General features: G+C 46.7%; 2 protein-coding genes and 1 pseudogene across 2 annotated transcripts; all 3 read left to right on the top strand.

The window, feature by feature from the left end:
• The first annotated feature begins 17,629 nt into the window (after positions 1-17,629).
• Positions 17,630-20,410, top strand: LOC139837612 (uncharacterized). The gene is made up of 2 exons (XM_071826973.1): positions 17,630-20,075; positions 20,180-20,410. Exons 1-2 carry the CDS (start codon positions 19,241-19,243, stop codon positions 20,191-20,193), a joined length of 849 nt encoding a protein of 282 aa, XP_071683074.1. The 5' UTR covers positions 17,630-19,240; the 3' UTR covers positions 20,194-20,410.
• A 16,703-nt stretch (positions 20,411-37,113) lies between these two features.
• Positions 37,114-82,984, top strand: LOC127339731 (adenylate-forming reductase 06235-like; annotated as a pseudogene).
• A 12,391-nt stretch (positions 82,985-95,375) lies between these two features.
• Positions 95,376-96,221, top strand: LOC139838067 (uncharacterized). Its single transcript, XM_071827421.1, has one exon. It carries the CDS (start codon positions 95,376-95,378, stop codon positions 96,219-96,221), a length of 846 nt encoding a protein of 281 aa, XP_071683522.1.
• Positions 96,222-144,179: the final 47,958 nt, after the last annotated feature.

Genomic DNA, 144,179 nt, shown 5'->3' with positions numbered 1-144,179 from the left:
CAGCTTTAGAACCGGTTGCACCCACAAACCGGTACTAAAGGTTACCCACGCGTCATAATCCCACCGACGGGCGTCGTGCTCTACATACTTTATCTCATCGAGCAGGGCGTCCTTATCCTGCCGACAGCTTTAGTACCGGTTGCACCCACCAACCGGTACTAAAGGTTTGCCTCTGTCTTCCCGCCTATTTTCTTCCCACGCTTTTCACCGGTTCCCGCCTTTGTCTTCCCGCCATTTTTCCACTATATATATGTAGGCTTGGCCACCATTTACATATCACATCTAGACTCATATCTGCAAACCTCATCATTCTCTCCCATGGCTTCCATCGCATCTCTAACCCCCCGGGAGGCGGAGGCGCTTTGCGCCTCGAACTACCCCTGCCCGCCGGGCTACCGCGTCCCGACCGGCTGGTTGCTAAGCGTCGGAGGCGTACCGGTCCCTCCAGTCCCTCTAGGTGTGGCGCGCGAGATGGCCATCACGAACCACTACTACTTCGAGCTCACGCCAGAGCAGCGGAGGAATCCCCAGTGGCATCCCGACTTGGGAAAGCTTCTTCATCAATCGGCGTGAGAGGGCGCTTTCCAGGCATGAGGAGGGCGGTCCGCCTCCTTCGAACTTCAACGAGGCCGGCCGTCGGCTGTGGTGGCGCGGCCGGACTCTCCAGGGCGTCATGGCCTACCGTGGCCCCCGCCTGCGCTACCCTCAGTCCCAGCCCACGCGTGCTCACCCGCCGACCGGAGAGTACCGCGACCCCGATGCCAGCGACGATGATGACGGCAACTACGACGACTACAGTGGCGACTACTACAGGGCTAGGCACGAGTATGACTGAATGACTCCAACAGTAGAATTTGGCCATGTATCTTTAATTTTCAGTTAAGCTATGTATTTTAATTCGAGTTCAATCGTAATAAAATTTTATTCCCGCCCTTTCTTTCCCGCCTTTTTCCGTCGTACGTGGCTGTAAAGTTTACCTAGAGGACGGCGTCGTGGCAAGAGTAAAGAATAGAAATAGATAATATATAGAAAAGAATTAGAAAATATATAGAAAAGAAATATAAAAAAGGATATAGAAAACAAATAGAAAAGAAAACAAACGGAAATAGAAAAAGAAATAGAAAAGAAATAGAGAAGAAAAGAAACAGAAAATAAAAAGAAAAGAAAAGAAACACAAAAGAAAAGAAAAAAACATAAAAGAAAAGAAAGAAGAAACAGAAAACAAAATAAATAGAAAAGAAATATAAAAGAAAAGAAACACAAAAGAAAGGGGAACGAAAATGAAAAGAAAAGAAATAGAAAATGAAAAGAAATAGAAAATGAAAAGAAAAGAAATAGAAAATGAAAAGAAATAGAAAATGAGAAGAAAAGAAAAGAAACACAAAATAAAAGGAAAAAGAAACGAGAAAAGAAAGAAGAAAACAAGAAAAGAAAAAAGAAACAAAGAAAAGAAAAGAAAACATTAAAAGAAAAAAGAAAACAAAAAAAAACCCTTTAGTACCGGTTGGTACCACCAACCGTACGAAGGTCTTTCGTACGGTTGGTGGTACCAACCGGTACTAAAGGCCCATCCCCCTGTTTTACACTTAGCCGCGCGACGAAGTCCCCAAATCCCTTCTCCGCCGCGCGACGCACAAAGCGTAGAGCCGCCGACGCACCCACGCCGCCGACGCCGCCGACGCACCACGCCGCCGCCGACGCAGCCGCCGCCGCCCGCAGTAACCTCCCCGGCCCTCTCCTCCTTCTTTCCCTCCCTTTCTCCTCACGCCGTCGCCTCCGCACGGGGCGGAGCTCGTCGTCGCGGCCACCTCGCCTCCGCACGCCGCGGCCACCTCGCCTCCGCACGCCGCGGCCACCTCGCCTCCGCACGCCTCGGCCACCTCGACGGCGCCTGCAGCCTAGCTCGCCTCCGCACGCCGCTCCCCACCTCCCACGCCAGGGCCGGCCATGTGTTCGACAAAATGCCGCCGCGGTAGAACGTCAGCCCCAACCACGAGCTATCGGGGCCCCTCGCTCCGCTCCATGTCCGCCGGCGGCGGCCACGTCTGCGGCCTCTCCGACGACCACGAGCCCAACTGCCGGGAGTGGCCCAGCCTCTCCTCGCCCAAGGGCCTCGACTTCTCCATCATCGCCCTCGGCCAGAACTTCCTCTGCGGCGTCGACAAGACCAACGGCACCGCCATGCGCTGCTACGGCGGCGACATGCAGTCGCCGCCCGCCTTCGCGTACGGGGACGCCGCCTACAAGGCCGTCGCTGCCGGCCGCCGACACGCGTGCGCGGTGGACGCCATGGGCGGGCTCGTGTGCTGGGGCGACGGCAACCCGGACGTCCTCCGGGAGGAGCTGCCGGCCGACATGACGGCCATGGCGCTCGGCCACAACACCACGTGCATCCTCGCCGGGAACGGCACCGTCAGGTGCTGGGGCGTCAAGGTGCCCAAGGAGTACACTCGCACCAGCTTCGCGTCCATCGAGGCCGACGGCGACACCGTGTGCGCCGTCATGACCAGCAACTACTCCGTCGTGTGCTGGGCCAAGGACGGCCGCTTCGACGGGAATCATCTCGTCTTCAACAGCACCCTGCCCGGGGCATGCACCAACAAGACCAGCTGCCAATGCGACGTCGTCTCCGGCTCAGGGGCGCTCTGCGGCACCGGCGGCGGGGTTAGCGGCGTAGAGCTCGCCGTGTGCCAGCCTTGCACTATACCACTGAACGCGTCGAGGATCGTCGTCGCCAATGGGAGGACGCCGACGCCAGGCAACAACGGGAAAAACAAGAATGCGCTGGTGGTGGGGCTCAGCGCGGCCGGCGCCGGCGTCGCGGTTCTCGCGGCGGTGGGGCTGACGTTCTACCTCGTGGGGTTATACATGTTGTTCTCGTTCTTAGTTTGCTACATTTTTAGCAAACGATTAGCAATATGATGCCATTGCATTATCACTAGGTGTTCCGGCACTCTATGGTTTCGCTATTAATCGGTTTACATAGAGAGAAGAGCGAGAGGAGGAGCGCCGAGTGTTAGGGTTAGGGTCCGTAGCGGTGCCGAGTCTGTGGCGGTGCCGCCGCGACATAGAGAGAAGAGCGAGAGGACGAGCGCCGAGTGTTAGGGTTAGGGTCTGTAGCGGTGCCGAGTCCGTGGCGGTGCCGCCGCGACATAGAGAGAAGAGCGAGAGGAGGAGGGGGAACACCGTGTCCGTGGCCGTGGCGGTCTGTTAGGGTTTTTTTGCTTTCTTCATTTCAATTGTTATCCATCTAGCAATCTGTTATATGATCATTACATGATGAATGAAATACAATTGCTTTCTTAATTTTGCAGTGACATTGAGGTATGGAGGACGGCACCTTCGTCCGAGATGAGGAGGGGGAAGAAGCGGTGCAGCGATTGATCTATGAGAGTGCCCGTGGTCCGGAACCCGACGATGGAGATGACAACGAGTACCCCGACTTTCTGAATGATTTTGGCGAGGGACTTGAGTCTGAACAAGTTAGAAAAGACAATGAAGTGTCCATCACAAACTCCGGCGAGGTGTATATCTATGTATCAATTAGTCTGTGTTCATCCCTAGATGCATTCATTTATTTGTATTGCACTTATTAATGAATAATTTTTTCTTTTAGCCTTCTGGATCATCGAGCAAGTCTGTCAGAACAAAACGAGGCCCGACGCGGGTGCTAAAGGGCGAGGGCAGGTTAGCCCTCACGGCATTCAAGGCTAATGGTGAACCAGTGGAGCCCAAGGAGTTTTGCCGCAAATTTACAAGTCAATCCGGAGTTATTGTTAGGGACCATGTACCGATCAGCATTCAAGAGTGGCATAAGCCGAAGAACCCGGAGAGTGGTGCTACTTATGTCAATGACAACATGAAAAAATTTCTTTGGGAAACGCTACTGACAAAGTTCAGCCTACCGGAAGACATGACGGAAGGCCAGAAGGATAAAGTCAAGGAATGGACATGGAAGAAGATGGCCATACAATTCCAGAGCTTCAAGAAAAATTTATGGGACAAATATAAGAATGAAGATCCAGTATTCGATGGTAATACCGAAAATCTAGTGAAGATAAAAGATCACTGGGCCGCATTTAAGGAGTATAAGAAATCGTCTAAGTTTGTGTCCCGATCGAAGAAAAATACCGAAAATGCTGCAAAGAAGAAACTTCCGCATCATTTGGGGTCAGGTGGCTACAAGAGTGCCATTCCGAAGTGGACAGCGTTTGAGAATAAACTGATGGATCATGGAATCACTCCACAGACATGGGACTGGCCCGAACGGTCCAAGTTCTGGTTGTTCGCTCATGGGGCAGGGTTGGACCCAAAGACAGGGTTGATCGTTGCGAAGGGAAAATGGAAGGAAAAAATTGAGGCAATTGTACCGAAGCTTGTAGATGCAATTGGAAAGGTCAGAAAGGGAGAGTACATTCCCGATCAAGAGAATGACGAGCTGACACTCGCTCTGGGGAACCCTGAACATGTTGGACGGGTACGAGCTCGCCCAGGTCTCACCATGAAGGAAGCGTGGCCGGACAGCGCTGACACTTATAGAAGCCGTTCGCGAAAGAAGAAGAAGGACGCCGACATTGTAACAGAGTTGTTATCTAGGGTGGAGGCTCTTGAGAGAAATCAGAGGGCACCTGATCAGCCGCTGTTTCTACAGGATCCACAAGCCGATGCTGCCCCATCTCAGCGAAGAAGCAGTGTCGGTTCCTCGCATCTTGACGGATGTGGAGGAAGCTACCCCGTGGATTATGTCACGGAGAAGACAGATTGCGAGCTACATATGTTAATCAGGACAGCGTATGTTAAGGTGGCGGTCGGCTATGTGTACCCAAGTGAAGATGGAGCAATGCACCATCATATGCCCATTCCACCTGGTTGTGTTCGTGTCGGGGTGGATGAAGTTGTTTCGGGGTTTGAAAAAGTGGAGCTTGATATTCCTAGAGGTGAAGATGAGAGGACAGTGGGCGATGTCAAGCACGGTTTCGCCCTATGGCCGAAGAAGTACGTCGTCCTTTTGCAAAGGCCACCGACTCCTACACATGAGCAGCAAATGCCATCGACTCCTCCTGGTGGCAGTCCTGGTGAGCAGCCAAGTCCACACCTACCTGAGAGGGACCCCAGCGTGAGTCCACCATCTCGAGATCCTCCGCGTAAGACAGCGTCCGTTAAGCGGAACGGTACGCCGCCTAGGAAGAAAGCTAGAAAGGAGAAACAACTGCCGCCTCCTGAGAAGTTACCTTGGGAAAAAACTCCAGAGGAAAACGCGGAGGCCGTTCATGCCGAGGTGAAGAAATTTTTTGCACCGAAAGTGCCAGAGATACCTTTCGAGAAGACACTAGATCGGGAGAAAGTTGTGCGTACCGTTGACAATCTATATGACCCTGTACCATCGCCGCCATCTGACTATGCGCGTTCTATTGAAAGGTCGTATGACAAGATGATCGAGGCGACAAAACCCGTTAAATCGGGTATCAGGGAGATAAAAGGGATACACAGTGTCTACCAGCTCGGACAACAACCCGTTCAATCGGTCGCCCCTCTCAAGGTGTTTGACGGGAAGACCGTTCAAAGTTCTCGACAAGACGCAACTGATTACGCCTTAGCTGAACGAGCATATCAGTTTGTTCAAGGGAAAGATTTGGTCGAGAATCTCAGGAAGGTACCAACATGTATGCGCAACTTGCATTCGTGGTACCTTAAGGCCTCAAAGGAAGGGATCCAGACTATCATGGTGCGAGTTAGGGAAGAGCACTACTTCCAGGAGTACTGTGTGAACGTTGACTTCGCCGAACTCTTTCAGTTATACAATCTCCGGGCCCTCGACAAATCAATCATCAGTTGCTATTGTCTGTAAGTGATTTATTTATTTAATTTGAGAAGTCGTTCATTGTCTGCAGATTATAATCTTTTGTGCGCTATATTATGCAGATCGAAGATGCTCGAATGCAAAAGGGACGATATCACAGACATTGGGTTCATTGACCCGAACACAATGCATGTCAAAACCATAGATAATCCCCTCTATAACAAGGATACACCGCAGACTTTGCTAAGGTTTTTGAAGCGACAACGTGACAAAAAGCTAATACTTTGGCCTTACAACTTCGAGTGAGTCTTACTGTCTTATAACACATTATATTTTGCTCACCGTATGTCAAAATTTTAACTAATGACTTATATATATGACACTACATATTGAAACGTGCGTAGGTTTCACTTTATTCTTCTCGTCATCAATATGCAAATTGGAGAAGTTGAAGTCTTTGACTCACTAAGCAAAAAATCGGAACTATACTTGTCTTGTTATTTAATGCTCAAAAGGTAATTTTAATTCTTATCGGTTTGTTTCGTTAATTTCCTGCTATGAACTAATTGATAACTCTTTTATGCATTTTCTTTTGTCGGGCAGCGTGTGGGAAACTTTCATCAAGGAAGATAAGTCCCATGAATGGCCACCGAAGCTGCGATGGAAGGCGAAAGTAAGTACTACTACCTAGGTCCACACACCTTTAATTATCATACTTGACTATTGTTTGATTGAATTATATTCTTGTAATGAAATGCCCGCAACAACCACAAGGGACCGATCTCTGTGGATTCTTCGTTTGCGAGTACATCCGCAGAATTGTCAGCGAGAGAACGAATAATGAAAGAAATAAAGAGGTACAAAAACAATCTTCACAAATTTGTTTTCTTATCATAAGTTGTGCTGAGTTTCAGTAATAGTTGATTCATGTATTCATTTGTATCTTATTCTTTTATAGTTGGCAAGAAAGCGGAACAAGCTCTCAATCGATGACCGCTTCATAGCAATAGGCGAGGAATTGGCGGGATTTTTCCTTCGGGACGTCATACCACCACTCGCAGAGCACCACTATGAATGAAGATGTACATGTTACATATATCGTTGACTCGAAGAGTACCACTATGCTACATGTAATAGACATATATAGAGTACGCCTCGGAGAGCACCACTATGCATGAAGATCGATCTTCATGCATAGTGCTACTTAATTTGCGATCTCATGCAATAACATGTGTGTTATATTATATGCACCAACTTGCTATGCATCATCTTGATCTTCATGTACTACCTAAACCCAAACGCGTTTCTGGTGCATCGACGCGATATGAATCAAACCGATATCCCTAAACCTCTCCAAAACCCTAAAAAGCCAATTCTCTGCCGCGGCAGAGATTTGGGAAAATTCCCTGCCGCGGGGGGAACCTTTGGTACCGGTTCGTATTACCAACCGGTACCAAAGATCCTTAGCCCTGAGCTCTCCTGGTGGCCCACGTGGAGGCCCGTTTTATACCGGTTCGTAAGCAACCGGTACGAAAGGGGGGGGGGCTTTAGTGCCGAATAATTTGTACCGGTTGCAAAACCGGTACGAATGCCCCTCTGGAACCGGTACGCATGAGAGATTTTCTACTAGTGAATATATCACGTTTACGTACGAGTGTCTCCGATACTGTGCGGTCTCAATTTAAGGAAGGAATGAGTTCCACGACGAGCATATTAGCAGGACGACTGGACGAGAGCATATTGGCAAGGACGATGATCGCAGGCTATTCGCATTATTCCGACGGTTGAGCTCAGTTTTATAATACCTCCATATATCGATTAAAATAGTTCTTACAAAGATATTGAATGACAGGCAATATGTGTCCTTGATACTTTTCTAATAAATGGTTGTGTCATTGTGTGCATATATTGATACAGAGGCCAAAAACATTCCATTTCAAAAAGAACAAAAAAAAACTAATAACAATGGTATGAACAGTCTTAGTTGTGGTGGCCGTGACGGAGGCGTCAGGTAGGAGTAACGTTCTAGCTAAAATGCATCTCCCTATTTAGTAGGCAGCTAGTCTTTCTTACCTGGCTATATTTACGCAGTGATGTTAGGTTCTCAACTATTTGGGTGGTCCGTTCATAATTAAGTCAAGTTTTATAAAATTTGACAAACTATAAGATAAAATTTAACAATATCTATAATATGAAATGTATATAGTATGAAAATATACTTCACCATAATTCTAATAACTTTGGTTTCATATTATAAAAGTTGATATATTTTTATATATAATTGATCGAATTTTACAAAAATAAATTTTGACTAAATATTATTCTTGAACACAAACTTTGACTAAATATTATATGCAACATAATTTGGAATGGAGGGATTGTACCTCTCGCTCTTTTAAGAAAAAGAAGGCTAGTCGTGATTATGTGTAATATTTCTAGTTTTTTTCACCAGGAGATGCCAAGAAAAATGAGTTGTAAAAGGTGGTGCAAAAATGACTAAATCAAATATTGTTTGCTAAATACTTATAGGAAAATTAAACAGTAGCATACGTGTATTCATTGCAATTTTTTATTTGTCATGGTTGTCATGGTTGAATCTGCGGACCCAAAGGTATGGCATGGTAAGTAGTCCTTAATGAGGAGACAAAAATGTACATTTCTGGGTGCCCATCAAGGTATCCGCAAGTGCAGAATTTCACAGCATGTAACACTCTAAGCTAGATAAATGAGAAGACACTAGACATGAGTAATCAGAGGCTGAAACTATTCGAAGTAGATTAAATAGTGCGTTAGCCAGGGTTTAAACTTAAGACCTCTTATCTATGATACCATATTAAATTAATGTACTAGCCAAAATTTTCAAATATCCGAACTAATGAAAAACCTAGGCTATATATTTTAGCACGGTCAAAAAGGGAGGTGCAACAAGACAAGTCTGAGAATCTGGCAATGTATTCTCTCAACAGAAGGACCCTAGTACTACTGTATACTGATGGCTGATGGTTGAATAATACAAATCCAAGCTATGACTTTGGCACCAGATGACCTCAGACGACTGAGCAACCTCGATTAAAAAGATTGTAGCAACTTCCTCCTTGATTTGGTATTTTGAAGTTTCCTTCTTAATTAGTAGAAATGCCAGATCTGTGGTTAAGCTTTTAGCGGCGCCTAGCTTCAAAACATATCATTTACACGTGTGGAGCTTCTAACAAGATTCAGGCTAACAGGTAGAAATTCAGAGGTCTTGACGCAGTTGTGGTAGATATTCAGTTCTACTTTTTCTATTATATATACCAAGGCTTGTGCTTCCATAGACTTTCAAGGCTGAAACGTTTTCTTGAGTGAAATACGAGATCAACTGAGATTAAACTGATATATGTTCGGGATTAGGGGTAGGATGACAGTAATTAAACGATACCACGATATCTTTCGGGGGTTTACACTGTTTTGAGGTTTGGGGTATGTGGCGGCGGATTTGCAGTTCTAAATGATAACCCATGACAATGTGCAAGTAGGAATAGTAGTTATTATTGTCAAGGTTGAGTCGGATAAGATGTGAAGCATGTGCATATTCAGTTATATTAAGAATTTGCAGTGTGAAAATCTCAATTAGCCACGAGGTGAGCCTAACTAACTTACATAGGGATGGATATAAATTTCTTCATCTGGCAGCGAGTGAGAAATCTCTTCAGGGACTCGATTTCTGGTACCTATTTCTTCTCCTCTAGTGGAACTTGCATTAGTCTCAATAGTTCACAGCTAAACTAAGACACTTCTGAACGAACTAGATCATGCCATATCAGAGCTGCATAAGATGAACAGTATGGAGTTATGGACTAGTTTTACTCGCTGGCCGGGTTTGTACTTGGAAGTTTGAAATGGTGTCGAAGTCTCGCTTTATTGAACTTTTTGGTATGCTGACCACGTTAGAATCAAGAATGTTCCTGTCAACGTAGACCCGTTTGAGGAGAGTACAGTGACCAAAATTTGGGGGACGGATGCTGGGCGCCGTAGAGAAAAACAAACGCGTACGAATTCGTTTGACCCGTGCGTTCGACCGTTTCAACAGATGCTAGGTACAGGAATTTCTCACTCGCTGCCAGGACTGCATGGACTCAGCACACCTTGGAGAATCACGCTGTCAGAAATCTATCAATCAGAGCGCAGCTATTCTGAAAAGTTCCACTTTGTCAAGCTGTGTGGAGCTCCGTCAGTTTTGTACTCCCCTGTCGACATTTTATTTGTGGTTTCTGTTTTGATGCAATATCTGGCTTAAAAAAAATGAAACCATGTCTAGGAGGAACTAGACACTTTTTGATATAGTAGAAGCAGGACTTGGCGTGACAATTTCGAAATTCGTCCCTGACAGCTGACTAAATATCCATTGTGTGTCGATTTTAAACTGAAATTAACGGAATTTTCATATCACTGTCAGACTTTACTACTGTGGGTGTATCTCACTGTCAGTAATATGAAACTGTCTTTGAGACTAGGAGTCACCTTTTCTTTTACCTTCAGTTTTCTCAAGCCTGTTAGAAATATCTTTATCTTTTTTTTTGAACAGGAAAGGGTCCAGAAGGACCTAGAGCTGGTCTATTCATCAGCGGTGGCGTTACAGTTTACATAAAGGACCTCTACAGAAAAAGAAAATATTACATGGTCCTGATTTCTTCCAAGAAGAACCTTACAATGATTTGCCAAAAAGCAATCAAGTCCTTCATCTTCTTCGCCCCTGCTCGCGCTGACACACCTCCGAATACGACGACCTTGCTCAGCACCGGGGACGAGACCACTTGGTCTGAGAAAGGCATACACCGCCGCATCGAGGTAAAGGAGCCTCCACTTAAGGAGGTTGGAAACGCACAAGCGCAGAAGCTGCACCGGCGTGTGGAGTGGTCGCCATCTCGGCCGAGGATCACAGCAGCCAAGCTTTGCTGCCATGTAGGAACTCCACAGTTCAGCAGCTCGAAACTTCCCGGGAGATCTAGATCCCGCCGGCCTCCCCTCCAGTCCGCCACCACGACAGCTCTTGAGGGCAGCACCAACCAGATCTCGATCTCCACCGACAACGGGCTTATTCAACAGGAGGGGAACGAGATTTCCTCCCTCCATCTTCAGCTTTGACCTCCAAAGCGCCATGGTGAGGAGGAGCAATGCCACCAGCCACCAGAGGCAGCCCGTGTGCCCTGGTAGCCATCTCTCAGACGGCATAAAGCCAAACTCCACTAGGAAAAACTCAACACTAAACATGAACCTAAATCTACTGTACAGAGCAACCTGGCCGCCTCTCCCAAGCTCGCTCGCGATGGCAGTGCCGCCGGAGGAGGAGGGCAGAGGAGCCGGGCAGGTAGACTCCTGTACGACTCTCAAGGGGGGCAAGAGGAGCTGGGCGTCACGCAATATCTTTATCCTTCGATTCTCATTCAAGAAAGTGACCGCCATTTGGAGTGCATTCTGCACCTGAAGAAAAACTGAGAAAACCTTTCTTCATGGAGCTTATCATCCTCTGCTGCTGGGCTATCTGGATGACTAGGAACACACACATATATAAAAAAAATTCACCCAAATCTATAAAATGCCGAGCTGTGTTCAAGAATTAGGTGAGATGGCTCAAGTTCAGGGCAGTAAGAAAAAATTATGAATTCTTTTCAGCCAGGGTAGATGCCTTCATTTGATTTTTCTTGTTTCTTTTACTTTTCTTCTTCGTATGTACAGTACTCATGTAACATTTATAACCAAAAATAAATAAAATATACAGTAGAAAAAATGATATATTCTAGGATAGCAACTATCTGGAATTTTCCTCAAGTGAAACTTTTTTATCAAATATTGTGAATTGTCATCTATACTTTGAAAAGGCACATCAGTGCATTGGCGTCGCGTTTGAGATCAAGCCCTCTCAAGTCAGCCCCTTCGGGCGACGTTTGGTATTTTGAAAGGTCTTTGGCTCGCATTTGGATCGTACTTTTTGACTCGTTTGGTTTCCTGGGCTCCTCCGCGTTGTTGTATCGCACGGTTCTAAAGCAGTGTTTTGCTTGCCCTGGGAAGAACGGCCGAATCGGTCATTTCCAGACTAGCTTCCGCTTCACTCTCGCTTAAACTACTTCACACATCCTCTCTTCAAATCAACGCAATCATATTCCAAATCAAAATAAGTTGTATATGAAAAAGATGCGCGTTGATGATATGAATCAATTCCTACAATCGATTCTGAATTTCATCGGTCGTAAATTGTAAATTTCGTGTATGAAGTTTTAAGCGAATTTTGCCAAATTCATCGCGCACGCTCAACGGGTTTAAATTTCCTTTGAGGAGTAGGTTCACCTCACCATTCCGCATGAGTCTCGTGTTGAAAGGTTTTTGTTTCGGTGGACATAAACGGATAGATAAATGAGTCGCTAGTATATTCTATATGTGAGTATATTTTGGATTACTCTTGCTCAACTTCTCACTTGCCATCTTCATGGATGGAGATGTCGCATCCCGGGGACCGCGGACAACGAGGGTTTGCACCCCTTTTTGTTTGGCTAGCGGGCGCTAGGAGTCGCAAACGGGACCAAGCACAACACATAGACACATGATTTTTACCTAGGTTCAGGGCGCAAGATGCAGAACCCCTACGTCCTGCTTATCTGATCTTCTTGATGATGAACGGCTTACACAGGGAGCTGACACTCCCTCTTCCAAAGCCTCCGATACAACTTTGTTCTCCTCCTCCCCCAAGCCTAAAAGATCTCTCTAGCACGAAACCCTCCTTTTATACTACAATGCATGCAACACAAGTGTCGTGCGTCCTCCGAGCAGGCAGGGCGGTGCGGCAGGTCTTCAATTACTTATTGCAGACACGTCTATCCTTTCATTCCCCATCCAGATCCGCCCATCCCCGCGAAGGTTTGGAAAACACTAGGGGAACGCTCATTGGCAGCGCACCCGTCTAAACGAACGCGACTAGTATTAGTAGTCACGTGCCAAAACGCGGACGCGACTGTTACGCGCGTAATGGAAGAGTAGTGGAGGGTACCGCACGTGAGTAGTATATGGGGCCCGGCTGTACTCGGGTCTAGAAAGTTTCCGCATCGCGCGCCCACGGGGGCACATGCCTGCTATCTTCATACAGGTCGTGTGTGCCTTTGTCCACCCGCTTATAATATGTTGCGTTGGCGGGCGCGAATCAGCTAAAATATTAGTCGTGTGCCTCATTTTTGGCACACTGCAACTATCAACTTAGTAGTAGCGTGCCCTATTTTGGGCATCATACTACTAATGTCAGGATTTGCACCCGTAGATCGACATCGTTTTTCCAGTTTTGAAAAAATAAAAGAAAATGAGAGAAAATTCAAAAACTAAAATCCTTAGAGATGGCCTTGTCTTATTTCATCTAGTTTTAAGGAAAATTAACAAACATGAATATTGATATACTATGCAAAATGGCATCTTGTTTCGGTAAAACGGCTTTTCTGGTTGCATATGACTTTCGATGAAAATGTTTTTATATGAAAATGTATCTACCCAAAATTTTATATCCGATTTCAACCCCCCACTAGTAGGAAAAGCCTTATAGATGAGATCTTACTTCTGTGGCGCACCAACTTCATATACGCCACAGAAACAATATCTGTGGCGCACGAGTCACTGTGCGCCACAAAAATAGCTTAGTTTTGTGGCGCACTGCTAGTCCATGCGCCACAGAAATAAGGTGGGGTCCACATTCTGCCACCACCAATAATTGGTGTCGTTATTTCTGTGGCGCATAGGACAGGGTGCGCCACAGAAATAAGTGATTCTGTGGCGCACTACTGCTGGTGCGCCACAGAAATAATTGATTCTATGACGCACAGGTGCTGGTGCGCCACAGAAATTGCGCGCTTATATACCTGCCGTACCCCCTCCCTCGCCCGTACCCCTCTATTCCTCTCCCTATACCGCCGCACGCCGCCGCCTTCCATGGTGAGCGCTGTCGTCGCCGTCGCCACCGCCTTCCTCCGCGATGGTCGCATGCCGCCACGCTCCACCCATCCCCGCCACCAGCAGCACAAGCCGCTGCGGCGTGGAGGAGGAGGGGCCGCCGCATCAAGGAGGAGGGACCGGCTCCACGTCAAGGAGGAGGAGCCGCCGCGTCCTCCACCCCTGCCGTCGTCGTCAACCTCCTCCTCCACCCCTGTCGTCGGTGAGCTCTCTCCCCTCCCCCCCTCCCTCTTCCTCTCCCGCGCGAGCACAAAGTGCTCGACGAAATGCTCGTGCTGCTAGGTTGTGCTGCTGTTGCTCTGGATGCATTGTTGCTGCTTTGGATGCATTGCTGTTGTTGCTCTGGATGCATTGCTGCTAGTTTCTTTGACTCAGTGATGCTGCTCATGTGCAGTATCTGAATAAATTACTGTGTTGCCTGCATATGGATAGTTTCTGTGAGCTAATGTGGGTGTTGTGCAGCTGGTTCTTGCTGGAACTATTTCTTTAGCAAGAACAAATGCTCTTGCTCATTAGCTTAAGCAGTAATGATGTGATGCTTAACTTTGTAATGATACTGCCTTTATATGAACTGTTTATGGTAACGATTAAATAGGTATGTGCTAAGCTAGTGGCCTCTATATTATTGGATTGAGTGATATTCAGTAGTATCTCTTGCTACTGCTTGTTTGCTCTTCAAATTGGATTTGAAAATATAGTTTGGCATGGCTTTCAATGACAATGGTTGATCACCAAGATTGACATTGGATTATTTGGATACAATGAACTGCAGTATGTCAGTATGCTCTCCAAATGTGCTGGTAGTGTGGGTTTGGAAAGTGGCATGTTAATCAGTAGGTGATCAATATTTTGATTGACATTGATGCTTCTGATGTTGAAAATAAAATAACCAGTGGTATGATCTAATCATACCAGGTTCATTTATCTGATGGTTTTCAACAAATAAAACTAGGTGCTTTATTAATTTCTTTCTCAACATGTACAAGGTAATGAAGACTTGCTCACTTGATATTGCTTGCTTATTTGTGTTGCTGGTTGCATCTCAAAGTTGGCCATTTGGTTGGTTTTGATGAAAATAGAGATATCCACACTAGGGGATCATGTAAATGAATGCCACTGTGGTATCCTTTGAAGAAAATGGACAGTTTCTGATGGTTTTAAAAGGCTAGGTGGTGCTAGGTGATTCAGTTGGCTACCAAGACTTGTCTCATCTGGTTAGCTGGGATATGCTATGTGTTCTTGCTTGTTTAGACATATCTATCACTTACTGAATTTACTGGTTCTTGCTTGGCTTCTCTTTTGCCAGCATCACATGGTCTATACCAAGTGATGAATAATCCCTTTGGAGCATCTGCTCCATGCTATGTGTGTTTGAGCGTAACATAGTGATTTCCATCCTTAGTTGGAAATAAATCCATGTCTGAACCTGTACAAGGTAATGAAGACTTGCTCACTTAGTATTGCTGCTTGTTTGTGTTGCTGGTTGCATCTCAAAGTTGGACATTTGGTTGGTTTTGATAAAAATAGAGATATCCACCCCAGGGGATCATGTAAATGAATGCCACTGTGGTATCCTTTGAAGAAAATGGACAGTTTCTGATGGTTTTAAAAGGCTAGGTGGTGCTAGGTGATTCAGTTGGCTACCAAGACTTGTCTCATCTGGTTAGCTGGGATATGCTATGTGTTCTTGCTTGTTTAGGCATATCTATCACTTACTAGATTTACTGGTTCTTGCTTGGCCTCTCGTTTGCCAGCATCACTTGGTCTATACCAAGTGATGAATAATCCCTTTGGAGCATCTGCTCCATGCTATGTGTGTTTGAGCATCTTGACTTATGTCACCATGGTTTGCTGGTTTGGTGGTGTTTTTGTACTTGATGATGATTACAATGTTTGGTCGATCACTACTCTCTGGGGTGGCGTGAGTGAACCCGGTGTGATGGCACAAATATCAATTTGTTGTGCATCCTACTTGGCTTCGCTTACGCCATCCCGGAATGTTAATATTTGTTTTGACCAACAAAGTATGAGGCATATGCTATCTAGTTGATACCACTTGGCTCTTTCTTCCATTTTAGTGCCGATGATTAGAATATTTGGTCACTCGTACACTCGGGGGTGGAGCAAGTGAGCCTAGTGTGATGGCACAAATATCAATCTCTTGTGCATCCTACCTGGCCTCACTTACTCCATCCCTGGATGTTAATATTTGTTTTGACCGACAAAGTATGAGGCATTCCATTCAGTTCATACTAGCTACTTGTCTTTTTTTTTTGACAACTACTTGTCTCTTATTTGACTTAGCACTTCTTAATTGCATTGGCCGATGATTAGAATGTTTGGTCACTTGTACACTCGGGGGTGGCGCCAGCGAGCCTGGTGTGATGGCACAAATATCAATCTCTTGTGCATTCTACCTGGCCTCGCTGACGCCATCCCTGAATGTTAATATTTGTTTCGACCAACAAAGTATGAGACATTCCATTTAGTTCATACTAGCTACTTGTCTCTTATTTGACTTGGCACTTCTTGTTGGATATATGCCCAAGAGGCAATAATAAAGTGGTTATTATATATCTTTGTGTTTATGATAAATGTTTATATACCATGCTATAATTGTATTAACCGAAACATTAATACATGTGTGTTATGTAAACAACAAGGAGTCCCTAGTAAGCCTCTTGTATAACTAGCTTGTTGATTAATAGATGATCATAGTTTCATGATCATGAACATTGGATGTTATTAATAACAAGGTTATGTCATTATGTGAATGATGTAATGGACACACCCAATTAAGCGTAGCATAAGATCACGTCATTAAGTTCATTTGCTATAAGCTTTCGATACATAGTTACCTAGTCCTTTCGACCATGAGATCATATAAATCACTTATGCCGGAAGGGTACTTTGATTACATCAAACGCCACTGCGTAAATGGGTGGTTATAAAGGTGGGATTAGGTATTCGGAAAGTATGAGTTGAGGCATATGGATCAACAGTGGGATTTGTCCATCCCGATGATGGATAGATATACTCTGGGCCCTCTCGGTGGAATGTCGTCTAATTAGCTTGCAAGCATGTGATTGGATCACAAGAGATGATATACCACGGTACGAGTAAAGAGTACTTGTTGGAGACGAGGTTGAACAAGGTATAGAGATACCGATGATCAAACCTCGGACAAGTAAAATATCGCGTGACAAAGGGAATCGGTATCGTATGTTAATGGTTCATTCGATCACATTGTTCATCGTTGAATATGTAGGAGTCATTACGGATCTCCAGGTCCCGCTGATGATTATTGATCGGAGAGGCGTCTCGGTCATGTCTGCACATTCTCGAACCGTAGGGTGACACACTTAAGGTTGCGATGTTGCTAGGGGTAGTTTCGGGATTAAAGAAATAGTTTTGGAGAGTTACGGAATTGTTCTGAGAAGATGATTAATGATTTATTAATTAATTGAATTAGTAAATATTAATATATATTTATTTAGGAGAAATAAATATGAGGCTAAAAGTAGCCTGTCACATTTTTTGCTAATGGGCTAACTAAGAAATCCCTATTGGCATTTGGCAGACTATATCTAAAAGAGGCAAAGCAAAAAGCAAAAAGGAAAAAAAAGGAGAGGATGCACGTGGGCTTGGCCAAGGAAGAGTCCTTGCCGTGGGCGTGCAAATCACCCAGGCAGGCGCGTCGCTGCCTTGGTCGATCGGCTGATCGCTCCTTGGCCCGCGCGTCTCTGCATGGGGCCGATTAGATCGGTTTGGCAGGCACGTTTTCAACCACCGCCTCAAACGCCTATAAAAAGAGCACGCGTCCGGCGCAAAAAAATCAGATTTTTGTTCCGCGGTCGTTTGCTCCGTTTGCTCCACCTTTTGCCTAGTTTCTTCCACCCAACGCGAATAGGCGAAGCCCTGTCTGCGCAAACTCACCACCACCACCATGCCGTCGTGCTGCTGGACTAGATCCCATCTACCACATCTCCCCGCTTGCTGGAACAAGGAGGAGGTGTCTTCATCGAGCTGTACGTGTGACCGAGTACGGAGGTGCTGCCCGATTGTGGCACCGTCAAGATCAAGATCTTCTACGCGCTTTTGCAAGCGGCAAGTGATCGACTACATCCACCCAGAGATCTAATCTCATTAAGCTTTGCGAATCTTCGAGGGTTAGTCTCATCATCTCCTCGTTGCTACCGTCTACTAGATTAGATCTTGGCTTGGTTTTCGTTCTTGCGGTAGGAAATTTTTTGTTTTCTATGCTACGAATCCCATCAGTGGTATCAGAGCCGTGTCTATGCATAGATTGGTTGCACGAGTAGAACACAATTGTTTGTGGGCGTTGATGCTTTGTTGTCTTTAGTTCGAGTACTTTGCATCTTTGTGGCATAGTGGGATGAAGCGGCTCGGGCTAATTTTACATGACCGCGTTCATGAGATTTGCTCCACGCTCGACATGCAACTTGTATTGCATAAGTGGCTTTGCGGGTGTCTGTCTCTCCTACTATAGTAAAGATCCAACTTACTCTTTCTATTGACAACATTAGTATCACCGTTGTGGTTCATGTTCGTAGGTAGATTGGATCTTATGCGAAAACCCTAAACCACGTAAAATATGCAAACCAAATTAGAACCGTCTAACTTGTTTTTGCAGGGTTTGGTGATGTGATATGGCCATAATATGATGATGAATATGTATGAGATGATCATTATTGTATTGTGGAAACCGGCAGGAGTCTTATGGTTGTCTTTAAATTTCATGTTGAGTAGTATTTTCAAGTAGTTGTAATAGTTACTACATGGAGGACAATCATGAAGACGGCGCCATTGACCTTGGTGCTTCGCCGATGATGATGGAGATCATGCCCGTTGATGATGGAGGATCATGTCCGTGCTTTGGAGATGAAGATCAAAGGCGCAAAGACAAAAGGGCCATATCATATCACATATGAATTGCATGTGATGTTAATCCTTTTATGCATCTTATATTGCTTAGATCGCGACGGTAGCATTATAAGATGATCCCTCTCACTAAATATCAAGATAATAAAGTGTTCATCCTTAGTATGCACCGTTGCTAAGACTTGTCGTTTCGAAGCATCTCGTGATGATCGGGTGTGATAGATTCTACATGTGCATACAACGGGTACAAGCCAGTTTTGTACACGCGGGTACTAAGGTTGCCTTGACGAGCCTAGCATGTACAGACATGGTCTCGGAACACGGGATACCGAAAGGTAGAGCATGAGTCATATGATTGATATGATGAACATTTGGGTGTTCGCCATTGAAATTACATCTTGTTCGTGATGATCGGACTTGGTGTGGTGGATTTGGTTCGTGTGATCACTAAGACAATGCGAGGGATATTTTTTTGAGTGGGAGTTAACCTAGTTTTAATTTTGTTAAATTAAAATTTGAACTCAATTTTGTCATAAACTTAGTCTAAACTATTGCAAATATATGTTGTAGATCATGGCGTCCCCATCAATCAATTTTAACCAGTTCCTAGAGAAAGAAAAGCTTAAAAGCAATGGTAGCAACTTCACCGACTGGTTCTGTCATGTGAGAATCTTCCTCAATGGCGGAGATCTGCAATATGTGCTTGATGCACCGCTAGGTTCCCCACCACCTCCTGCAGTATCCGAGGAAGAAAAGAATGTTTTCGAGGCTCGGGCTAAAGTGTACTCTCAAGTTCAGTGTGCCATCCTATGCAGCCTAGAGGCAGAGCTCCAAAAGCGTTTTGAGCACCACGACCCTTGTGATATGATGCGTGAGCTCAAAGTTATCTTTGAAACTCATGCGGCCGTGGAGAGCTATGAGGCCTCGAAGCAGTTCTTTGGTTGCATGATGGAAGAGGGCAGCTCCGTTAGTGAGCACATGTTCGCTATGTCCGGACACGCGAGGAAGCTCAGTGACTTGGGGATTGTGATCCCTAACCAGCTGGGTATTCATCGTGTTCTTCAATCACTGCCACCAAGTTACAAGAACTTCGTGATGAACTACAATATGCAGAACATGAACAAGGAGTTACCTGAACTCTTCTCCATGCTGAAATCTGCTGAGGTTGAGATACAGAAAGAGCACCAAGTGTTGATGGTCAATAAGACCACCAAGTTCAAGAAGCAGGGTAAACCTAAGAAGGACCTCAAGAAGGGAGGCAAGAAAGCTGTTGCGCCTCCTGAGAAGCCTAAGGGTGGCCCTAAACCTGATACTGACTGCTATTACTGCAATGGGAAGGGTCACTGGAAGCGGAATTGCCCCAAGTACTTGGCTGATCTGAAGAGCGGCCTTGTCAAGAAGAAGAAAAGTATATCTGATATACATGTTATAGATGTTTATCTCACTGGTTCTCGTACTAGTGCCTGGGTATTTGATACTGGTTCGGTTGCTCACATTTGTAACTCGAAACAGGAACTACGGAATAAACGAAGCCTAGCGAGGGATGAAGTGACGATGCGCGTTGGAAATGGATCCAAGGTCGATGTGATCGTTGTCGGCACGCTCCCTCTACATCTACCATCGGGATTAGTTTTAGACCTTAATAATTGTTATTTGGTGCCTGCGTTGAGCATGAACATTATATCTGGATCGTGTTTAATGCAAGACGGTTATTCATTCAAGTCTGAGAATAATGGTTGTTCTATTTTTATGAATAATATCTTTTATGGTCATGCGCCCGAGAAGAATGGTTTATTTCTATTAAGTCTCGATAGTAGCGATACACATGTTCATAACATTGATGCTAAGCGAATTAAATTGAATGATAACTCTACTTATATGTGGCACTGTCGTCTTGGTCATATTGGAGTGAAACGCATGAAGAAACTCCATTCCGATGGACTACTTGAGTCGCTTGACTTTGAGTCACTTGACAGATGCGAAGCATGTCTAATGGGAAAAATGACTAAGACTCCATTCTCTGGTATTATGGAGCGAGCTACAGACTTATTGGAAATCATACATACCGATGTGTGCGGACCAATGAGTGTAGCCTCGCGCGATGGTTATCATTATGTTCTAACCTTCACAGATGATCTGAGTAGATATGTGTTGCGGTCAGAAACCCACCGGCGAGCAGCGACGGGCAACACAGTAGAGCCGGGAGCAACTTAGGGCTGCGGCTGGCCCTGGTCCCTCCGAGCGACGGCCCGCAAAGAACTCCGGCACGCATGTCCGATGCTGGTGCAAGGGCGTGCCACCTGACCTATACCTGGTCAGGAAGGTGATGGAGATGCCTCGCTTAGTTTCCTGCATGGCATACACGTAAACATTAAATACGAGCCTCGATCGGCTCTCAGGTTGTCCTGTGAATCGGCTCACAGAGCCGATCCACCCATGATTCGCACGAGGTGTACGAATATATGGTGGTCCTGCTTGATCAAGATAAAGCTAAAACGATCTACGACGATTTAGGGTTTTCACCGCATAATCGGATCATCCTACTCGTGATTGGGCCTCGCGGCCACGCACGGTGATCGTAAGCCGATCCTAGACAAGGCCTAAAAACCAACACGAGGTTGATCCCCGGAACATCCTGTCTAGGGCTAGCAAACTACACCCTACGCGCCGCTGGATCCTCCAACCCTTTGTAAGGCCTAACTATTGCAGATATTAAACTAATCCTTGAAGAACAAGGAGCAACCGTAACGGATCGGATCTACTAAATAATGATCAAGCGGGGTGCCGCCCCTACACCTAAGATAGGTGTAAGGGCGGCCAGATGTATAAGGGTTGCACGACGATAGCATATGATACGAAGAACAATGCTAACCCTAACACATCTAAGATAACTACGTTGCTCGCCATCAAAAAGGCTTCAGTACGAGCAACGCATGACAACGAATAAACTTGTACTGCCTAGATCGCAAGATGCGATCTAGGCAGCATGATGCTTACCCGGAAGAAACCCTCGAGACAAGGGAGTTGGCGATGCGCCTAGATTGGTTTGTGGTGAACGTTGGTTGTTGTTTATTTCATAAACCCTAGATACATATTTATAGTCCGTAGACTTTCTAACGTGGGAATAATCCCAACCGTGCACGAATCAAACTCTAACTAATCGACACGTATCCTACTATATTACAGATACACGGGCAAACTAGCCCAAACTTTGCATAACAGGCCGATTCACGTATTTCTTCCATGTACATTCTTCAGGTCCATCTTGATCGCGGCCCACCTCTGATTCGGTCAAATTCTGGTGATAACACATGCCCCCCTGGTTTTGGAATTTATAATTCCAAAATCACTCTGTTTTTCTTCGACGGGTCATGTCGTGGCAGAACCGTCGCAGTATCCTTCATCATGATGCTTTGCCTCTTCCACTTCCACGTGTCCTGGCAAATTGTTTTTTTCGTTGGGCACCACTTCCTCGGAAACTGCTATGGCATTGAATTTCCACTATATCCCCTTTTATTTAACCGCTCTGAATCGTCCGCCACTTCATCCCCTTGCTCTGTTCTGGCCATCGGCACCAAGAAAACCCTCTTCCCTTGCAGCAATGTCGTCCTCTTCCTCCATCTCCTCGGGCCTCTCCCTCCAGTCTTCCTCCTCAAGCGAGCAGGAGTGGAACTTCGGCCCACCCGAAGCACCCGTCGGGTCAGATGGTGACTTACCTCTGACCGATGGGGAAGACGACCTCAAGTTCCTCATCGAAGGGGAGCTGAAGAGCGAAAGCGAAGACGACCTCCACCCCTGGGCGAAACCCACTTCCTCCGACGGGGAGGAGGAAGAAGAAGAAGTAGAGGAAGTAGAGGAAAAGGAGGAGGATGATTCCTCCTCCTCCGCTGGACACCTGCCGGCAAAACGATTCCGCGCTTGGGCGGACAGCGAGGACGATGATGATGACGAGGAAGAAGAGGAGAAGTAGGAGGATGATTCCTCCTCCTCCGCTGGGTATCCGCTGGCAAAGCGCTTCCGCGCCTGGGCGGACAGCGAGGATGATGATGATGGCGAGGAAGAAGAGGCTCCGGCCGAGGGCTGGGGTAGCAGCGACGAAGAACTCTCCGGAAGCAGCGCCGACGGCAGCGATGCCGACGACGAGGCCAGCGAGGACTAGTAAAGTAGGACTAGTAGCCCCTGAGCAATCGGCTCTTCTTTTGTTTTCCCTTTCTTGAGCAATCGGCTCTTCTTTTGTAAAACACCCCTCTTATTATGAAGAAGAACTTCTCAGCTGATTCTGTCCTTTCACCAAATTTACCGATTGCTAGAATAAGTCAACAAATTACGAGCCGATGGCAGCGCACCGGTTCTTGCCATGAAAACGCGAGCAGAGCCAACTCTATTGTTTACCCAAATGGTAATCTGTGGCCTGTCCGCAAGGGCAAAACCCAATTTCCCAAAGCGCCACTTGAACAGATCCAACCCACGGCCATACGAACCTCAGATGTCAATCGCGTGGGTTCGCAACTGCAATGAATCCATGGGCAGCACCATCCAATGCCCACGCTATGGTTTCCAACCTGAAGGTGATCCTTAACTGCCCCTTACTGTCCGAACATAGCGCCTCGCTCTATTGTTTCGCAACAGCAGAAACGGTTCTGACCCTGTAGATGATGACGGCTTCCCTTTCAGCAGCTCTAGTAGTCTTCTACTGCAACAACTCACCGCTTTCGAAGAAGGTTATGATGCAGGGTCAGCCGACGACACTCCAATCGGCTTCTAAAAACAGAGCATCTACCAAGCCAGCTGCCCCCCGAGCCTCAGTCAAGGCGAGAATAGCGGTGAGGATGCACAGATCAAACAAAGGGCTTTGAACTCAGGTAATCTGAGACAGCCACCATGCAGAGTTAACCAAACTTGCCCCCATTGACCACCTTTCTTCTGCTGAAAGCCGATGTTGCAGACGAAACACCAACAGCTTAATGAGAAAGAGGCTGCCTTGCATGCCAAAACTGATGCTTCTGACAGTACCGCTGAATTGGCGCAAAATCGGCTCCTTGCAACCGAGGCAGCTCTCATTGTTCACCCTCTCACGGAAGCAGAAGGCCTTGAAGCTGAACTGAAGACCGTCTTGGCGAAAATCCGCGTTCTGAACTCGCAGCTGGTAGATCTTGTGTAACTGTACTAGAGTCGATGGCTGTACATCGGCTTTGTTTCTTAGCTCTAAAGTCGATGCCCATGCATCGGCTGTATACTATGAGAAATTTTTTTTTTACTGGCCGATTTTTCTATCGGCCCCCCAATATTTCACTGCACACATGTTCATCTGCACATGTTCCTCTGATTAGGTGCCCCCCGAGCCGAATCTGTCAGGGAACTGCAGATATCGGCTCTGTAGTTAACCAAGGCACTGTATTTGAACGGCGGCTTCGTTAGGATTCGTGTTGACTCTCATCAGCCGACGTAACCGCTGTCCGTTAGATCAACGTTGAACCCAGGCAGAGCGTGTGGTGAAGATAATTTTGGCCGATTGCTGGAATCGGCCTCCATATTGATCGAAGCGCTCAATGAAGGTTTTGTAATGTTCCTTCATAGATCTTTGGGGCCGATCCCAAGGATCGGCCTCGCCACGTTTGCTCATCGGTTTGCTCTTGCTATATGGTCAGGCCGGTGGATAAGACCAGCCTAACCCCATCCTTTGTCGCGTCGATGCGCTCGCAGTCGTCCAAATTGGGTGCCCCATCTAATCCTGGAGCACTAAACTCCGTCGGAATTATGAGCACCACGTTTGTGCCAGCCGATGTTTCATCATCGGCTTTCCTTTGTTTGGGGCGCCACTCCATTTTTTGTGGTCGACCCTCTTCATCCAGGGTTCGCTGGATCTTCGCGGCCAGATCAGGCCGCGCCTTCCTTAGCGTGTGCAGGTATAACCTTTCGGCTTCCTCCAAGCCGCGCAGTCGCTGAACCCTACGTTTTTGGGAACGGCTGAGTCCATCAGGGCACCACCTTGGCCGGTGGTACTTGTCTTCTTCTTCTTCATCATCGCCTTCCAAATCCTCGAGATCTTCCACCCGAGGGGACTCAGCGTGCTTGTTCCGAGGCGGGAGAGGCCCTAAGCGTTGGAACACGGACACGTTAGCTGCCTCCCTCTTCTTCTGGTTACATTCTGGGCAATTGCCGATTGTAGGCAATCGGCTCATTCCTGAATCCCAGCAGTGTCTGAAGAAGGGACAGTCCCAGTGCCTATCCTCGTCGTCTCGCTCCCTTGACCTTTCCTTGGCACGGCGCTCGTACTCCTCCTCACCGCGATCATACCGACGATGTCTTCTGGCCTCTCTAGCCAGACGATCTCTTTCATCATCATCGCTGGATCGTCGGCGTTGGTCATACTGACTCACATACTTGTTGAGGAGGTGATCAGAGAGAGGTCGCTGATATCTTACATTCTTCACTTCTCCCTCTGTGATGTAGCGCTTGCCGTCGTGACGGAGCCGATCGCGTGGAGCGGCCTCCTCTGTGTCCTTGCTACGAGAGCAGCTGCCCTCGTCTCCGTCCTTGCCAGAGTGGTGTCCAGGTCCTACCATGTTGATGTTGAACGAGAATCCTGGCTGGCAACCGTCAGGGTAAGTGCACTCCACCATGTTAACGGCGGGGAAGGGGTGGGTGTCGACCTTCATGGCGTACTGGTTGAAAATCAGATGTCCTTGTTCTATCGCCATTTGGATCTGCTGACGCCACACCCTGCAGTCGTTGGTGGCATGGGAGAACGAGTTATGCCATTTGCAGTATGGCTTTCTGTTCAGCTCCTGTACCGTGGGGATTTTGAGGCCTTCGGGTAACTTCAACTGCTTCTCCTTGAGTAAGAGGTCAAAAATTTGCTCAGTTTTAGTTACGTCGAAATCAAACCCTCTGGGCGGACCTGGTGGCTTAACCCATTTGCAGGATATGGGGGTTGCCCCCCGAGTCCATTCAGCCACTGCTACCTCTTGATCTCCCGCAGAGCCTTCGTCTTCATCTGCCTCAACCAGGACTACCGCACGCTTGAATTTGTCCTGGTACAAGTCTGGGTGGCGCTGTTCATATAACGACAGTTTCTGAACCATATGCGCCAGTGAAGGGTAGTCTGCTTGGGAGGCCATGTCCTTGATTGGTGATGCGAGGCCCACCACTGCCAACTCGACTGCTTCCTTTTCAGTCACACGAGCCGAATAACATCGGTTCCTAAGATTTCTGAAGCGCTGGACGTATTCTGCCACAGTTTCCCCGCGCTTCTGACGTATTTGTGCTAGATCGGCAAGGCCAGACTCGGAAGCCTCTGAGTGATACTGCATGTGGAACTGTTCTTCCAATTGCTTCCAAGTCCGGATCGAGTCTGGTGGCAACGAAGTGTACCACCCGAAAGCCGATCCCGTGAGGGACTGTGCGAAGAAGCTCACACGTAGCTCATCTCGCCTTGAGATCGTGCCCAGCTGTGCCAAATATCGGCTCACATGCTCGATGGAGCTGGAACCATCTGATCCATTGAACTTGGAGAAATCAGGGAGCCGATATTTGGGTGGTAGCGGGATCAACTCGTACTCGTCGGGGTACGGCTTGGAATAGCCGATTGTCCTCCTTTTCGGCACCATGCGGAACTGGTCTCTCAGTATGGTACTGATTTGATCCGCGGTGCTGGCTGCAGGAGTCGAACTCTGAAGATTCGCCGGAGTGGCATACTTAGCCAGCCATGCTTGCTTTCCCAGCTCTGAGCCAACTGCAGGAGCTGAGCTCTGGAGGTTTGTCGGAGTGGCATATTTAGCTAGCCACGTCTGCTTCTCAAGATCTGTCGCTGACGTTCCTCTTGCTTTTCCAGAAGTCCCTGCTGTTGCGGCCTGGTTTGTGAGCGCCCAGTTACCGCGCATCCGGCACGTATGTGCACGTGTATCCGTGAGGGATCTCCTTAGGCGCCTCGTGCAAGAACTGGTAGTCACTAGGGTCACCACCGATCTTGTAGATGACGAATGCCGGTGAATTCGGCACTTCTGGTGCTGCCAACGCGAATGGCAGCAGTGGACGGGACTGGAGTGGCATCTCTCCTTGGTATGTCCCGAGAGCTGGTCCTGACGGAGAGTATTGACGACTCATGATTTCCTGGATCACTCGAAGAGCAACTCGCTCCAAAGTGTTCACCAGGTTCTCAGAGTGGCGGTGTAGCGAATGAGCTACCATGAAGTTTATCTCCTGACGCAGGGACCTGGTGCGTTCTTCTGACGGGGCGGACAGGTCCACTCCATCGAGCGCACCTTCAGGTGAGAACCCTTTCCACCTGATGCCATGTGAACGGGTTCTGTGAAAAGAGCCTATGAGGTCGGCTTCGAGGATCGCCTTGACCTCGTCATACTTCTTCTTGAGCTCATCGGTCAGATCCTCGTTAGTGACTGGGGTGCCATCCGCCATCTCAGATGTAGATGGCGATGTGGTTGATGTAGAAGATTGTCCCACCGGGCGTGCCAGAATGTGTTGCGGTCAGAAACCCACCGGCGAGCAGCGACGGGCAACACAGTAGAGCCGGGAGCAACTTAGGGCTGCGGCTGGCCCTGGTCCCTCCGAGCGACGGCCCGCAAAGAACTCCGGCACGCACGTCCGATGCTGGTGCAAGGGCGTGCCACCTGACCTATACCTGGTCAGGAAGGTGATGGAGATGCCTCGCTTAGTTTCCTGCATGGCATACACGTAAACATTAAATACGAGCCTCGATCGGCTCTCAGGTTGTCCTGTGAATCGGCTCACAGAGCCGATCCACCCATGATTCGCACGAGGTGTACGAATATATGGTGGTCCTGCTTGATCAAGATAAAGCTAAAACGATCTACGACGATTTAGGGTTTTCACCGCATAATCGGATCATCCTACTCGTGATTGGGCCTCGCGGCCACGCACGGTGATCGTAAGCCGATACTAGACAAGGCCTAAAAACCAACACGAGGTTGATCCCCGGAACATCCTGTATAGGGCTAGCAAACTACACCCTACGCGCCGCTGGATCCTCCAACCCTTTGTAAGGCCTAACTATTGCAGATATTAAACTAATCCTTGAAGAACAAGGAGCAACCGTAACGGATCGGATCTACTAAATAATGATCAAGCGGGGTGCCGCCCCTACACCTAAGATAGGTGTAAGGGCGGCCAGATGTATAAGGGTTGCACGACGATAGCATATGATACGAAGAACAATGCTAACCCTAACACATCTAAGATAACTACGTTGCTCGCCATAAAAAAGGCTTCAGTACGAGCAACGCATGACAACGAATAAACTTGTACTGCCTAGATCGCAAGATGCGATCTAGGCAGCATGATGCTTACCCGGAAGAAACCCTCGAGACAAGGGAGTTGGCGATGCGCCTAGATTGGTTTGTGGTGAACGTTGGTTGTTGTTTATTTCATAAACCCTAGATACATATTTATAGTCCGTAGACTTTCTAACGTGGGAATAATCCCAACTGTGCACGAATCAAACTCTAACTAATCGACACGTATCCTACTATATTACAGATACACGGGCAAACTAGCCCAAACTTTGCATAACAGGCCGATTCACGTATTTCTTCCATGTACATTCTTCAGGTCCATCTTGATCGCGGCCCACCTCTGATTCGGTCAAATTCTGGTGATAACAATATGGGTATATCTATTTCATGAAACATAAATCCGAGACTTTTCAGAAGTTTAAGGAATTCCAAAGTGAAGTAGAAAATCAACGTAACAAGAAGATCAAGTTTTTGCGTTCTGATCGCGGAGGCGAATATCTGAGTTATGAGTTTGGCATGCATTTAAAGAAATGCGGAATACTTTCACAGTTGACACCGCCGGGAACACCACAGCGCAATGGTGTGTCCGAACGTCGTAATCAAACTCTCTTAGATATGGTTCATTCTATGATGTCTCTTACTGATTTGCCTTTATCATTTTGGGGTTATGCATTAGAGACAGCTGCATTCACTTTAAATAGGGCACCATCGAAATCCGTTGCAACGACACCGTATGAATTATGGTTTAATAAGAAACCTAAGCTGTCGTTCCTTAAAGTTTGGGGTTGCGAAGCCTATGCAAAAAAGTTACAACCGGACAAGCTAGAACCCAAAGCGGAGAAATGCGTCTTCATAGGATACCCTAAGGAAACTATAGGGTATACTTTCTATCACAGATCCGAAGGCAAAGTCTTTGTTGCTAAGAACGGAACCTTTCTTGAGAAAGAGTTTCTCACCAAAGAAGTGACTGGAAGAAAAGTAGAACTCGACGAGGTTACTGAACCTTCTCTCATTGATCAGAGTAGCGCAGTACCGGAAGATGTTCCTGTGCCGCCCGCACCGGTAACAGAGGAAGCTAATGATAATAATCATGAAACTTCGAGCGAAGTAGCTACTGAACCTCGTAGGTCGACAAGGGAACGTACCACTCCTGATTGGTATGATCCTTGTCTAAATCTCATGATTGTGGACAATAATGATGAGGACCCTGCGACGTATGAAGAAGCGATGATGAGCCCAGATTCCAACAAATGGCAAGAAGCCATGAAATCCGAAATGGGATCCATGTATGATAACAAAGTGTGGACTTTGGTAGATCTACCTGATAGCCGCAAGGCTGTTGAGAATAAATGGATCTTCAAGAGAAAAACAGATGCTGATGGTAATGTTACTGTCTATAAAGCTCGACTTGTCGCAAAGGGTTTTCGACAAATTCAAGGTGTTGACTATGATGAGACTTTCTCATGTAGCGAAGCTAAAATCTGTGAGGATTTTGTTAGCAATAGCTGCATTTTTCGATTATGAGATTTGGCAGATGGATGTCAAAACGGCGTTCCTTAATGGTGACATTGAGGAAGAGTTGTATATGGTACAACCCAAAGGTTTTGTCGATCCTAAAAATGCTAACATGGTATGCAAACTTCAGCGTTCCATTTATGGACTGAAGCAAGCATCCAGAAGTTGGAACCGACGCTTTGATAAGGTGATCAAAGACTTCGGGTTTATACAGTGCCATGGAGAGGCCTGTATTTACAAGAAAGTGAGTGGGAGCTCTGTAGCATTCCTCATATTATATGTAGATGACATATTATTGATTGGGAATGATATAGAACTATTAAGCAGTGTAAAAGGTTATTTGAATAAGTGTTTTTCAATGAAGGACCTCGGTGAAGCAGCGTACATTTTAGGCATCAAGATTTATAGAGATAGATCAAGACGCCTAATAGGGCTTTCGCAGAGTACATACCTGGACAAGATTCTAAAGAAGTTTAAAATGGATGAAAGTAAGAAAGGGTTCTTACCGATGTTGCCAGGTAAGGTCTTGAGTAAGACTCAAGGTCCGGCTACGGCAGAAGAAAGAGAGAGGATGAATCAGATCCCCTAAGCCTCGGCAGTAGGCTCTATCATGTATGCCATGCTGTGTACTAGACCGGATATAGCGCATGATGTTAGTTTGACTAGCAGATATCAAAGTGATCCAGGAATGGAACACTGGACAGCGGTCAAGAATATCCTGAAGTACTTGAAAAGAACTAAGGATATGTTTCTTTGTTATATAGGTGACCAAGAGCTCGTTGTAACCAGTTACACCGATGCAAGTTGGAACACTGATCCTGATGACTCTAAGTCTCAGTCTGGGTACGTGTTTATATTGAATGGTGCTGCGGTAAGCTGGTGCAGCTCCAAGCAGTGCACGGTGGCGAAGTCTTCAACAGAATCGGAATACATAGCGGCTTCGGAGGCTTCATCGGAAGCGGTATGGATGAAGAGGTTCATTGTTGAGCTTGGTGTGGTTCCTAGTGCATTGGACCCACTAGTCATCTATTGTGACAACATGGGTGCCATCGCCAATGCACAAGAACCAAGGTCACACAAGAAGCTGAAGCATATCAAGCTGCGTTTTCATTCGATTCGCGAGTACATCGAAGATGGAGAAGTAAAGATTTGCAAAGTACACACTGGTATGAATGTAGCAGATCCGTTGACTAAAGCTCTCCCTAGGGCAAAGCATGACCAACACCAGAATGCCATGGGTGTTAGGTACCTTACAATGTAATCTAGATTATTGACTCTAGTGCAAGTGGGAGACTGTTGGAGATATGCCCAAGAGGCAATAATAAAGTGGTTATTATATATCTTTGTTTTTATGATAAATGTTTATATACCATGCTATAATTGTATTAACCGAAACATTAATACATGTGTGTTATGTAAACAACAAGGAGTCCCTAGTAAGCCTCTTGTATAACTAGCTTGTTGATTAATAGATGTTCATAGTTTCATGATCATGAACATTGGATGTTATTAATAACAAGGTTATGTCATTATGTGAATGATGTAATGGACACACCCAATTAAGCGTAGCATAAGATCACGTCATTAAGTTCATTTGCTATAAGCTTTCGATACATAGTTACCTAGTCCTTTCGACCATGAGATCATATAAATCACTTATGCCGGAAGGGTACTTTAATTACATCAAACGCCACTGCGTAAATGGGTGGTTATAAAGGTGGGATTAGGTATTCGGAAAGTATGAGTTGAGGCATATGGATCAACAGTGGGATATGTCCATCCCGATGACGGATAGATATACTCTGGGCCCTCTCAGTGGAATGTCGTCTAATTAGCTTGCAAGCATGTGATTGGATCACAAGAAATGATATACCACGGTACGAGTAAAGAGTACTTGTTGGAGACGAGGTTGAACAAGGTATAGAGATACCGATGATCAAACCTCGGATAAGTAAAATATCGCGTGACAAAGGGAATCGGTATCGTATGTTAATGGTTCATTCAATCACATTGTTCATCGTTGAATATGTAGGAGTCATTACGGATCTCCAGGTCCCGCTGATGATTATTGATCGGAGAGGCGTCTCGGTCATGTCTGCACATTCTCGAACCGTAGGGTGACACACTTAAGGTTGCGATGTTGCTAGGGGTAGTTTCAGCATTAAAGAAATAGTTTTGGAGAGTTACGGAATTGTTTCGAGAAGATGATTAATAATTTATTAATTAATTGAATTAGTAAATATTAATATATATTTATTTAGGAGAAATAAATATGAGGCTAAAAGTAGCCTGTCACGTTTTTTGCTAATGGGCTAACTAAGAAATCCCTATTGGCATTTGGCAGACTATATCTAAAAGAGGCAAAGCAAAAAGCAAAAAGGAAAAAAAAGGAGAGGATGCACGTGGGCTTGGCCAAGGAAGATTCCTTGCCGTGGGCGTGCAAATCACCCAGGCAGGCGCGTCGCTGCCTTGGTCGATCGGCTGATCGTTCCTTGGCCCGCGCGTTTCTGCATGGGGCCGATTAGATCGGTTTGGCAGGCACGTTTTCAGCCACCGCCTCAAACGCCTATAAAAAGAGCACGCGTCCGGCGCAAAAGAAATCAGATTTTTGTTCCGCGGTCGTTTGCTCCGTTTGCTCCACCTTTTGCCTAGTTTCTTCCACCCAACGCGAATAGGCGAAGCCCTGTCCGCGCAAACTCACCACCACCACCACGCCGTCGTGCTGCTGGACTAGATCCCATCTACCACATCTCCCCGCTTGCTGGAACAAGGAGGAGGTGTCTTCATCGAGCTGTACGTGTGACCGAGTACGGAGGTGCTGCCCGATTGTGGCACCGTCAAGATCAAGATCTTCTACGCGCTTTTGCAAGTGGCAAGTGATCGACTACATCCACCCCGAGATCTAATCTCGTTAAGCTTTGCGAATCTTTGAGGGTTAGTCTCATCATCTCCTCGTTGCTACCGTCTACTAGATTAGATCTTGGCTTGGTTTTCGTTCTTGCGGTAGGAAATTTTTTGCTTTCTATGCTACGAATCCCATCACTTCTTAATTGCATTGGCCGATGATTAGAATGTTTGGTCACTTGTACACTCTGTGGTGGGGCCAGTGAACCTGGTGTGATGGCACAAATATCAATCTCTTGTGCAACCTACTTGGCTTCGCTGACCCTATCCCTGAATGTTAATATTTGTTTCGACCAACAAAGTATGAGGCATTCCATTTAGTTCATACTAGCTACTTATCTCTTATTTGAGTTGGCATTTCTTCCATTTTAGTGCCGATGATTAAATTTTATGGTCACTACACACTTGGGGGAGGCGCCAGTGAGCCTGGTGCGATGGCACAAATATCAATCCCTTGTGCATCCTACCTGGCCTCACTGACGCCTTCCCTAAATGTTAATATTTGTTTCGACCAACAATGTATGAGGCCCTTGTCATTCCATTTGCTTTAGTATTTCAAAATGTCGATGATTAAAATGCTTGGTCACTCTTACACTCAGGGGCGGTGTTAGTGAGCCTCGTGTGATTGCACAAATATCAATCTCTTGTGCATCATACCTGGCTCGCTAACTCCATCCCGGAATGTTAATATTTGTTTCGACCAACAAAGTATGAGGCATGCTATTTAATTGATACTAGTTGGCTCGTATTTGAGTTGGACTTATTCGTTTATTTTGGTCTTTCTTCGAGATAGCGCTGATACGTCTCAAACGTATCTATAATTTCTTATGTTCCATGCTAGTTTTATGACAATACTCACATGTTTTACATACACTTTACATCATTTTGATGCATTTTCCGGTACTAACCTATTAACAAGATGTCGAAGCGCCAGTTCCTGTTTTCTGCTGTTTTTGGTTTCAGAAATCCTACACAGGAAATATTCTCGGAATTGGACGAAACAAAAGCCCACGGTCTTATTTTCCATGGAGCCTTCCAGAACACCGAAGAGGAGACGAAGAGGGGCCACAAGGCAGCCACACCATAGGGGGGCGCGGCCCCACCCCTGGCCGCGCCGCCATATGGGGTGGGCCCCTCGGACGTCCCCCGACTCTGCCCCTTCGCCTATATAATCCTTCCGTCGCGAAACCCTAGTACCGAGAGCCACGATACGAGAAAATTTACTGAGACGCCGCCGCCGTCAACCCCATCTCGGGGAGTTCTGAAGATCACCTCCGGCACCCTGCCGGAGAGGGGAATCATCACCGGAGGGCTCTACATCACCATGCCCGCCTCCGGACTGATGCGTGAGTAGTTCATCCTTGGACTATGGGTCCATAGCAGTAGCTAGATGGTTGTCTTCTCCTCTTGTGCTATCATGTTTAGATCTTGTGAGCTGCCTATCATGATCAAGATCATCTATTTGTAATGCTACATGTTGTGTTTGTTGGGATCCGATGAATATGGAATACTATGTCAAGTTGATTATCGATCTATCATATATGTGTTGTTTATGATCTTGCATGCTCTCCGTTGCTAGTAGAGGCTCTGACCAAGTTGATACTTGTGAATCCAAGAGGGAGTATTTATGCTTGATAGTGTGTTCATGCCTCCATTGAATCTGAGACAGTGACAGAAAGTTCTAAGGTTGTGGATGTGCTGTTGCCACTAGGGATAAAACATAAATGCTTTGTCTAAGAATATTTGTATTGTTTACATTACGCACAGTACTTAATGCAATTGTCTGTTGTTTGCAACTTAATACTGGAAGGGGTGCGGATGCTAACCCGAAGGTGGAGTTTTTAGGCATAGATGCATGCTGGATAGCGGTCTATGTTCTTTGTCGTAATTCCCTAAGTAAATCTCATAGTAGTCATCATGATATGTATGTGCATTATTATGCCCTCTCTATTTGTCAATTGCCCAACTGTAATTTGTTCACCCAACATGTTATTTATCTTATTGGAGAGACACCGCTAGTGAACTGTGGACCCCGGTCCATTCTTTTACATCTGAAATACAACCTACTGCAATCATTGTTCTCTGTTGTTCTTTGCAAGCAAAAATCATTCTCCACACCATACGTTTAATCCTTTGTTTACAGCAAGCCGGTGAGATTGACAACCTCACTGTTAAGTTGGGGCAAAGTATTTTGATTGTGTTATGCAGGTTCCACGTTGGCGCCGGAATCCCTGGTGTTGCGCCGCACTACACTCCTTCACCAATAACCTTCACGTGGCATTCATCTCCTACTGGTTCGATAACCTTGGTTTCTTACTGAGGGAAAACTTGCTGCTGTACGCATCACACCTTCCTCTTGGGGTTCCCAACGGACGTGTGCTTCACGCGCCATCAAGCGCCGATGATTAAAATGTTTGGTCATCGTATACTTGGGGGTGGCGTAAGTGAGCCTGGTAAGATAGCAAAAATATCAATCTCTTGTGCATCGGACTTGGTCTCACTTACGCCATCCCTGAATGTTAATATTTGCGTTGACCAACAATGTATTAGGCATTTATTACATTTCTCTTGTGCATCGGACTTGGTCTCAGTTTCTTCCATTTTAATGAGAGTAGGAACCGGATGAAGACCCTGATGCAAGCGAGCCTGGTGGGTAGAGAGGAGGGAGCAAAGGAGGAACCGGATGAAGACCACTTTGTATCTCGAAATTGTGAAATTTGTATGAATTAAGAGTTGTATGTAAAACATTTGACACTTGCCACTATATATGTATATCGATCGGGGCTCTAATTAATGTGATGATGATGTGTATATTATATTTGTGCAATGTACGTGCTATTTATATTATATCTACATATTTCTGTATATAATCTATATAATACAAGTATATTGCTGTATATAACATGTATGTGTATAGTAGGCAGAACAAAATCGTGTATAATACGAGCAAATTCTGTGGCGCACTGAACAATAATTCTGTGGCGCACCTGTTTCTGTGGCGCACCGAAGCACTGGTGCGCCACCGAAACCTTAATTCTGTGGCGCATGTGCTGGTGCGCCACAGAAATCTTATTTTTGTGGCGAAGTTTCTATGGCGCACCGCCCATGCGCCACAGAATGTGGTTTTTGGTGCGCCACTAATGAGCCTTTTCCTACTAGTGCCCTTTGGACGTTTAGAGAGTTTTTATATTCCCAAAATTGGAAAGCAAAACAGAGTTTTTCAAGTTTTAGATTTCGGTGTAAAAAAATTCAAATCTGAAAATTTTCAAAAAATCCACCTTTCTAATTTCAAACCTTTTCCTCCTCATCTACCCCTTCTCCACCTTATCTCCTCATCTTCTTCCACTTCTCAACCTTCTCCCCTCTTTCTCTTCCACTTCTTCACCTTCTACTCTCCTTCTCTTCCACCTTCTCGTCTCCTCCTCTTCCACTTCTCATTTTCCCCATAGAAGAGCACCAACTCCGGGGACCACCTCCTCTCCAGCGACGGCGAGCACCTCCTCTCTGGCGATGGCGACTGCTTCCTTCGCGCACAACGGGCACCCTGCTCCTCCGCCCACATCCGGCGTCTTGCTCCGCCTCCACCGGCGCCCTGCACAGCCACCGCAGACGATCGCCGACGTCAACACCACCGCTGACGCCAGCGCCATGCTCCGCCACCGCTGACGACCTCCTACTGGCCACCTCATCTCGTCAGCGCTACAAGGAGACGACATGGACTCGATTGCTTTCTTTTAGTTTTTATGGTGTTTTTTTTTTGTAAAATCACGAGGAAAACTGAGCAATGGTCCCAGCTTTTTTAAAAAATTGCGACAAAATCACACTAGCAGCAGACCTGACAGGCGCACGCGACTAGTACTTTAGTGGCAGTGTGCCACGCCCGCATGCAAGTAGTACCTGCCATACTAGTCGTGTGAGGGTACACACGCGACTAGTAAGACTTACTACTGGCGAGGGGCCCGTGACTGGTAGTCAAAATTGGCACGCGACTAGTAGGCTTTTTGTAATAGAGCACCTTCAGGTGAGACTAAGAATAGCATGTGACAAATCAAACAAAGTGACACTTGTGTACCACTATATGCAACCCAGACTATCAAACAAAGTGCTTTTTTGGCCCAGAGGTTGTATGGAACACAAAGTTCGTTCCATCTCACTGGCGCATGCATCATCAAATCGGACACAGGTAACCAAACACGCCTATGTTTAAAACAGCGGGCTATAACTTATAGCCGCGGCAATTTTTGAAGCTACAAAAGACTATGGACGAGCTATAACGCCATATAACCGATTTGCTAAATAATAGGAAAAAAGATAATATTTCGGCAACATATAATTGTATATAGTATATACATCAATAATTTACATATGCATAACATAGTAACATAAGATATGCATATAAAGATTGTTGAGGATATAGTTATATTCAAATATTACAACATCATTAAGTAGCTGCAGTTTATAATAATCGTTCTGAAAATTAGCTGTTCTGAAAATTCTAAGTCAAAATTTATTAGACCCGCTGAGCGGAAAGATAGCCTCTATTAGGTTAAATTGGGCTAAATAGCTATAGCCGGCCTATAGCCAAGCTATTATCGGCTATCTCTATTTAGCCTTTAAAAGCTTTAGCCCTATTCATAGACCTCGCGGAAGGTTATAGCCGAGCTATATAGATGCCTATTTTAAAACGCGCCCTTCAGTCTTGACGCTGCCGATGCTGCTGAGCAGCCACCGACTGACTCCAACCAACGGCGGCCGATGGGTCTGGTTCCCTCAGCTATAAACCACGAACACTCCTCCGCGATCTTGCGTTCGGCGCTCAGCCGGGGAACAAGCAGCCACTTCTGCGACCTCCATGACAGCGACGACGATGTATCCGTCGTGGCCGACGAGATCCAGTACGACAAAGTGATGGCCCTAGCAACGACAGCAGACAACGTTTCTAACGTGCGGAGCCGGATCAGGAGGTCTCTCTCATCTTCTGCTAAGCCTGTCAGGACAGCGGCGGCGAAAGGGCACTCCCGGCTCGGCGTCATACTGCTCGACCAGGGCCTGTTCACCGTGTACAAGCTGTTAGGATAATTCTGATACTCGATCAGATCGTTGTGTGCACTCAGCGTGTAGATCAGGTGGCCTCCTAGTCTTGTGGATCTCAGCTAGGCTGAGTTAGTCGTGTGTGGTGCATGTATCCAAGAGTGTAGGAGGTGCTGTTAGTGGGCGCGTGGGCAGGAGTGGAGCATGGCGTCGTGTGTCCGTGCTCCGCGTATAAATAATCACTGTGTACTGATCGATGGTTTTTGAGCCAGCTGAAGAAAAAAAAAGTAGGGCGGTTCGTGCGCCCACAGCGGCGCTCCGTGCGCCGGCCGGCAAAATTCTGTGTTGTTTCCGTTGCCATCTTCTACCTCTGTTCGTGAGTGAGCTGAGAGAGAGGGTGCAGCCTCGGACTGCACCAACATTTGGTATCAGAGCCTTGTCGATCCGAGGCGCGGTCGTGGCGCGCGGTCAGTCCGCGACGAGCACGGCGGACGCGGAGGCGGCGAGGGGACGCCGTATGTGCGGCGAGCGCGGCGACCGTGGCGGACTTGCGTGGTGGCGCAGAGGCCGCGGTGGTGCGGCATGGCGGCGGCGTGGAGGAGCTGCGCGGCCACGGAGGCCGTAGCGGTGCCATGCGACGGCCATTGAAGAAACTCGGCGTGTGTCACCGAGGAAGAGGACCGCGTCGTGGGCGCGCCGGGCTGGCCGCGTTGCCTGCGTCAGTGCGCGGCATGGGCCTGAGCTAGAGGCGTGTGGAGCGCGGCGACGGTCGCCAAGGAGGAAGAAGATCAAGCTGCTCGAGCGGCCGCGTTGTGCGTCAGTGCGCGGCATGGGCGTGAGCTGAGGGCAGGCTGATCAAGACGGATGGAAGATGTTCGTGCGGCGGGTGAAGGCAGCTCAGGCAGCCGCGTTGCCAGCGTGCGTGCGTGGCATGGGCGCGAGTCGAGGGTGTGCGGACCACCGGAGAAGATGGACGCGTTCGTGCGCGGGGCGTGCGTGCGCGGTGGAGCTCAGCGTGAGGTCGTCGAGGAAGACGATGGTGGTTGTTGTTAGAGCTGTATAGTCCCTTTTCCGTTATTCCCCAGTGTATGAGGGGCTTACCTGCACATTGTCACACTTGTACATGTACTGGCCTATGGCCCTCTGTGAATACGAGTTGCTCATTCACAACATGGTATCAGAGCTCTTGGTTTAGCTCTTTGCACGCTGCAACTCCGTGCTCGATCCGCACCATTGCCGATGATCTTTCCGGTGGCTGCTGCTCCACCTTCTTCCTTCTCCCCTGCTCGTGTCGGGATCGATTTCTTCTAGCTGTTTTTCCGTCGTTTTGGAGCGAAAGTTTCAGATCGGGCCGGCCCCTTTCCGGCCATCACCGGCTCCGGCCCCGTCGCTGCCCACCACCGGCCGGCTGTGCCTGCCTCCGGCCGCGTCGCGCCGTGTACTGGCCCGCTCCGGTCGCTCCTTGGCCGGCTGCGTCGCGCCCTCCACCGGCCGGGGCTCCACCGGCTGTGCCTGCCACCGTCCCGGCCTCATCGAGCCCTGTGCCGGCCCGCTCCGGCCGCCTCTTGGCCGGGCTCGCCCTTTGGCCGGCCGCCCCGACCTGCTCTGGCCGGCTGCCGATCTGCTCCGGCCCCTCCTTACTCGCCACGGGCGGGCTCGAAAATCTGGCTTTGCCTAGATCCAGATCTGAGGGCTAAAAAAAAAAAGAGGCGGGATGGCATCTTCCCCGTCTGGCTATGTCAGTATCCCTCGCTGTCCTGTGATTTTTGACGGTACCAACTATGGAGAGTTTGCTGCCTTTATGCGCATTCACATGCGTGGTCTACGGCTGTGGGGTGTTCTTACTGGTGAGGTCTCTTGTCCGCCGCACCCTACTGCTCCTGTGCCTCCTACTCCGCCGTCCGTGCCACAGGCCCTGGCTGAGGATGCTACTCAGGCTGATCGGGATGCAGCCAAGTCTGCTGAGGATGCTGCTGATGAGGCATATGAGGAGCAGGTACTTGCTTATTCAGAGGCTCTTAGCTCTTATCGAGACAGCTTAGCTAACTTTACTCAGTGGTGTGATGAGGATGCCCGAGCTGCCGCCGTTCTTTCTCAGAGTGTTCAGCCACAGTTTGCTTCTGAGTTTATGGGTCTCGCCACTGTTGCCGAGATGTGGTCTCACCTTCGTCAGCGCTATCAGCCTTCTGGGGATTCTCTGTACTTGTCTGTTTTGCGTCAGGAGCATGACCTTCAGCAGGGTGACTCTACTGTTGATGAGTTCTACACCCAGAGTGCGGCGATCTGGCGCCAGCTTGACTCCCTTCGCAGTGCTGTCTGTGGTACTTGCCAGTGTTGCCGGACAGTACGTTCCGATATGGACTTCCAGAGGATCCATGAGTTCCTATCTCGACTTCGCCCTGAGTTTGAGCCTCGTCGCGCTCAGTTGTTTGCTCGAGGCCGTGTTCCTATCTCCGAGGTGCTGACTGAGCTTCGTGCTGAGGAGACTCGTCTGCGTGGTGCTGGACTGCTTGTGACACCTTCTGTTCTTGCTGCTCGTGTTCCCACTGCTCCTGCACCACCGCTTCTGCCCACACCTATGGCTGCTACTTCTGGAGGGGCCCGCCCTTCTCGCGGTGGGAGTCGCTCTCGTCCTCCTCGGTTCTGCACTCACTGTCGGAGGCCTGGTCACCTTGCGCCTGACTGCTATCAGAAGCAGCGGGGTGTGCCTCCTCGTGCTCCACCTTCAGCGCTTGTCACCACCGGCTTCACCGAGCAGGATATAGCGAGACTCCAGCGTCTCCTTACCTCCTCCGGCCCTGCTTCGACGGGCACTGCTGCCTCTGCGGCTGTTTCCTCTCCACAGTCAGGTACATCTTCGTGGGTTCTGGATTCTGGAGCTTCTTTTCACATGTCCCCTGATTCTTCTTCTCTTTCTTCACTTCGACCTCTTTCTCTTCCTGTCCGTGTTCTTACTGCCGATGGTACTTCTCTCCCTGTTGCTAGTCGTGGTACTCTTTCTACCTCTTCCTTCACCGTTCCTGATGTTTCTCATGTTCCCCGTCTTACCATGAACTTGTTTTCCGCTGCTCAACTCACTGATTCTGGTTGTCGGGTCATTCTTGATGTTGATTCTTGTTCTGTTCAGGACACTCACACTCGGGCACTGGTTGGGGCTGGCCCTCGGTGCCGTGACTCCCAGGGACTTTGGGAGCTTGACTGGCTTCAAGTTCCTTCTTCCAACACTTCATCGACCGCATCATGTGTGCTTGCTGCTTCCACTACCGCCTCCTTTCAGCAGTGGCATCATCGTCTTGGTCATCTTTGTGGTTCTCGCTTGTCATCTTTACTTCGTCGAGGTCTTCTGGGGCCTGTCTCAGGAGATGTCTCGCTTCAGGGTTTTCAGGGTTGTAGACTTGGTAAACAGAATCAGTTACCTTATCCTACTAGTGCGTCTGTATCTCAGCGTCCGTTTGTTTTGGTCCATTCTGATGTATGGGGTCCGGCTCCTTTTGCTTCCAAGGGGGGCCACCGCTACTATGTTCTTTTTATCGATGACTTCTCTCGCCACACTTGGATTTATTTTATGACTTCTCGCAGCGAGGTTCTCTCGATATATAAGCGTTTTGCTGCCATGATCCATACTCAGTTTTCCACGCCTATACGTGTCTTTCGGGCTGATTCTGCCGGTGAGTATATCTCCCAGCATCTGCATGGTTTTCTTGCTGAGCATGGTACTCTTGCCCAGTTTTCCTGCCCTGGCGCCCATGCCCAAAATGGCGTCGCTGAGCGCAAACATCGCCACCTACTTGAGACGGCTCGTGCGATGATGATCGCTGCCTCTCTTCCTCCTCACTTCTGGGCTGAGGCTGTGTCTATTTCCACCTATCTCATCAACCTTCAGCCCTCCACAGCCTTGCAGGGTGGTATTCCTCTTGAGCGTCTCACTGGTCACACTCCTGATTACTCGACCCTCCGTCTTTTTGGTTGCGTTTTCTATGTTCTTCTTGCTCCACGCGAACGCACCAAGCTGAGTGCTCAGTCTGTTGAGTGTGTCTTCCTTGGCTATAGCCCTAAGCACAAAGGATATAAGTGTTGGGATCCTATTGGTCGACGGATGCGCATATCTCGGGATGTCACTTTTGGTGAGTCTCGTCCGTTCTACCCGCGTCCCTCCTCCTCTTCCTTCTCGGTGGATGATATTTCTTTTCTCATGTTTCCTGACTCACCTCCTCCTGTGCCTCTGGTCTCTGCTCCGCCGAGTCTCTCACCACCTTCTTCTCCTCCACCCGCCAGACCTCCCTCTCCTCCCTCACCACCGTCCCCACCCTCTGCACCTTCCTCTCCCCTGTCACCTTCCTCGATTACGGTCGTCCCTTCCTACCCTTTCCACTACTCCCGTCATCCCCGTGTGGATGAGGCTGCTTCTTCTGACATGCCATCTACCTCTGATGCGATGCCCTATCCGTCCGAGCCGACTCATCATCTTCGTGCTCGTCCTCGTCCTCCTCCTGGTCGCTATTCTCCCACTCACTATGGTCTTTCGGCTGCCCTTGAGCCGACCTCTTATCGGGATGCTCTTGCTCATCCCGAATGGCAGCTAGCGATGGCTGAGGAGATTGCTGCTCTTGAGCGTACTGGCACATGGGATGTTGTCACTCCTCCTTCCTCTGTTCGTCCCATCACCTGCAAGTGGGTCTACAAGATCAAGACTCGCTCCGATGGTTCCCTTGAGCGCTACAAGGCTCGACTTGTGTAATATCCCAGGTTTAGAGGCAATAAAATGAGAGAACACCAAAGTGTGCATTGCATTCATGCATAGAAAATCCGGGGAATTTTCGCGCTTCAAATAAAACTTACCACAGTAACTGAAGTTTCACTTGACTTGATGGAATTGAAGTAGATCATCAAGTCAAGCGCTATAAACTTCACTGTGACCTTTGCTAAAACCTTGTTTTGGGTAGAGATGATTTGATCTATGGGCTAGATCAAATAGAATTAGTTTTACAACAAACAACACCTTAAGTAAGGATCAACTACAAGATCTTATAAAGGATCTCAACATGCCATTCCTTACAACAACACATGAATAATTATTCAATCCTAAATCAAAGAACACAATTAATTAAGACACTATTCTATATTTATCTTATCCATGTCTTCTACTAGATAAATGTTCCTACCATGAGTCACATGGTATATCTTTTCAACCACAATGCTTGAACTCAAGCCAAGGACAATCATATTTATTCTTCATTAACTTGGACCATTCCAACCTTGTTTCCTAACTCATTCCATTAAACCTTAGAGAAAGGAGAGTACCCTTCATATGCTTATATTATGCATTCAATAGAACCTAGCTTACTATTTAAAACATTATCCAAGTGAAGTACTTGTTGATGCTAACCAATGATACAAGAGATATAAGTCAAGTATTAAACTCTACTTGACCTAGCTAATACTTAATAGTAAGTAAGAACCTCTTTTACTAGTGATCCAAGAGAGAGGCAAGTGTGGTGATCATTACACCTTGGTAATGATCATAAACCCTAGAGAAGACCTTACCAATTCCAAAGAGCTTAAGCTATATGTGTATACTCAAGTATATGGGTCAATACTTGATCTTGGAGAATAGAACCATGATTCATTAATAAACCACAAGGATGCCAATACTTTGATCATTACAAATTGGGTGATGATCATAAATCCTAATAATCTAAGTGAGTGTGTTGAGAGAAGTATTAAAGAAGAGAGACTATTGAGGAATAAGTGGATCATGTCTAATGCAGGATCTTACCTTATAAATTAAGATGAAAAGTGAAACCTATACATATGATCAATAGATCTCATTCTTCTCATGAAATGATAAATATATCAATAGTAGTTAATCCAGACCAATACTCATGCCTTGTGTAGTATTGATATGGTATTTAAACCTTGCTTATCCAAACACTTGAGACAAACCTAGCATTGCCTTGATACAATAATTCTACCTAAGTGAGGAGGATGACCCTATCCAATTAAGCATAACCAAGCTTATGCTCATACCTAATCCTAGTTGTGTATCACTTGGGTGATCACTACTAAAACCCTAGACCATATTTGGATTTCAATCCAAGGATTACTTTGGATCATAAGAAGAACCCTGCCATGCCTCATGCCTATTTAATACTTCAATTATTGAAGCATCACCAAAACCCTAAACCTTTCACCTAGGAATTACTTCACATAAAATATTGAACTCTACTTTTCCATCCTAATAGACCAAATGAAGTAGTGTTCTATAAATTAAACCATCATTAGCAAATGCATTGCTAATTATAAACATAGGATTCATCTTAATTAGTTCAAGCTAAAATTTACTACAACCAGATTAGTGATTATAGAATTTTCTTAGCCATCTTCTTAAAACCATAGGAATAATTCTTCACATACAATCATAACACAATTCCAACCTTATTACCAATAATATGAAACTCTACCCATAATTAAATTATGTGAGTAATCACTATGAATAAGCACTAGCACAATAGAATATGTTCACCTTCACATGTTCTCAATTTCAAATCCTTTAAAACAGAATTGATTCCTAAATTTAAAAGGGCAATTGAGATGAACCCTAAATCTATAATTATTTTAAATTTTGAGTTGTGTCTCATGAGAACATAAAATTAATCAATTATAAAATAGTTGTTTGAAAACAAAACAATATAGTGAGTAAAATTATCAAATTGTTTTGATACTAAAATAGTTTAGAACCTGCAAAACAAAGCAGAAATCAAATTTGAATTCAAACCAGAAAATAGAAAACAAAACAAAATTCAAAACAGAAATTTAAAAGAGAATGAGAGGGGCTTACCAGGCTTACCTCTTCGGTCGCAGCCCAGCACCGCACCAGCCGAAGCAGGCCAACACAGCCCAGACACGGCCCAGCCCAAAACCACTTACCGTTTCGCTGCTGTGAGAAGAAAAACGAGACCGTCGTCTTCTCCGGCGTCGACAGCGCAGAGGGAAAGTCGGCCACCTCACCGTGGATGGATAGGGACGCCCTGGACGTTGCTGGCCATCTCAGAACCGTGCCCAACTCCTCTCGCGTCCATCCTATCCAAAATGGCATCAAGATCGACGCTCAGAACCCGCCGACGTTGCCGCCACATCTGAGCCATTGCCGGAATAGAAATGACCATGTCGACCTCCTCTGGCTCTATAAATACATCCGAAGCATAACCGTGTAGTCCTTGTTCTTCGCCACCCATCCATTCCCTCTCTAGCTTGCTCAATTGTTCCCAATCATCCATTTACTGTCGCCGGCGTCGAGGAAGAATCCGGCGATGGGAGCCACCCCAGACTCCAGCGCGTGGTCGAGGAGGTGCGCCTCGGCGCGTAGACTATCTGGGAGCAAGCACGCATCAAGAGGAGCTCGGAGCCAGAAGAATTTCACCGTTCCCTTTCCTTCGGGTTCGCCGGGAGTTCGCCAATCACCGTCGTCTCCGTCGACCATCGCCGGAGCTGATCATACCATCGTACTCACGGTGAGTTTGCGCGTCAGTAGAACCTACTCTCGCTTCCTAGCTTACATCCTAGCCCTAGTTTGCATTCTGGCCGAGCCGCACCGCCGCAGTCGAGGTCGCCGGCGTAGCTCCGGTGGTCCTCCGAGTTAAGCGACCACACCATCATACTCAGTGGATCGAGGGGATCCAGAAATTGGTAGTCGCGCGTCCCGGGAGGCCTTAAATCGGCGTCTCCGTCGTGCCCTGCCTCGCCGGCGTTGAGCCACCGGTAGGGTGACGTGGCCGTGGGGACCCGGGAGCATTTTGACTTGGTCGTTGCCCCGTGGCAGCTGACCTAGTCAAGGCCCCACCTGTCTGCGTGTATGGGTAGAAAACGAACCGGTACACTTAGTATTTTTGTTTAAATTCAAAATCCAGAAATTACTGAAACTTTGCAAAATTATATAAAATCTATTTCAACTCGGAAAAATATAAATAATATATCAAAATGTTCACAAAAATAAAATCTATCAAAATAAAATATAAAACAAAAATGTGTGTCAAAATAAAAATTCACTTATTTTTCTCTTTATTAATTATGCCATTTCAATTATTTAAAATACAATTTGAATTCAATAATTAGTGAAGTTTCAAATTTAAGTTTTAACTATTCAGTAACTAATTAAAATGTTAAGATTAATTTTCTTTATCATATTCTCATCAATTAAAATATTAGTGGTAATTCCTAAACCCTAATTTGCAAATTACCATTTACCATTTTCTTTAAATAAAATAAAGTAAGAAGATACTAAAAGTTAAGGTTATTTTGGTAATTCAAAACTTGTATGTTTAAACATATTTAATTCTCAAGTTAATTAATTAAATCTTAATAACACTTATAAAACCCTAGTTTCTAATTAAACCCTAACTAGTAATTAGTTTAATTCTTAAACCTCTAAAAATTAATAGCATGTTAAAATTATTAATAACTTTATTTCAAGAACTTAATCACATTAATTCTAGTACCAAGTATTACTTTAAGAATTGGATCATAATTTAGAAACCTTAGTTTTATTCTAAGTTAGAAACTGGATTCCATTATTTTATGTGTTCATCCTAAATAGTTGCAATCCTAAAACCCTAGGGGTTTAGCTCATGTAATCATATAAGCTTCATCTATACCTATAGAACCCTAGTAAGAAACAAATGAATGCATGCTTAGGATCCACTAGCATAAACCAAGTCACATGAGATTATCATTCCATGTTCCTATTCTTAATTAAAACCTATATGATTAACTAGTATCACCTAGGTATAAACCCTAACTTGCTAATTGGATTAGTACCATTGATCACCACTCCTATATACCATACCATTAGGATCAACCTCAACCATCATAATTTAGTAGAACCATAATTATGAACCCTAGCATCAACCTTATATAGCAATACACAACACATGTTCCTATCCCACTAAACCCTACTTAAGGATCATAAACCACTTAACTTAGAAACCATTAGAGATTATTTAGTAAAGCAAATGTGAAGCCATAGTAAACCTAATAGCAAACCTATGGAACCATCTTAATAACCATCCTTTGATATGATGTATGTGGGAAACCATGGTAATAACCCTACCAATACTTGCTACATATAAACCCATTCCACTTAAAGAACCCAACTAGCTTTATTTAGAAAACTAAATGAACCCATTAGTAAACCCTAGAAGCCATAGCTCCTATTTAAAGTAGTTATTATTATTAACATGTTCTTCAAAAGTTATTCTTTTGAAGTACAAATGTCAATCAAACCTTAGGAGCCTAATCCTTCCTTGAAATACTCATTATTTCTTAAACAACATGTTCTTCAAAAGTTATTCTTTTGAAGTATAATATAAGTAATCATCAACCATGTTCTGTAGAACTTAAAATTGACAATTGTTCTTTACATATTATTCCATCACTATTCTTTATGTGTATGATTATTATGATGTCTTATATCACTTGGTTATGATGCTAATATAACCAAAACCCTAATAAGAATCTTGTTTGAGAACCATTCTAAAAGTGCAACCAACCCTAAAGAAATCTTTACAACTCATACATCCTAAATCATCGAGATTAGGTTACACTCGGGACGATTGCATCTCATACTATGCATTATAGCATTTTTGCCAGTTCTTTAAACATTGTCCTTACTGGACAATGATGGTATTTCGCAATTTGGAGTTCTCACGTATCGAAGCTTTTGCCTGCATAATCTTGCAGTCAAGAAAGGCAAGTTCATCGCTTGCTCATGTCATTTGATTATTTGTATCAAACTATATGCAAAGTACTATACTTATCACTCATGCATTGAAAAGCAAAGTATTATTTTACAATTATGAATATGACTATGTGGTGGGCAATGGAACCATGGTATGTGTTGATATGGTGGAGGTTCCATTGCATGGGTTATATCACCCTAGGATTAATTACCAATGCCGTCCAGTGATTCTAGCGCCGTACAAACCGCGTTGACCATGAGATCTATAATGACTCTGGGGAAGTGATACGTCTCCGACGTATCGATAATTTCTTATGTTCCATGCCACATTATTGATGTTATCTACATGTTTTATGCACACTTTATGTCATATTCGTGCATTTTCTGGAACTAACCTATTAACAAGATGCCGAAGTGCCGCTTCTGTTTTCTGCTGTTTTTGGTTTCAGAAATCCTAGTAAGGAAATATTCTCGAATTGGACGAAATCAACGCCCGTGGGCCTATTTTTCCACGAAGCTTCCAGAAGTCCGAAGACGAAACGAAGAGGGGCCACGAGGCAGCCAGAGCATAGGGCGGCGCGGCCCCTGCCCTGGCCGCGCGGCCCTATGGTCTGGGCCCCTCGCGCCGCCTCTTGACCTACCCTTCCGCCTACTTAAAGCCTCCGTGACGAAACCCCCAGTACCGAGAGCCACGATACGGAAAACCTTCCAGAGACGCCGCCAACGCCGATCCCATCTCGGGGGATCCAGGAGATCGCCTCTGGCACCCTGCCGGAGAGGGGAATCATCTCCCGGAGGACTCTACGCCGCCATGGTTGCCTCCGGTGTGATGTGTGAGTAGTCTACCCCTGGACTATGGGTCCATAGCAGTAGCTAGATGGTTGTCTTCTCCCCATTGTGCTATCATTGTCGGATCTTGTGAGCTGCCTAACATGATCAAGATCATCTATCTGTAATTCTATATGTTGCGTTTGTTGGGATCCGATGAATAGAGAATACTTGTTATGTTGATTATCAAAGTTATATCTACGTGTTGTTTATGATCTTGCATGCTTTCCGTTACTAGTAGATGCTCTGCCAAGTAGATGCTTGTAACTCCAAGAGGGAGTACTTATGCTCGATAGTGAGTTCATGCTCGCATTGACACTGGGACAGTGACAGTAAAGTTCTAAGGTTGTGTTGTCTGTTGCCACTAGGGATAAAACATTGATGCTATGTCTAAGGATGTAGTTGTTGATTACATTACGCACCATACTTAATGCAATTGTCTGTTGCTTTGCAACTTAATACCGGAGGGGTTCGAATGATAACCTGAAGGTGGACTTTTAGGCATAGATGCAGTTGGATGGCGGTCTATGTACTTTGTCGTAATGCCCAATTAAATCTCACTATACTCATCATGATATGTATGTGCATGGTCATGCCCTCTTTATTTGTCAATTGCCCAACTGTAATTTGTTCACCCAACATGCTGTTTGTCTTATGGGAGAGACACCTCTAGTGAACTGTGGACCCCGGTCCAATTCTCTTTACTGAAATACAATCTACTGCAATACTTGTTCTACTATTTTCTGCAAACAATCATCTTCCACACAATACGGTTAATCCTTTGTTACAGCAAGCCGGTGAGATTGACAACCTCACTGTTTCGTTGGGGCAAAGTACTTTGGTTGTGTTGGGCAGGTTCCACGTTGGCGCCGGAATCCCTGGTGTTGTGCCGCACTACATCCCGCCGCCATCAACCTTCAACGTGCTTCTTGGCTCCTCCTGGTTCGATAAACCTTGGTTTCTTTCTGAGGGAAAACTTGCTGCTGTGCGCATCATACCTTCCTCTTGGGGTTCCCAACGAACGTGTGAGTTACACGCCATCAAGCATATTTTCTGGCGCCGTTGCCGGGGAGATCAAGACACGCTGCAAGGGGAGTCTCCACTTCTCAATCTCTTTACTTTGTTTTTGTCTTACTTAGTTTTATTTACTACTTTGTTTGCTGCACTAAATCAAAATACAAAAAAATTAGTTGCTAGTTTTACTTTATTTGCTATCTTGTTTGCTATATCAAAAACACAAAAAAATTAGTTACTTGCATTTACTTTATCTAGTTTGCTTTATTTACTGTTGCTAAAATGGCCAACTCTGAAAATACTAAGTTGTGTGACTTCACAACCACAAATAATAATGATTTCTTATGCACACCTATTGCTCCACCTGCTACTACAGCAGAATTCTTTGAAATTAAACCTGCTTTACTGAATCTTGTTATGCGAGAGCAATTTTCTGGTGTTAGTTCTGATGATGCTGCTGCCCATCTTAATAATTTTGTTGAACTATGTGAAATGCAAAAATATAAAGATGTAGATGGTGATATTATTAAACTAAAATTGTTCCCTTTCTCATTAAGAGGAAGAGCTAAAGATTGGTTGCTATCTCTGCCTAAGAATAGTATTGATTCATGGACTAAATGCAAGGACGCTTTTATTGGTAGATATTATCCTCCTGCTAAAATTATATCTTTGAGGAGTAGCATAATGAATTTTAAACAATTAGATACTGAACATGTTGCTCAAGCTTGGGAAAGAATGAAATCTCTGGTTAAAAATTGCCGAACCCATGGACTGACTACTTGGATGATCATCCAAACCTTCTATGCAGGACTAAATTTTTCTTCACGGAATTTATTGGATTCAGCTGCTGGAGGTACCTTTATGTCCATCACTCTTGGTGAAGCAACAAAGCTTCTTGATAATATGATGATCAACTACTCTGAATGGCACACGGAAAGAGCTCCACAAGGTAAGAAGGTAAATTCTGTCGAAGAAACCTCTTCCTTGAGTGATAAGATTGATGCTATTATGTCTATGTTTGTGAATGATAGGACTAATATTGATCCTAATAATGTTCCATTAGCTTCATTGGTTGCACAAGAAGAACATGTTGATGTGAACTTCATAAAAAATAATAATTTCAACAACAATGCTTACCGGAACAATTCTAGTAACAACTATAGGCCATATCCTTATAATAATGGCAACGGCTATGGTAATTCTTATGGGAATTCTTACAACAATAATAGGAGTTCACCCCCTGGACTTGAAGCCATGCTTAAAGAATTTATTAGTACACAAACTGCTTTTAACAAATCTGTTGAAGAAAAGCTTGGGAAAATTGATATACTTGCTTCTAAAGTCGATAGTCTTGCTGCTGATGTTGATCTTTTGAAATCGAAAGTTATGCCTAATGAGAATCATCATAATAAAATTGTTATTACAGCAAATTCCATCCAAGTTAGAATTAATGAGAATATAAGATTAATGGCTGAACTGCGTGCTAGGTGGGATAGAGAAGAAAATGAAAAACTAGCTAAAGAGAAGAATATAGCTAAAGTTTGGACTATTACCACCACTAGTAATGCTAATGCTACACATGTTGCTGCACCTCCTACTAATACTAATAAAAGAATTGGTGTTAGCAATGTTTCCACTTCTAATGCAAAGCGCGAGAAACTGCCTGAAACTGCTAAAACTGCTGAAACTCGCTCGTGATAAAGCTGCTGAAATTTTTTCCAACATTGGGGATGATGATCCCATTGCTTTAGATTATAATGGTTTGAATTTTGATGATTGTCACATCTCTGAAGTTATAAAGTTCTTGCAAAAACTTGCTAAAAGTCCTAATGCTAGTGCTATAAATTTGGCTTTCACGCATCATATTACAAATGCTCTCATAAAAGCTAGAGAAGAGAAACTAGAGCGTGAAGCCTCTATTCCTAAAAAGCTAGAGGATGGTTGGGAGCCCATCATTAAGATGAAGATTAAAGATTTTGATTGTAATGCTTTATGTGATCTTGGTGCAAGTATTTCTGTTATGCCTAAGAAAATTTATGATATGCTTGACTTGCCACCGCTGAAAAATTGTTATTTGGATGTTAATCTTGCTGATCATTCTACAAAGAAACCTTTGGGTAAAGTTGATAATGTTCGTATTACCGTTAACAATAACCTTGTCCCCGTTGATTTTGTTGTCTTGGATATTGAATGCAATGCATCTTGTCCCATTATATTGGGAAGACCTTTTCTTCGAACTGTTGGTGCTATCATTGATATGAAGGAAGGTAATATAAAATATCAATTTCCTCTCAAGAAAGGTATGGAACACTTCCCTAGAAAGAGAATGAAGTTACCTTTTGATTCTATTATGAGAACAAATTATGATGTTGACACTTCGTCTCTCGATAATACTTGATACACACTTTCTGCGCCTAGCTGAAAGGCGTTAAAGAAAAGCGCTTATGGGAGACAACCCATGTTTTTACCTACAGTACTTTGTTTTTATTTTGTGTCTTGGAAGTTGTTTACTACTGTAGAAACCTCTCCTTATCTTAGTTTTGTGTTTTGTTGTGCCAAGTAAAGCCGTTGATAGAAAAGTAAGTACTAGATTTGGATTACTGCACAGTTCCAGATTTCTTTGCTGTCACGAATCTGGGTCCACCTCCCTGTAGGTAGCTCAGAAAATTAAGCCAATTTACGTGCATGATCCTCAGATATGTATGCAACTTTCATTCAATTTGAGCATTTTCATTTGAGCAAGTCTGGTGCCATTTTAAAATTCGTCAATACGAACTGTTCTGCTTTGACAGATTCTGCCTTTTATTTCGCATTGCCTCTTTTGCTATGTTGGATGAATTTCTTTGATCCACTAATGTCCAGTAGCATTATGCAATGTCCAGAAGTGTTAAGAATGATTGTGTCACCTCTGAATATGTTAATTTTTATTGTGCACTAACCCTCTAATGAGTTGTTTCGAGTTTGGTGTGGAGGAAGTTTTCAAGGATCAAGAGAGGAGTATGATGCAACATGATCAAGGAGAGTGAAAGCTCTAAGCTTGGGGATGCCCCGGTGGTTCACCCCTGCATATATCAAGAAGACTCAAGCATCTAAGCTTGGGGATGCCCAAGGCATCCCCTTCTTCATCGACAACATTATCAGGTTCCTCCCCTGAAACTATATTTTTATTCCATCACATCTTATGTGCTTTTGCTTGGAGCGTCGGTTTGTTTTTGTTTTTTGTTTTGTTTGAATAAAATGGATCCTAGCATTCACTTTATGGGAGAGAGACACGCTCCGCTGTAGCATATGGACAAGTATGTCCTTGGTTTCTACTCATAGTATTCATGGCGAAGTTTTTCCTTCGTTAAATTGTTATATGGTTGGAATTGGAAAATGATACATGTAGTAATTGCTATAAATGTCTTGGGTAATGTGATACTTGGCAATTGTTGTGCTCATTCTTAAGCTCTTGCATCATATACTTTGCACCCATTAATGAAGAAATACATAGAGCATGCTAAAATTTGGTTTGCATATTTGGTTTCTCTAAGGTCTAGATAATTTCTAGTATTGAGTTTGAACAACAAGGAAGACGGTGTAGAGTCTTATAATGTTTTCAATATGTCTTTTATGTGAGTTTTGCTGCACCGGTTCATCCTTGTGTTTGTTTCAAATAAGCCTTGCTAGCCTAAACCTTGTATCGAGAGGGAATACTTCTCTTGCATCCAAAATACTTGAGCCAACCACTATGCCATTTGTGTCCACCATACCTACCTACTACATGGTATTTTCCGCCATTCCAAAGTAAATTGCTTGAGTGCTACCTTTAAAATTCCATCATTCACCTTTGCAATATATAGCTCATGGGACAAATAGCTTAAAAACTATTGTGGTATTGAATATGTAATTATGCACTTTATCTCTTATTAAGTTGCTTGTTGTGCGATAACCATGTTCACTGGGGACGCCATCAACTATTCATTGTTGAATTTCATGTGAGTTGCTATGCATGTTCGTCTTGTCTGAAGTAAGAGAGATCTACCACCTTATGGTTAAGCATGCATATTGTTAGAGAAGAACATTGGGCCGCTAACTAAAGCCATGATCCATGGTGGAAGTTTCAGTTTTGGACATATATCCTCAAATCTCAAATGAGAAAATTATTAATTGTTGTTACATGCTTATGCATAAAAGAGGAGTCCATTATCTATTGTCTATGTTGTCCCGGTATGGATGTCTAAGTTGAAGAATAATCAATAGCGAGAAATCCAATGCGAGCTTTCTCCTTAGACCTTTGTACAGGCGGCATAGAGGTACCCCTTTGGGACACTTGGTTAAAACAGTGCATTGTGATGATCCGGTAGTCCAAGCTAATTAGGACAAGGTGCTTTATTACTACCGTTGACAAAATTGTTTCATGTTTTCAAAATCAAAGCTCTAGCACAAATATAGCAATCGATGCTTTTCCTCTATGGAGGACCATTCTTTTACTTTCAATGTTGAGTCAGTTCACCTATTTCTCTCCACCTCAAGAAGCAAACACTTGTGTGAACTGTGCATTGATTCCTACATATTTGCTTATTGCACTTATTATATTACTCTATGTTGACAATATCCATGAGATATACATGTTACAAGTTGAAAGCAACCGCTGAAACTTAATCTTCTTTTGTGTTGCTTCAATGCTTTTACTTTGAATTATTGCTTTATGAGTTAACTCTTATGCAAGACTTATTAATGCTTGTCTTGAAGTGCTATTCATGAAAAGTCTTTGCTTTATGATTCACTTGTTTACTCATGTCATATACATTGTTTTGATCGCTGCATTCACTACATATGCTTTACAAATAGTATGATCAAGATTATGATGGCATGTCACTCCGTAAATTATCTCGTGTTATCGTTTTACCTCGCTCGGACGAGCGTAACTAAGCTTGGGGATGCTGATACGTCTCCGACGTATCGATAATTTCTTATGTTCCATGCCACATTATTGATGTTATCTACATGTTTTATGCACACTTTATGTCATATTCGTGCATTTTCTGGAACTAACCTATTAACAAGATGCCGAAGTGCCAGTTGCTGTTTTCTGCTGTTTTTGGTTTCAGAAATCCTAGTAAGGAAATATTCTCGGAATTGAACGAAATCAACGCCCAGGGGCCTATTTTTCCACGAAGCTTCCAGAAGTCCGAAGACGAAACGAAGAGGGGCCACGAGGCAGCCAGAGAGCATAGGGCGGCGCGGCCCTCGCCTGGCCGCGCGGCCCTATGGTCCGGCCCCTCGCGCCGCCTCTTGACCTACCCTTCCGCCTACTTAAAGCCTCCGTGACGAAACCCCCAGCATCGAGAGCCACGATACGGAAAACCTTCCGTAGACGCCGCCAACGCCGATCCCATCTCGGGGGATCCAGGAGATCGCCTCCGGCACCCTGCCGGAGAGGGGAATCATCTCCCGGAGGACTCTACGCCGCCATGGTTGCCTCCGGTGTGATGTGTGAGTAGTCTACCCCTGGACTATGGGTCCATAGAAGTAGCTAGATGGTTGTCTTCTCCCCATTGTGCTATCATTGTCAGATCTTGTGAGCTGCCTAACATGATCAAGATCATCTATCTGTAATTCTATATGTTGCGTTTGTTGGGATCCGATGAATAGAGAATACTTGTTATGTTGATTTTCAAAGTTATATCTACGTGTTGTTTATGATCTTGCATGCTTTCCGTTACTAGTAGATGCTCTGGCCAAGTAGATGCTTGTAACTCCAAGAGGGAGTACTTATGCTCGATAGTGGGTTCATGCCCGCATTGACACCGGGACAAGGATGTAAAAGTTCTAAGGTTGTGTTGTGCTGTTGCCACTAGGGATAAAACATTGATGCTATGTCTAAGGATGTAGTTGTTGATTACATTACGCACCATACTTAATGCAATTGTCTGTTGATTTGCAACTTAATACTGGAGGGGGTTCGGATGATAACCTGAAGGTGGACTTTTTAGGCATAGATGCAGTTGGATGGCGGTCTATGTACTTTGTCGTAATGCCCAATTAAATCTCACTATACTCATCATGATATGTATGTGCATGGTCATGCCCTCTTTATTTGTCAATTGCCCAACTGTAATTTGTTCACCCAACATGCTGTTTGTCTTATGGGAGAGACACCTCTAGTGAACTGTGGACCCCGGTCCAATTCTCTTTACTGAAATACAATCTACTGCAATACTTGTTCTACTGTTTTCTGCAAACAATCATCTTCCACACAATACGGTTAATCCTTTGTTACAGCAAGCCGGTGAGATTGACAACCTCACTGTTTCGTTGGGGCAAAGTACTTTGGTTGTGTTGTGCAGGTTCCACGTTGGCGCCGGAATCCCTGGTGTTGCGCCGCACTACATCCCGCTGCCATCAACCTTCAACGTGCTTCTTGGCTCCTCCTGGTTCGATAAACCTTGGTTTCTTTCTGAGGGAAAACTTGCTGCTGTGCGCATCATACCTTCCTCTTGGGGTTCCCAACGAACGTGTGAGTTACACGCCATCAGGAAGCCAGCCGTATCTTTTCCCTTCTGCACGCCAACGGATTGGTAGAGCCGGTGGGGTGTGATACGTCCCCGACGTATCCATAATTTCTGTCGTTCCATGCTTGTTTTATGACAATACTTACATGTTTTGCTTGCACTTTATGATGATTTCATGCATTTTCCGGAACTAACCTATTAACAAGATGCCACAGTGCCCTTCCTGTTTTCATTGCTGTTTTTGGTTCCGTAAAGGCTGTTCGGGCAATATTCTCGGAATTGGACGAAATCAACGCCAAACCTCCTATTTTTCCCGGAAGGCTCCAGAACACCGAAGAAGAGTCGGAGAGGGGCCAGGGGGCCACCACACCACATGGCGGCGTGGGCCAGACCCTGGCCGCGCCGGCCTAGGGTGTGGCGCCCCCAGGTGCCCCCCTGCGCCGCCTCTTCGCCTATAAAATCCCTTTCGACCTAAAAACACCGTACGAATTGACGAAACTCCAGAAAGACTCCAGGGGCGCCGCCGCCATCGCGAAACTCCAATTCGGGGGACAGAACTCTGTTCCGGCACCCTGCCGGAACGGGGAAGTGCCCCCGGAAGCCATCTCCATCAACGCCATCGCCTCCATCATGCTCCGTGAGTAGTTCCCCCCATGGACTACGGGTTCTAGCAGTAGCTATGTCGGTATACTCTCCCCCATGTACTTCAATACAATGGTCTCATGAGCTGCCTTACATGATTGAGATTCATCTGATGTAATCGGTGTTGTGTTTGTTGGGATCCGATGGATGATACATTATGATTAGTCTATCTATAAAGTTTATGAAGTTATTGTTGCTGCAATCTTGTTATGCTTAATGCTTGTCACTAGGGCCCGAGTGGCATGATCTTAGATTTGAGCTTTATAATTATTGCTTAGATTGTATCTACAAGTTGTATGCACATGTCACTGTCCGGAACCAATGGCCCCGAAGTGAGAAGAATTGGGACAACCGGAGGGGATGGTAGTGATGTGAGGATCACATGTTTTCACGGTGTGTTAATGCTTTGCTCCGGTACTCTATTAAAAGGAGTACCTTAATATCCAAAGAGTTTCCTTGAGGCCCGGCTGCCACCGGCTGGTAGGACAAAAGATGTTGTGCAAGTTTCTCATTGCGAGCACGTACGACTATATACGGAAAACATGCCTACATAATTAATAAGCCTGATGTTCTTTCTTAATGCTTTGATTCCTATCAATTGCCCAACTGTAATTTGTTCACCCAACACTTGTTACTTGTTATTGGAGAGTTACCACTAGTGTAGATCGCTGGGAACCCCGGTCCATCTCTCATCATAATATACTTGTTCTACATGTCATTGGAAGTAGTATCAACTATCTTCTGGTGCCATCGCTCTCATATTGCTATTACTGCTGCTGTGTTATCACATTACTGCTCTCATATTACTGCTACTTTCACATCACCCCTGTTGCTAGTGCTTTTCCAGGTGCAGCTGAATTGACAACTCAGTTGTTAAGGCTTATAAGTATTCTTTACCTGCCCTTGTGTCGAATCAATAAATTTGGGTTATACTACCCTCGAAGACTGCCGCGATCCCCTATACTTGTGGGTCATCAAGACTGTTTTCTAGCGCCGTTGCCGGGGAGGCATAGCTCTACTCATAAGTTCACCTGGGGAGTACACTCTACCTCTCTCTCTGTTTTTAATTTGTTTTATTTTGCTTTGCTTAGTTTACTTTTGCCTAGTTTATTTGTGCTTAGTTTATTTCTGTCTAGTATTAGTTTGCGTAGTTTACTTTTGCTTAGTTTATTTTTGTCCTGTTTTATTTTCCTCATATACCCAAAAATCCATAAAAAATTGAAAAACCGAAAAATTAAAAACTGCTGTTATGGGAGAACCAACAACCTACTTGGAGCTCATAGAATGTTATAATAATTATAGGAAATCAAGAGCTGGTGAAGTAATGAGTGCTATGATAGAAAAAGTGAATACAATTGCTAAAATCTTGCTTAAACGCCTTGATATAAACTGTTGCTCTCAACAGGATACTAAACATCTTAAATTTCAATGTGGCTTTAGTGAGGAATTTTTAATTAAGAACTATAATCGGAATTGCTATATTCATTATGGGTTCGAAGAGGTAGAACAATTTGTCGTGTTTATGGGAGCCTCTGAGATCGAATCCTTCATGGTTGAGAATTATGAAACTTGTGTTGTTTGTAAGGACCTTAAAGATTATGTCTCTTCTATCCTTAATTGTTGCATAGAATGCTTCGGTGATAATCCTTATATCATTGATTATAAAGAGAGACTCATTAATGCACAAGAATGCACTCACAATTTGCAGGAACCTGTGGAAGAAGAAACTGATGAACCTGAAAGCTCATTGGATGAAAAAGAGGAGGAAATTGATGAACCTGAAAGCTCATTGGATGAAAAAGAAGAGGAGAGCGACGAACAAAAGGAGGAAGAATGGATTAGCTACCCATGCCAACCTTCTAATGAGAGTAACTCTTTATCTCTTACACTATTTGATTGTCCTCCATGCTTACCGGAAGAAGTTGAGTGTTATGTTCCTGTGGATTCTCTTGAAATAGTACCTATGAGTAATACTTGTGAGAATGATTATGCTACTGTTATTTATGATAATCCATGCTACTTTGATAAATCTTATGATAATGCTTTGTTTGTGCCTGATGTCGAAATGCATGGTACTAAAGAATTTTGCTTAGCAAATGTTTATGATAAAGCTCTAGATGATGGTCCTATGTTACTTGATAATATTAATTGTACTACTAATGAAAATGGGATTGGAGAGTTCTTGACTTATTCTATGAGTCCCATATCTCTTGAGATTGATCAACTACCTTGTTATATTATTAATAAAAGTAAGTTTGAAAGTTTTAATTCCACTATTCTTGAACTTGATAAAAATTATGTGTTTGGAAATTGTCGGGGGGAAGACCCCGGATAGGGCAATGGACGCGGAGCGGCCGGCTGGCCGCTGGCCGGCTCGCGGCAAAGGCCGGCTGAGGAGCAGCCGGCTGGCGCCGTGGCCGGCTGGTCCGGAAGCCGGCTGGCTCTAGGTCCTAGTCGGCCTGGCTACGGCCACCAATGCTGTAGCTGGGCCGGCTTCTACAAGCCATATCCGACTGGGGTTTGTACCTCAGACCGACTCGTGGCTGGCGAGTCTTGCACTGGAAGGAACCGGGTTGGTGATCCGGGTTCCTAAAGTCCACGCTGACTCCATCTTCCGTAAAGCGCGGGGCACTGTGGAGCAATAGTGCCGCGCGATGGACAGGCCGTCAGGGCTTACGACGATCCGTATCGCTGCTAAGTGGCTGACGGCGACAGGGACACCTCCTCCATACCGCCGACCGTGGCAGCCGGATGGGACAGGCCACGATGCCTCAACCACTCCTGACGTCACCGCCTCGGGAAGGAGCGGAAGCCGAAGCCGGCCCAGCCGGCCAGTAAACTATAGGGTCTTATATGTAAAGTGCCGGTGCCTATATAAGCCGCACTACCCCCTCTCGTGCAGGGGATCGATCATTTATTGCTTTCGCCCACCTACGGAGCTGCCCTGTGAGAGAGACCATCGTCTTCCTTAGCCTCTCAGGGCCAGCCGGACACAGCTCTAGGAGCACCACTGTACTGTGTGATCATCATATACACTCATCGCAGGAGTAGAGGGTTTACCGCCACCGGAGGGCCTCGAACCTGGGTACGTCGCCGTGTCGCCGTGCCCATACCCGCTTCCGGATACCGCCGTGAGATCCCTCAGAACCACTTCGATTAGCCACCCTATGGCATATGCCGTGACGATACCACGACATATGGCGCCCACCGTGGGGCCTTCAAAGCATCCTCGGCCGGTGTCTTCATCCGGACGGGCCTCACCATCACCACCGGCGAGCGAGTCGCTTCGTGCTTGATCTGGAGATTCGGCTCCCTCAACTGCGCGCGCCGACAACGCTGGCTGCTTCGCTGACCGGCCCTTCCCAGCCGGCGGCAGCGTCATCTCCTTCGACGGCTTCGACGTTTACGTCGCCACCGTCGCACCGCCGCGCTACCCGCGGCAGGTGCTGCGCTGCGCTAGCCCTCCTCCGCGAGCCGGCAGCAGCGCTCCCGCCAGCCCCGCCGTCGTGCAAGTCATGATGGCTGGCGAGGAGCTCCCCGAGAAGAACCCGCGCACCCGCGGCCCCGGCTTGGAGCGCAACATCGACCCCAACGCCTCCGGCTCGGGCCCGAAAGCGCCACCACCACCATCCCGGCTGGATGCAGTCCGGGCAAAACTGAGCACCCCGCTCACGCCTGGCGGAGATCCCACCGCCGTCGAGGCGGACTTGGAGGCGCACCGCCAGCTCCTCCTCAAGCAAACCGAAGAACTGGCTGCTGCTAAGCGCCAGATGGAGATCACCCGCCGCGAGTACAACCGCGCCCACGGCCTCACCTGTGCGGCGACGAGCCAAGCCGAGCCGGCCATATCCGCCGCAGGGGCCGCGACCTTGGCGCTGAGATCGCCCGCGACGGCGCTCCTTCGCCGGCTCCGTCCATGGAGCTCCCCGTCTACAACACGCCCGACAAGAACATGCGCGCGGCAGAAGCCGCCGCGGAAGAGCTGAACCGCCTTGAAGGCGAAGAGTTACGCCGTCAGACCAGGCGGGTGACTGAGCTGCTTAACGCAGCCAACAGGCAGATCGCCGACCCCAGGTATGTCAATGCCCCCAGAGCTTCTCACGCTCGTGGAGCTGCAGGCAACGACAGGGAAGGCGCCAGGGACACGGCCGAGTCCTCCTCCCCAGCACCAAGCCGGCGCCATGATTCCCGGGCCACGCACAGCTCGGGCCGGCCAAGCCAGCAGCCGAGCGGCAGCAGCCGCAGCCGGCCCCCTGCAAGCCGGAACCAGGAGCAAGACTCCGAGCCCCGCCGTCATCACCGAGCGGCTCCAGAAGCAAGCGGCGCGCGCCAGCCGGCACACTCCCGGCTGGGCCCGCGCATCGAGCCCGCCGACGCCCGAGATCGCCTCGACCGGCTGGTCGAATCCCGCATTGCGGAAGAAGAAGCTCCAGCCGGCCCAAAGTGCTTCGGGCCCCGCATCGCCAACGAGCCCACGCTCGAAGGCTTCACGCTCCCCCGCGACACCCCCAAGTACGACGGCACCGCCAAGCCGGAGGACTGGCTGCAGGACTACTCCACCGCAGTCGGCATCGCCAAAGGCAACAAGCGCTGGGCCGTGCGCTACTCCCCCCTGATGCTGGTCGGCTCCGCCCGCACATGGCTCAACAACCTGCCAGCCGGCAGCATAAACGGCTGGCTCGACTTCGAAGCGGCCTTCATCAGCAACTTCACCGGCACCTATCGCCGGCCGGGTCGCCCCCAGCAGCTCGAGATGTGCAAGCAGGGCCCCGACGAGACGGATCGCGCGTACCTGACGCGTTGGTGCGAGATGCGCAACTCCTGCGAGGGCGTGCACGAGATCCAGGCCATCGGCTTCTTCATGGGAGGCTGTCGGCCCAACACCATGCTGTGGCACAAGTTGCGCCGCAGTTGACCCCAAGTCGATGGCCGCCTTGATGGCCATCGCCGACAAGTACGCGCTGGCAGAGGAAGCCGGCAAGGCGCCGGCTGATATTTCACCGGCTCCAGCAAGGCGGGACAACAACAGGCCGGCTGAGCACAAGCCGGCCGAGGGCGGTTCGCATGGCAGCCGGCGGGACAACTACCGCGGCAAGCGTCACAGCGACCAGCCGGACCGCCGGTACGGCTCCGCCCACGTAGCCGCCGTGGAAGACAACGCGGCAGGCGGCAGCCGCCGCCAGAAGCAAGACCGGCAGTGGAAGCCGAAGTACACCTTTGAGCAAATGCTCGACTCGCCGTGCAAGTACCACAGCGGCAAGAACCCCTCCAACCACACCACCCGCGATCGCCACTTCATGAAGCGGCTGACAAGCGGTGAACCTCTACCGCCTCCACCCCCGCCTCCACCAGCCGGCGGGCCGGGTGGCCCAGCCGGCGCAGAGAACGCCAACCTCGAGCACCACGAGGCTAACCAAGTGCACCATGGCGGCCGATATCTGGCCGAAGACGCCACCTACATCATCTTCACCTCCGAGCCCGAGGACAGGACGAGCCAAGAGCGCCGTTCCCTCGAGGTCAACGCGGTCATACCGCCGGTCCCCCGACCTAAACTGGTCGAGCAGGCCATCACTTTCGATCGCCGTGACACACCGGCTGTCCCGCCGGCCGGGCAGCTACGCCATGGTCCTCGACCCCACCATCGGCACAACCCGGCGCAGCGTGCGTTTTTCGCGCGTCCTCATCGACGGCGGCAGCAGCATCAACATCCTCTACCGCGACACCGCCCGCAAGCTGGGCATCCAGGAGGCCGAGTTGCGCCCCACCCCCACCGTCTTCCACGGCATCGTGCCAGGCCATTGCTGCCAGCCGATCGGTCGGATCACGCTGGAGGTGATGTTCGGGCAGCCGGATCACTTCCGCACCGAAAGAATCGAGTTCGAGGTGGTGGACCTCGTGAGTCCCTACCACGCGCTCCTGGGCAGGCCGGCCCTGACCAAGTTCATGGCGGTGCCCCACTATGGGTACCTGAAGATGAAGCTGCCTGGCCCCAAGGGGGTCATCACCGTAGCCGGCGACTATCGCCGCTCCATGGACTGCGCCACGCGAGCTCCAAGATGGCCCGCACGCTGGTCATCGCCACCGAGAAGCAGCTCATCCACGACGCCGTTGCCCTCGCCAAAGCCGCGCAGACAGACATGCCGGCTGCAGGCAACCCGGCTGGGACGACTCACTTCCAGCCGGCCGACCACACCAAGAAGATCCTCCTGGACCCGGCGCAGCCGGACAAGTTCGTCACCATCGGTGCCGGCTTGAACAAGAAATAGGAAAGCGAGCTCACCAGCTTCCTCCGTGAGAATCGGGACATCTTCGCATGGACTCCAAGAGACATGCCGGGTGTGCCGAGGGAGTTGGCTGAGCACCACCTCCACGTCCGGCCTGAAGCCAAGCCGGTGAAGCAGCCTCTCAGGCGCTTCGCCGAAGAACGAAGGAAGGCCATCGGTGAAGAAATCGCCCGGCTCCTAGCTGCCGGCTTCATCATGGAAGTGCTGCACCCGGACTGGTTGGCGAACCCGGTCCTGGTTTTGAAGAAGAACGGCTCCTGGCGCATGTGTATCGACTACACCAGCCTGAACAAGGCGTGCCCGAAGGACCCCTTCCCCTGCCGCGCATAGATCAAGTCATAGACTCGACAGCCGGCTGTGAACTGTTGTCTTTCTTAGACGCCTATTCAGGCTACCACCAGATTCCTTTGAATCCGGCTGATCAAATAAAGACTTCGTTCATTACCCCGTACGGGGCTTACTGCTACACGACTATGCCATTCGGCTTGAAAAATGCAGGCGCCACCTACCAAAGGTGCATGCAAAAGTGTTTGCAGCATCAAATCGGCAGAAACGTTCACGCGTACGTGGATGACGTCGTTGTCAAGACTAAGGAGACGACTACCCTCCTTGATGACCTGAGAGAAACCTTCACCAATTTGAGAAGATTCCGGATGAAGCTCAACCCGGCCAAGTGCACATTCGGCGTGCCGTCTGGCCAGCTCCTTGGCTACCTCGTCTCTCAGCGAGGGATCGAAGCCAACCCGGACAAGATCAGTGCCCTGGAGAAGATGGAACTGCCGCAGTGCCTCAAGGACGTCCAGAAGTTTGCTGGCTGCCTGGCCTCCTTGAGCCGCTTCGTCAGCCGGCTGGGGGAGAAGGCACTGCCCCTGTATCAACTAATGAAGAAGGCGGACAAGTTCGTCTGGTCACCGCAGGCGGATGAGGCCTTCCGTGACTTGAAGCGCGTGCTATCAACCGCGCCAATCCTTGCAACGCCGGCTTCAATGGAGCCGATGCTGTTGTACATCGCAGCCACCAACCGGGTGGTTAGCGTTGTCCTGGTGGTGGAGCGCAGAGAAGCCGGCAACAGGGAGCAGCTGGTTCAGCGCCCAGTCTATTACCTTAGCGAAGTGCTCTCCCAGTCGAAGCAAAATTACCCCCACTACCAGAAGGTCACCTACGGCGTCTACATGGCGGCCAAGAAGCTCAAGCATTACTTTCAAGAACATCCCATCAGGGTGGTTGCCACAGCGCCTTTGGCGGAAATCATCGGCAGCAAGGATGCCAACGGCCGGGTTGCCAAGTGGGCCCTAGAGCTAGCCGCCCACACTATCCTCTACGAGCCACGCACAGCCATCAAGTCGCAGATCCTCGCGGACTTCTTCGTCGACTGGGCTGAGATGCAGTACCTGCCGCCTGTGCCGGATTCCACACATTGGAAGATGCACTTCGACGGCTCGAAGATGCGCAACGGCTTGGGAGCCGGCATCGTCATCACCTCTCCCAAGGGAGACCGGCTGGACTACGTCCTGCAGATCCACTTCGCCGCATCCAACAATGTGGCGGAATATGAAGCGCTCATTCATGGGCTGAAGCTGGCCAAGGAGATTGGCGTGCGTCGCATACTTTGCTTCGGCGACTCCGACTTGGTCATACAGCAAGCATCTGGCGGCGGGACGCGAAGGACGCCAATATGGCCTCGTACCGCTTCCATGTCCAGCAGCTATCCGGCTTCTTCGACGGCTGCGAATTCCACCACGTGCCACGAGCAAACAACGAGGCGGCTGATGCCTTATCCAAGATTGGCTCAACCCGGCAAGCCATCCCGCCGGGTGTCGCCTTGGCGGTTCTCAAGAAGCCGTCCATCATACCGTCACCGGACTCGGATTCAATATTCGTGCCGGCTGACCCGGGGGCTGCTCACCCAACCCGGGGCTTCATCGCCCAAGTCGGGGCTAACAAGCCAAACCCGCCGGCTAGCATGCCGAACCCGGGGACTTCTCAGTCCAACCCGGGGGCTTCATCGCCAAACTCGGGGCTAGCAAGCCGAACCCGCCGGCTAGCAAGCCGGACCCGGCGACCATGCGGTCGAATCCGGAAGCTCCCACGCAGGAGGCCCCTGTTGGTCAGCGTATTCGAGATAAGATGCGTACCTTCATGGGCACAAGAATTCCTCTCCTACCTCACCGACGGTGTGCTGCCTGATGATAGAGTCCAGGCCAGGCAGATTGAGAGAAGGGCCAAGGCCTACACCATCATCAACCACCAGCTGTTCAAACGCAGCGTAAGTGGGGTGTTCCAGCGGTGCGTCGAGCCGGCTGAAGGGATTGAACTCCTACGGGAAATCCATCAAGGAGAGTGCGGACATCACGCCTCATCCAGAGCCATAGTGGCCAAAGCCTTCCGGCACGGCTTTTTATCGCCGACTGCGCTCGTAGACGCAGAAGATTTGGTGAAGAAGTGCAACGGCTGTCAGCGCTTCGCAAAGCAAAGACACCAGCCGGCTTCCGCCTTGAAAACCATCCCCATCACATGGCCATTTGCCGTATGGGGCTTGGATATGGTGGGCCCATTCAGAACAGCGCGAGGCGGCATGACACATCTCTTGGTGATGATTGATAAATTCACCAAGTGGATCGAAGCCAAGCCAATCAAGAAACTGGACGGGTCCACAGCCGTCACATTCCTCAAGGAAATCATTGTGAGATTCGGCTACCCCCACACCATCATCACCGACAACGGCACCAACTTCTCCCAAGGCATCTTCTCCCGCTATTGCGGGGAAATGGGGATTCGGATGGCCCTATCTTCTGTGGCACACCCAGAGTCCAACGGACAAGTGGAAAAGGCTAACGGCTTAGTCCTAGCCGGCATCCGGCCCCGGCTGGTGGAGCCGCTCGAGCGAGCAGCCGGCTGCTGGATTGAAGAATTGCCCAGTGTGCTGTGGAGCCTGCGCACAACGACAAATCGCTCAGTCGGCTTCACACCATTTTTCCTCGTATACGGGGCCGAAGCCGTCCTGCCGACTGATATCGAGCACGACGCGCCAAGGATCAAGCTCTACACAGAAGCCGAAGCCAAAGAAGCTCGCGAAGATGGAGTCGACCTGGTCGAAGAGGCCCGGCTGCTGGCTGAGTCTAGATCTACCATCTACCAGCAAAGCCTCCGACGCTATCACAGCCAGAAGATCCAGCCCTTAGCATTCCGAGAAGGAGACCTAGTGCTCCGGTTGATCCAGCGGACAGCCGGACAGCATAAACTGTCATCCCCATGGGAGGGTCCCTTCATCGTGAGCAAGGCAGTAGGCAATGATTCCTACTATCTCATAGATGCCCAAGAGGCTAAGAAAAACAAGCCGGACAAGGCTGACGAGGAGACTAAACGTCCCTGGAATGTCAGGTTACTCCGCCCATTTTACGCATGAGAGCAGGAATGTATGTATCCCTTGTATCCCTTTTGTGAGTTATGAAAAAGCTTGCGCCAAGAGCGCCGTTTCCGACAAGATTTTCGCATACTTTACCTTGTTTCGCCAATTGGCTTGAACCCTCTCACGCGGTCGGCTCAGTAACGTGATCCGGTTTCCGACAGCCGGCTTCCGACCAGCTACAGACCGCAACCCGGCTGTCCGGCTGGCGGGAGTAAGGCCTAGGGAGTCGGCACGCGAAAAACGACTAAGGGAAAGAGTAAAAGCGAGTTGACTTGCAACTTTTCCTATAAGCGCCGGATTGCCAAATTCAGCTCGTTCGACTGAAATACTATCGGCCTCACCCAGCGGCCCGCTCTTGATCCGGCGACGGACCGCAAGTCGGACGTACGACCGGCAAGGGCACAGCCAAAGAGTGGGGCGGATGGGAAAAAGCGAACGAGTCGAAAGAAAGCAACTCGGCACATAATTGGTTAACAAACACATTAAAGTGTGGCATAATTAAAAGGCGATAATATTGTCTTACATCTGCACCCGGCATCCCGGGGATTTAATAAATTGTCTTGCAAAAGAACAACTGAAAAGCAGGAAATCTAAGCCGGAGGGGCATCAGTGGAGCCGGCGGCCGGGTCGTCCTCAGGCACGTCTTCCGCCTCCTCATCATCCATGTATTCTTCATCGGATGGAGGAGGGTTCGGGTCCGCGACGAAGAGGGCCTTGTCGACGAAGCCGGCGATGGTGCTGGCTCGAGCAAGGCGGGCGGCCTTGAGCTCAGCCGGGAGCTTGTCCTCCACGCCGGCTCGCCGGAACTCAAGCTGCCCCAGGTCCACCTCGTTGTACCAGGAGAGGACGAAGGACAGCGCCATGTCGGCACCGGCGCGCGTGGCCGACTCCTTCCAGTCGAGGAAGCGGTCCGGCGCCCGCTCCATCGCGGAGATGAGGCCGGAGATATCTTGCGGCGCCGCCTCCCCAGGCCACAGCATGGGCACCAGCTCTTCGGCCGCCTTCCGCAGCTCCCAGCCGAGCTTGGTGACGGGCTCGATGCGGGCAGCCATGGACGCCAGGTGGTCCTCCATGGAGAAGTACTCCGAGCTGCCCTCGCCGGTCTCCCGCCTCCTGGAGTCGCACGCGACGCCAACGGCTGCCAAAGCCGCGTCCTGCGTCTCCGGGAAGGCCGCTGCAAGAAGAAGAAGCAAGTCAGAAACCATCAAAGCCGAAATAAGCTGAAAAATGCAAATTTTCGAAGTCCTAAGCCAAAGGAAAGGCCTGGCGGCAGCCGGCAAGAACCGACTGTCCCCAGCCCAAAGATGAGGATAACGAAGAAATCAGAAGTTTCTGCTGCCGGCTGCCAACAAAAGCCGGCAGTCGACAGCCGAAAGCCGGCAAAGGGAAGGAACATAGAGATGTACTCACCCGCCAAGCCGCGATCAAGCGCGCTGAAATCGTCGGTCCAACGCTTGGCGGTAGCCGTCAGCTCCGTGGACTTGGCAGTGACCTCCTCCTGCAGCGCAAGCCGCTGCTTCTCCACCTCCGACAGCCGCCGGCTCAGATCATCCACCTTCTCCTTCTCCGCCGTCCTGAGGGAGTTGAGCTCGGTGATGTGGTTCTTCTCCAGCAGGCGCAGCCGTGTCAGCTCCTGCTCAGCCAGCTTGAGCTTGCCGGCGGCGGATCGGCCCACCTCCTCGCTCTCGGCGCACTGCGCGCGAGCGGCTCGGAGATCCGACTCCAGCTGCGGGACCTTGGCGGCCTCAACTGCGAGGCGGCCGGAAAGAAATGTCAGCCAACCAAGATTAAAAAAGAAACAAGACATCAAGTCGAAAGAAGCATAGAGCTTACCCTTGACAGCCTCCAGCTCGCGAGCCAAGCCGGCTCGCTCGATCTTAGCCTTGTGGTAGCTGGTCACCACCTGGTTGTACAAGAAGGTGCGCCGCTCCTCAACCGTCTGAAAGAATCAGTTGCTTAGACGAAATCTGAGCTGGCTTCAGGCAGCCGGCCCACGTCTCGGAGGGCTACCAGGACAAGAAAATTGCAAAAGAAAAGAAAACACACCTTCTCGGCATCCTCCAGCGTCGCCAGCTGGGCAAGGGTCTCGGCGGCCTTGGTCTTGAGGCTGGCACGATAGCCGGAGAAAAGCATCTTCATGGGCGCCGTGCCAGGCTGCCCCTCCCGGCTGAGTACCTCGCAGGAGTTCGCCTGGTGCCATGCCTTCTCCATAGTTCCTGCCGAGCCGAAGCTGGAGTCGGAGGCAGACGGCACAGCCACCAACCGGGCACCCTTGGCCACGTGAAGGCCCTCAGACGGGCCCGCTGCGCCCTCCGTCCTCACCAGCGCGCGCGAGTCGGCGCCCTCCGTGCGCGCCGGCTCGTCCCTCGCCGGCTCCTGCCTGGTCGGCTCGTCCCTCGTCGGCTGCGGCGGCGGCGTCGCTCCGGGCGCAGCGGATGGCCCAGCCGGCCCAGTTGTCTCCGGCGCCTGGGGCGCCCCCTCCGGACTCTCGTCCAACTCCACCACGGTGGGCCTGCTGCCGGTTCCGGCCGCAGGCGGCGCGGCCCTGCCAGCGCCAGTCCTAGGAGCAGCCCCGCCGGCTCCGGCCCCGGCTGAAGGCGGCATGCTCCCGCCCGGCCCCGCCGGCTGGGTCTAGAAGAGGTGTCCGGCGCGGGAACATGTCGTCCAGCGTCGGCTGCCGCGTTGGTTCGACCCGCATGCCGCGATCCGGCGCGGAGGCCAGCGGCACGGCAAAGGAAGAAGCCCCTGTCGCAGGCGGCGGCGGCGTAGGTGCGCGCGAGGAAGGCTGCGGCGTCTGCTCCCTCCTCTGGCGCGGAAGCGGCGACACCACGCGTGGAGCTTGCCGGGAGCCGCCGCCCTGGGCAAACTTGATAGGGGCCCTAGCCGGATAAACAGAAAGATAATAAGCATAAAAGTAAGGAAAGAAAAGGAATCAAACAAGAAAGAGAGAGAGAACTCACCCGGCTTGCTCCGGGACCTTCTTCGGCTGATGCCGGCGCTGTTTCTTCGCCCTCGACTCCGCGGCGGCGGTGGAGCCGGCTCTCTTCGTGCCCTTGGGCGCCGGTCGCCGTGGCGCTTGGCGGCCTCGTGCGCGAGAGGCACGGCGGGGATTGGCCCCGTGCCGGACGTCGCCGGCTCCTCCTCCTCCTGGTGCTCTGGTGAGGGGGCGGATTGTGCTCCCCCGGCCGCCTAGATCGGGCGCTGCGGCAGGTCGTCGTCGCCGGCATGGTCGCCGGCTTGGTCAGCCGGATCGACGAGATCCGGCGTCCACCTCTTCGTCGCCAGGTCGCCGTCCTCGGCGTTCGCGCTCAAAACCTAGAAAGACAGAAAAACATGAGCATAGCCGGAAGTCGGCGTAAGAAAAGGAAGTCGGCCTCGCAGCCGCAAGCCGGAAAATGGCAAAGACACGAAGCTTACCCGCGCCGGTGGATGGTTCCTGTCGCAGGGCACCAGCCCGTAGCTCCAGTCCTCCGCCAGGTTCGCCTTGGTGATGTGGTTCACCCGGCTGGCCACCTGGGCCTTGGTGAGCGGCACCTTGGACGTCCGGTTCGGATCGAACCGGCCGGACATGTGCCCGATCTTGTGGGTGCGCATCTGGAGCGGCAGCACCCGGCGCTCGGCGATGGTGCAGAGAAGATCTTCGGCGGTCAGCCCGCCAGCGGTGGCTGTCGCCAGAGATCCCAGAAGGTTCACCTCCGCGTCCGGATCCGTCGAGCGGGCGTTGTGGCTCCAGCTGATCCGGCCGATCGGAGGAGCCGGATTGAACTCCGGCAGGTTGATCCGGTCGACGAGCTCCCCCTCGTTGCGCACGTAGAAGAATGACATTTGCCGCTTCTTCACCGAGTCGACGGTGGGGATCTTGGGGAAAGGCGTACCAGGCCGGGTGTAGATCGAGGCGGCGCCGCAGGCTCGCAGCGGCCGTCGTTGGTCTGCACCTTCAAGAAGAAGAGCCGGCTCCGTAAGTCGATGTCGGGCCACAAGCCGGCGTAAGCCTCCATGAACGCTACGAAGCAGCTCGGGAGGACGCACGCGTTGGCCGGCAGGTGGTGCGGCTGAAGGCCGAAGTGGTCGAGGAATTGCCGGAAGAACGGCGGCCGGCAGACCCAGCCCGCGGTCGAGGTGCGCGCCGAAGACGACGCGCTCGCCGTTCCTCGGCTCGGGCTCCGTCTCCTCGCCGGGCACCCGCGTGATGACCGACTGCGGGACTCGCCGGAGGCGTACCAGGCGCTCGATGTCGTCCTCCCGCATGTAGGAGCCCCTCCACGATCCACTGGGGGACGCCATTGACGAGGTCGAGGAAGAAGATGACCAGGAGAGGCTGAACGGCGAGGAAGAACCTTGCGATCGCGGCGGCGACAGCGGCGGCTGAGGACGCTCCGTCGAGACGCGCGGCCCCGTGGCGCCGGATTGGCGGGGTGGCGGCGGCGGATCGGTGGAGATTCGCCCGCCGGAGTTCGCCAGCGGAAGATGTTCGCCGGAGCAGCAGCGAGCTCGAGCGCGCAGAGGATAGCGATGGGAGCAAGAGTGCGAGGAAGAAGAAATGGCAAGTGGTCGCCTCGAGGCGCCCCCCCCCGCGGCATTTATAGCCACCCGACGCGGGCGGTTGGCCTCCAAGTGGCGGTCGTGGGCCGTAACTCCTCCCACGTCGCCGGATTTACTGCGCCGTAACTGCGCCGTAACTCCTCCCACGTCCCCGACGGTTGCCGAAAACGGCCACACCACGTCGCCCACTACCGCACCGGATCCGGGGGAACATTGATGTGACCAGACGAACCGACCACCGGGCCAGGCGTCAGACCCGTCAAGTCGGGCGCAGGACCCGAGGCGGCGGAGACTCCGGCGCGCCGCAAGCCGGAGCCGGACCAAAAGTTCCACTCAAGCCAAAATTCATCAGCGAGGCGGAGGCGCCGTCAGATCTTGCAAGAAAGCAAAAACTGTACAAGTGTAAAAAGCGGCCGGCTAGAAGCAGCCGGCAGGAACGAGCCGGATGAGGGCGCAGCCGGCTGAATGGAAATTCTCAGTCGGCCCCTCCGAGTGCCGTCAGATATACTCGAGAAGCCAGGAAAACCTGCCTAGGTCCTTCTGGGCGCAGGACCTTGCCAGCTTCGGGGGCTAATGTCGGGGGGAAGACCCCGGATAGGGCAATGGACGCGGAGCGGCCGGCTGGCCGCTGGCCGGCTCGCGGCAAAGGCCGGCTGAGGAGCAGCCGGCTGGCGCCGTGGCCGGCTGGTCCGGAAGCCGGCTGGCTCTAGGTCCTAGTCGGCCTAGCTACGGCCACCAATGCTGTAGCTGGGCCGGCTTCTACAAGCCATATCCGACTGGGGTTTGTACCTCAGACCGACTCGTGGCTGGCGAGTCTTGCACTGGAAGGAACCGGGTTGGTGATCCGGGTTCCTAAAGTCCACGCTGACTCCATCTTCCGTAAAGCGCGGGGCACTGTGGAGCAATAGTGCCGCGCGATGGACAGGCCGTCAGGGCTTACGACGATCCGTACTGGCTACAGTGGCTGACGGCGACAGGGACACCTCCTCCATACCGCTGACCGTGGCAGCCGGATGGGACAGGCCACGATGCCTCAACCACTCCTGACGTCACCGCCTCGGGAAGGAGCGGAAGCCGAAGCCGGCCCAGCCGGCCAGTAAACTATAGGGTCTTATATGTAAAGTGCCGGTGCCTATATAAGCCGCACTACCCCCTCTCGTGCAGGGGATCGATCATTTATTGCTTTCGCCCACCTACGGAGCTGCCCTGTGAGAGAGACCATCGTCTTCCTTAGCCTCTCAGGGCCAGCCGGACACAGCTCTAGGAGCACCACTGTACTGTGTGATCATCATATACACTCATCGCAGGAGTAGAGGTTTTACCTCCACCGGAGGGCCTCGAACCTGGGTACGTCGCCGTGTCGCTCGTGCCCATACCCGCTTCCGGATACCGCCGTGAGATCCCTCAGGAACCACTTCGATTAGCCACCCTATGGCATATGCCGTGACGATACCACGACAGAAATCATGAAAAGTATGTTGCATGTGATAGTTATATTGTTGAGTTTGTTCATGAAGCTACTGAAAATTATTATGAGAGAGGAAAATATGGTAGTAGAAATTTTCATGGTACTAATACACCTCTCTATATGCTGAAATTTTTGAAGTTATTCTTGTTTTATCTTCTTATGCTTGTCACTTTGTTCTTCATGAATTTATTTGTGTACAAGATTCCTTTGCATAGGAAGCATGTTAGGCTTAAATGTGTTATGGATTTGCCTCTTGATGCTCTCTTTTGCTTCGAATACTATTTCTTGCGAGTGCATCATTAAAACTGCTGAGCCCATCTTAATGGCTATAAAGAAAGCAACTTCTTGGGAGATAACCCATGTGTTATTTTGCTACAGTACTTTGTTTTATATTTGTGTCTTGGAAGTTGTTTACTACTGTAGCAACCTCTCCTTATCTTAGTTTTGTGTTTTGTTGTGCCAAGTGAAGCCTCTAATCGAAGGTTGATACTAGATTTGGATTTCTGCGCAGAAACAGATTTCTATCTGTCACGAATCTGGGCTGTTGTCTCTGTAGAAAAATCAGAAAAATATGCCAATTTACGTGCGTGTTCCTCAGATATGTACGCAACTTTCATTAGTTTTGAGTTTTCTGATTTGAGCAACGGAGGTATTTTATTAAAATTCGTCTTTACTGGCTGTTCTGTTTTGGCAGATTCTGTCTCTGTTTTTTGCATTGTCTCTTGTGGACTTTAAGCGAGCTTTTCTAGACATAGAGAGCTGTAGCTAATGTTTTATTGAGTTCTTGCAATGTGCCACTACAGGACCAAGGTGGATTCAAATTTTTTGAGTACTAACCCCTCTAATGAAGTTTATGAGAAGTTTGTTGTGAAGGAAGTTTTCAAGGGTCAAGAGAGGAGGATGATATATGATCAAGAAGAGTGAAAAGTCTAAGCTTGGGGATGCCCCCGTGGTTCATCCCTGCATATTTCAAGAAGACTCAAGCGTCTAAGCTTGGGGATGCCCAAGGCATCCCCTTCTTCATCAACTTATCAGGTTCCTCCCCTGAAACTATATTTTTATTCGGTCACATCATATGTGCTTTACTTGGAGCGTCTGTGTGTTTACTTTTTCGTTTGTTTTGTTTGAATAAATTCGGATCCTAGCAATCCTTGTTTGGGAGAGAGACACGCTCCGCTTTTTCATATGAACACTTGTTCTTCGTTTTACTTTTAATGTTCAATGATAAAAGTTGGAAGCTACATCACTTATTATTATTTGGTTGGAAACAGAAAATGCCTCATATGACTTGGATAATTTGACACTTGGCAATTGTTTTGAGCTCTCAAGTAGATCATGATTAAGTTTTTTTTTCATGTAGTTTAAACCTATTAGTGGAGAACTACTGTAGAGCTTGTTAAAAATGGTTTGCATGATTGGTCTCTCTTAAGGTCTAGATATTTTCTGGTAAAAGTGTTTGAGCAACAAGGAAGACAGTGTAGAGTATTATAATGCTTGCAATATGTTCTTATGTAAGTTTTGTTGTACCGGTTCATACTTGTGTTTGCTTCAAACAACCTTGCTAGCCTAAGCCTTGTATCGAGAGGGAATACTTCTCATGCATCCAAAATCCTTGAGCCAACCACTATGCCAATTGTGTCCACCATACCTACCTACTATGTGGTATTTCCTGCCATTCCAAAGTAAATTGCTTGAGTGCTACCTTTAAACAATTCAAAATGCTTCTCAATTTGTGTTTATGTTTCATAGCTCATGAGGAAGTATGTGGTGTTTAACTTTCAACCTTGTCATTTACTTTTGACGGACTCTCACATGGACTAGTGGCACATCCGCTTATCCAATAATTTTGCAAAAAGAGCTGGCAATGGGATTCCCAGTCCCAAATTAATTAACTTAAATAGACACTCCTCCATGGTATGTGATTGTTGGACGGCACCCGAAGGATTCGGTTAGCCATGGCTTGTGTAAGCAAAGGTTGGGAGGAGTGTCATCATAATAAAACCAAAATAAAAAGGCACTCCTTCATGGTATGAGATTGTTGGCAGGCACCCGAGGATTCGGTTAGCCATGGTTTGTGTAAGAAAGGTTGGAAGGAGTGCCACATAAATATGCAAATAATTCATGGGAGCCGCTCTTGAGAATCCGGTTGGCGAGGTAGTTAGTGTACCCATTACCATTCGTTGACAACAACAAACACCTCTCAAAACTTTACTTTTATGCTCTCTTTATGTTTTCAAAACCAAAGCTCTAGCACAAATATAGCAATCGATGCTTTCCTCTTTGAAGGGCCATTCTTTTACTTTATGTTGAGTCAGTTCACCTATTCCTTCCACCTTAGAAGCAAACACTTGTGTCAACTGTGCATTGATTCTTACATACTTGCATATTTGCATTCATCATATTACTTTGTGTTGACAATTATCCATGAGATATGCATGTTGAAAGTTGAAAGCAACCGCTGAAACTTATATCTTCCTTTGTGTTGCTTCGATGCTTTTACTTTGAATCTATTGCTTTATGAGTTAACTCTTGTGCAAGACTTTTGATGCTTGTCTTGAAAGTACTATTCATGAAAAGTTTTGCTATATGTTATCTATTTGTTAGCAACTATAGATCATTGCCTTGAGTCACTTCATTCATTTCATATGCTTTGTAATAGTATGATCAAGGTTATGTAAGTAGCATGTCACAACAGAAATTATTCTTTTTATCGTTTACCTGCTCGGGACGAGCAGGAACTAAGCTTGGGGATGCTGATACGTCCCCGACGTATCCATAATTTCTGTCGTTCCATGCTTGTTTTATGACAATACTTACATGTTTTGCTTGCACTTTATGATGATTTCATGCATTTTCCGGAACTAACCTATTAACAAGATGCCACAGTGCCAGTTCCTGTTTTCTGCTGTTTTTGGTTCCAGAAAGGCTGTTCGGGCAATATTCTCGGAATTGGACGAAATCAACGCCAAACCTCCTATTTTTCCCTAAGGCTCCAGAGCACCGAAGAAGAGTCGGAGAGGGGCCGTGGGGCCACCACACCACATGGCGGCGCGGGCTGCACCCCGGCCGCGCCGGCCTAGGGTGTGGCGCCCTGTGTGCCCCCCGCGCCGCCTCTTCGCCTATAAAATCCCTTTCGACCTAAAAACACCGTACGAATTGACGAAACTCCGTAAAGACTCCAGGGCGCCGCCGCCATCGCGAAACTCCAATTCGGGGACAGAACTCTGTCCGGCACTGCCGGAACGGGGAAGTGCCCCCGGAAGCCATCTCCATCAACGCCATCGCCTCCATCATGCTCCGTGAGTAGTTCCCCCATGGACTACGGGTTCTAGCAGTAGCTATGTCGGTATACTCTCCCCCATGTACTTCAATACAATGGTCTCATGAGCTGCCTTACATGATTGAAATTCATCTGATGTAATCGGTGTTGTGTTTGTTGGGATCCGATGGATGATACATTATGATTAGTCTATCTATAAAGTTTATGAAGTTATTGTTGCTGCAATCTTGTTATGCTTAATGCTTGTCACTAGGGCCCGAGTGGCATGATCTTGGATTTGAGCTTTATAATTATTGCTTAGATTGTATCTACAAGTTGTATGCACATGTCACTGTCCGGAACCAATGGCCCCGAAGTGAGAAGAATTGGGACAACCGGAGGGGATGGTAGTGATGTGAGGATCACATGTTTTACCGGTGTGTTAATGCTTTGCTCCGGTACTCTATTAAAAGGAGTACCTTAATATCCAGTAGTTTCCCTTGAGGCCCGGCTGCCACCGGCTGGTAGGACAAAAGATGTTGTGCAAGTTTCTCATTGCGAGCACGTACGACTATATACGGAAAACATGCCTACATAATTAATAAGCCTGATGTTCTTTCTTAATGCTTTGATTCCTATCAATTGCCCAACTGTAATTTGTTCACCCAACACTTGTTACTTGTTATTGGAGAGTTACCACTAGTGTAGATCGCTGGGAACCCCGGTCCATCTCTCATCATAATATACTTGTTCTACATGTCATTGGAAGTAGTATCAACTATCTTCTGGTGCCATCGCTCTCATATTGCTATTACTGCTGCTGTGTTATCATCGTTACTGCTCTCATATTACTGCTACTTTCACATCACCCCTGTTGCTAGTGCTTTTCCTGGTGCAGCTGAATTGACAACTCAGTTGTTAAGGCTTATAAGTATTCTTTACCTCCCCTTGTGTCGAATCAATAAATTTGGGTTATACTACCCTCGAAGACTGCCGCGATCCCCTATACTTGTGGGTCATCAGGGTGTTGGAGGCACTGCCGCAATAGGTTGGGATATCCTTTTAAATCCCCATCCATTAGTGATGATAAGCTCTACCATCTATGAAGGATTGTCCGGAGTACACCGTGAGTAAAGCCGTATTATCGGGAGAAGTCTACTGGGGGTGTACGGTTGGACAAAAGGGTGGGTTTGCAACATGAGAAGGCGGTGTGGGCTTGGATCTTTATACCTGGCCTCACACCAAAGGAAGTGTGAACGGGGGCAAGTCCCTGCGGATGGCAAAAAGGGTGAGATCTCTTGTGGGAAAAGTAACGCACCTCTACAGAGGATACTGAATTGTGACTGTCACTCCCTGTTCCGGGAAGGGAACTGCGAACGCGGCAGGAAAGGAACTCCACGAAGTTCTGTTCAACCTGTGAAGACTGACGGGCATAGTTTTCAGAATAAAATAAACCTTTTGAAGAAATGTTTATCAAAACTTGCATTGGCCTATGACTTTCTGGTCTATGGCTGTAGCTAGTGCATGATACACCTATTTCCTATTATGAACTTGCTGAGTACGCTCGTACTCATTCTATCCCATTTGAACCCCCTTCTTAGATCAAGGCACCGAAGGAGAAACTACCGTGGAACTCGAAGACAAAGGAGTCAACTGCAACAAGATGAAGAATCCAATCAAAGAAGTCAATGGAGTCAACTTCTGCATTAGCTATGATGGAAACCTAGAATAATAATAGAAGGGAACATTTCCCTAATCCTAGCTCCTAAGTAGATAGAGTTCTATAGCAAGCCAAGTAGCTCTTAAACTTGAGTTAGCAATAAGATAGACTACGAGTCGTTCTTCTGGAGCTTTATTTGAAGTTTTACCTCACTGTAAAGTAAGAGGCTGTGTTAATCTTATATAAGCAGTTTGTGTATCCTTCTATAGACATACCTTGGACTCGCATATGTTTCTGTTGTACCACTCTGAGAGATGTAATATGAGTGGAACGGTGTTTCACTTGTGTTATGTCAACGACTTGTGTACTACACCATGCAGTGGTACGCTGGGTCATCACAACTTGTCGCTCGCGGCTTTCAGCAGGAGCATGGCCGTGACTATGACGAGACCTTTGCTCCAGTGGCTCACATGACCACTGTTCGTACTCTTCTTGCTGTTGCTTTTGTTCGTCATCGGGTCTGCTTTTCAAAGATGATGCGTAATGCTTTTCTTAACGGAGAGTTGAGTGAGGAGGTATACATGCAGCCACCTCCTGGCTACTCTGTTCCCGATGGCATGGTCTGTCGTCTCCGGCGCTCTCTCTATGGCCTTAAGCAAGCCCCTCGCGCCTGGTTTCAGCGTTTTGCCTCTGTGGTCACCGCTGCTGGTTTCGTCCCTAGCGCTCATGACCCTGCGCTCTTTGTCCACACATCCTCTCGTGGTCGGACTCTGCTTCTTATTTATGTTGATGACATGATCATCACAGGAGACGACCCTGAGTACATTGCCTTTGTCAAGGCCCGTCTTCGCGATCAGTTTCTCATGACTGATCTTGGTCCTCTCCGCTACTTTCTTGGGCTTGAGGTTTCCTCTACCTCCGATGGCTTCTATATCTCCCAGGAGAAGTATATTCAGGACCTTCTCACTCGTGCCGCTCTTGGTGATGAGCGCATTGTCGAGACTCCTATGGAGCTCAATGTCCGCCTCCGTTCCACTGATGGTGATCCTCTTCCGGACCCGACTCGCTATCGTCACTTGGTTGGGAGTCTTGTCTACCTTGCTGTCACACGTCCTGACATCTCCTACCCAGTCCACATTCTGAGTCAGTTCATGGCTGCTCCCACTAGTGTCCACTATAGTCATCTTCTTCGTGTCCTTCGCTATCTTCGTGGCACTATCTCTCGTCGGCTTTTCTTTCCTCGCTCCAGCTCCTTACAGCTCCAGACCTACTCAGATGCTACTTGGGCTAGCGATCCAGAGGATCGCAAGTCTCTTTCTGCCTACTGTGTCTTTCTTGGTGGCTCTCTCATTGCTTGGAAGACCAAGAAGCAGGTTGCAGTCTCTCGTTCGAGTGTTGAGGCTGAGTTGCGAGCGATGGCTCTCTTGACGGCTGAGGTGACTTGGTTACGCTGGTTACTTGTGGACTTTGGTGTTTCTGCTGCCGCTCCGACTCAGCTCTTATCGGACAGTACTGGTGCCATCAGCATTGCGCGTGATCCGGTGAAGCACGAGCTCACCAAACACATCGGTGTTGATGCTTTCTATGTGCGTCATGCTGTGCAGCATCAGGTTATGGCTCTTCATTATGTGCCTTCAGAGCTTCAGCTTGCTGACTTCTTCACGAAGGCCCAGACGAGAGCACAGCATGGTTTCTTTCTCTCCAAACTCAGTGTTGTTGATCCACCATGAGTTTGAGGGGGGGTGTTAGAGCTGTATAGTCCCTTTTCCGTTATTCCCCAGTGTATGAGGGGCTTACCTGCACATTGTCACACTTGTACATGTACTGGCCTATGGCCCTCTGTGAATACGAGTTGCTCATTCACAACAGTTGTGATGGAGTGTGGCGCTGTCCCATCCACGAGTTCAGAATTAGGGGAGTTTGTTAGGATAATTCTGATACTCGATCAGATCGTTGTGTGCACTCAGCGTGTAGAGCAGGTGGCCTCCTAATCTTGTGGATCTCAGCTAGGCTGAGTTAGTCGTGTGTGGTGCATGTATCCACGAGTGTAGGAGGTGCTGTTAGTGGGCGCGTGGGCAGGAGTGGAGCATGGCGTCGTGTGTGCGTGCTCCGCGTATAAATAACCCATGTGTACTGATCGATGGTTTTTGAGCCAGCTGAAGAAAAAAAAAGTAGGGCGGTTCGTGCGCCCACGGCGGCGCTCCGTGCGCCGGCCGGCAAAATTCTGTGTTGTTTTCGTTGCCTTCTTCTACCTCTGTTCGTGAGTGAGCTGAGAGAGAGGGTGCAGCCTCGGGCTGCACCAACACAAGCGCCTCTTCATGCTCTGCGTCGCCCTAAATGCGATGGGGCTCGCTGCCGCAGCCACCTGTTACAAAACCGCGCAAATAAAAGTAGATCAAACGAAGAACAAGAACACAGATTTTTACGTGGAAAACCCAAACGGGAAAAAACCACGAAACGCACAGCGGCGTATCACTATAATTGGAGGAGTATTACAATACACGAGAGGACAGACCCTCTACGTGCTATCAATATGTGTATCTTTCTCTCATCTATTCTATGACTACCTGGGACTATATATAGGGGCAAACAACTCTCTTTCTTGACGGACACGAAATAGAGTTGTTATGTGCTACGTCTAGCACGTTTGGTATACCATAGTCTGTTAGGACTCCTTCCATAGTACAACAGGTAAACAGATTTCGGATCACAATACAACAAACTCCACCTTGAGCCGAAATCCCTTGCAACAGTCATATATAGCATCAACTCCTCAACTAAAGTCATCACAAGTAAACCTTGTGCCTTGAAACGTCCATATGACTAATAAACTTCTCATGAAGTCAAATTGAGCAAATCAATCTTGAATCGTCCAGAAATACAACACAGCTATCAACAAAGCAGACAAACGAATATGGATCTCCCGTAAAATCCAAAAGTCTGAGTCTGTGCCACTGACCTCAACAGAAAAAGAAACTGCTCAAACATCAAATGACATAAGTCATCATATCTCATGTGGTGCTTGAAACGAGCGCATAGCTCATAGTGCAACATCTTCATGCACATAACATTGTGAAGAACTCATCTCATGGAATCTAAACGTGCTACAAACAGAAGCACAAACCTCGGCAAAAATACTCATACAAGAGCATATGGTACGAAGGGCATCACGTACACCAAAAACTGCCGACTTAAAGGTTAGTGAAAAATCCATGACATGGTCAAAACTGTCTCTGTAGAACAACTGTCGGATAAAGGAACCTTAACATGCAATGGAGCTTCAACTCTGCAATAGACCCCTCTTGAAAGAGCAAAGACAACTGAATTGCACTGAAACTTACAGTACTAAATGTTGTAGTATCTAGCAGAAATCAATCTCCTTCTTGCACCTCAAATAATTCTCATCACGAACTTAGGTAACAAAGCAAAACCTTCACATGCATAACAGCAAAAACTCGGAGAGCAAAGAGTATAATGCTGGCTACCAACAGGCATAAAAATTACCTCCTCCATATTTTTTTTTCTTGAATTATGTTCATGTAATTGCAGCAACATAACATCTAAACTTGCATCCATCATATCTCCCGGCAGGCTACAATTCACCAAACTCCACCTTGAACAGAAAACTATAAAACGATAATCATACCAGCGGCAAATCATCGATCATAGGTGGGCGCGGGAATTCTTTCTTTTCTCTTTGTAAGTCCAAACAGCAAAACACTTATTCTCAAAACTATCCAGTGCATCCTTAAAATCGGCTTGCGCCAAACAGTGCTCGCATCTTAGCTTGCTATTGGAAAAACCTTGTGTCATAAAATAACAGCTGAACATCGTACTTCATGATATCCATGAATCGATAAAACTGTGATCACAAAGTAGTACAAGCTACAGAAAAATTCTATGTAGAATTAAAACTGCAGAGCAAAAAAAACTGGAAAAAGGTAGCATCTGATAGTGTCTTGGATGGACGTAGCAATACGGAGAGTCAAAAATAAATCTGAACCAGTATTCGTAACTTCATGTGAACTAGCATAACTTGCCTGGGAACTTGACGAGAGCTAGGGAAGCATATCTTCTCATCTTGAAAGAGCAAATCGGGACCTGATACACGCTGCTGCTTTTCCCTCAATACTTGATCCTTAACAGATTAATGCCTCACGGTGAACAATCCCAGACTTACTTTACTTTGGAACTTGATCCGTGTGGTGGTTGATAGATCAATACTGGTTGATCAATCGTGGTGTGCAGCTTCAACTTTTGTCTGCTGCTTTACACGGCCGCTTGATACGCAGCCGACTTGAGGATCGAGACGGAGTCACGGAGCCAAACTTGAACGCAGCCAAACGAACGAATCGGAGGATCCAATCAACTTGAAAATTCTGTCTGTCTCGGCGAAGTAGCGCTGGACGGACCGCGCTGCAAATCGTTCGGCCGAAATCTTGACGATCCCGGCGAGCTAAGGCCCTGACGAACCATGCGACGAATTTGTAGATCCAATCTCACGAAAACCAACCGTAGCTCTGATCTGATAAAACTACTTGATACCGAAAACTGCGGCTGTAGATCCAAAAGATACTGCGCGGTGCTGCCCCAGGAGCAGCGGAAATTCTCCCGGGGCAGCGGATAGATCTTGAAACCTTGTGCTCTGATACCACTTGTTACAAAACCGCGCAAATAAAAGTAGATCAAACGAAGAACAAGAACATAGATTTTTACGTGGAAAACCCAAACGGAAAAAACCACGAAACTCACGGCGACGTATCACTATAATTGGAGGAGTATTACAATACACGAGAGGACAGACCCTCTACGTGCTATCAATATGTGTATCTTTCTCTCATCTATTCTATGACTACCTGGGACTATATATAGGGGCAAACAACTCTCTTTCTTGGCGGACACGAAATATAGTTGTTATGTGCTACGTCTAGCACGTTTGGTATGCCATAGTCTATTAGGACTCCTTCCATAGTACAACAGGTAAACAGATTTCGGATCACGATACAACACCACCGGCCACTTCCTTACGCCAAGCGTCACGCCGCCCTCTTCGCCATGCATCTTGGCGCTCACAGTGTGCCGCTCCGAGGCGGTTCTACGGGCTGTCTTCTGGCTGACTGGCTCACGGTCGCGCTCCTCGGCCGGCCGTGGGTGCCCGTCGCCATCAAGACTAGCGTTACGGCGATCCTCTAGTCCGTAGTCCCTCGGCGGCATCCACATAGGTTGCGGCGTGTTGTCGCTGGCGTGGCTGGTGTACGCGCTCGTGCCGTCCGACATACTCGCCCCTCTCGCGCTCTCGTGCCTCGCCGTGTCCCCGCTCGTGCGCCACCTCCATCACAAGCGCACGCACCGGTTCGCCGGCTGGACTGCACTCGCGCTTCTCTGGGTCTTCGTGGTGCTCTCCGCTGGCAACGACCCGTCGACCAGATCCTACTCTTGTGTACAGCCGCCTCCCTCGTTAAGCGCCAGGAGCTATGGGTCACGGCCGTCATCCTCCCGTGGTTCGCCGTGCGGCGCGTGCCGGTCACGGTCACCGCACCCTCCACCCACGCCTCCATCATAACCTTCCAGGGTGGCGTCAAGGCCGGCCGGCTCGGCCGCATTAGCCGCTCCCCGCTCTCCGAGTGGCGAGTGGCACGCCTTCGGCATCATCTCCGACGACGGGGACACGCACTCCATGCTCGCCGGCGCGGTCGGGGTCTTCACCCGAGGCCTCGTCTCGGACCCGCCCAGCCACCTCTGGGTGCGCAAAGTCCACTTCGCTGGCTTGCCCTACCTTATCAGCATGTACCGGAGAGTAACAATGGTCGCCACGGGCTCCGGCATATGCGTTTTCCTGTCGTTCTGATGCAACCGAGCTCCGCAGAGATGTCTTTGGTGTGGGTGGCCAAGGGGATCGATGCCAACTACGGCGAAGGAATGAGTGCGATGGTGGCGAACAGCAAGATTCTTGCAGGGCGTGTGATCGTGCACGACACCGCTACGATGGGCCGGCCGAACGTCTCGGAGCTAGCCGTCGGCGCAGCGCGACGATGGAACACGGATGCGGTGATAGTAACCAGCAACCCGGAGGGAAGCAGGAACGTCGTGAGCGCGGCTGCAAGAAGGCCGGTATCCCGGCGTTTGGGCCTATCTGGGATTCTTGATGGCAAGTTTGGAACACTGTTTGTTTTAGAGGAAGTTCAGTTAAGTGTTAATTAATTGTAAGAACGCAGCAATGCACCATATAAGATTCTCAGTCATGCATGCTTGATTGATATATGTTTGGTTTCTGTTCTGATGTAATTTGTGAAAAAATTGATTTTGCTTCAACTTTCATATTCATATCGGGCATTACTATATGGTGGGTTAATTATAATTTTATATCCGGAAATCAAAGTTTTAAATAGCCGGCTATAAATTTTTTGGAGACCTACCGCTACAGCTATAACACTTAAAGGCTAAATGATTCGTTAATAGCCGGCTATAGTCCTATTTAGCCTCTAATTAGGCTCTAATTTAGCCGCTAAGCCCTCTGGTTTCTGAATTTCTCTTCTCTTCATTTTATTTCTTGTTTTCTCAATTCGTGTTCAATATGATTCGATAAAACTTGTGAGAAGAATAGTTGAATACTTATTTGCCTTGAATAGTTGAATAAGTTGTTGCTTGAATCGTGTTTGAGTCATAGTTTTCCTTTTTTTTTGGTAAGGTATGAAATTTTTCATAATTTGGAAAAAAAAAGCTAAATGGACTAGCCTGGCTATAGCCTTTCTTAGCCTATGAAAATATTGTGGCTAAATGAAATAGCTGGCTATTTTAGACTATGCTAGAAAGATTATATTTTTGGATAGTGTAAGTGTGTTCCACTTTACTCTTGTGAAGCTAATCGCTCTATTTTTTTCATATTGCGAGCAGGGTGACATTAGGTATGGGATGCCCGTTTCGGTAACCAAATTTTGCCATCCTTTGTGCCATGGGATCAGCAATCCACATCCAAAACTAACATAACACACTTTTGTATTTTTTTTTGTTAGTTTTAAAAAAATCAACGAGTAATTCTGAGATTATCCACTGAAAACAAAAAATAAATATCCTGACCTTCTCGATATTTACCGTAAATATGTCACCGTGCTGATTTATAGACCATTGCAACAAAGCTACCCACCCACATGTGAAAACATATACTATTACAAACAAATCATCGCAACGCTATAAAGTAATGGTACAAACAAAATGGTTACACGACTTTTTGCTGCAGATCGATTTGTAAAAAATAATCATAAAAAATGTTAACAAAAATCACAATTGAGTACAACAAAAAATTGTGTGTTTACCAGTAAAATATGGATAAGCAACAACTTTTTTTTGCTGTAGATTTATTCCAAAACAAATGACAAACAACAACCAAAAACTATATGTTTGCAGCATTTTGAAAAGCACGGAAACATTACCTTAAAAATTCGAGGAGACACAAAATTTTAGCAAACATACAGAAAATCTTACAACATTTGGTGCGTGATTTCACTAGAAAAGGCATACAAGATTGTTAATTTAGTAGGTGATGGCTTAGAGCGTTCTTGCAACATCTCGTGTGTGATTTCTCTACAAAAATCACACAAACTTAATAGCAATCGGCCAGAAAATATCTCATGTGCTTTCTGTACAAAAATTTGTAGCAAACAACCAGAAAATCTTGCAAGATCTCGTGTGTGCTTTCTCTACAAAAGTCACACATGATTTCTACAAAATTAATAAACATATGCAAAATCGCAAAACAAACTTAGAAAAATGCATTGTTGTACATTTTCCATGGTGAACCAGATCTCGCTGTTTCGGCATTGCCGGCAATGTATTCAGCTCGCCAGAGCTGCACTGTGTCAAGTCGAGCAACCTTGAATCCATTCCCGTTAAAACCCCATCTTCCCAAGTTTTACACCGAGATCAACTTCAATTTTGAGGTCATCTATTCCCGTGGGATTCAACCTTTGCGGAGGAGGTCCACCAGTGGAGCAGGAGCAACGGTAGGGCAGGAGGTAGGAGGAAGGAGGAAGAAGGAAACGAGCAAGGCACGCGACTGATTGCTAGGCTCTCGATCAGTCGTATGATTGCATGTCTTTTCCTTGTGAATAAAAATCATAGCACAACAAGGTTGTTTTATATACATTAATAAACACATTTTTACCGACTCTTGGCACTTCTGCTATAATATGCAATACATTTTGGGTAGCGCTGAGAATCCTCCGGAGGATCCCAGACTCCGAACCTCCGCATGGAGCAATCGACACGTGTCCCGAACCCCGCCAAGTCGCCCACGTTTTCTCATCCTTTCCTCTTCGTTTTCTCTTGTAACCGCGCAAACACCACTGACCAAACCCGCTCCAGCCTTACACTTCTCCTCACTTGCCTAATCTGGCGTTGCAAGAGCTGCGCCGCGGCCGCCGCCAATTTCGCCGGAGCTTCCATGGAAGACGCAAAAGGACAGCCGTGAAGCTGCAACCAGCTGCCACAGGAGCTGCAAAGAGTAACCGCCACATCTGCATAAGCACACTGATAATGCTACAAAACAATTCCGCCGGAGCTCTGGCGGCCGCCGCGGAAAGCTGCAGAATATCTCCGCCAGAGCTGCAACCGGCCGCCACATGAGCTGCAGAAGGCCACTGGCAGAGCTACAAAACAATTTTGCCGGAGCTGCGGTAGCTGCTGCGGAAAGCTTCAAAGTACCGCTGCTGGAGCTGCAACCGGACGCCACATGAGCTGCAGAGGACCGCCGCCAGAGCTGCAAAAGCACATCCATAGTGCTACAAATCAAGTTCGCCGGAGTAGTGCCCGACTGGCCGCCGCCGCGGAAAGCTGCAAAGGACCACCGTCGGAGCTGCAAAGGCGTATCCAAGGTGCTCCAATCAGCAGTGCGCCCTGCTTCCAGCGGAGCTTTGGCGCCGCCGCCGTGCGACACGCCGTGCTTCAAAACGCCGACGCCGTTGCTGCAAGACACCGTCTCGAGTGGTAAAAGGCGGAGCCTCGATGACCCCATGGCCGCAAGTCGGGTACCTCACGCCTCCAAGCGGTCGCAGCGCTGGGGCGTGATGACGGCCTATGGAGATGCTCCGCCGGCGTGCGCTTGTGAGGTCGAGGCGGAGTGAAGGCACGAGGATTTGGGCGGCGTATGGCGATTCAGTGGGCCTGCACCGGTTGGGTGGAGGCGGAGGAGCTGCGCGAGCTTCCGTTTGAGGCGAATGGAGTAGAGGCGCGCGGAGCTTGGCTGACATCAATGGTGTTATTCGCGCGGAGGAGGAAAGCAGAGGAGATAAGGTAGTACCGTAGTAGTCTAGATATTTCTAGGAAGTGGGCCCATGCATGCGCGGTCCAGCTTAGTCCACGCGGAAGAGCAGGTAGCAAACCTGATCGAATCGCATCCAACGGCGCAGCAGTCGGAGGTTGCGAGAGCGTGTGCCTCCGCCTGATACACAGCATTTTCCATACATTTTCTAGGGCATCGTGCGTGGCAATTTAGGGTGTGGCCCAATGGAAATTAGCCGCATGACAAGGTTAAAACTAATGGTGCCACATGGATGGACGTTCCCCTCCCAGCCTGCCAGCAAAACTTAGCTATTACGTCAGCGGTATTCCAATTTGCGTTGGGCCAATTCATGTCTTAGTAATCTCGTCTGCAACCTATAGGTCGGGAAAAGGTCGCAAGTCTGTAACCTATAGGTCGTCTGTAACTTGTATTATGCATCTGCGTGGCAATCAATGACCCACAGGACCAACATGGCCCTCTTGCTAAAATACCGCTAATCATGTTTGGTCTCGGCGGGTTGTCCCCTATCCGTGCCACTTGCATTGTTAGTTAGTTTTTTTGAAAAATAAATTGAGACCTCCAAAGGCTACGAAGATGTACATACATATGGTCTTTATTAAAAAAAAATTGACTGTGGCTGCCTCTCTCTCCCTCTCTCACTTACTTGTGCTCGCTCCCATGCTCGTGATGGCAACCACGGTCGCCTCGCCGTCACGGTCATTGATGCCGCCGCGCGTGTGTATAACTACTAGACCCTCTCAACTCTAGCGTCCTATCATACTCGATTCAACTATCGTGACCTAAATCGGCCGATCCCAACCCCCACTGTTTCTAGGGTTTGTGTCGCCATGTATGCGTCGCTGAGCTAGGTGAGCTCAGTGGCCTCCTTGGTCTTCCTAGGAGTGTCGTCTGCATCGTTAAGATGTTGTGGTGTGGCGCAGGCTGAAACATCTTCGTTGTGCTTCTTGTGTCGCCTCTCCTTTGTCTTATCCGACGGTGATGGTCATGTGTTGAGCTTTAGCTCCCCCACGGCGTACTAGGGCTACGATACGCCCTTCACACTACCCCCTCTCTCTCATCATACTTCTCTCTCTCTCTCTCTCTCAAAATTCATCTATCGGTTCTATCCTGGGGTTTGCTACCGTCGAGCACATCCTAGTAGGATTTCTAGGGTTCTAAGTTGTTCTAGCGCACATTCTAGTATTCTTACGTGTTCTGGCCTGGTGGTTGAATGAATGTATAAACTAGTTCTACCAACCAATTTCTTTCTATTAATTTGGGTTCAGTTTTGTCACTCTAACACTGATAGATATTCTTTAACTTAGTAATGAATTGTTGTAGATGTTCCCTTAGGTGTTCTAATGTTTCATTTGTTATTAGGTTGTGTTTAGATTGCACTCAATCCATCAATTGCTTGATGTTTGTTTCTCTTTTTGTTGTAGTTTAAGTTCCAACAGTTAACAATGTATGCTCATGTGTTCTTGCTTAATTATGTATTTAAAATATCATAGAATGAGTTTATTGGCTTGTTTAATGAGCTTAGCTTGTAGATTTACTTTCTGTAGTCACTTAATGACTAGAATTAGGATCTAGGGTTCATGTAGTTGCTTAATTGTGCCTGATAGTGTTCCTCTCTTCTCTCTAGGTTATATCAATGATTTGCTACATTTTTGTGGCTTCTGTTCAAGCATTAGGTAGTAGATTTGGCTAGTTGTGACTTATGCCCTCCCTCATTAGGGTTTTCCTAGGTGCCTCTTAAGTGAGAGTGTCAAGATTACTCTAATGAGTTGCGAGAGGTGCTAGTGCTCGTAGTGTAGTGAGAAGAACATGTGTGCATGTCCTACTGCTGCATCTACAACACCGATCCTCTAGATTAAATTCTATCCTACTGTAGCTATGATTCTATCTAAGAATGCTATTCCTAAGGGCTTGAAACCTTTGAAGACTGTTCACTGCTTATTCCTAGTTGTTGATGAACTTGCTTGTCTCCTCGCCCTTCTCCTCTAGATTCTTGCTTCCCTTCCTCTCAGATCTCTCTCTAATTGTGTGGGGGGCGAAGGGGGGTTCTAGTCTAAGAGTAGGAAGTGAATTGAGAACTCTAGGGGTTTGAGAGCTTCTCTATGTAGGGGATTCGTAGCAGAAAACAAATAAATTTCTAACTACCGTTTCTCCGATTGCCCATGATCTATCTAGGAGTAATGTTGTAACGGAGATGGTTTCGGCGTACCCTCTTAGACCAAAATCGGTTAACGTTCCGCTGGAACATGGTTGATGTAGTCGTACTCGTCGCCGACCTCGATCGGGGTCATGTTCAGTCTTCTCGTCCGCTGTCCAGTGCCACACGTGTCGCACCTCGTAGGTATCGCATATGTACGGTGCCCAGCGACGATCCTGGCTCCGATCCAATAGAGTTACGGAACTAGATCTTCTGGATTTGGATCGCAGCAGCGCCTCCCGTACTGGGTAGGGTTGTCTCCCTCCCGGCGCAGCTCTTCAAGAAACCGCGGAGAAGAAAACTAGAGGGAGAATTCTCTATTTATTGTGTATTTTCCTCTCTCTACCTATCCACTATATATAGGGGGATTCGGGTGACTAGGGCACATGGCTTGGCAAGCCGGGACAAAAGGAGGGGAGGGAATTATGGTGCGGCCGGCCCGCCCTGGGCCGCCACCCCCTCCCCACATGGCCCGGCCAGCCCCCTTAGCCCATGGGGTGGTCGGCCACTTCCCCTTCATGGGCCCCCTTTTGAGGCCCATTTAGGATTTGCAGCCTTTTATTATTAAATAAATCATTATATTTAATATTAATTCAACTAATTAATATATAATATATATTATTTAATTTCCATTGATCCAAGACACCTCCCGAACCACTTTGAACACCTTTCGGATACCCTGGAAACCCCTTCGGCCATTCTCTCCCTATTTCCGATGAATCCAAAACTATCTTAAATTTAGTTGAACCCTTAAGTGTGTTGCCCTACGGTTCTAGAACAACACACAAATTATCAAGATGACTCTCTGATCAATGATCGCCATGGGGCCTGTATAACCATAGTGATCCATGTGTATTCTACGATGATATGATCATCGTTTGAACCATTACGCTGAGTCTTGTTCCCTTTGTTACTTCGATATCGACACTCGTCGGAAATGATTATCGGTATCGTCATACCTAGTGTGATCTCGTTATCGACAAGGCAATTCAACTAGTTTCGGATGATTCCATCCTCATGACCTAGTCATTGATGCGCAACTTTATGGATGTAATTCACCGAGTGGGCTCAGGGTATCTCTCCATCATGCGGTTGAACAAATCCCGCTGTTGATACATACGCATCAACCCACCCCTTTTGAAATACCCAACTACACCTTTATGATCACCCTATTATGGTGCGACGGTTGATGCAATCAAAGCAGCCTCCTGTGACAGTGATTAGATATGATCTTATGGCCTAAGGATTAGGTCACTGCGTTTTCATAAACCTCATAACATTGAACTTTGTGACTTGATTACTTTACAATACTTATATATTTAGGTATGTCCATCATATCATTCATCCAATGATATGATACCATTGTCAATGACGTGTATGTCCATGACCGGGAAACCTCGATCATCGAATGACCACAATGAGCTAGTTTGCACGTCTATGCTTAGTAGGGACCCTAGTTTTTTCTACAATACCACACATGTATCAATATTTTTGATTAATAAGTTATAGCATGGCACAAAATTATTATGAACAATTGAGATATAATAATAAATACTTATTATTTGCCTCTAGGGCACAATCTCCAACACTCTATTTATAATGTGGCCTAAGGGGTGTGCTACCGACACCTCCTACATACATTTTGGTGACTAAGGTGCTTCACCTCTCTATTTTGTTTCTATGTGCCAAGGGTTCTGTATTTGGTGGTTAAATAACTCAAAGGCTTGGTTTATGGTGAATTTCCATTTAGGCATGTCAGTTTACAAACTTGTTTTCTGTCCCGATGCCCAATTTGGAAAGCAAAAAGATGATAAATGTGATATTCATATTACGTTGAGTAAATTGAATTTTATTTCAAATGGCTTAGAGATTTGTGATTTTGATTATGTGGGCTAGAGAGATATTCTTACTAGCTGTCTAGTACTACTATAGAATTCATTTGTTAAGATATGTGCATTTTCTTTAAATGATATAATGAACAGTTCATTAGGTCCATTTGATTTAGTGTGGTTCTCAATGAATTCAATTAAAATTTTGGAAGGTTTTTAATTTTGCTGCCTAAGAGATGGGAACTATGTTGCCTATGCTACTATTTCCTACTGCTATGTTGATCATGTCCATGTGCAGCCTCTCAAATTTGGTTCCCTAAGTTGTTTCCATTTCCTAATTATCCGTCCTTGTTATCTAAGATGTCGAGCATGATCATGTGATGATCGTTGATGTTGGTTCCAGGAATGAAATTCAATGCCATTTTGCTTTTGTTTGAAATCAAAAAGTCCCCATATATGTCTTTCTTCCTGGATTATTTCCTTTGAATTCTAAATCGGGTGATTCCAACATTTTAACATAACCAATGTTTTCTTTGGTTTATGCTTGTGTGCAGGTCAAAGAAAAGATCAAGGTGTTGAGCAAGATAGTGAAGTGGAGATGCTACTCGTAGTGTATATAGATTAGGCTAGTTAGGGGTTTTAGCTTAGGATTTTCTTTTACTTTTCTTAGTTCGTATTTAGGGTCGTCTCTGGAATTCCATTTCTAGATGTTTCTAGTGTGTAAGTAACAATTATAGATTGATAGAGAGTAAAACTTTGACGATTTTGATTTTGAGTTTATATTTTTGTGACTTTTATTTACTTGTTTATGAATTTTTTTAATCTGGTCCTTAATATTGAAATTCAAATATGAAATATGAAAATTTTATTTTTTATATGTGGATAGGAGTTGAATTTTTTTGTAATTGTATTAATATGGTTTGAGATATTTGGTAGGAATATTTGAATCAAGGACTTTTGTTTTTTACTCAAAATATTTGCATTCAAGTTTGACCTAGTCAAACCTAAATTTTCAATTTAATTTTATTTTTGTAATGTGTTCAGTTGGTTTAAAGTTATTATCACACAATGCTAATTACTAATTACAAACAAGTTTTGGTTTTCAATATTTAGTTTACCCCACTTTTTAAAATCTTCAAAGGTTATGTTGAAATTTGAATTTCAAATCCTAGTGCTTGACTTAGGTCACCTTTGACACGAGAGTTTAAATTCGGTCTCTTTGGTTCTTAAACATAAAAGATCAAAAATTTCCCATATTTAGTGATGCATGGTATGCAAATGCACATATTTGATATCTACCCTTCCGAGATCTTATTCTTCGGGGTGTTACACCGCCCAGGCTTTGCTAGAGGTGCCTCAATCGGGGCGAGGTGAGGGGGAGATGGGAGGCGGTGGCTAGTGCTAGGAAGGAGTTCACCCCTAGTATCGCGAGAGAAGGGCAACACGAGGGTATTTTTTCGTCCATTTTTTCGAAATGGGGAAGCCCTAGCCTTTGCATCAATCGATGCATACGACTTTTGTTTAAATTTTATTCAACAAAGATCTGCCAAAAGCATACATCATAGAACCCGAACCCACCACTCAACACCTACAAACCCGACAATGGGTGAATAAACATGTGTCGTTAGGGCCTTATGCCCTAGAAACACCAAACAACACCCCACCAGCTAAATATTCGGGGCATCACGGAGTCACCCTATGGAAAATACATGAGCACACATCCCGCTCAGGAGACCCTCGACGAGCATCTCATGCCAACGCTTCAGAAGCCGTCATCGCCATCAAACCGCTGGTCCATATTCAGGGCAGAGATCCGCATAGCCTATGCCAAACCTGCTGTCATCGCCACCACGACTCCAGATAGTGCTTCCACCCTGCGAGCATCCATCAACACATACAGCCATCGTTGAGACCACGCTGTGAAGACTTGCCGTCGTTGATGCAGAAGATGCAACACCGCTCAGCCGCCACCTCAACCATCCACTGGTCCCTCTAACTGATGTACAACTCCAAGAATGATGCCCCCAAGAGGGAAACAATGTAGGAGCGCTGTCATTATAAGATCCATGAATCTAGGGTTTCCCTCGGAGTTAGCAAAATGAAGTGGGGAGCATCACCTCGACAATTCCTTCATGAAGGGACGGCACACATGCATCGCCATCGCAGTCTCTGTACCAAGAGAAGGATTTCTTCGGGATTTGCCCCATGAATATACATCCAATGCACCACCCGAAGAGCGTTGGATGGTGGAGATCCAGTCGATTACCGCCTGGCCAGCCTCTGACACCTCCATGCCGCCCAACAACCGCCGCCTTAGGCGCCACCGCGCTTGCCCTCCACCACAACCTAGATCTGCGTGGGCACGGAGTCTCGGCTGCGACAAAAGGGGTGAATCCATCATGGGGAGGTGGAGCCTCCACCATCGAAGCCAGAACGCGCTCGCCACCAGGCTCCTAGGCACCTTGCTACCGAACTAGACACCGACAAACCACGCCGCCACAGCCAGAGGAAAAGACTGCCGCCACACGAGGGGGAGAGCCCCGCTGCCACCGTCACCGCCAAGGCTTTGCCCGCCAGGTCCTCCAGCGGTGGCGAGAGAGGAGGAGATAGGGAGAGCGGGCATTTTGGCCGGAAGTGGGGGCGCCCCCGTGTCGCCCAGGGTTAGGTGACGCGGGGGGTTAGGGAGCTGATGTGATTATAAACATTGTTTAGAACTACTTGCATTGTTAGTTAGAAAACAAAATTGACATCTGATCGTAGCTGAAAAAATCGGTCGCATGTCAGGCCGTAAGGTTGAGATATGAAGTTGTACATGGATAAAAGAATAGAAAACCAGAAAACAATGAATAAGACATTTAAATTAAACTAACCCTGATAATTTATAGGAGGTTGTGCGTCCATATTTCCGGAGAGCTTCCAGAGAGCAATCGCATCTTTGATCTTGTTTACACCATGGTCATATTCTTGCAATATATGTGTTTGTTCCACGATCTACGCTTACGTGTGCACATTCCTAAATTTTTTCTTAAACCCTCTCTTTCTCAAAACACAAGCGTTTGTGGATTCTATATTTGTCGTTAGTATGACGATCATACGGAAAAAAGAATTATTCGCTGACAGTTTAATGATATCGATCCTACTGCGATAAGCAACGATTGTATGAATTGACCGGCCATCCCCTCTACCATAGCACGTAACTGGCTCCTAGCTATATGCGAGGTAGTAGAGTATTACTAAATCGATTTCATATCATGAGGACATATGCGGCTACGGCACTTGCATATCGCGATGCTGACAGCATAGATCGACTATTCGCGCACATGTGTCCAGGTCAAACTAAGCAATATAGCACGTTTACGTATGACTGTATGAGTGTCTCCGATGCTGTGCGGTCTCAAATTACGGAAGGAATGAGTTCCACGACGAGCATATTAGCAGGACGACTGGACGAGAGCATATTGGCAAGGACGATGATCGCAGGCTATTCGCCTTATTCCGACGGTTGAGCTCAGTTTTATAATACATCCACCTTCTAAAATTAGTCCAATTTATCTTTTTGTTCAGCCAAAAATATATTTCACGTTAATATTTTGCGGTAGTGTACATAGTTGACTACATCTAGGTATTTCTTTTGGAATTTTCTAGAAATATGAAATCAAGTTTTCATTTTTTTTAGAAGCGCTGCACGAAGGTCAGGTGCCAAAGCCATTTATCAGAATACCCCCCGCTATATTGTGATCAATCCGATATTTGGTTGTCAAAGTTGGGGTGTGCGTTTATACAGCTCCTGACACAAATTTAGTTGGTCACGATTATGTTCTTTTCGTAGTTTGTTCACTAGGGACGCCAAGACAAAGGCGAGTTGTAAAATGCGGAGTAACAAAATGACTACATGACCGAGCTTGGGCGAGCTTGCGGGGGATGTGTCTAACAGCGCGACGCTCGCCAGGCGAGGCGACCAAGACCCGCGCCGGCGGGGATGGGCTCCGCGGCGGTGCGGTCGGTGTGAGGAAGGAGCGGAGGGACCGCTCTGCACGCCGGCAAGGGACTCGCCGGCGTCTCCGCGCTCAGCTCGTGGGGGGTCTCGGTGGGGAGAACCCCTTCGCGGTTCTCTGCGACGAGGCGTCGGGCTCGGAAGGGGAGGGCTCAGAAGCTGCTGCGCTCGTCGCGTCTTCGGCGGGGGCTGAGCCTTGGCTGCAGGGGCAGCGCCTCGTCCAGGGAAAGACGGGGCCCCCAAACATAAGTCAGTTGGCAACGGCTCCGCGGTGGAGCCTCAGGACAAGGTGGCCCCGACGATCCCATCCTCGGCCCTCAGCCAATATGGGTCAAACCTTTTGGGGAAGGGGGACATCTTCCCCATTCTGAAGACTTTGCTCACCCCGGCGGAGGGCTCGGCTTCGTCGCAAGATGTTGCAGTGCACGCGGAGGGGGACCAACCGCCCTTGTCCCCGTCGCTGCTGACCGACTCGGCTACTGATTGCCTTGTGACGCCGGGCCTGGACGGTCACACGGAAGGAAAGGCGTGGTTCTTGTCTCAGGAAGAAAGGGCGGAGGTGGGCCTGAGCCCTACGTGGGAAACAAATCCGAACTTGATGAGGGAGAAGGAACGCCGGAGCAAGAGCAACAAGGATCGTCCATCGCTGGCACACAACAGTGTCGGAAAGGAGGTGGCGACGCAGCTGATCTTTGAGGAGGGGGAACAGCGGGAGAGCGTGGAGACGCGGGGGTCCATCCCCATGGAGGGGGCGGTCATCGGAGAGCTGGCAGCGCAGGTGGCAAGGGCGCCTCGCACCAAATCTAAGTCTGGCGGCCCGTCGCGCAAAAGCAGGCGCGGAGCAGCTGCTTCCGCAGAGCCGGTGCTGCAAAGGGCGATGGCGCGCGCCCAGAGGAAAACCCCAGGTACTTCCCCCTCTCCCATTCCCAAACCTCTATCTCGTTTTGCGGTTCTCCCAGACGTTTCAGATGAACACCTTTTGGCTGTGGCCAAAGACAGTTGCATTGTTTTTCCTTCGGCTGCTGGCAATCCGGCACCGCTGCTCTCTATCATCCGAGCGAAGGAACTGGCTCAAGCGGAGCTGGCGCTAGCCCGGGACAGGCTAGCTGCGGAACAGGCGGTCTCACGAACTGCTGAAGGAGGGGATGATGTGCTTGATCCTCCGGGGGCAACAGGGGTTGCTGCCCAAATAGAGAAGACTGCCTCAGAGAGTGCAGGGAGCAGAAAGAAGAAAGACATCCTGGCGGTCAGGAAGAAGAGGATTTACAAGAAGACCGCGGTGGTCGGAACGAGAGTCCTAACCCGCCAAGCACGGGGTCGTAAGATCGGACCCCAATGAGAGCTCTTTTTTGGAACATCAGGGGTTTTGGGCGTAGGGGGCGCCGAACCCTGCTTAAAGATTACCTCCGGTTGCACAAGATTGATATTGTTTGCCTTCAAGAGACTATCAAGCAGGATTTCTCGGAGCAGGAACTTAGAAGCCTCGAGGTGGGGGATAAATTCTTTTGGTGCTGGCTCCCAGCGAATGGGCACTCGGGTGGGATGTTGTTGGGCCTTAGAGATAGCGTGTTTGATGTGGGGAGAGTTGCTCTTGGCCAGTTCTTCATCAGCGCTTCGATTTTATGCAGAGCTGACAACTTCAAGTTTGAGTTTATCGGGGTATACGGACCAGCTGATCATGCTTTTACTCAAGTGTTCCTTCAGGAGATTTCTGCAAGGGTGGCAGCCTCGGATCTTCCTATCCTTATGGGAGGGGATTTCAACCTGCTGCGGGACGCGGCAGATAAGAACAACGACAGAGTCAACTGGGCAAGGATGGATCTTTTCAATGATAACATTGCTTCCTGGGGTCTTCGGGAGATTCCGCGCACGGGGGCGCGCTATACTTGGACGAACAAGCGTCTTAATCCCGTCGTGTGTGTGCTGGATAGGGTTCTCATTGCCCCAGAGCTTGACATCCATTTCCCCCTCTGCTCCCTGATGGCAGAAACCAGCTTGGGATCAGATCACACCCCACTGATTTTAGACTCGGGCCAAGACCTTCAGTGTGCGTCCAATAGATTCTTCTTTGAGTCTGGGTGGATGGAACTACCGAACTTTGCAGATATGTTTGCTGCTATCCGGGTGAGCTCGCTGCCAAGGTTCGAGGAAGGGACGTCCTCGACTGGTGGAATTTCATGAGTGGTGGGGTGCGGAAGAAGCTCAAAGGCTGGAATGCGAACAGAAAGGTGGAGGCAAATGCCGTCAAGGCGGCGCTGCTGCAACAAATCAAAGACTTGGACCAGAAAGCAGACTCGCTGGGACTGAATGGTGAGGAATGGGCATTCCGCTATCACCTCGAAGATCAAATCCTGGCCATCTTTAGGGATGAAGAAGAATACTGGAGACAAAGGGGAAGAGTCAGATGGCTTTTGCAAGGAGACTCCAACACGGCGTACTTTCACGCTGTGGCCAACGGTAGACGCAGGAAGTGCTGTATTCTGAGACTGCTCACAGACAATGGTCCAATTTCGGAGAAGAGACAGATTCAGGAACACATTTACGACTTTTACCGCAGGCTCCTGGGATCGACCGACACAAGGGTGTGCTCGCTGGATCCAGGGGCGTGGGGGGTGGAGGATAGAGTCTCTACACAGGAGAATGAGGAAGTCATGCGCACTTACTCTCAAGAGGAGCTGGACATTCTGGTACAGGAGATGAAATCTGATACGGCCCCAGGTCCTGATGGCCTCCCGGTCCAATTCTTCAAGAAATTCTGGCCATTGATCAGGATGGGAGTGTTACACATTATCAATGACTTCTTACTGGGAAGAATCGACATCTCCAGACTCAACTTTGGGGTTCTATCTCTGATTCCTAAGGTCCAGGGAGCTGACCACATCTCCCAATTCCGGCCGATAGCGCTTATCAACGTGATCTTCAAGATGGTCTCAAAGGCGGTGGCCACCAAGTTGGATCTGATCGCTAATAGGGTGATTAGTCCCAATCAGACAGCGTTCATCAAGGGCAGGTTTATTCTGGATGGGATCTTGGCTCTGCATGAGGTCGTCCATGAGGTTAAGGCCAACAGGAGGCGTGTATCCCGTTAAAACTGGACTTTGAAAAAGCTTACGACAGGGTCAATTGGGATTTTCTTAGGGAGGTCCTCAGATGCAAAGGCTTCGACTCTGGGGTCGTCCACCGTCTGATGCAACTTGTGTCAGGTGGTCAGACCGCTATTTCTATCAATGGCGAAGTGGGCCCGTTCTTCAGAAACAAGAGGGGAGTCCGGCAAGGGGACCCGCTCTCCCCTCTTCTGTTCAACTTCATGGCGGAAGCTCTCTCCGTCATTTTGACCAAAGCGAACTCTGCCGGGCACATTGCGGGGGTTGTGCCGAACTTGATCCCAGGGGGAATCACGCACCTTCAGTATGCGGACGATACGATCATCATGATCCAGGATGATGACCAGCAGATTACCAACCTCAAGTTCATCCTTATGTGCTTTGAGGACATGTCGGGACTTAAGATCAATTATCACAAATCTGAGGTGATTATCATGGGGAGATCAGTGGAGAGGCAACAGTTAGTGGCAGATCAGCTCAATTGCAAACCGGGAGAATTCCGTTAATCTACCTTGGTCTGCCTATCTCGGATAGAGCGTTGACTATGGAACAATGGTTGTTCCTGGTTAGAAAACTGGCTGCCAAAGTGGAACCCTGGTGGGGCAAATTCATGTCGTCGGGAGGGCGGCTGATTTTGTCCAACGCTTGCCTCGCCAATCTCCCAACGTATGCGATGGGCCTTTTCCTGCTGCAAGACGGCATCCACGCCAAATTTGACTCACACAGAGCAAGGTTTTACTGGGAAGGGGTGGGCCCTAAGAGAAAATTTCACCTAGTCAACTGGCCGGCAGTTTGCAGACCTAAGGACTGTGGGGGTCTGGGGATTGTCAACTCCAGGCTTATGAACGTGGCCCTCCTTCTAAAATGGGTTTGGAAGTTATACCAGGATGGAAACCAACTGTGGAGACAACTGATCAATGCTAAATACCCCAGCGCGGATGATATCTTCACGGCCTCCGGCCAGCGGGGCTCCCAGGGCTGGCGCCGTTTGCACAAGATTAAGCATCTGTTCAAGTTAGGCGCTAAACACTCCATAAGGAACGGACGTCGCACTAGGTTACGGATGGATCGGTGGGTGGGGATGCACCTCTTAAAGACAGGTTCCCAGGGTTGTTCAGTATCGCTTATTCACAAATGGATTCCGTGGCCCAGGTTTGTGGTTCCAATGAGCCGCTGAGATTCCGAAGACAGTTGGATCAGATGTCTACCAGAGCCCTCGAAGAGTTACAAGCTGTGATCGTCTCTACCGTGCTCGTGGAAGGCCCGGATAAGGTGTCCTGGCGCTTCGAGAGTGACGGGAGGTTCTCAGTTAAATCCATGTATGCGCGACTGGCACAAGGGGCGACGGTGGCGCATTTCAAGGATGTGTGGGCAGCGAAAGTTCCGCTTAAGATTCGTATCTTCTCATGGCAACTAGTTCTCGATCGTCTTCCCTCTAGTGCCAACATTCAATCCAGGCATGGCCCAGGCAACGGTAACTGCTCTCTTTGCGGGGAAAGAGAGACGGCGGACCACATTTTCTTCACCTGCCCTTTGGCTATGTTTGCCTGGAGCGTACTTAGGCAGATTCTTCAATGCAGCTGGTGCCCCGCCTCCTTCCCGCAGTTTTTTGCGATTGTATCTAATTTCGCGGGCCGGGCACGTAGAACGATTTGGAGCCTGTTTCTTGCACAATCCTGGGCGCTTTGGCTTATCAGGAATAAATTGACCATGGAATCTAAACTCATTCGACACCCGGCTGACATTATTTTTAAAACCCTGTTTTGTTTGCAGCAGTGGCTCATCCTGGCGAAACCTCTGGACCGTCCCTGGCTTAGGTGGCTGATTTCCGAGCTCAGACGGGTGCACGCTCTTCATAGGCCGGACGACTCCTGAGGCTGCTCCGTGTCTTCGTCATTCCAGGGGGAGGATGTCGACTCGTCTCTGTTCGCTGGTTCTCGGTCTGTTAGGGGAGGCCGACCCCAGTTTACTTGCTATGTGTGTTATCTTGGCTAAGCTGTATGCCGCAGCATGTAATGAACCTTGCTGACCTTGCTGGGCTTTATTAATTTAAAGTCGGGCACCTCGTGCCTTTTATCTAAAAAAAAAAAAAACAAAATGACTACATTGAGTTTTTTTACGTAACTTAAGGTTCTACCAAGGCTCATTATTATTTGTGATTTACTTCAAAAAATTATTATTTGTGATTGTTTAAGTTTTGTTATGTCTAATGTACTTATTCGAATTGTTTGCAGAATAATAATAATAATAATAATAATAATAATAATAATAATAATAATAATAATAGGAAGAATTAACTGCAACATACATGCACGTTATTGCAAATTATTGTCTAAGTTGTCATGGTTGAATTTGCTGATACCAAAAGGTTTGGTAAGGAGTGACTTTGATGTAAATTATCCTTGATTAAGTGATGGGAATTGTGGATTTCCCGGTGGCCATCAAATAGCACAAGTGCAGACTTTCACAGCATATCATGTCCCATGCTAATGTTTGTCTAAGATAGGTAAAGAATTCCAGAGATAAGGTCAATTCTTGATCTAGTATGGAATTCTTGATCTATCTCTCTAAAAAAAGGGGTATCTGTAATAACCAGATAAGTCTGATAACTGACACGGTCTTCTCTCAACAGAAGCACCCTAGCGTACTACTCGATGTAACCTTTGCACCGTATAAAGATGGTTAAACAATACAAATCCAGGCTACGACTTCGGTACCAAATGAAATCAGGTTGTAGCTTTGATCTACTCGATCCGGTTCAAAATAATTATCTAACTGGAGGGAGTAAAAAAATTGTCTTCCGAAGGCTTCTTCCTTAATTAGCAGAAAACCCAATTTAGCAGAAAACCCAATTCAGTTGTTAAACTGTTTGCGTCGTCTACCTTAAAAATGATTTAGCTTGACGGAAATATTCACGGAACTTCGACAATAAGTCAGACTGGCAGTTTAATTTTTTTTTTTGCAAAAATTCCGCCAAGCTATTAATAATCATCAATAGCAATATAAACAGACCTAAAAGTAATAAAAATTAGAAGTAGGTCTTTAGACCACCTAGCGACAACTACAGACCTGACACAAGCCGAAGGCACGTCGCCGTCCTCGCCCCTCCATCACCGGAGTCGGGCAAATCTTGTCGTAGTAGAGCTTGTTGTAATAGATAAATGAGAAGTCGTCGTGCTAAGGCCCCAAAGAACCAGAGCACCAGAGCAGCAACCATTGCCAAAGATGACAATCGTAGATCAGAAGAGACTGACCTTAAACCACACAAAGGAACATGAAAACCGATTGGATCCCATGAGATCCGCCGGGCACACGACTCTACGCGCCGTCCGTCGATGCAAGAGGCACTACCAGAGCGAGGATAGGGCGGGGAGAACCTTATTCTGACTTCAGGATGTAGTCGCCGGCTCACCATTTCAAAGAAGACACTGACAACAGCCTAACAAGGAACGAAAACCCTCCGGCAGCGACTCAGCGACAGGTCGTGGTCCGTCACACCTCCAAGGCCCCAAGGCCACCAGAGACGGACGGACCGACGGCGCCGCCGGCGGACGGAACACAAGTTTTGGGGCCATTCCCTAGATCCGATGCTCGATTTCCGACGAAACCCTAGTTCTGTTGACCGCGCCGTCTACCCCTTTGACTGCATCCCATCGCGGGTCCCCCGGTGGGCGTATGCCTACGTTTGAGCTTGGTTAGGTCATAGGTACATGTGGAAACAAGGATCATCCCATATGATCCCAAGGTTCTCTCCGGTTCACCTCCGAGGGAGTTCCCCCCTATACATGCAGAATCTGCCTCAGTGTAGGAACCCCCTGTCCGAGAAGCCGGGCACACCCGGAGGGGGTAGCATTGGATATAGAACCATCTCAAATCACTTTTGTGCATGCCATGTGGACACACACAAGTTTTGGGGCCATTCCCTAGATCCGATGCTCGATTTCCGACGAAACCCTAGTTCTGTTGACCGCGCCGTCTACCCCTTTGACTGCATCTCATCGGGGGTCCCCCGGTGAGCGTATGCCTACGTTTGAGCTTGGTTAGGTCATAGGTACATGTGGAAACAAGGATCATCCCATATGATCCCAAGGTTCTCTCCGGTTCACCTCCGAGGGAGTTCCCCCCTATACATGCAGAATCTGCCTAAGTGTAGGAACCCCCTGTCCGAGAAGCCGGGCACACCCGGAGGGGGTAGCATTGGATATAGAACCATCTCAAATCACTTTTGTGCATGCCATGTGGACACACACAACTTTTGGGGCCATTCCCTAGATCCGATGCTCGATTTCCGATGAAACCCTAGTTCTGTTGACCGCGCCGTCTACCCCTTTGACTGCATCCCATCGGGGGTCCCCCGGTGGGCGTATGCCTACGTTTGAGCTTGGTTAGGTCATAGGTACAGGTGGAAACAAGGATCATCCCATATGATCCCAAGGTTCTCTCCGGTTCACCTCCGAGGGAGTTCCCCCCTATACATGCAGAATCTGCCTAAGTGTAGGAACCCCTGTCCGAGAAGCCGGACACACCCGGAGGGGGTAGCATTGGATATAGAACCATCTCAAATCACTTTTGTGCATGCCATGTGGACACACACAACTTTTGGGGCCATTCCCTAGATCCGATGCTCGATTTCCGACGAAACCCTAGTTACATTGACCGCGCCGTCTACCCCTTTGATCGCATCCCATCGGGGTCCCCGGTGAGCGTATGCCTACGTTTGAGCTTGGTTAGGTCATAGGTACATGTGGAAACAAGGATCATCCCATATGATCCCAAGGTTTTCTCCGGTTCACCTCCGAGGAGTTCCCCCTATACATGCAGACCGCCTAAGTGTAGGAACCCCCTGTCCGAGAAGCCGGGCACACCCGGAGGGGGTAGCATTGGATATAGAACCATCTAAAATCACTTTTGTGCATGCCATGTGGATACACACAAGTTTTGGGGCCATTCCCTAGATCCGATGCTCGATTTCCGACGAAACCCTAGTTCTGTTGACCGCGTCGTCTACCCCTTTGACTGCATCCCATCGGGGGTCCCCCGGTGGGCGTATGCCTACGTTTGAGCTTGGTTAGGTCATAGGTACATGTGGAAACAAGGATCATCCCATATGATCCCAAGGTTCTCTCCGGTTCACCTCCGAGGGAGTTCCCCCTATACCTGCAGACCTGCTAAGTGTAGGAACCCCCTGTCCGAGAAGCCGGGCACACCCGGAGGGGGTAGCATTGGATATAGAACCATCTCAAATCACTTTTGTGCATGCCATGTGGACACACACAACTTTTGGGGCCATTCCCTAGATCCGATGCTCGATTTCCGACGAAACCCTAGTTCTGTTGACCGCGCCGTCTACCCCTTTGACTGCATCCCATCGGGGGTCCCCCGGTGGGCGTATGCCTACGTTTGAGCTTGGTTAGGTCATAGGTACATGTGGAAACAAGGATCATCCCATATGATCCCAAGGTTCTCTCCGGTTCACCTCCGAGGGAGTTCCCCCCTATACATGCAGAATCTGCCTAAGTGTAGGAACCCCCTGTCCGAGAAGTCGGGCACACCCGGAGGAGGTAGCATTGGATATAGAACCATCTCAAATCACTTTTGTGCATGCCATGTGGACACACACAACTTTTGGGGCCATTCCCTAGATCCGATGCTCGATTTCCGACGAAACCCTAGTTCTGTTGACCGCGCAGTCAACACCTTTGTGTGCATCCCATCGGGGCACCACCGGTGGGAGTATGCCTACGTTTGAGCTTGGTTAGGTCATAGGTACAGGTGGACTCTAGGTTCATCCCATATGATCCCAAGGTTGTCTCCGGTTCACCTCCGAGGGAGTTCCCCTATACATGCAGACCGCTAAGTGTAGGAACCCCCTGTCCGAGAAGCCGGGCACACCCGGAGGGGGTAGCATTGGATATAGAACAATCTCAAATCACTTTTGTGCATGCCATGTGGACACACACAAGTTTTGGGGCCATTCCCTAGATCCGATGCTCGATTTCCGATGAAACCCTAGTTCTGTTGACCGCGTCGTCTACCCCTTTGACTGCATCCCATCGGGGGTCCCCCGGTGGGCGTATGCCTACGTTTGAGCTTGGTTAGGTCATAGGTACATGTGGAAACAAGGATCATCCCATATGATCCCAAGGTTCTCTCCGGTTCACCTCCGAGGGAGTTCCCCCCTATACATGCAGAATCTGCCTAAGTGTAGGAACCCCCTGTCCGAGAAGCCGGACACACCTGGAGGGGGTAGCATTGGATATAGAACCATCTCAAATCACTTTTGTGCATGCCATGTGGACACACACAACTTTTGGGGCCATTCCCTAGATCCGATGCTCGATTTCCGACGAAACCCTAGTTCTGTTGACCGCGCCGTCTACCCTTTTGACTGCATCCCATCGGGGTTCCCCCGGTGGGCGTATGCCTACGTTTGAGCTTGGTTAGGTCATAGGTACATGTGTAAACAAGGATCATCCCATATGATCCCAAGGTTCTCTCCGGTTCACCTCCGAGGGAGTTCCCCCCTATACATGCAGAATCTGCCTAAGTGTAGGAACCCCCTGTCCGAGAAGCCGGGCACACCCGGAGGGGGTAGCATTGGATATAGAACCATCTAAAATCACTTTTGTGCATGCCATGTGGACACACACAAGTTTTGGGGCCATTCCCTAGATCCGATGCTCGATTTCCGACGAAACCCTAGTTCTGTTGACCGCGCCGTCTACCCCTTTGACTGCATCCCATCGGGGGTCCCCCGGTGGGCGTATGCCTACGTTTGAGCTTGGTTAGGTCATAGGTACATGTGGAAACAAGGATCATCCCATATGATCCCAAGGTTCTCTCCGGTTCACCTCCGAGGGAGTTCCCCCCTATACATGCAGAATCTGCCTAAGTGTAGGAACCCCCTGTCCGAGAAGCCGGGCACACCCGGAGGGGGTAGCATTGGATATAGAACCATCTTAAATCACTTTTGTGCATGCCATGTGGACACACACAAGTTTTGGGGCCATTCCCTAGATCCGATGCTCGATTTCCGACGAAACCCTAGTTCTGTTGACCGCGCCGTCTACCCCTTTGACTGCATCCCATCGGGGGTCCCCCGGTGGGCGTATGCCTACGTTTGAGCTTGGTTAGGTCATAGGTACATGTGGAAACAAGGATCATCCCATATGATCCCAAGGTTCTCTCCGGTTCACCTCCGAGGGAGTTCCCCCTATACATGCAGAATCTGCCTATGTGTAGGAACCCCCTATCCGAGAAGCCGGGCACACCCGGAGGGGGTAGCATTGGATATAGAACCATCTCAAATCACTTTTGTGCATGCCATGTGGACACACACAACTTTTGGGGCCATTCCCTAGATCCGATGCTCGATTTCCGACGAAACCCTAGTTCTGTTGACCGCGTGATGCTGTCCAAGACTGGCGCGTAGTTGACGTGGGAGGTTTAATGGCGGTTGACGGGCTTGGTGGAGTGTCTTGATTCGTCCCCGGCAACGGCGCTAGAAAATAGCTTGATGTCTACGCCCCCTCCTTTTCCTGTAGACAGTGTTGGGCCTCCAAGAGCAGAGGTTTGTAGAACAGCAGCAAGTTTCCCTTAAGTGGATCACCCAAGGTTTATCGAACTCAGGGAGGAAGAGGTCAAAGATATCCCTCTCATGCAACCCTGCAACCACAAAGCAAGAAGTCTCTTGTGTCCCCAACACACCTAATAGGTGTACTAGTTCGGCGAAGAGATAGTGAAATACAGGTGGTATGAATAAGTATGAGCAGTAGCAACGGTGCCAGAAAATAGCTTGCTGGCGTGTAGTTGATGGTGGTAGTATTGCAGCAGAGGTAACGCAAAGAAACAAGAAACAAGCAAAGGATAGCAGTATTTAGGAACAAGGCCTAGGGATTACACTTTCACTAGTGGACACTCTCAACTTTGATCACATAACAGAATAGATAAATGCATACTCTACACTCTTGTTGGATGATGAACACATTGCGTAGGATTACACGAACCCTCAATGCCGGAGTTAACAAGCTCCACAATTCAATGTTCATATTTAAATAACCTTAGAGTGCATGAAAGATCAATTCGACTAAACCAAGTACTAGCATAGCATGCACACTGTCACCTTCATGCTATGTAGGAGGAATAATACACATCAATACTATCATAGCAATAGTTAACTTCATAATCTACAAGAGATCATAATCATAGCATAAACCAAGTACTAACACGGATGCACACACTGTCACCATTACACCGTGCAGGAGGAATAAAACTACTTTAATAACATCACTAGAGTAGCACATAGATAAATTGTGATACAAAATACATTGCAATCATAAAGAGATATAAATAAGCACTTCACTATGCCATTCATAACAGTGAATAAGTATTCTGTGAAATATAGCCTAAGAGACCCACACGATGCACACACTGTCACCTTTACACACGTGGGACAAGGAGTCTCCGGAGATCACATGAGTAAAATTCACTTGACTAGCATAATGACATCTAGATTACAAGCATCATCATATGAATCTCAATCATGTAAGGCAGCTCATGAGATTATTGTATTGAAGTACATAGGAGAGAGATGAACCACATAGCTACCGGTACATCCCCGAGCCTCGATGGAGAACTACTCCCTCCTCATGGGAGCAGCAGCGGTGATGAAGATGGCAGTGAAGATGGCAGCGGTGTCGATGGAGAAGCCTTCCGGGGGCACTTCCCCGTTCCGGCGGCGTGCCGGAACAGAGACTCCTGTCCCCCAGATCTTGGCTTCGCGATGGCGGCGGCTCTGGAAGGTTTCTGTGGGTTTCGTCGAACGTATCAGGGTTTTCGCGACGGAGGCTTTAAATAGGCGAAGAGGCGGCGCAGGAGGGCTTCTGGGGGGCCCACACTATAGGGGGGCGCGGCCCCCCCTTGGCCGCGCCGGCCTAGGGTCTGGTGGCCCTGTGCCCCCTCTCTGGCGGTTCTCGTGTGTTCTGGATGCTTCCGGGCAAAATAGGAACCTGGGCGTTGATTTCGTCCGATTCCGAGAATATTTCGTTACTAGGATTTCTGAAACCAAAAACAGCAGAAAACAGGAACTGGCACTTCGGCATCTTGTTAATAGGTTAGTTCCAGAAAATGCACGAATGTGACATAAAGTGTGCATAAAACATGTAGATATCATCAACAATGTGGCATGGAACATAAGAAATTATCGATACGTCGGAGACGTATCAACATCCCCAAGCTTAGTTCTGCTCGTCCCGAGCAGGTAAAACGATAACAAAGATAATTTCTGGAGTGACATGCCATCATAACCTTGATTATACTATTGTAAGCATATGTAATGAATGCAGCAATCCAAGACAATGGTAATGACATGAGTAAACAACTGAATCATAAAGCAAAGACTTTTCATGAATAGTACTTCGAGACAAGCATCAATAAGTTTTGCATAAAAGTTAACTCATAAAGCAATAATTCAAAGTAAAGGCATTGAAGCAACACAATGGAAGATTAAGTTTCAGCGGTTGCTTTCAACTTGTAACATGTATATCTCATGGATAATTGTCAACATAGAGTAATATAACAAGTGCAATATGCAAGTATGTAGGAATCAATGCACAGTTCACGCAAGTGTTTGCTTCTTGAGGTGGAGAGAAATAGGTGAACTGACTCAACAATGAAAGTAAAAGAATGGTCCTCCATAGAGGAAAAGCATCGATTGCTATATTTGTGCTAGAGCTTTTATTTTGAAGACATGAAACAATTTTGTCAACGGTAGTAATAAAGCATATGTATCATGTAAATTATATCTTACAAGTTGCAAGCCCCATGCATAGTATACTAATAGTGCCGCACCTTGTCCTAATTAGCTTGGACTACCGGATCATTGCAATGCACATGCTTTAACCAAGTGTCACAAAGGGGTACCTCTATGCCGCCTGTACAAAGGTCTAAGGAGAAAGCTCGCATTGGATTTCTCGCTATTGATTATTCTCAACTTAGACATCCATACCGGGACAACATAGACAACAGATAATGGACTCCTCTTTTATGCATAAGCATGTAACAACAATTAATAATTTTCTCATATGAGATTGAGGATATATGTCCAAAACTGAAACTTCCACCATGGATCATGGCTTTAGTTAGCGGCCCAATGTTCTTCTCTAACAATATGCATGCTTAACCATAAGGTGGTAGATCTCTCTTACTTCAGACAAGACGAACATGCATAGCAACTCACATGATATTCAACAAAGAATAGTTGATGGCGTCCCCAGAAACATGGTTATCGCACAACAAGCAACTTAATAAGAGATAAAGTGCATAAGTACATATTCAATACCACAATAGTTTTTAAGCTATTTGTCCCATGAGCTATATATTGTAAAGGCGAATGATGGAATTTTAAAGGTAGCACTCAAGCAATTTACTTTGGAATGGCGGAGAAATACCATGTAGTAGGTAGGTATGGTGGACACAAATGGCATAGTGGTTGGCTCAAGTATTTTGGATGCATGAGAAGTAATCCCTCTCGATACAAGGTTTAGGCTAGCAAGGTTATTTGAAACAAACACAAGGATGAAGCGGCGCAGCAAAACTCACATAAAAGACATATTGAAAACATTATAAGACTCTACACCGTCTTCCTTGTTGTTCAAACTCAATACTAGAAATTATCTAGACTTTAGAGAAACCAAATATGCAAACCAAATTTTAGCATGCTCTATGTATTTCTTCATTAATGGGTGCAAAGCATATGATGCAAGAGCTTAAACATGAGCACAAGAGTTGCCAAGTATCACATTACCCAAGACATTATAGCAATTTACTACATGTAGCATTTTCCAATTCCAACCATATAACAATTTAACGAAGAGGAAACTTCGCCATGAATATTATGAGCTAAGAACACAGGTGTTCATACGAACCAGCGGAGCGTGTCTCTCTCCCACACAAGCATGATGTAATCCAATTTATTCAAATACAAACAAAAACAAAAACAAACAGACGCTCCAAGCAAAGTACATAAGATGTGACTGAATAAAAATATAGTTTCAAGAGAAGAAACCTGATAAGTTGTCGATGAAGAAGGGGATGCCTTGGGCATCCCCAAGCTTAGACGCTTGAGTCTTCTTGAAATATGCAGGGGTGAACCACCGGGGCATCCCCAAGCTTAGACTTTTCACTCTTCTTGATCATAGTATATCATCCTCCTCTCTTGACCCTTGAAAACTTCCTTCACACCAAACTCGAAACAAACTCATTATAGGGTTAGTGCATAATCAAAAACTCACATGTTCAGAGGTGACACAATCATTCTTAACACTTCTGGACATTGCTCAAAGCTACTGGAAGGTAATGGAACAAAGAAATCCACCCAACACAGCGAAAGAGGCAATGCGAAATAAAAGGCAGAATCTGTCAAAACAGAACAGTTCGTAAAGACGAATTTTAAAATGGCACCAGACTTGCTCAGATGAAAATGCTCAAATTGAATGAAAGTTGCGTACATATCTGAGGATCACTCACGTAAATTGGCATAATTTTCTGAGTTACCTACAGAGAATTTAGCCCAGATTCGTGACAGCAAAGAAATCTGTTTCTGTGCAGTAATCCAAATCTAGTATGAACCTTACTATCAACGACTTTACTTGGCACAACAAAACACAAAACTAAGATAAGGAGAGGTTGCTACAGTAGTAAACAACTTCCAAGACACAAATATAAAACAAAGTACTGTAGCAAAATAACACATGGGTTATCTCCCAAGAAGTTCTTTTCTTTATAGCCATTAAGATGGGCTCAGCAGTTTTAATGATGCACTTGCAAGAAATAGTATTTGAAGCAAAAGAGAGCATCAAGAGGAAAATTCAAAACACATTTAAGCCTAACATGCTTCCTATGCATAGGAATCTTGTAAATAAACAAGTTCATGAAGAGCAAAGTAACAAGCATAGGAAGATAAAACAAGTGTAGCTTCAAAAATTTCAGCACATAGAGAGGCATTTTAGTAACATGAAAATTTCTACAACCATATTTTCCTCTCTCATAATAGCTTTCAGTAGTGTCATGAGCAAACTCAACAATATAACTATCACATAAAGCATTCTTATCACGAGTCTCATACATAAAATCATTACTCTCCACATAAGCATAATCAATTTTATTAGTAATAGTGGGAGCAAATTCAACAAAGTAGCTATCATATATGGGAGGCATATCGTAATCATAATCAAATTTCTCCTCCATAACAGGTGGTAACAAAAGACTACTATCATCATCATAAATAGGAGGCAAAGTATCATCAAAGTAAATTTTCTCCTCAATGCTTGGGGGACTAAAAATATCATGCAAACCAGCTTCCCCAAGCTTAGAACTTTCTATATTATTATCAACAATGGTGTTCAAAGCGTTCATACTAATATTACTACCAGCATGCAAATAAGGTTCCATAGGTTTTTTAATTTTCGCATCAAACAATCCATGTTTTAAATCAGGAAATAGAATAAGAAGATCATTCTTATCCATTATGCCAAACTAGTGTAAACAAGAAACAAAAAGTTGCAATTGCAGGATCTAAAGGAAATAGCTTCGAGTACTTACAACAGCGAAAATAGCTTAGTAGCCGAGATCCGGAGTGTGAGTACCTTTTACCTTTCCTCCCCGGCAACGGCGCCAGAAAATACTTGATGCTGTCCAGGACCGGCGCGTAGTTGACGTGGGAGGTTTAATGGCGGTTGACGGGCTTGGTGGAGTGTCTTGATTCGTCCCCGGCAACGGCGCCAGAAAATAGCTTGATGTCTACGCCCCCTCCTTTTCCTGTAGACAGTGTTGGGCCTCCAAGAGCAGAGGTTTGTAGAACAGCAGCAAGTTTCCCTTAAGTGGATCACCCAAGGTTTATCGAACTCAGGGAGGAAGAGGTCAAAGATATCCCTCTCATGCAACCCTGCAACCACAAAGCAAGAAGTCTCTTGTGTCGCCAACACACCTAATAGGTGTACTAGTTCGGCGAAGAGATAGTGAAATACAGGTGGTATGAATAAGTATGAGCAGTAGCAACGGTGCCGTAAAAATAGCTTGCTGGCGTGTAGTTGATGGTGGTAGTATTGCAGCGATAGTAACGCAAGATAAAACAAGAAACAAGCAGCGATAGCAGTATTTAGGAACAAGGCCTAGGGATTACACTTTCACTAGTGGACACTCTCAACTTTGATCACATAACAGAATAGATAAATGCATACTCTACACTCTTGTTGGATGATGAACACATTGCGTAGGATTACACGAACCCTCAATGCCGGAGTTAACAAGCTCCACAATTCAATGTTCATATTTAAATAACCTTAGAGTGCATGAAAGATCAATTCGACTAAACCAAGTACTAGCATAGCATGCACACTGTCACCTTCATGCTATGTAGGAGGAATAATACACATCAATACTATCATAGCAATAGTTAACTTCATAATCTACAAGAGATCATAATCATAGCATAAACCAAGTACTAACACGGATGCACACACTGTCACCATTACACCGTGCAGGAGGAATAAAACTACTTTAATAACATCACTAGAGTAGCACATAGATAAATTGTGATACAAAATACATTGCAATCATAAAGAGATATAAATAAGCACTTCACTATGCCATTCATAACAGTGAATAAGTATTCTGTGAAATATAGCCTAAGAGACCCACGCGGTGCACACACTGTCACCTTTACACACGTGGGACAAGGAGTCTCCGGAGATCACATGAGTAAAATTCACTTGACTGGCATAATGACATCTAGATTACAAGCATCATCATATGAATCTCAATCATGTAAGGCAGCTCATGAGATTATTGTATTGAAGTACATAGGAGAGAGATGAACCACATAGCTACCGGTACAGCCCCGAGCCTCGATGGAGAACTACTCCCTCCTCATGGGAGCAGCAGCGGTGACGAAGATGGCGGTGAAGATGGCAGCGGTGTCGATGGAGAAGCCTTCCGGGGGCACTTCCCCGTTCCGGCAGCGTGCCGGAACAGAGACTCCTGTCCCCCAGATCTTGGCTTCGCGATGGCGGCGGCTCTGGAAGGTTTCTGTGGGTTTCGTCGAACGTATCAGGGTTTTCGCGATGGAGGCTTTAAATAGGCGAAGAGGCGGCGCAGGAGGGCTTCTGGGGGGGCCCACACTATAGGGGGGCGCGGCCCCCCCCCTTGGCCGCGCCGGCCTAGGGTCTGGTGGCCCTGTGCCCCCTCTCTGGCGGTTCTCGTGTGTTCTGGATGCTTCCGGGCAAAATAGGAACCTGGGCGTTGATTTCGTCCGATTCCGAGAATATTTCGTTACTAGGATTTCTGAAACCAAAAACAGCAGAAAACAGGAACTGGCACTTCGGCATCTTGTTAATAGGTTAGTTCCAGAAAATGCACGAATGTGACATAAAGTGTGCATAAAACATGTAGATATCATCAACAATGTGGCATGGAACATAAGAAATTATCGATACGTCGGAGACGTATCACCGCGCCATCTACCCCTTTGACTGCATCCCATCGGGGGTCCCCCGGTGGGCGTATGCCTACGTTTGAGCTTGGTTAGGTCATAGGTACATGTGGAAACAAGGATCATCCCATATGATCCCAAGGTTCTCTCCGGTTCACCTCCGAGGGAGTTCCCCCCTATACATGCAGAATCTGCCTAAGTGTAGGAACCCCCTGTCCGAGAAGTCGGGCACACCCGGAGGGGGTAGCATTGGATATAGAACAATCTCAAATCACTTTTGTGCATGCCATGTGGACACACACAAGTTTTGGGGCCATTCCCTAGATCCGATGCTCGATTTCCGACGAAACCCTAGTTCTGTTGACCGCGCCGTCTACCCCTTTGACTGCATCCCATCGGGGTCCCCCGGTGGGCGTATGCCTACGTTTGAGCTTGGTTAGGTCATAGGTACATGTGGAAACAAGGATCATCCCATATGATCCCAAGGTTCTCTCCGGTTCACCTCCGAGGGAGTTCCCCACTATACATGCAGAATCTGCCTAAGTGTAGGAACCCCCTGTCCGAGAAGCCGGACACACCCGGAGGTGGTAGCATTGGATATAGAACCATCTCAAATAACTTTTGTGCATGCCATGTGGACACACACAACTTTTGGGGCCATTCCCTAGATCCGATGCTCGATTTCCGACGAAACCCTAGTTCTGTTGACCGCGCCGTCTACCCCTTTGACTGCATCCCATCGGGGGTCCCCCGGTGGGCGTATGCCTACGTTTGAGCTTGGTTAGGTCATAGGTACATGTGGAAACAAGGATCATCCCATATGATCCCAAGGTTCTCTCCGGTTCACCTCCGAGGGAGTTCCCCCCTATACATGCAGAATCTGCCTAAGTGTAGGAACCCCCTGTCCGAGAAGCCGGACACACCCGGAGGGGGTAGCATTGGATATATAACCATCTCAAATCACTTTTGTGCATGCCATGTGTACACACACAAGTTTTGGGGCCATTCACCCCCTCCGAGGCTCGATTTCTAACGAAACCCTAGTTTCGTTGACCGCGCGGTCTACCCCTTAGACTGCATCCCATTGGGGGTCTCCCGGTGGGCATATGCCTCCATTTGAGTTTGGTTAGGTCATAGGTACATGTGGTAACAAGGATTATCCCATATGATCCCAAGGTTCTCGCCGGTTCACCTCCGAGGGAGTTCCCCCCTATACATGCAGAATCTGCCTAAGTGTAGGAACCCCCTGTCCGAGAAGCCGGGCACACCCGGAGGGGGTAGCATTGGATATAGAACCATCTCAAATCACTTTTGTGCATGCCATGTGGACACACACAACTTTTGGGGCCATTCCCTAGATCCGATGCTCGAGAACGTTTGGTCATTATAAGTAAACAAACCGGCTTGTCCTTTGTGCTAAAAAGGATTGGGCCACTCGCTGCAATTGTTACTCTCGCACTTTACTTACTCGTACTTTATTCAACTGTTACATCAAAACCCCCTGAATACTTGTCTGTGAGCATTTACAGTGAATCCTTCATCGAAACTGCTTGTCAACACCTTCTGCTCCTCGTTGGGATCGACATTCTTACTTATCGAAAATACTACGATACACCCCCTATACTTGTGGGTCATCAAGACTATTTTCTGGCGCCGTTGCCGGGGAGTGAAGCGCTATTGGTAAGTGGAATTGGTAAGGAAAACCTTTACTGTTTGTGCTGATTTTATTTCTGCCTGCTGCTATAAGTCATTATGGAGAGATCTTCTCTTCAATTTCTATTTGGGAAATCTACTACTACTGCAACGGTAGTGGATGAGGCGCCAGGTGAGGAAGTGATACCATATAAAATACCTATGAAAATTCTTGAACGTGTTATGGATAACCGCTATGAAGGGGATGGAACTGTCCACCCTGGAGATCATTTATTGTTCTTACATGAATTATGCGGTTTATTCAAGTGTGCAGGTATTGCTATGGATGAAGTGAGGAAGAAACTATTCTCTTTATCGTTGTCTGGTATGGCGGCGCATTGGTATAAATTACTGGATAATGGGGATTCTCTTGAATGGAATGATATTGTGCCCCGATTTTATTCTAAGTTCTATCCTCCAAGTGAAATTCACAAGGATCGGAATCGCATATATAATTTTTGGCCTCATGATGGAGAGAGTATTGCCCAAGCTTGGGGGAGATTGAAGTCTTTAATGCTCAAATGCCCCATTCATGAGCTTCCTGGTAATGTTATTATTGATAATTTCTATGCAAGACTTTCTTTTCAAGACAAGACCTTGCTGGATACTTCTTGTTCTGGATCATTTATACGCAACAAAGAAGAGTTTAAAAGGGACCTTCTTGATCGGATCCAAGAAAATACTGAAGGTTGGGAGAACGACAAGGATAGAGAATCAGGTATAATTTATGATTATAAATGCATTGAAGCTTTTATGGATACTGATAAATTTCGTAATATGAGTGCTACATATGGTCTTGATTCTCAAGTTGCTGCAAATCTTTATAAAGCTTTTGCCTCTCATTATGAATTGCCAAAGAAGAATTTTGATAAGTATCATGAACCGTATAAAGATAAAATTGATTCATCTATTAATAAATGCATTGTAGTTGAAACTGCTGATCATGTTATTCCTGAAGCTTATATTGAAAAAACTCCTTTCCCTGCTAAAATGAAGGAGTACTCTGTTATAAATAGTGCAGTTCATAAAAGTGAAAAGAAACCTGTAGAACCTGAAGAACAAATAAAAGTTGAACCTGCTGTTGCAATAGTTAAAGATCTTGTGACTGAAAATGTGGAGGATGGTCATATTATTTTCTGTGAAGATGCTTCTAATATTGTTTCACATCCTAATAAACCCAAACAAGCTAGTGTTCCTATGCTATCTGTTAAAATTGGTGATCATTGCTATTATGGATTATGTGATATTGGTGCAAGTGTTAGTGCTATTCCTTATGAGCTTTACACGGAGATTATGCACGAAATTGATTCTTGTGAACTTGAAGATATTGATGTGGTTATTCAGCTGGCTAACAGAGAAACTATTTCTCCAATTGGTATTGTTCGAGATGTGGAAGTTTTATGCGGTAAGATTAAATATCCTGCTGACTTTTTGGTACTTGGTTCTGCTGCTAGTGATTATTGTCCTATCATTTTTGGTAGACCTTTTCTAAATACTTGTGGAGCTATTATAGATTGCAAGAAAGAGAAAATTTTGACTAAATTTGCTGGTGAATCTTATGAGTTTAACTTCTCTAAATTTACCAAAACTCCTTATAAAGCTGATTTGCCTAGTGATGATTTTAGAATGGAGCAGTGTGCATCTATTGTTCTTGTTCCTAACAATCCCTTGCAGCAACATTTGGAGGATAGCGAGAGTGAAGTTTTTAGGAAAGAAAGAGATGAGCTTGAGGAAATTTTTCTTCGCCAACCTATTCTCAAGCATGATTTACCGGTGGAAGATTTGGGTACAACACCGCCACCAAAGGAAGATCCTGTTTTTGAATTAAAGCCTTTGCCTGATAATCTTAAATATGCTCATATTGATGATAAGAAAATATATCCTGTTATTATTAGTTCTAAGCTTTCAGAGATTGAGGAAGAAAGGTTATTGGAAATATTGAAGAAACACCGCGGCGCTATTGGCTACACTCTTGATGATTTGAAGGGGATTTCTCCTTCTATTTGCCAACATGCTATTAATATGGAAGATGATGCAAAGCCTGTTGTTGAACCTCAGCGTCGTCTAATTCCGAAGATGAAGGAAGTGGTAAGGAATGAGGTATTAAGACTTCTTGAAGCTGGTATTATATATCCTATTGCTGATAGTAGATGGGTTAGTCCTGTGCATTGCGTTCCCAAGAAAGGAGGAATGACTGTTGTGCCTAATGATAATGATGAGCTCATCCCTCAAAGAGTAGTTGTAGGGTATAGAATGTGCATTGATTTTCGAAAAGTTAATAAAGTTACTAAGAAAGATCATTACCCTTTACCATTTATTGATCAAATGCTAGAAAGATTGTCTAAAAATACTCATTTTTGTTTTCTTGATGGTTATTCTGGGTTTTCACAAATTGCTGTTAAAGCTAAAGATCAAGAGAAAACCACTTTCACTTGTCCCTATGGAACTTATGCTTATAGACGTATGCCTTTTGGTTTATGTAATGCTCCTGCTACTTTTCAAAGATGCATGTCTGCTATTTTTCATGGTTTTTGTGAGAGTATTGTAGAGGTATTCATGGATGATTTTTCCGTCTATGGGAATTCTTTTGATAGTTGCTTGCGAAACCTTGATAAAGTTTTGCAGAGATGTGAAGAAACTAACCTTGTTCTTAATTGGGAGAAATGCCACTTTATGGTTAATGAAGGAATTGTATTGGGACATAAAATTTCTGAGAGAGGTATTGAAGTTGATAGAGCTAAAGTTGAAGCAATTGAGAAGATGCCCTATCCGAGGGATGTTAAAGGTATTCGTAGTGTTCTTGGTCATGCTGGGTTTTATAGGAGGTTTATTAAAGGTTTCTCCAAGATTTCAAAACCTCTTACTAATCTTCTTCAAAAAGATGTACCATTTGTTTTTGATGATGATTATAAGGAAGCTTTTGAAACTCTAAAGAAAGCCTTAACAACTGCTCCTATAGTTGAACCTCCTGATTGGAACTTACCATTTGAAATTATGTGTGATGCTAGTGATTTTGCTGTAGGCGCTGTTCTTGGACAGCGGGTAGATAAAAAACTGAATGTTATTCATTATGCTAGTAAAACTCTTGATGCTGCTCAAAGAAATTATGCTACAACTGAAAAAGAATTATTAGCTGTAGTCTTTGCTTGTGATAAATTTAGATCTTATATTGTTGATTCAAAAGTTACGATTCATACTGATCATGCTGCAATTAGATACCTTATGACAAAGAAAGATGCTAAGCCAAGGCTTATTAGATGGGTACTTCTTTTGCAAGAATTTGATTTACATATTGTAGATAGGAAAGGTGCTGATAATCCTGTTGCTGATAATTTGTCTAGATTGGAAAATATTGCTTATGATCCTGTTCCTGTTAATGATAGTTTTCCAAATGAACAATTGGCTGTAATAAAGGTGAGCTCGCGAGACAGTCCTTGGTATGCTGATTATGCTAACTTTATTGTTTCCAAGTACTTGCCTCCAACCTTTTCAGCTCAGCAAAGGAGGAAATTCTTTTATGACTTGAGGCATTATTTCTGGGATGATCCACACTTATATAAAGAAGGAGTGGATGGTATTATGCGAAGATGTGTTCCCGAATATGAACAACAAGAGATATTGAGTAAATGTCATGGTAGTGCTTATGGAGGACATCACGCCGGAGAAAGAACCGCGCAAAAGGTTCTACAATCAGGTTTTTATTGGCCAACTCTCTTCAAGGATGCGAGAAAGTTTATTTTATCTTGTGATGAATGCCAAAGGGTTGGTAATATCTCTAGACGTAATGAAATGCCTATGAATTATACTCTTGTTATTGAACCGTTTGATTGTTGGGGATTTGACTTCATGGGACCTTTTCCGTCTTTAGAAGGTAACACTCACATACTTGTTGTTGTTGATTATGTTACTAAATGGGTGGAAGCAATACCTACAAAAAGTGCTGATGGTGAGACCTCTTTAAGAATGCTTTTAGACATTATTTTTCCTAGATTTGGAGTGCCTAGATATATTATGACTGATGGAGGTTCTCATTTTATTCATGGAGGTTTTAGAAAAACTCTTGCTATGTATGGTATTAATCATAGAATTGCTTCCGCTTATCATCCTCAAACTAGTGGTCAAGTAGAATTATCAAATAGAGAGATTAAGTCTATTTTGGGAAAGACTGTTAATAAAACTAGAAAGAATTGGGCTAGTAAATTGAAGGATGCACTATGGGCTTATAGAACTGCTTATAAAAATCCCATGGGAATGTCACCTTATAAAATGGTTTATGGGAAAGCTTGTCATTTACCTTTAGAACTAGAGCACAAAGCTTATTGGGCTGTTAGAGAATTAAATAAAGATCCTAAACTTGCCGGTGATAAGAGGTTGTTGCAATTAAGTTCTCTAGATGAATGGAGAAGTGAAGCTTATGAAAATGCTAAACTCTTTAAAGAGAAAGTTAAAAAATGGCATGATAAAAGGATTATCAAAAGAGAATTTAATATTGGGGATAAAGTCCTATTGTATCGGTCTCGTCTCAGATTCTTTGCAGGGAAATTACTCTCGAAATGGGAAGGACCATATGTTGTCGAGGAGGTGTATCGTTCAGGAGCAATTAAAATTAGCTCTCTCCAAGGCAATGCTACGCAAGTGGTGAATGGACAAAGACTCAAGCATTATATCTCGGGTGATTCCTATAATGTTGATGTTGATATTATTCAAGTGGAAACACCGGAGGCTTTCATCAAAAGGCAAATTGACAGTCCGCCAGAACTCGACTTTGAATAGGTAACAGTACTGGTAATGAAAAGTACGCAATTTACTTTCCGAACAATATTTTTGCTGTTTTTGGAAAATATGAAAAATTACGAGTTCGAAACGGAGTGGAAAGGACGCACGAGGGGGTGCCACCATAGGCCGGCGCGGCCTGGCTTGGGCCCGCGCCGACCTATGGTTTGGCTGCCTCGTCGCCCCTTTCCGACTCTGGTTCGATCTGGTACTTTCCGTTTGTCGTGAAAATTTTTGCTATATAATCCCCCGGACCCCTGGAGGTCCGTATATCGTTTTCTCGACGTGTTTTGTTTCGAGCTGTTTCTACCAGGATCTGTTTTCGGTCTAGAAGCACCATGGCCTCCAACAACAAGGGCAAGGGGCTTTCCGAGGAAGAAGTGAAGAGGGTGCCATCAAGACAAGAGCAAGCCATTGGGAGCAAGCAAATCTTGGTGGGATCTGTCGACACTCGACGTTTTTTTTCTCATAACTTGCAGGGACCTTTACCACCCGCTCTTAGCCTCAACTCCTTCCCTGTGTTGGAAGAAGCTCTACGGACTACCGATGAGTTTTGTGATCAATATAGGGCTCTAAGAAGAGAAGTGGAGATACTCCAGGAGGAGAATTGCCGTCTCCGAAGAATACTGGAATACCATTCGATTCGCATCACAAGGTCATCATCGCCAACTTCAGATAACAATGAATATCTTCGAGTCTTAGTGCAGAATTGCCAAGCTGAGAAGCTGAAGTTGAAGGAGCTTATTAGGAAGCGCGGGAGGAATTCATCACCACCATCTCCGCAGGAGTAATCCATCATCGGTATTGGCATCCCCTTTGGTTTGTTCCAAGCTTGGGGGAGTGCCGCGGTATCACATTATCACTACCTTTTACTTTTATTGTCAAGTAGTGTCATATCATGAGTAGGGAAGTTATCATATAAGGTGGGTTGCAGTTTGGAAGTATCTCTACTTTAGTTGGTTGTCTATGTATCCCTTGGTGTGAGTTATCGTTATGGAATATTAATGAGAAGTTTTATCATTTGCATATTGCACATCTTATTCTAGTTTGCAATCTCTATTATATGATTTACCTTGTTGTTAGTATTGGTATCACTTTGGGAGCATTGAATAAATCTATTTGGTTTTGGCAAACTTAGCATTGGTCAATAGCAACAACACTTTGAGGTTTAAGTAGAAAAGAGAAATACATGTAGTTGTTTCGTTGTCTTTCTTTCTTGTTAGCTCATAGCTTATTATTCTGAAGTTAAAATTGTTTGTGCTTATAAGGAAGATGCATGATTGTTTCTATCACATGTATATTTGTTTGTTTCCCTCGACTCTTATGCTTGCTAATTAACCTTGCTAGCCAAAGACCTGTACTGAGAGGGAATACTTCTCGTGCATCCAAACCTTAGCCCATACTTATGCCATTTGTGTCCACCATACCTACTTACTACATGGTAATTTCTGCCATTCCAAGCAAATACTTCATGTGCTACCTTTAAACAATTCAAAACTTAGTATCTCTTATTTGTGTCAATGTTTTATAGCTCATGAGGAAGTATGTGGTGTTTTATCTTTCAATCTTGTTGGGCAACTTTCACCAATGGACTAGCGGCTTCATCCGCTTATCCAATAATTTTGCAAAAGAGCTGGCAATGGGATTCCCAGTCCCAAATTAATTAAACTAAATAGACACTCCTCCATGGTATGTGATTGATGGACGGCACCCGAAGGATTCGGTTAGCCATGGCTTGTGTAAGCAAAGGTTGGGGGGAGTGTCATCATCATAATAAAACCAAAATAAAAAGGCACTCCTCCATGGTATGAGATTGTTGGCAGGCACCCGAGGATTCGGTTAGCCATGGTTTGTGAAAGAAAGGTTGGAAGGAGTGCCACACAAAATGAAAATAATATGGGAGCCGCTCTTTGAAGGTTTGTTTGGCAAGGGGGTTAGAGTACCCGCTACCAGTCGTTGACAACAACAAACACCTCTCAAAATGTTACTTCTATTATCTCTATATGATTTCAAAACTGAAAAAGCTCTAGCACATGATTTAATCCCTGCTTCCCTCTGCGAAGGGCCTGTCTTTTACTTTATGTTGAGTCAGTAAACCTATTTCCCTCCATCTTGAGCAAGCATTTGAGTAGTTGTGATCAAACCATTATATTGTGATTTGCTTCATCATGTCTTTTATTCTTCTTTGTTTAGTACAAGTTTTATCTAAATGAATATAGCTTTGCAAGTTATCAATGATTATGAGGAGACTATTATGATTGGGTATGCAAGTTGTGCAATATAAACTTTAACATGAGAGCGCTGCTCAATGAGATAAGTATAATCTGTTAATTGTTCTCTGACCAAGAACGAAGTTTGCCATCACCAATTATGATTTCTTATGCACCTTTATTTGTGATTACCTTATACTTGTTTCAAGTTGAGTTATATGAGGAAGTTGTCTACTATAATGTCTTGTGCGAATGAATATGATGCTTCTTGTCCGTATTTTATTTATCGACTCTTCACTCCATAAACATGTGGTCCTGTTTACCGAGCTCAGTTTCGCTTGGGGACAAGCGAAGTCTAAGCTTGGGGGGGTTGATACGTCCAATTTGTATCACTATTTTATATCATAATTTGCTGTTATTCATCGATATATTTCATATTGGGGTACAATACTTATGTTATTTCATCTATTTTGCATGTTTCATCATTACTGGAGGATCAAGCACCGGAGCCAGGATTCTGCTGGAAAAAGCACCGTCAGAACGCAATATTTCGGAAGATCAACTGTGGAAGGAAATTATACCAAAAATCCTATTTTTCAAGATGACGAAGGAAGCCAGAAGGAGGAGCCAGCTGGACCCAGGGTGGGCTGATACGTCTCCGACGTATCGATAATTTCTTATGTTCTATGCCACATTATTGATGTTATCTACATGTTTTATGCACACTTTATGTCATATTCGTGCATTTTCTGGAACTAACCTATTAACAAGATGCCGAAGTGCCAGTTCTTGTTTTCTGCTATTTTTGGTTTCAGAAATCCTAGTAACGAAATATTCTCGGAATCGGACGAAATCAACGCCCAAGTTCCTATTTTCACCGGAAGCATCCAGAACACACGAGAACCGCCAGAGAAGGGGGACAGGGCCACCAAACCACACCCCGGCGCGGCCAGGGGGGGGCGCGCCCCCCTATGGTTTGGGCAGCCCGTGGCCCCTCTGACTCCGACTCTTCGCCTATTTAAGCCGTCATGACCTAAAACTTCGACACCAATTGACGAAAACCACAGAAACCTTCCAGAGCCGCCGCCATCGCGAAGCCAAGATCTGGGGGACAGGAGTCTCTGTTCCGGCACCCTGCCGGAGCGGGGAAGTGCCCCCGGAAGGCTTCTCCATCGACACCGCTGCCATCTCCACCGCCATCTTCATCACCGCTGCTGCTCCCATGAGGAGGGAGTAGTTCTCCATCGAGGCTCGGGGCTGTACTGGTAGCTATGTGGTTCATCTCTCTCCCATGTACCTCAATACAATAATCTCATGAGCTGCTTTACATGATTGAGATTCATATGAGTTTGTATCACAATTTGTCTATGTGCTACTCTAGTGATGTTATTAAAGTATTCTATTCCTCCTGCATGGTGTAAAGGTGACTAGTGTGTGCACCATGTGGTTCTTGTCGTAGGCTATGATCATGATCTCTTGTGGATTGTGAAGTTAACTATTACTATGATGATATTGATGTGATCTATTTGGTTATGTTGATCTATCTTACACTATAAGGTTACTTAAATATGAACAAATTGTGGAGCTTGTTAACTCCGGCATTGAGGGTTCGTGTAATCCTACGCAATGCGTTCATCATCCAACAAGAGTGTAGAGTATGCATTTATCTGTTCTGTTATGTGATCAATGTTGAGAGTGTCCACTAGTGAAAGTGTAATCCCTAGGCCTTGTTCCTAAATACTGCTATCGCTGCTTGTTTACTGTTTTACTGTGTTACTACTGCTGCAATACTACCACCATCAACTACACGCCAGCAAGCTATTTTCTGGCACCGTTGCTACTGCTTATATATATTCATACCACCTGTATTTCACTATCTCTTCGCCGAACTAGTGCACCTATTAGGTGTGTTGGGGACACAAGAGACTTCTTGCTTTGTGGTTGCAGGGTTGCATGAGAGGGATATCTTTGACCTCTTCCTCCCTGAGTTCGATAAACCTTGGGTGATCCACTTAAGGGAAAACTTGCTGCTGTTCTACAAACCTCTGCTCTTGGAGGCCCAACACTGTCTACAGGAAAAGGAGGGGGAAGTAGACATCAAGCTATTTTCTGGCGCCGTTGCCGGGGAGGAAAGGTAAAAGGTACTCACACTCCGGACCTCGGCTACCAAGCTATTTCCCGGCGCTGTAAGTACTCGAAGCTATTTCCTTTAGATCCTGCAATTGCAACTTTTTGTTTCTTGTTTACACTAGTTTGGCATAATGGACAACAATGAGCTTTTTACTCTATTTCCTGATTTAAGACATGGATGGTTTGATCCGAAAATTAAAAAACCCATGGAACATGTTAGTATGAACACTTTGAATACCATTGTTGCTAATGATATGGAAAATTCTAAGCTTGGGGAAGCTGGTTTTGATGAGCATGATCTTTTTAGTCCACCAAGCATTGAGGAGAAAATTTTCTTTGATGATACTTTGCCTCCTATTTATGATGATTATAATGATAGTAGTCTTTTGTTACCGCCTGTTATGGAGAGTAAATTTGATTATGATTACAATATGCCTCCTATATTTGATGATGAGAATAATAATGATAGCTACTTTGTTGAATTTGCTCCCGCTACAACTAATAAAATTGATTATGCTTATGTGGAGAGTAATAATTTTATGCATGAGACTCATGATAAGAATGCTTTATGTGATAGTTATATTGTTGAGTTTGCTCATGTTGCTACTGAAAGTTATTATGAGAGAGGAAAATATGGTTGTAGAAATTTTCATGTTACTAAAACACCTCTCTATGTGCTGAAATTTTTGAAACTACACTTGTTTTATCTTCCTATGCTTGTTACTTTGCTCTTCATGAACCTGTTTATTTACAAGATTCCTATGCATAGGAAGCATGTTAGACTTAAATGTGTTTTGTATTTGCCTCTGGATGCTCTCTTTTGCTTCAAATACTATTTCTTGCGAGTGCATCATTAAAACTGCTGAGCCCATCTTAATGGCTATAAAGAAAAGAACTTCTTGGGAGATAACCCATGTGTTATTTTGCTACAGTACTTTGTTTTTATTTTGTGTCTTGGAAGTTGTTTACTACTGTAGCAACCTCTCCTTATCTTAGTTTTGTGTTTTGTTGTGCCAAGTAAAGTCTTTGATAGTAAAGTAAGTACTAGATTTGGATTACTGCGCAGTTCCAGATTTCTTTGCTGTCACGAATCTGGGTCCACCTCCCTGTAGGTAGCTCAGAAAATTAAGCCAATTTACGTGCATGATCCTCAGATATGTACGCAACTTTCATTCAATTTGAGCATTTTCATTTGAGCAAGTCTGGTGCCATTTTAAAATTCGTCAATACGAACTGTTCTGTTTTGACAGATTCTGCCTTTTATTTCGCATTGCCTCTTTTGCTATGTTGGATGAATTTCTTTGATCCACTAATGTCCAGTAGCATTATGCAATGTCCAGAAGTGTTAAGAATGATTGTGTCACCTCTGAATATGTTAATTTTTATTGTGCACTAACCCTCTAATGAGTTGTTTCGAGTTTGGTGTGGAGGAAGTTTTCAAGGATCAAGAGAGGAGTATGATGCAACATGATCAAGGAGAGTGAAAGCTCTAAGCTTGGGGATGCCCCGGTGGTTCACCCCTGCATATATTAAGAAGACTCAAGCGTCTAAGCTTGGGGATGCCCAAGGCATCCCCTTCTTCATCGACAACATTATCAGGTTCCTCCCCTGAAACTATATTTTTATTCCATCACATCTTATGTGCTTTGCTTGGAGCGTCGGTTTGTTTTTGTTTTTGTTTTGTTTGAATAAAATGGATCCTAGAATTCACTTTATGGGAGAGAGACACGCTCCGCTGTAGCATATGGACAAGTATGTCCTTGGTTTCTACTCATAGTATTCATGGCGAAGTTTCTTCTTCGTTAAATTGTTATATGGTTGGAATTGGAAAATGATACATGTAGTAATTGCTATAAATGTCTTGGGTAATGTGATACTTGGCAATTGTTGTGCTCATGTTTAAGCTCTTGCATCATATGCTTTGCACCCATTAATGAAGAAATACATAGAGCATGCTAAAATTTGGTTTGCATATTTGGTTTCTCTAAGGTCTAGATAATTTCTAGTATTGAGTTTGAACAACAAGGAAGACGGAGTAGAGTCTTATAATATTTTCAATATGTCTTTTATGTGAGTTTTGCTGCACCGGTTCATCCTTGTGTTTGTTTCAAATAAGCCTTGCTAGCCTAAACCTTGTATCGAGAGGGAATACTTCTCATGCATCCAAAATACTTGAGCCAACTACTATGCCATTTGTGTCCACCATACCTACCTACTACATGGTATTTTCCGCCATTCCAAAGTAAATTGCTTGAGTGCTACCTTTAAAATTCCATCATTCACCTTTGCAATATATAGCTCATGGGACAAATAGCTTAAAAACTATTGTGGTACTGAATATGTACTTATGCACTTTATCTCTTATTAAGTTGCTTGTTGTGCGATAACCATGTTCACTGGGGACGTCCTCAACTACTCTTTGTTGAATTTCATGTGAGTTGCTATGCATGTCCGTCTTGTCTGAAGTAGGAGAGATCTACCACCTTATGGTTAAGCATGCATATTGTTAGAGAAGAACATTGGGCCGCTAACTAAAGCCATGATCCATGGTGGAAGTTTCAGTTTTGGACATATATCCTCAATCTCAAATGAGAAAATTATTAATTGTTGTTACATGCTTATGCATAAAAGAGGAGTCCATTATCTGTTGTCTATGTTGTCCCGGTATGGATGTCTAAGTTGAAGAATAATCAATAGCGAGAAATCCAATGCGAGCTTTCTCCTTAGACCTTTGTACAGGCGGCATAGAGGTACCCCTTTGTGACACTTGGTAAAAACATGTGCATTGTGATGATCCGGTAGTCCAAGCTAATTAGGACAAGGTGCGGGCACTATTAGTATACTATGCATGAGGCTTGCAACTTGTAAGATATAATTTACATGATACATATGCTTTATTACTACCGTTGACAAAATTGTTTCATGTTTTCAAAATCAAAGCTCTAGCACAAATATAGCAATCGATGCTTTTCCTCCATGGAGGACCATTCTTTTACTTTCAATGTTGAGTCGGTTCACCTATTTCTCTCCACCTCAAGAAGCAAACACTTGTGTGAACTGTGCATTGATTCCTACATACTTGCTTATTGCACTTATTATATTACTCTATGTTGACAATATCCATGAGATATACATGTTATGAGTTGAAATCAACCGCTGAAACTTAATCTTCTTTTGTGTTGCTTCAATGCCTTTACTTTGAATTATTGCTTTATGAGTTAACTCTTATGCAAGACTTATTGATGCTTGTCTTGAAGTGTTATTCATGAAAAGTCTTTGCTTTATGATTCAGTTGTTTACTCATGTCATTACCATTGTTTTGATCGCTGCATTCACTACATATGCTTTACAAATAGTATGATCAAGGTTATGATGGCATGTCACTCCAGAAATTATCTGTGTTATCGTTTTACCTGCTCGGGACGAGCAGAACTAAGCTTGGGGATGCTGATACGTCTCCGACGTATCGATAATTTCTTATGTTCTATGCCACATTATTGATGTTATCTACATGTTTTATGCACACTTTATGTCATATTCGTGCATTTTCTGGAACTAACCTATTAACAAGATGCCGAAGTGCCAGTTCTTGTTTTCTGCTGTTTTTGGTTTCAGAAATCCTAGTAACGAAATATTCTCGGAATCGGACGAAATCAACGCCCAAGTTCCTATTTTCACCGGAAGCATCCAGAACACACGAGAACCGCCAGAGAAGGGGGACAGGGCCACCAAACCACACCCCGGCGCGGCCAGAGGGGGGGGGGCGCCCCCCTATGGTTTGGGCAGCCCGTGGCCCCTCCGACTCCGACTCTTCGCCTATTTAAGCCGTCATGACCTAAAACTTCGACACCAATTGACGAAAACCACACAAACCTTCCAGAGCCGCCGCCATCGCGAAGCCAAGATCTGGGGGACAGGAGTCTCTGTTCCGGCACCCTGCCGGAGCGGGGAAGTGCCCCCGGAAGGCTTCTCCATCGACACCGCTGCCATCTCCACCGCCATCTTCATCACCGCTGCTGCTCCCATGAGGAGGGAGTAGTTCTCCATCGAGGCTCGGGGCTGTACCGGTAGCTATGTGGTTCATCTCTCTCCCATGTACCTCAATACAATAATCTCATGAGCTGCTTTACATGATTGAGATTCATATGAGTTTGTATCACAATTTATCTATGTGCTACTCTAGTGATGTTATTAAAGTATTCTATTCCTCCTGCATGGTGTAAAGGTGACTAGTGTGTGCACCATGTGGTTCTTGTTGTAGGCTATGATCATGATCTCTTGTGGATTGTGAAGTTAACTATTACTATGATGATATTGATGTGATCTATTTGGTTATGTTGATCTATCTTACACTATAAGGTTACTTAAATATGAACAAATTGTGGAGCTTGTTAACTCCGGCATTGAGGGTTCGTGTAATCCTACGCAATGCGTTCATCATCCAACAAGAGTGTAGAGTATGCATTTATCTGTTCTGTTATGTGATCAATGTTGAGAGTGTCCACTAGTGAAAGTGTAATCCCTAGGCCTTGTTCCTAAATACTGCTATCGCTACTTGTTTACTGTTTTACTGTGTTACTACTGCTGCAATACTACCACCATCAACTACACGCCAGCAAGCTATTTTCTGGCACCGTTGCTACTGCTTATATATATTCATACCACCTGTATTTCACTATCTCTTCGCCGAACTAGTGCACCTATTAGGTGTGTTGGGGACACAAGAGACTTCTTGCTTTGTGGTTGCAGGGTTGCATGAGAGGGATATCTTTGACCTCTTCCTCCCTGAGTTCGATAAACCTTGGGTGATCCACTTAAGGGAAAACTTGCTGCTGTTCTACAAACCTCTGCTCTTGGAGGCCCAACACTGTCTACAGGAAAAGGAGGGGGAAGTAGACATCATGGGCCCACACCATAGGGCGGCGCGGCCCATGGCCTGGCCGCGCCACCATGTGGTGTGGGGGCCCCACAGCCCCTTTCGTCTCCTTTTCTTCGCGAAACCCTTCGTCCCGAAAACCTAAGCCACAGAGGGTACCTCGCGAAGAGTTACAGCCGCCTCTGCGGGGCGGAGAACACCAGAGAGAAAAGAGCTCTCCGGCGGGCAGGAATCCGCCGGGGAAATTCCCTCCGGGAGGGGGAAATCGACGCCATCGTCACCGACATCGAGCTGGACATCATCTCCATCACCATCATCATCATCTTCATCATCATCACCGCCATCTACACCGCAGCACCTCGTCACCGCTGTAGCAATTTGGGTTTGATCTTGATTGTTTGATAGGGGAAACTCTCCCGGTATCGATCTCTACTTGTTGTTGATGCTATTGAGTGAAACCATTGAACCAAGTTTATGTTCAGATTGTTATTCATCGTCATATCAGCTCTGATCATGTTCCATATGATGTCTCGTGAGTAGTTCGTTTAGTTCTTGAGGACATGGGTGAAGTCTAAATGTTAGTAGTGAACTATGGTTGAGTAATATTCAATGGTATGATATTTAAGTTGTGGTGTTATTCTTCTAGTGGTGTCATGTGAACGTCGACTACATGACACTTCACCATTTATGGGCCTAGAGGAATGCATCTTGTACTCGTTTGCCAATTGCGGGGTTGCCGGAGTGACAGAAACCTAAACCCCCGTTGGTATATCGATGCAGGAGGGATCGCAGGATCTCAGAGTTTAAGGCTGTGGTTAGATTTATTCTTAATTACTTTCTTGTAGTTGCGGATGCTTGCAAGGGGTATAATCACAAGTATGTATTAGTCCTATGAAGGGCGGTACATTAGCATAGGTTCACCCACACAACACTTATCATAACAATGAAGATTATTTAGCCGTATGTAGCGAAAGCACTAGACTAAAATCCCGTGTGTCCTCGAGAACGTTTGGTCATTATAAGTAAACAAACCGGCTTGTCCTTTGTGCTAAAAAGGATTGGGCCACTCGCTGCAATTGTTACTCTCGCACTTTACTTACTCGTACTTTATTCAACTGTTACATCAAAACCCCCTGAATACTTGTCTGTGAGCATTTACAGTGAATCCTTCATCGAAACTGCTTGTCAACACCTTCTGCTCCTCGTTGGGATCGACATTCTTACTTATCGAAAATACTACGATACACCCCCTATACTTGTGGGTCATCATTGTGCCGTGGGTAGCCGTCGGCACAGTAGGAGATGGGACCCAGTTGTCAGGCTCTGGGCCGACGGCCGCGGTTGCGCCGTGGGCCACCGTCGGCACAGCCTAGACGGCGCCGTGACAGCCTAACGGCTGGGCCCACCTATCAGTGCCTGTGCCGACGGGTGAGTCTGTGCCGACGGTGACCTTCGGGCTCCATATTTGTGTGCCGACGGCCATAGTTGCGCCGACGGTGACCGTCGGTGTAACATGCAGTGTGCCGATGGCCGGCCTGTGCCGACGGTGAACTCCGTCGCCGGTCGACGAGGGCTTCTGTGCCGACGGCCCCGACATTTGGCCGTCGGCACATCGGGTGGCCGTCGGCACATGCCGGCTCTCCCGTAGTGCGAGAGAGCAATCGCATCTTTGATCTTGTTTACACCATGGTCATATTCTTGCAATATATGTGTTTGTTCCACGATCTACGCTTACGTGTGCACATTCCTAAAAAAATTCTTAAACCCTCTCTTTCTCAAAACACAAGCATTTGTGGATTCTATATTTGTCGTTAGTATGACGATCATACGGAAAAAAGAATTATTCGCTGACAGTTTAATGATATCGATCCTACTGCGATAAGCAACGATTGTATGAATTGACCGGCCATCCCCTCTACCATAGCACGTAACTGGCTCCTATATGCGAGGTAGTAGAGTATTACTAAATCGATTTCATACGGCACTTTCATATCATGATGACAGCATAGATCGACTATTCGCGCACATGTGTCCAGGTCAAACTAAGCAATATAGCACGTTTACGTATGACTGTATGAGTGTCTCCGATGCTGTGCGGTCTCAAATTACGGAAGGAATGAGTTCCACGACGAGCATATATATTAGCAGGACGACTGGACGAGAGCATATTGGCAAGGACGATGATCGCAGGCTATTCGCCTTATTCCGACGGTTGAGCTCAGTTTTATAATACATCCACCTTCTAAAATTAGTCCAATTTATCTTTTTGTTCAGCCAAAAATATATTTCACGTTAATATTTTGCGGTAGTGTACATAGTTGACTACATCTAGGTATTTCTTTTGGAATTTTCTAGAAATATGAAATCAAGTTTTCATTTCTTTTAGAAGCGCTGCACGAAGCTCAGGTGCCAAAGCCATTTATCAGAATACCCCCCGCTATATTGTGATCAATCCGATATTTGGTTGTCAAAGTTGGGGTGTGCGTTTATACAGCTCCTGACACAAATTTAGTTGGTCACGATTATGTTCTTTTCGTAGTTTGTTCACTAGGGACGCCAAGAAAAAGGCGAGTTGTAAAATGCGGAGTAACAAAATGACTACATTGAGTTTTTTTACGTAACTTAAGGTTCTACCAAGGCTCATTATTATTTGTGATTTACTTCAAAAAATTATTATTTGTGATTGTTTAAGTTTTGTTATGTCTAATGTACTTATTCGAATTGTTTGCAGAATAATAATAATAATAATAATAATAATAATAATAATAATAATAATAATAATAATAATAATAATAATAATAATAATAATAATAATAATAATAATAGGAAGAATTAACTGCAACATACATGCACGTTATTGCAAATTATTGTCTAAGTTGTCATGGTTGAATTTGCTGATACCAAAAGGTTTGGTAAGGAGTGACTTTGATGTAAATTATCCTTGATTAAGTGATGGGAATTGTGGATTTCCCGGTGGCCATCAAATAGCACAAGTGCAGACTTTCACAGCATATCATGTCCCATGCTAATGTTTGTCTAAGATAGGTAAAGAATTCCAGGAGAAAATTACAAAAAACCACCACATATCAGGCAGTTGTTTCAGAAAGCCACCACTTTACGATTTTTTTTCAAAAAACAACCACTATAGAGATAACCCGTTACAAATAGCACTGATTCCACTATGATGCTGGTTAATAGCTAAACTGACATGTGGGTCCCGCTGTCAGGATGACGTGGCATGTAAAATTTGTAAAAAAGACCTTGGTACATTATAAATTCTAATTTTATGGTCCACATCTTTTTTAATGGCACTTTTTTATTCCTTTTTTAATTTTTTCCACCACATTGACCAATCTAACTGGAGCCCGTCGGGCTCCGGCCAGAGAGATCAGCTACGGCCGGACGCACCGGCGGTCCGGCGCACTCGTCTCCGCCGTTTCCTACTGCGGGTAATCGCCAAGGGAGTCGAGTCAATGTGGTCTGCGTCGTCATCCCCGACCATCTTCCTCCGTTCCGGCCAATCTCCGCCGTTGACCTCTGCCGCGTCCCAGTCTCCGTATTCTCCAATGGCCCTTGAGTAGTCCCCATCTGCCGCCCCTCCTCCTGGCACGAACGGGAGCTCCACCAAATGAGACGTCGCTGCCTCTGCCACATCCCGGCCACGCTCGTGAACCTCTCGTCGTTGCAGGAGCTGCAGCTCAGCGCCAACAAGGTGTCCGGCCCGATTCCGAGATACTGCGGCCATGGCTTGAGCCGAGCAAGGATTCAATCCCCTTTGCCCCTCCCCTTGTCGCGCCGCCAGGGGCCCGGCCATGCCGGCGCCGCCGCCCCCGAAGCCCTACCCGCGGCGCCACCACCTCCACATCGCCCGCTGCTTCCCAGACCACCTCCCGGCGGCAGCCAATCCCACGCGCAGTGGCGGGAGCTCCGCAGCTCGCTGCGCCACCTGCGGCACCTCCTCTCCTCGCTCTCCTCCCGGGTCATCCTCTCCCTCGTCACGCCCATCTCCACCTTCGCCGCCGCCGTCGCCGCCTACAACATGCTCGTCCCGGACCACGCGCTCACCGCATCCCCCTTCCCTACCAGCTCACCGCTCGGCGCTCGTGCTCCTCCTCGTCTTCCGCACAGAGGCCTCCTACGCGCGCGTCGACGAGGGACGCAAGGCCTGGATGCGCATCCTCACCGGAGCTGGTGCTGGCGGAGCTGAGGGCCTGCGCTGGCGGGGCCGAGGACCGGCGTCGGCGGGGCTTAGGACCGGCGTCGGCGGGGCTTAGGGCAGGCGGCGGCGGGACTGAGGACCGGCGGATCTGAGGGCCGACGCCGGTGGGGCTGAGGACCGGCGGAGCTAAGGGCCGACGCCGGCGGCCGGCGGCCGAGCACACCGTCCTTTTCTTCTTTTCTAGATGAAAAGGAGAAAATATGATATTTTGACTAGTGGGTCCCACGAAATTTTGCAAAGAAGCCCAGAACTTAAACCATCTTCTCTCTTGACCATTGTTAGTCGCCACGTCAGCTTGACAGCGGGACCCACATGTCAGTTTGGTGATTAAACCAGCATCATAGTGGAATCAGTGCTAATTGTAACGTTATCTCTAGAGTGGTTGTTTTTTGAAAAAAAATCGTAAAGTGGTGGCTTTCTGAAACTACTGCCTGATATGTGGTGGTTTTTTGTAATTTTCTCGAATTCCAGAGATAAGGTCAATTCTTGATCTAGTATGGAATTCTTGATCTATCTCTCTAAAAAAAGGGGTATCTGTAATAACCAGATAAGTCTGATAACTGACACGGTCTTCTCTCAACAGAAGCACCCTAGCGTACTACTCGATGTAACCTTTGCACCGTATAAAGATGGTTAAACAATACAAATCCAGGCTACGACTTCGGTACCAAATGACATCAGGTTGTAGCTTTGATCTACTCCATCCGGTTCAAAATAATTATCTAACTGGAGGGAGTAAAAAAAATTGTCTTCCGAAGGCTTCTTCCTTAATTAGCAGAAAACCCAATTTAGCAGAAAACCCAATTCAGTTGTTAAACTGTTTGCGTCGTCTACCTTAAAAATGATTTAGCTTGACGGAAATATTCACGGAACTTCGACAATAAGTCAGACTAGCAGTTCAAATTTTTTTTTTGCAAAAATTCCGCCAAGCTATTAATAATCATCAATAGCAATATAAACAGACCTAAAAGTAATAAAAATTACAAGTAGGTCTTTAGACCACCTAGCGACAACTACAGACCTGACACAAGCCGAAGGCACGTCGCCGTCCTCGCCCCTCCATCACCGGAGTCGGGCAAATCTTGTCGTAGTAGAGCTTGTTGTAATAGATAAATGAGAAGTCGTCGTGCTAAGGCCCCAAAGAACCAGAGCACCAGAGCAGCAACCATTGCCAAAGATGACAATCGTAGATCGGAAGAGACTGACCTTAAACCACACAAAGGAACATGAAAACCGATTGGATCCCATGAGATCCGCCGGGCACACGACTCTACGCGCCGTCCGTCGATGCAAGAGGCACTACCGGAGCAAGGATAGGGCGGGGAGAACCTTATTCTGACTTCAGGATGTAGTCGCCGGCTCATCATTTCAAAGAAGACACTGACAACAGCCTAACAAGGAACGAAAACCCTCCGGCAGCGACTCAGCGAGAGGTCGTGGTCCGTCACACCTACAAGGCCCCAAGGCCACCAGAGACGGACGGACCGACGGCGTCGCCGGCGGACGGAACCCTAGATGGGTTTTCCTGGCCGCCTTTCTATCACCTCCTCCCGAGTCCAAGCCGTCTTGGTTACTTTGCCTTCGGGCTAGCAGTTCAATAAACAGATATTCAGAGTTCTTGACGCATCTGTTAGAAATTCGATTCTCTGCCAGATCCCAGCCCGAATGTATACGATCCCACATGTGTGACGGATTTGCAATTCTAGATTATGATGATTGTCACAATTGGTTAGTACAATATGCTGTGTAGTAGTCCAATTATTGCCAAGGTTGAGTCGGATAAGGCGTGAAGCATGTGCATCTTCTGTTATCTACAAAATTTGCAGTGTGAAAATCTCAATTAACGAGGTGTGACTAACTAACTTAGAGCATCTCCAACAGAGGCTGTTAACTAGCGCTGCGCTAAAAAAACCGCCAATATACAGCGTTGCGCGCGTTTTTCGTCCTCCAGCAGACGCTGTAAAGTAGGTCACGCTGTAAATAGTTTAGTGCGCGCGCCAGTTTGCACTATCCAAAGCGGTATATCTAGTGGGTGGGCTACCGCGCGGTGTAATCTTTCAGCGCGATCTTTCCCACCGCGCGAAGAAAAACAACTCTGAAACGTCTCTCCCCTTCCCCTGCTCCACCCTCGACCCGATCTGCGCTCGCGGCCTCCGGCGGGAAGAAGCAGCTGAAATTGAGGACAGGGACGGCCGCGCCAGGCGGCGGGGAATGGACGGCCACGGGCCCGGACCCGGCGCCGGCAAGCTGATGCACACACCGTCCTCGCTCCTCCGCTCCCCGACCGTATCGAACTGCTTGATACGTCTCCAACGTATCGATAATTTCTTATGTTCCATGCCACATTATTGATGTTATCTACATGTTTTATGCACACTTTATGTCATATTCGTGCATTTTCTGGAACTAACCTATTAACAAGATGCCGAAGTGTCAGTTGCTGTTTTCTGCTGTTTTTGGTTTCAGAAATCCTAGTAACGAAATATTCTCGGAATTGGACGAAATCAACGCCCAGGGTCCTATTTTGCCACGAAGCTTCCAGAAGTCCGAAGAGGAGACGAAGAGGGGCCACGAGGGGGCCACACCCTAGGGCGGCGCGGCCCCCACCTTGGCCGCGCGGCCCTGTGGTGTGAGGCCCCCGTGCCGCCTCTTGACCTGCCCTTCCGCCTACAAATAGCCTCCGTTGCGAAACCCCCAGTACCGAGAGCCACGATACGGAAAACCTTCCAGAGACGCCGCCACCGCCGATCCCATCTCGGGGGATCCAGGAGATCGCCTCCGGCACCCTGCCGGAGAGGGGAATCATCTCCCGGAGGACTCTACGCCGCCATGGTCGCCTCCGGAGTGATGTGTGAGTGGTCTACCCCTGGACTATGGGTCCATAGCAGTAGCTAGATGGTTGTCTTCTCCCCATTGTGCTATCATTGTCGGATCTTGTGAGCTGCCTAACATGATCAAGATCATCTATCTGTAATTCTATATGTTGCGTTTGTTGGGATCCGATGAATAGAGAATACTTGTTATGTTGATTATCAAAGTTATATCTATGTGTTGTTTATGATCTTGCATGCTCTCCGTTACTAGTAGATGCTCTGGCCAAGTAGATGCTTGTAACTCCAAGAGGGAGTATTTATGCTCGATAGTGGGTTCATGCCTGCATTGACACCGGGACAAAGTGACAAAGTTCTAAGGTTGTGTTGTGCTGTTGCCCCGAGGGAGACACCAGGGAGGCTATGTCTCTGGATGTAGTTGTTGATGACATTACGCACCATACTTAATGCAATTGTCTGTTGCTTTGCAACTTAATACTGGAGGGGGTTCGGATGATAACCTGAAGGTGGACTTTTTAGGCATAGATGCAGTTGGATGGCGGTCTATGTACTTTGTCGTAATGCCCAATCAAATCTCACTATACTCATCATGATATGTATGTGCATGGTCATGCCCTCTTTATTTGTCAATTGCCCAACTGTAATTTGTTCACCCAACATGCTGTTTATCTTATGGGAGAGACACCTCTAGTGAACTGTGGACCACGGTCCAATTCTCTTTACTGAAATACAATCTACTGCAATACTTGTTCTACTGTTTTCTGCAAACAATCATCTTCCACACAATACGGTTAATCCTTTGTTACAGCAAGCCGGTGAGATTGACAACCTCACTGTTTCGTTGGGGCAAAGTACTTTGGTTGTGTTGTGCAGGTTCCACGTTGCCGCCGGAATCTCTGGTGTTGCGCCGCACTACATCCTGCCGCCATCAACCTTCAACGTGCTTCTTGGCTCCTACTGGTTCGATAACCTTGGTTTCATACTGAGGGAAACTTGCCGCTGTACGCATCACACCTTCCTCTTGGGGTTCCCAACGGACGCGTGTTGAACGCGTATCAAGCAGCTTTTTCTGGCGCCGTTGCCGGGGATCTGAAGAAAAGTTACACCACAGAGAATTGCCTCCCACGGCAACAGCTTTTTCTGGCGCCGTTGCCAGGAAGATCAAGACACGCTGCAAGGGGAGTCTCCACTTCTCAATCTCTTTACTTTGTTTTTGTCTTGCTTAGTTTTATTTACTACTTTGTTTGCTGCACTAAATCAAAATACAAAAAAAAAAAAAAAATTAGTTGCTAGTTTTACTTTATTTGCTATCTTGTTTGCTATATCAAAAACACAAAAAAATTAGTTACTTGTTTTACTTTACTTAATATCATGCATGTTTTCATTTCACTAGTTTGGCATAATGGACAAGAATGAGCTTCTATTTCTATTTCCTGATTTAAAACATGGATTGTTTGATGCGAAAATTAAAAAACCTATGGAATCTTATTTGCATGCTGGTAGTAATATTAGTATGAACGCTTTGAACACCATTGTTGATAATAATATAGAAAGTTCTAAGCTTGGGGAAGCTGGTTTTCATGATCTTTTTATTCCCCCAAGCATTGAGGAGAAAATTTACTTTGATGATACTTTGCCTCCTATTTATGATAATGATATTGGTCTTTTAGTACCGTCTGTTATGGAGGATAAATTTGATTATGATTACAATATGCCTCCTATATTTGATGATGAGAATAATAATGATAGCTACTTTGTTGAATTTGCTCCCACTACCACTAATAAAATTGATTACGCTTATGTGGAGAGTAATAATTTTATGCATGAGACTCATGATAAGAATGCTTTATGTGATAGTTATATTGTTGAGTTTGCTCATGTTGCTACTTAAAGTTATTATGAGAGAGGAAAATATGGTTGTAGAAATTTTCATGTTACTAAAACACCTCTCTATGTGCTGAAATTTTTGAAACTACACTTGTTTTATCTTCCTGATCTTGTCACTTTGCTTTTCATGAATTTATTTGTGTACAAGATTCCTTTTCATAGGAAGCATATTAGGCTTAAATTTTTTTTGAATTTGCCTCTTGATGCTCTCTTTTGCTTCAAATATTATTTCTTGCGAGTGCATCATTAAAACTGCTGAGCCCATCTTAATGGCTATAAAGAAAGAACTTCTTGGGAGATAACCCATGTGTTATTTTGCTACAGTACTTTGTTTTTATTTTGTGTCTTGGAAGTTGTTTACTACTGTAGCAACCTCTCCTTATCTTATTTTAGTGTTTTATTGTGCCAAGTTAAGCCGTTGATAGAAAAGTTCATACTAGATTTGGATTACTGCGCAGAAACAGATTTCTTTGCTGTCACGAATCTGGGCTGTTTTCCCCTGTAGGTAACTCAGAAAATTATGCCAATTTACGTGAGCGATCCTCAGATATGTACGCAACTTTTATTCAATTTGGGCATTTTCATTTGAGCAAGTCTGGTGCCATTTTAAAATTCATCAATACGAACTGTTCTGTTTTGACAGATTCTGCCTTTTATTTCGCATTGCCTCTTTTGCTATGTTGGATGAATTTCTTTGATCCACTAATGTCCAGTAGCTTTATGCAATGTCCAGAAGTGTTAAGAATGATTGTGTCACCTCTGAATATGTTAATTTTTATTGTGCACTAACCCTCTAATGAGTTGTTTCGAGTTTGGTGTGGAGGAAGTTTTCAAGGATCAAGAGAGGAGTATGATGCAACATGATCAAGGAGAGTGAAAGCTCTAAGCTTGGGGATGCCCCGGTGGTTCACCCCTGCATATTCTAAGAAGACTCAAGCGTCTAAGCTTGGGGATGCCCAAGGCATCCCCTTCTTCATCGACAACATTATCAGGTTCCTCCCCTGAAACTATATTTTTATTCCATCACATCTTATGTGCTTTTCTTGGAGCGTCGGTTTGTTTTTGTTTTTTGTTTTGTTTGAATAAAATGGATCCTAGCATTCACTTTATGGGAGAGAGACACGCTCCGCTGTAGCATATGGACAAGTATGTCCTTAGTTTCTACTCATAGTATTCATGGCGAAGTTTCTTCTTCGTTAAATTGTTATATGGTTGGAATTGGAAAATGATACATGTAGTAATTGCTATAAATGTCTTGGGTAATGTGATACTTGGCAATTGTTGTGCTCATGTTTAAGCTCTTGCATCATATGCTTTGCACCCATTAATGAAGAAATACATAGAGCATGCTAAAATTTGGTTTGCATATTTGGTTTCTCTAAGGTCTAGATAATTTCTAGTATTGAGTTTGAACAACAAGGAAGACGGTGTAGAGTCTTATAATGTTTTCAATATGTCTTTTATGTGAGTTTTGCTGCACCGGTTCATCCTTGTGTTTGTTTCAAATAAGCCTTGCTAGCCTAAACCTTGTATCGAGAGGGAATACTTCTCATGCATCCAAAATACTTGAGCCAACCACTATGCCATTTGTGTCCACCATACCTACCTACTACATGGTATTTTCCGCCATTCCAAAGTAAATTGCTTGAGTGCTACCTTTAAAATTCCATCATTCGCCTTACAATATATAGCTCATGGGACAAATAGCTTAAAAACTATTGTGGTATTGAATATGTAATTATGCACTTTATCTCTTATTAAGTTGCTTGTTGTGCGATAACCATGTTCACTGGGGACGCCATCAACTACTCTTTGTTGAATTTCATGTGAGTTGCTATGCATGTTCGTCTTGTCTGAAGTAAGAGCGATCTACCACCCTATGGTTAAGCATGCATATTGTTAGAGAAGAGCATTGGGCCGCTAACTAAAGCCATGATCCATGGTGGAAGTTTCAGTTTTGGACATATATCCTCAATCTCAAATGAGAAAATTATTAATTGTTGTTACATGCTTATGCATAAAAGAGGAGTCCATTATCTGTTGTCTATGTTGTCCCGGTATGGATGTCTAAGTTGAGAATAATCAATAGCGATAAATCCAATGCGAGCTTTCTCCTTAGACCTTTGTACAGGCGGCATAGAGGTACCCCTTTGTGACACTTGGTTAAAACATGTGCATTGTGATGATCCGGTAGTCCAAGCTAATTAGGACAAGGTGCGGGCACTATTAGCATACTATGCATGAGGCTTGCAACTTATAAGATATAATTTACATGATACATATGCTTTATTACTACCGTTGACAAAATTGTTTCATGTTTTCAAAATCAAAGCTCTAGCACAAATATAGCAATCGATGCTTTTCCTCTATGGAGGACCATTCTTTTACTTTCAATGTTGAGTCAGTTCACCTATTTCTCTCCACCTCAAGAAGCAAACACTTGTGTGAACTGTGCATTGATTCCTACATATTTGCTTATTGCACTTATTATATTACTCTATGTTGATAATATCAATGATATATACATGTTATAAGTTGAAAGCAAACCGCTGAAACTTAATCTTCTTTTCTGTTGCTTCAATGCCTTTACTATAAATTATTGCTTTATGAGTTAACTCTTATGCAAGACTTATTGATGCTTGTCTTGAAGTGTTATTCATGAAAAGTCTTTGCTTTATGATTCACTTGTTTACTCATGTCATATACATTGTTTTGATCGCTGCATTCACTACATATGCTTTACAAATAGTATGATCAAGATTATGATGGCATGTCACTCCAGAAATTATCTGTGTTATCGTTTTACCTGCTCGGGACGAGCAGAACTAAGCTTGGGGATGCTGATACGTCTCCAACGTATCGATAATTTCTTATGTTCCATGCCACATTATTGATGTTATCTACATGTTTTATGCACACTTTATGTCATATTCGTGCATTTTCTGGAACTAACCTATTAACAAGATGCCGAAGTGCCGATTCTTTGTTTCTGCTGTTTTTGGTTTCAGAAATCCTAGTAACGAAATATTCTCGGAATTGGACGAAATCAACGCCCAGGGTCCTATTTTGCCACGAAGCTTCCAGAAGTCCGAAGAGGAGACGAAGAGGGGCCACGAGGGGGCCACACCCTAGGGCGGCGCGGCCCCCCCCCTTGGCCGCGCGGCCCTGTGGTGTGGGGCCCCCGTGCCGCCTCTTGACCTGCCCTTCCGCCTACAAATAGCCTCCGTTGCGAAACCCCCAGTACCGAGAGCCACGATACGGAAAACCTTCCAGAGACGCCGCCACCGCCGATCCCATCTCGGGGGATCCAGGAGATCGCCTCCGGTACCCTGCCGGAGAGGGGAATCATCTCCCGGAGGACTCTACGCCGCCATGGTCGCCTCCGGAGTGATGTGTGAGTGGTCTACCCCTGGACTATGGGTCCATAGCAGTAGCTAGATGGTTGTCTTCTCCCCATTGTGCTATCATTGTCGGATCTTGTGAGCTGCCTAACATGATCAAGATCATCTATCTGTAATTCTATATGTTGCGTTTGTTGGGATCCGATGAATAGAGAATACTTGTTATGTTGATTATCAAAGTTATATCTATGTGTTGTTTATGATCTTGCATGCTCTCCGTTACTAGTAGATGCTCTGGCCAAGTAGATGCTTGTAACTCCAAGAGGGAGTATTTATGCTCGATAGTGGGTTCATGCCTGCATTGACACACAGGACGGTGACGAAAGTTCTAAGGTTGTGTTGTGCTGTTGCCTCTAGGGCTAAAACATTGATGCTATGTCTATGGCGGGAGTTGTTGATTACATTACGCACCATACTTAATGCAATTGTCTGTTGCTTTGCAACTTAATACTGGAGGGGGTTCGGATGATAACCTGAAGGTGGACTTTTTAGGCATAGATGCAGTTGGATGGCGGTCTACGTACTTTGTCGTAATGCCCAATTAAATCTCACTATACTCATCATGATATGTATGTGCATGGTCATGCCCTCTTTATTTGTCAATTGCCCAACTGTAATTTATTCACCCAACATGCTGTTTATCTTATGGGAGAGACACCTCTAGTGAACTGTGGACCCCGGTCCAATTCTCTTTACTGAAATACAATCTACTGCAATACTTGTTCTACTGTTTTCTGCAAACAATCATCTTCCACACAATACGGTTAATCCTTTGTTACAACAAGCCGGTGAGATTGACAACCTCACTGTTTCGTTGGGGCAAAGTACTTTGGTTGTATTGTGCAGGTTCCACGTTGGCGCCGGAATCTCTGGTGTTGCGCCGCACTACATCCCGCCGCCATCAACCTTCAACGTGCTTCTTGGCTCCTACTGGTTCGATAACCTTGGTTTCATACTGAGGGAAACTTGCCGCTGTACGCATCACACCTTCCTCTTGGGGTTCCCAACGGACGCGTGTTGAACGCGTATCACTGCTCCTTCTTCCGGGCCGTCTTGCTCGAGGACCCGGAGCCCGACCACAAGAAGGCGCAGGCCAAGGACCTCCACCACCCGCACGGCCTCCGCCTCGCCGCGACCCACCCGGCCCTCGTCCTGCTCGCCCTCCCGCTCGCGCAACTCCTGCTCCTCGTCCTCGTCCTCCGCGACCACCGGCACCGGCGTCTACAACTTCTTCTGCAAGGGGAAATATGAGGGCGAGTGCTACGTGGGGGAGTGGTCGGGCGGGCAGAGCCACGGCGTCGGCCGTCGGGGCCAGACGTGCTCCGATAGTCCGACGGGAGCTCCTACGTCGGGGGGTTCAAGTGCGGAGTCAAGCACGGACTCGTCAGCTACTACAGCACCGAAATTTTCTGCACTGATTCATCGCATTGCTCACTGTTCCATTCCAATGTTCATAATAGACTACTCCGATCTGAAATCTGTTTTAGGAATGTACTAGGTCCGAAATTTAGTTGATTTTTTCAGATTTAGTTGTGGTATGTTTGATCTTGTTTGTTGTATGTACGTTGAAAAAACTTGTTTGTGGAGCTCTATTTTACAGTCTCTGGCGAAGTGTTGTTTTTGGCTTCTTAGCTGCGCTGTAAAATAGAGCCTCTGCTGAAGCTCACGCCAACTCCGCGCGCTATATCCGGATCGAGCGCGCTGCAATCGACTTTTACAGCGCCAAATTTTAGAGCCTCTGTTGGAGATGCTCTTAGGCGGGGAAGGAAATAAATATCATCTCAAATTCTCACGGACTCAACTGCTGGTACCTATTTCTTCTCTGCTAGTGGAACATGCAATCATCCGAATTATTCACTACTAAACTGAGACAGATCTGAACAAAGTAGATCACACATGCCATTAATTGCAGGCAGAGCTGCGTAAAATTCAGATCGGAACTGCTCCACACACGACAAACTTTGTACGACAAAATTACGATGATCCTTTTCCTTTTTTTTTCACGGCAAGCAAATTGCAGCGGGCCGAGCAGTCTTTCATCTCCTCCTTCTGTTCTACTATCTTCTTATCCCCGAGCTAGACGTGCGCGCGGCAGGTCCTGGCTAACCCCCGCGCTGACCACCACCAGTAGCTCGCCGCTGGCTTGCACCCATTCGCTCGAGCTCCGGCCCTTCCATCGGCGTGCATCTCTCTGCTGCCCTTCCGTGCGCTTCCAAGCATTGCAGCTCCCTCCCGACGTTGCCGGCGTCTAAACGCCGATGGAACCGAGTCAGTATTAACTTATGAAGCCAGTTTTCCTGCTGTCGTACAAGAATCGAACGAAATAGTTCGTACGTATAGCAGCGCTCAATTCAGATCAGTATGGAGTGTGCATCTCCACCGAAAATTGGCGCTGGCAGTGTGCTGCTATGGCGCACGCCGACAGCACTTCCATAAGTTCAGGGATAGCCGTTTCACAGCGGCGTGCTCTATATGTCCGGCCTGCAAATAATTTGAACCTTTTGAAAGTTGAAATTCATTGAAATTTGTACAAAACATTGCGAAATTTAAATTAAAACATTAGAAATACTAAACTAGTCGAATGTGTCGTCGAAAGAGGAGGCGAAAGCTTCGTCGAGGTTGTTGTAAGGCTCCTTCTTGGGCACCGGAGCTGGACCAGGCGTGGGCGCATCACGGTCTACGACGTTGTCACTATCCATCGCCGACCACCACTCGGCGAACCGATCGCCCGCCACCGGCACCGTGTTGAATGAGCAGTTCAACATCACCACCTTCCCCAGCGTGTCTTCCGGATCGTCAGGAGCGCGGTGTGGCGCCTGGATCTCGAGTTCGATCTCTCACCATCGCTTCTCCGGTGGTGGTGGAGGCACGGGAAGATTGAGTTTCTCCTTCTTCATTGGAGCCTCATTCTTCAATCATCGAAGGAACAACCGCTCGTGCGGCGGCGACGACGGCTTCTCCTTCTTCACTAGTGCTGATGACGATCTACATGGTGCATCACGGAGAATGATGCCGCCAGAGCATCGAGGTGGTGGGTACGGCGAGGACCGCTGGCGCACCATCTCTGAGCCGGAAGATCCCGACCGCGAGTGCGCAGGGAAGACCTCCCCGTGGCGACAGTCGTAGTCGTTGCGACGGTAGCCGTCCGCGGCGAGCATATCGTCGACGTCGTGGCCTTGCCACCAGGCACGCCTGCCGATGCAATTGAACCACTCGGAGTTGGGGGCTGGCGAAGCGGGCTATCTCCGCCTACCGTTCGCGCTGGAACACATGCAGTCATTCGTCGTTTTCGGGGCTAACATGGCATTGTTCCTTTGCGCCGACGGTAGCTGAGCCCGACACTCTGCAATGAGGGCATGTAGCTCCCTCCCCACCGGCAAAGGCGTCCTGCCATTCGACATGTGTCGTGGGGGACTCGACACCCCCAGGGCACAAGGAGTCCCGCACGGTGAAACAAAACGACCTCCTCAAGGCTAAAGTTGAACGGGTAGGACCAAGCGCTTCTACTGTTGGCTTCGTTGTTGTGCGCTATCGTTGAAGGTGGGTGGCGGACTAGGGTTTTTCGGAGGAGCGGTGGGAACGAATGGAGGTGGGTGGCGGTTTATCGTGGAGGTCGGTGCTCGCATTGAACACGATGGTATGCGTGTCGAGCTTTGTCGTCACCATGTGGGTATGCGCGTGGAGTGTGCGGGCGACGTACCATTGCGCCGCTGTCTCGGGAACCGGCGCAACCATTGATGACGGTGAATGGCCTCCTCTGTGCGGTCATTTAAAACGTGACGCATCGATTTTGTCACCAAGAGAACAGACCCATGGTTGAGATCCTACGTGGCACCAGGTGCCAGCACGCCCGATCCACACCCCGTTCATAGGAGCCGGCAAGGGCGTGCCGGTATTTTTATTGGGCTAAAAAATGCGTAAGCGATTTTTGGGGCTCCCAGTGTGAGCCCAACAACCGACGGTAGACCCAATAAAACTATTGAAGTTGCTCTAGGCCTCTGTTGGTGGAGATACTCGTACGGACTAGTTTTTCTGGCTGGTCGGGTATATACGTTGAAGTTTGGAATGCTATCAAAGTATCGCTTTAACTTCTCGATATTCTGACCACATTACAATCATGTATGTACCTCTTAAAATAGGGGAAATGCACTTTGGCTCATAGGAGCATTTGCTCTCATTATGTGAATCCACATTTTGAAGTGTCAAAAAATTCTAAACTAAATTTTTACATGTACATCTAAACATTTTATGTTGGTACGCAAATTTTCAAAAAAAGAAAAAAAATTCTATGGCTCCTGTAAAAAAGACAAATTTTGATGTTGTAACACGACTACATACAGCATATTTTTTTGTCTTTTTTATACACACCACACAAAATGTTGTTTTTCCACGAAAACTTGTGTACGAACATAGAATGTCATGATGTATACCAAAAAATTTATATCAATTTTTTTAACATTATTAAAATTAATTTTTAATTATTTTAGATAATAGGAGTATTTGCTCCTATGAGCCAAAACGTCACCTC

Source organism: Lolium perenne, chromosome 3 (assembly GCF_019359855.2).
Source record: "Lolium perenne isolate Kyuss_39 chromosome 3, Kyuss_2.0, whole genome shotgun sequence".
Taxonomy (NCBI): Eukaryota; Viridiplantae; Streptophyta; class Magnoliopsida; order Poales; family Poaceae; genus Lolium; species Lolium perenne.
The sequence above is the reverse complement of the archived record's forward strand: the minus strand, read 5'-3'. Positions and strand labels throughout refer to the sequence as shown.

Excerpts from the sequence above, each read along its gene's own strand:
- LOC139837612 (XM_071826973.1), top strand. The coding sequence starts at position 19,241 with ATGGCGTCCCCATCAATCAATTTTAACCAGTTCCTAGAGAAAGAAAAG.
- LOC139838067 (XM_071827421.1), top strand. The coding sequence starts at position 95,376 with ATGAGAGCTCTTTTTTGGAACATCAGGGGTTTTGGGCGTAGGGGGCGC.